The sequence below is a fragment of the Chenopodium quinoa genome, unplaced genomic scaffold (genome assembly GCF_001683475.1).
Source record: "Chenopodium quinoa cultivar QQ74 unplaced genomic scaffold, ASM168347v1, whole genome shotgun sequence".
In the NCBI taxonomy this organism is placed as follows: domain Eukaryota; kingdom Viridiplantae; phylum Streptophyta; class Magnoliopsida; order Caryophyllales; family Amaranthaceae; genus Chenopodium; species Chenopodium quinoa.
In genome coordinates, this window is record NW_018744620.1 from 2,376,810 (window position 1) to 2,520,988 (window position 144,179).

A 144,179-nucleotide genomic window follows, 5' to 3' on the forward strand; every position below is an offset into this window, starting at 1 on the left:
GGAATTTTATTAGTAAAATTTTATTCCACTATGAAACTTCCAAACGTTTCATCTTATGGTAAATGGTTTTCTTCAAATGTTTTAAGAGTAATACTCTTCATTAAACATTTATAGAAATCACACTCATACTTATTATGCTTGATTTCTTTTATGCAATTGCGAATGTTGTCGTTCACTTATTGCATGGATTTAGCCACTATTACTTTGCAAATCTTAGCATCTTCATTATCGAAAAATTTCATAATAAGACGATAAAAATTTGAGAGTGTTATGGATCATATGTGATTTAGGATTTATTGTCCAAGTGATGGCTCCCACTCATTTTCATGACTTAAGATCTTTCAACTTAACAACCTATAATCAACGTTCGACAACGAACTTTCCATTGAACACTTTCTTATTATTGCCTTCCAGGCAACAATATTCTCAACATATATTTTAGAAAACATTCTGATGTTGCTTTGCCCGGATTTTATTCCGAATGACTCACAATGATTTGGGAGACCCTAATCACTTGTGATTATGGAAATTTACCTTAAATTTCCACACATTATACATGGATCCACGTCCATGTTACCATTCTCAAGCCACGACGCATTCTAGCTCGTGCTTATAAATGACTTTCTTATTAAGGATCTAATCCTTGCTAAGGATGTGCTTAGAACATCAATTCTCAAATTACAGTTGTTTTTATGCGTCAAGAACTTATCCCCTTTTACTTATCAAAGTACTTTGGTTTTTCTTGACCATAATCTAACGATTCATCACTTAGATCTAGATTGATTGGTATTTTATACTTCTCATGCTCTAAGCATGTAAGTTGAGTGATGACTCCATATCATAGCATACATGATGGTTTTAATCGCAGAATTATTCCCAATATGTTCCATTCATGTGACCTTTTAGCTCATCCAGTTTCACCGAGTCTTGCTAAACTGTTTGTTATGTGATACGGTTGAAAGCCTCTACTAGAGTCTTTCTTGTTTGACTTACTTCAAACATTTACTTAGTTTTATACATATGGGTCGAAAGCCTTTTCAAGTCCTTCATGTTTAACACGGTAAATTCCTCTACTCGTTTAAACATTTCATTAAGTCTATCCAATAGATCTTAATTCGTACTATGTACTAAGTGTCGCCTTTTGCTTGGTCCATTGTCGAAAATCCTTTCACACCTAAGCATTTAGTATTTGATAGTCATTTCACAATAGAGTTCACAAACTTCTTGTTGGACCATACAAGATTGACCCTCGCTCCCACTAAACTTCTTGTTTATACGAATTTCTATGATTCTCCATTAGCCAAACCTTTTATTGACTTTATGAGAATGCATGTTCCAATTCCTACATGCAATGCTTCATTTAATCCCACAATGGATTTCTTGAGTTTGCTTTCAAATCTAGCATTAGAATTACAAAACCCTTAGACTATTTCCATAGTCTCTTCCAAAATCCAATTTTAGGAAGGCGGTTTCGTATTTTGCCATATTTCATATGCGCAATTTTGCTAGAACAATCACGAAAAGACTTTAGTGTTCCGATTGGTGAATAGGTTTTTATTAAAATTAACTCCGTGAATTAATTGTATCCTTTTCAACAAATATAGCTTTGTATGCTTATGCATTTCCACATTTGTCAGTTTTCTCCTTGAAAACTTATTTGCGATTGATGGGTCTGTCACCCTTCATGCAAATGAATCAAGTTCCAAACATTATTTACAAACATGGAGTCTATTTTGGATTTTAAGGTCATTATTTGGAATTTGGATTTGTCGTACAAGACATTATTCCCTCACCATCCAATGGTGAATAGTATGCTTGTAAGTCTTAGGTTTATTTCTAACTTAGTAGAAATTTATAGGATTCAATCCAAGCCTTTGGTGAATTTTATACCTATACGGGGTAATAGGTTAAGCATTTACATGGTCTGTTTGATTCTGACCAATCTTATCAACTGCTTCTAAAGTATTTTGATTGTCAATTTTATCAGGTTGACACTGTTGCTCGTCCTCTCGAACTTTGTCGAATTCGATTTTCCTCCCACTTGTCATTTTGGAATGGTGTTACTTTCCAGAAAGACACCATTTAGAGCAACAAATACTATGTTCTCAATTAGGTTGTGGAGGTAATGCCCGTAGTCTTACTTGAATACTTACAAAGAGACATGTATATTGTCTTTGGGTAAAAGTTCGTTGTGAAACAAACAGTTAGCTCCTTCTCGAGCTATCTTAGCCCTTATTGAGCCACTTAGCTCCCACTGAGTTAATGAATTCCTACTGAGCTAAGAGCCCTAGACATATACTTGAAAAGACGCTAGAAATTATTTCTATCCATAACTGAATATGGTGTCCTTTCTTAGCTTCGACATTTTTGTTTAGTGTAACATTTAGTAATTTGTGCAAACCCTTAAGAACTTTATAGGAAGGGATGTGATCCATCATCATTCGAGTCATTTCCAAATGGCATCGAGGTCTCCGTCAAGAAACACTATGTTCTTTGTGGAGCTCATTGTGATATTTCAATTTCATAAGTTTGATGTGATCACACTTAGCTCAAGCGAACATCGATTGATCTAATCTAGCTAGATGTTGTGATATCTTGCCAAGTTGATTCTATACTTCACTGAACATTTGAGCTACTCAAGGTCCAGTTTGCTCACATTTGATAAATATAGCCATATTCTTGCAAATTCTTGTGAGACATTGAAGTAATGAATTCCTTTTAGCTTTCGGAGTCAATTGTCTATACCAAGCACAATAGCTCCTTTGTTTGTCGATTTCAACAAGTAAGACTTGCTTGTCTTAGAACGATTCTAAAACGATCATCTATCAAGATTCTATCTAATAGAGCCTTGAGTACGTTTTTGTTGTTAGTGACATTGCTAAAGGGTTTGGAACACAAATCATGTCCATGACTTGAACTTTGTGAATTTCATGGCTGGGAAATGTTTTTTTATAATCAAGCATTCTTGACTCATGGCTTATGCGACCATGTCATTCAAGTAAACCTAGAAACTATTGCTTTTACTTTTGAATGTGAGTCTTTTCGTGTGTAAACGGATTGTTTGCTGATTATGGAACACAATAACCATTATTTGTTCCAGCCTTAGTTTTAAAAGGAATTTAAAAAAAACAAGTGACCTTACAACTGATGTAGCATTACTTGTTTCATTCTAAGCTTGTAAGTCAATAACTTAGCTTGTCTTCGATAGTTTGAGGTCACTTTCAAAGTGGAACACTCAAGTAGTATCCAATACTTGTGAAGATAACGAGTTATTAAGTTGGCCATAATAACATGAACTCAAGCGTAGAAAAGGAATCTCATTCTTTTCTTTGTTCCTTGTTTCCTATATTTCTTATAGTACATCATCTCATAACTTTAAGAATCATTTCTTTAAGTTCCTCGACTTTTATACTTTGTTAGGCATAATTAAGCATCTAATGCGCCGCAAAACAAAGTTCTATCTTTTCAACTAATTCGTACCTGAATTACTTCATCAATAAGTCCTACTCATAAGTGTATGGAGTGAAAAGATATGTTGATTTGTCAACTATTAACAATTTTGAGTTTTTCAACTCAATATTTCATGTTTGTCAAAACTACCTAGTATTTTGAAAACATGATATCCAACCGTCCTTTCGGACTTTAGTCGTTTATGAGAAGTTGTATCTTAGAAGTGCCCTTTTCTTTCTTCGAGAACCATTCTCGAAAGATTTCTTTTACCAATCAATGGAAACAATATAATATGATTACGAATTCTACAAATATAAGTGCAAAGTATAACCATTTATCAAGTTAATATCATAATAAGTTTGAAATTTAAAGCCATACATGCAAACTTTCAATCTTATTGAGCATTTTATCCACGCATTAATAATTTGTCCCTTTTAGGCGAGAATAAAATGATTCCAAGATCCCAAAAATCAAAAAGTGATTAAGCATGCTTTGACTTGTCTTAACACTAGATATTTTAGGGTAAGCAATCCAATTGCTAATAGCTCTAAGCTACTCTCGGTTTGATAAATTCTTGACATTTTATCTCTTTGCCACGACATCTAAGGACTCCTTACTGAAATCGTTGAGCTTAACCAAGACAACTTGTATACCTAGTATACCTTACGTTCCTAGGGAAGTAGTGATGCCTCGCTTTGGCGTAGCCCATCACATACGCGCATTAGTTCGGTAAGTGTTGTTCTTGGAATGGCATATTTTAGCTCAATATTAAAGGGACCTAGGGTTTTCTATGTTGGTTGATTTAAGTGAACTAAATTAATCATCGCAACATTTGAAATCTTAAACATGCATCTAGCATTCAAATATATATATAAGCATAACAATATATATATAAAGCATAAGATAGATGCATTTGACAACTAGCATGACCCCTTCAAATCTTCAAGGGCCTTCATCTTGGCTCGTCTTCATCGAAACGCCGTCTTGAGACATCTTTGCCAAAATAAAATAACTAGGTACTACAACTAAGAGTAATCTAAAGTACAAAAATACTTAACGGTTCGCAGACCGTATTTAGATATTACAAAAATACATAACGGAACGCAGTCCGTATTTTCTATCCTAGTCGGGTCCCACTAGTTACCATATTTCTCAAAACCTGTTTTGAAACAATCTTTCATTCACCCATTCACTATTTGTGAATGGCACATGCATTCTACGAGATAAAACAAGTAAACACGCAAAACTAGCAACTAATTTAGGTGGTTAATACGATTAACGCGCCTAATTAAAACTAGTCAAAGTTGTTTAATACATTATGTATTACTAAAGTGCAATTTGTTCACGTAATTAGCCAAGCTCCCACTAAATTCCGCATCCAACTTAATTAATCCAATTAATTAAGCCGGTTAACCTAAATTTGTCAAAATCAAAAATTTATGCAAAAGCCGGAAAAATCGAGGTCTAACCTCGTTAAAATAATTACATAAATAATTTAAAACGGCAAAAATTTCGCAAAACACATAGCTCGAATTTAAGCAAAAACACCCCACACAATTCCTAGTGGGTTGCGCACCATGGCTGGCAAGCAGCCCATGGGGTGGCTTGGTGCGTGGTGCTAGCATGCAGCGCCTAGCGTAGCATGCCACGCTGCTAGCACCAGCTGCCTGCCGTGCATGCTGCGCATTACTAGCTAGTATGCTGGCGCCTGCCAGCAAGTGGCGCGCTGGGCTGTCGCTTGCTGCCATGCTGCCCAGCAGCTTCCCCAAGCAAGCCAGCTGCCCAAACACTGCCCCACGCACATCAGCCCCTAGCATCCCTCGCCACACAACATCGTACAGCAGCACCATGGCTTACCCCCTGTGCGCACCATAGGCAGCCTACATGCGGGCTGCTGAGCAGCCCGGCTAGCCTTGGTGACGCTTGGGGTTTTTGCCTCGATTTGCGTGCATTTTTCTCGGAATTTTAATCCCGATTTACGTGCGACGTAAAATTAATATAAATTTATTTTAGAATTAATTTAGGGCAAAAATGAAAATAAAATAAGTCCAACTTAATTAATTCAATTTTAATGGAGCACAAGCCTAAATCATCCAAAATTTCCCTTTTGATATAATTTAGGTCTTCCTTGATGCTTAAAATTGAAAGAGCTATGTCCATAATTAATTTAACCAATATATAAATTAATAATGGATTTGACAAATAGGGAGTTGGAAAAATAAATTAATCATCCAGTGATAAAATTTTCCAACTTTTACACTTGTGTAAAATAACAAGATTACATCTTCCAATATGAAGATTAATCAACATTTATTCACAAGCATTTGAACTTCAAGGATTTTAATCAACCAAATATGAAAATCTAAAATTAGTTCAACTTGGAATTTAGGGTTAAAGTTCCAATCAATTAAACATTTAAAGATTAGACCTTTAACATACTAGGAACTTAAAATTACACATTCACAACAAGTATTCACACATTGATGCAATTTATTTGCATAATTGTGAAAAACAAGTTTATGTGAAAAAAGAACATATCTACTTAAGCACATATTATAACACCATAATCATGCTTAAAAGATATTTAAATTGTAGTAGATTAGGGATGCAATAATGCATTTAATCTACCCTTGACATGCTTGCATTAATCAAGGCATAAAAGATTTAAAATTTTCGTTGAAAACGAAAAAACCCTCAAAAAACTGGGTTTCTGGTTCGAATTTGGCTTCTGGATAGTCCTTATAAAGGGTTGAAACTGATTCAGAATGTCGATTCCACCCAAAAAACACTATTTTTGAGCCAAAATCTGGGTTCGACAGCCAAAACGAGAAAAAAATATGGGAGTTTTAAAATTAATTAAAACGAGCTTCTAATCCAATTAGAAAAGCAAAACCAGAAATTAAATCCACTTTAAAACACCTTAATTAATAAATAATTGCAATAATTAAAAGGAGCGCGGCTCTGATACCGCGGTAGGGTTTCGTAGTGACCCTCACTACGCGGAAAGAACCCCCTCAAGACCCGCCCTGATAACTTAAGCAATTAAAGCATGCAAAACATAATTAATACATAATTAAAGGAAGAAGGGATAAAGAATTATACCCTAGACGCGTGCTTCGCTCGCTAATAGAGCTCTTACTTCAACCTCACAAATGCAAGTCCTCCGACGGTTCGTACCCTCGAACCCGACCCGATCGTCCTAAGCCCCGAAGGTTAGTCGGGACCCGGACAAAATATAAACTTTGGAGTTTTACGAACTTAAGGTATTCTCAACAATGGAGATGCCTATATAGTTCCACTCAAGTGTGTTCATTCCCAAATTCCAAACCCTTTGTATTTATAGGGAAATGAACCCTTGAATTACTTTCTCCCACTAATGTGGGAGAATTGGTAAATGTAATAATTTATTTAATTCTAAATTAAATAATTAATCAAAGCAATCACCATGCAACAAGTGTTAAGGGGAGAGAGAGAGTTAGGTGAGGACCAAAACCAATGGGGGGGACCATTGCCTTGCTCCCCAAGGCTTTGCTCCAAGCATTGGTCCCAACCTCCCTCTAACCGGCCTCAAGTAATGGCTGGGCTGGCAGCCAGCTATCACGCTAGCTTGCACCAGCTGGCATGGCTAGCAGGCACAGCATCACTGCCCAGCACGCAATGTGCACCAGCCAGCACATGCGTGCTGCAAGCGAGCCACGCATGCTGGTGGGCTGTTGGGCGCTGGGCGAGGCTTCCTTTGCTGCTGTTGCTTGCTGGCCAGCACGCACTATCCTCTCGCATACCCAGCATGCACTAGCCCAGGCACCCGCATACGCATATGCATGCTTGGCTGCTAGGCGTTGCCTAGCATTGTAATGGCGCCTAGGACATGCACTTGTGCATTGCAAAGCACAGCATGCTGCTTGGTGCTGCCATGCGAAGGCACGCACGCAAGCCAGCACGCATGCTACTACGATGCAAGGCATGCACGCATGCCAGCACTTGGTGCTAACGATGATGCTGCCATGCTAGGCACGCACGCATGCTAGTACCTAGGGCTAGCGATGGTGCGCCTAGCACACCTAGTGTGTCTAAGCTTACACCCAGCCATGCTAGGTGCATGCTAGCTCGAGCTAGCGTAGCATCCACATGGCTAGACCAATGTGGTGCTATGGTTGTGCTTGCACTTGTTGCTTGTGATTTGCGACGCTCGATTTTGATGCCCTAGGCTCGATATCCGACATCTGCGTTCGTAAAACTCCGACGACTCATTAAATCCTTCGGATTATTTTGTCGTCTCGGATCGGTTGTTTGATTGGGTTCGACACGAAGGGTTCAGTTAAGATTAAGCTGTAATATTAATTATACCTTAATATTACTGATCGGAAGCGGCCTCCACTTAGGCATTCCGATTACTTGACCTTACTGAAGAATTAGCTCTATAATAATTCTGAACCCTCTATCAGAATAATACACTTGTTGGAAGGACACCATTCCTTTCAACCTTCGTTCAAGTACTACTCTTCGATAGACCAATTCGACACAGGAAAAAGTTCAGAACAATGGCCAGTACAGTCAAGAAGAAGTTGACCAACTTAAGCTGACTGTCAATGGACTCGCCAAAATGCTTAAGGGGCTCACCACTCAGGTTAACGACCCTGGAAAGCAAGTACCAGTCGAGACCATTAAGCGCATAGAAGAAAGCTTGAGTCAAATGTCTAATGACTACAAGTACCATGGGATTAGTTCCAAAGAGGTCTCAGTGGATAAGGAACTTCTTCCGCAAACCTTCTCTGGCAATTACATCCCTAAGTTCAAGCCAACTAACAATCCTTACTTTCACTTAAGAGCTTTTGAAACAATCATAGACATCAAGGGAATTGATAGGAGAGTTTTCCCTTCACTTTTCCCGATTTCTCTTAAAACAGTATGTCAGCAATGGTTGTTCTCTATAGACAAAGAGAAGATCGATACTTGGGAATCCATTACACATGCTTTTACTGATAGATAAAAATGTAATAGGGAGCTTGAAATACTTAAACAGAAAGAAAATGAAGGATTTACTACTTTCTATAATAAGTGGAGGGAAACTTCCGCTAAAATGATTGAAGTTCCAAGCGAGAAAGAATCTGTAAGGATGTTCATTAAGAACCTCCAAGACAAATATCAAAAGCATTTGAAATATCATTGCAATTTAAACACTTTCAGAGTTGTCTATAACATAAGCATTGAAATTGAAGATGATTTTGCAAAACAAAAAGCTGCTAACAATAACAATGGCTGGAAAAGAAAGAAGAACGACAATCCTTCTTCTTCCAAAGCCACCCATTCTAGTAACAATGATAGCACCTTTGACTTAAATGATGTCCTCGCCATGAATAATTAAGGACAAAAGAAGTAGTTTAGGAGAGACTTCACTCCTATTGGGATGAGCTATGATACTGCTTTTGACCGTCTTCATGCCAAAGGACTCATTAGTTTTATTGGACCTATATAAGATCTACCCGTTGAAAGGAGAACAGCTAGTTGGAATCCGAATGCACACTACAAGTATCACCAAGGTAGGGGCCACTCTACTAAGAGTTGCTGGAAATTAAAAGAAGTTATCCAAGACCTAATTGATAATAATAAACTCCCGCGCCTCCTGCTAACAAGAAGCCAAGCATCAATAACTCTCCACTTTTGAATTCCTTAGCAATTTCTGACAAACAAAATCCTATGGATCCATCACTCCTCATTATGCCAATAGAAGAGGTTCATGTCATTGAAGAGGAACAGGAGACTTTCTTTGATTCCATGAGCAACTTTCAAGAAGAAGCTAAGCCCTTAACTATTGGTGAACAGGCTTCCACTAGAGGAGAAGTGTGTGCCCTTATCAACAAATTAGAATAGATAAGGCTTGAACTTCAAGCTATTCGCAGGAAAGTAGAAAAAGCTAAAAATTATTGTGCTCTTGAAAAAGAGAACCATGCTTCTTCTTCAAACACCGTTGAGAGGAAATCATTCACTTTCAACGTAGTTATACCACTAATGAAAAGGAATAACAAAGTTTATACACCTATTAGTGTCCCTTATGAGAGGATGTTCAACATGCTCTTCGAAATCGGAAAAATCAAACCTATCGAGCCAAGACCATTTGAATCCCTCAAAAGGAGAGACAGGTTTTATTGCAAATACCATCAATCTGGAGGGCACACAATAGAAAATCGTTTCAAATTCAAAGATCTTGTTCAAGGATTCATAGATAGTGGAAAACTTATCCCAACAAAAAGGGATATTTTGGATAAAGATGTCAGTATTAATAGGGTTTGGGGATAGTGATGATGAGGACGTCTACCTCAAAGATATGGAAGAACCCCCACTTGCTGCACTTTATCCAGTTGATGATATTTGGGACGAGGAAGAAGAATCCCCAAATATTGTGCTTACAAGGTCCCGAATAATGAATGTACAATGACCCTTGTAGATAATGGTTCAGCAACCAATGTATGCCCACTTCGTACCGCAAGAATGTTGGGAATAAAGGATGAAGACTTGTCTCCATCAACACAAGGTATAAGAGCTTACAACAACACTCGTCGTCAAGCTCTTAGAACTCATCGATATTTTCATCTACTTAAAGAACTAATTAATCTACTTAAAGAATTCATCGATATTTTCACTCGGTCATACGAAGATATGCCAGGAATAAATAGAGAAATTGCTCAACACACTATATCACTAATTCTGGGAATAAAACCTGTAAAACAAAAGTTGCGTCGAATGAAACCCGACGTAGCTCTTAAAATAAAAGAAAAAGTTCAAAAGAAAATAACTGTAAGTTTTATCAAAGTATCCAAGTATCCAGAATAGGTCGCCAACGTGGTACCAGTTCCCAAGAAGGATGGTAAAGTAAGAATGTGTGTCGACTATAGAGATCTTAATAAGGCAAGTCCAAAGGACGACTTCCCTTTACCACACATCGATATCCTAGTGGATAATACAACCAATCACGCACTTCTCTCGTTCATGGACGGGGATGCAGGTTACAACCAGATTCTCATGGCGAAAGAAGACATGGAGAAAACAACTTTCATAACACCATGGGGTACTTACTGCTACACAGTAATGCCATTCGGATTGAAAAACGCGGGTGCCACATACCAAAGAGCAGCAACTGCCTTACTTCATGACATGATGCACAAAGAGGTTGAAGTCTATGTAAATGACATGATTGTAAAATCAAACGATCGCCCCAGACACCAAACAACCTTAAGAAAATTCTTGAAAGGCTTCAAAAATATAACACGAGGCTGAATCCTGCCAAGTGCGCATTTGGTGTTACCTCAGGGAAGCTCTTAGGCTATGTCATTAGCTCTAGAGGAATAGAGATACATCCCACTAAAATCAAGGCAATCATGTCAATGCCACCGCCCAAGACCAAAAAGCAAATTCGAGGATTTATTGGTCGGTTTAGTATATTAGCAAGTTCATATCAAAGCTCACCACGATATGCGAACTAATTTTCAAGAAACTCAAGAAAATGTACCAATAATATGGGACAATGAATGTCAAGAAGCCTTTGATAAGATCAAAGCCTACCTTGGGAATCCTCCTGTATTAGCACCAGCACTACCAGGAATTCCTCTTCGCCTATACTTGACGGTTACCAAGGAGACAATGAGAGCTATTCTCACACAAGAAGTAAAAGGAAAGGAAAACGCCATCTACTACCTAAGTAAAAAAATGCTTGAATACGAAGTTCGCTACACACCAATTGAAAAGTTGTGCCTCGCACTTGTGTGGGCCAAAACCAAGTTAAGGCATTATATGCTTGTCCATACAGTCCATGTAGTATCTCGAATGGACCCCCTTAAGTATCTCTTTGAGAAATCCACACTCAATGGAAGAATATCCAGATGGATAGTCAACTTAGCTCAATTTGACCTAAAATTTAACCCCAAAAGGCGATCAAAGGATCTATGGTCTCGGATTTATTAGCAGACTTTCCAATAGAGGATTCAACACCAACACAAGGGGATGACTTCCCAGATGAAGAGTTGATGGTCACGGAGGATGATACTTGGACATTATACTTTGACGGCGCGTCCAATCAGAAAGGATGTGGCGTAGGAGTCTTATTAGTATCACCTAAGGAAGAATATGTCCCAATCTCAATTAAGCTAGACTTCGACGTTAACAACAACGCTGCGGAATATGAAGCATGTGTGGTAGGCCTCGAAACAGCCTTGGCATTGGAAGTGAAAAAGCTTCGAATATTTGGGGATTCATCCCTCATTATTAACCAAATTTCCAAAAGATGGAAAGTGAGGAGTGAAAGTCTAGCTCCCTATTAAACCTACTTGGAGACCCTCACTGACCAACTTGAAAAAGTAGAATATACATATCTACCGAGAGAAGAAAACCAATTTGTTGATGCCTTGGAAAGACTAGCCTTAATGGTTAGAATTCCTAAGGAAATTGAACAAATGCCTTTAACTATGGAGAAACGGCATAAACCCTCTTATATTCATGCTATTGAGGATGACGAAGTAACCCAACAAGAAGAAGAAGAACCTTGGTATACAGACATCCTCAATTATGTCACCAAAGCGGAATATCCACCTAATGTTGACAAAAGAGCAAAGCGAGCTCTAAGGCTCCTAGCCTCAAAATATATGCTCATAAATGACGAACTCCATAAAAGAGTACCTAAAAGCAGAGCTCTCTTATGTGTAAGCAAAAAAGAAGCTCAAAGGGGAATGAGAATTATTCACGAAAGAGCTTGTGGAACACACATGAATGGCAAAATGCTAGTCCAAAAAGTAATGCGCCAAGAATATTACTGAACTACCATGAATAGAGATTGCCATCAATATGTGAAAAGATGTGCAAAATGCCAAATATATGCTAACTTGCAACACATTCCACCGTCTCTCCTTTACACCTACACATCTCCATGGCCATTCTAACCATGGGGAATAGATATTATTGGAAAAATTACTCCTCCTGGAACGGGAGGTCATGAATACATCCTCGTTGCTATCGATTATTTCACCAAATGGGTTGAAGCAACATCTTACGTAAAAATCACCGCAAAACATGTAGCACTCTTTATCGAAAGAAACATCATATGTAGATATGGATCCCACATGAAATGATAAGTGACAATGGAACTTACTTTCAAGCAGAATGTGAAGACCTACTTCAAAATTATGGAATTCAACATCACCACTCCTCTCCATATAGGCCTCAAGCAAATGGTGCAGTCGAAGCAGCTAATAAGAATTTAAAAATGATCATCGAAACGATGACAGAATACTACAGGGATTGGCCTGACAAGCTCCACTTCGCTCTTTGGGTTATCGCATGTCAATTCGATCATCCACAGGAACCACGCCGTTCTCCCTAGTTTACGGAATAGACGTCGTACAACCTGTAGAGCTAGAAATACCTTCTTTGCGCATAGCACTGGAAAGTAAGCTTGATGAGGTCGAATGGACAAGGGCACGATATGAAGAGCTAATTCTACTCGATGAAAAACGGCTAGAGGCCTTACATCATGCCCAATGTTATCAAACCAGCATGCCTAGACACTTCAACAAAAAGTTCAAGACAAGAAACATCAAAGAAGGAGACTTGGTGCTAAAAGCACTTAGAGAGAATGTTATGGATCCAAGAGGCAAGTTTAAGCCTAATTGATCTGGACCATACATTATAGAGACAATTAATGGCATTGGGTTTCTCCCGGCATCAATTTGTTCCATCACAGATGTTAAAATAGCTTGCCCCACATGCATACCATCACTAGTAAGTAGAAATTGGCTAAACATACAATAAAGGAAAGCTCTTCTTTTATATATAAGGAATGAGTCAGACTTGGGTCTATTAAAATAAAAAGATGTAAATTCTCTTAGATCAACTTCACTACCATCAAATATGGTTTTAAATCATTTTCCCTCAGATTATAATAACGCTCAAAATCTTTGTAGTAATATTCACACACCATGGGAATTACTACAAGGTCTATAGAGGGATAACCAAGAATAGCACCAAATTCTTCCGGTAGGGGGCTAATTTCATCATTACCTAGCCTAAAGCAATGGGTGTTGGGGTCCCAATATTCTATGGCGGTATGAATAAAGTCACTATCAAGATCTACCCCTTTAATGCCTAATAAACCCCCCATATGAAGAAAGTCAAGCTCTTTTCTCTCCTTAGCTGTCAAAGACCGACACCACTCACGGGTTGTGTCACAAAAATTCCTAGACATGACTACTAATTTGATGCGAAGGGAAGATTTAGAAGCTGATGACACGAGTAATGCTGATTAAGGCGTATTTGGGGGCTTTTCATAAGCAAAATCGAAGCAGAAATTGAGTCCCATTCGGACTCGGTTTTCCCAGATCCATCGCGCCACGTTATGTATATTGCGCCCGCGATAATTTCCAGCGCTAGCGATATAAAACGCGTCTTATTTTACATTGATTTGATTTTGACTCGGATTTATACTTTGATTTTTCTGATAATTTTAATCCCTTTTCCTATTTTCCCACAAATTTCACCCCTTTTCGCTAAATCCTAATTGATTTAGGGAATTTCTTTTTAAGGAATTTCAAAAAATAATTAAACTTATTTTCCTATTTTCCTTTTTTATTTTTTCTTTTTTGTGGGAGAAAGTCGGATACCCTCCAATGATAATAAAAATAACGGAATTTTTTCGCAAATTTTCAAATTTTCACAAAATCACACACATGCATATAAGTAAATGTAAAGAAAATAAAAAGACTAAAAAATATACATAAAAGTCTAGTGTGTACACATAAGTCCTATAAAAGAGATAATAAAATATACAATGTACGAGCAAAGTCCTAGAAAGTCCAAGAAATACATGCAAGAGCAGCTATGGCGCTGAAAGACGCAAATCCCGCGATGAAAGTATCAGCACCACCAGTCGTCGGGATCGTGATCGTAGAACCAGTCCACTGAGTACCTCCGTGTGGCCTATACTGAAAACTCCCACCAGCAAAAGGAGTAGTGATGTGATTTTTAGTCCGAAAACTAAGCCTCACAAAGATATGAATCTAACCTAATTCTATACAGAAAATTCACCAAGAATTAAGCAAGAAACTTAGATTAATTAATCAAGAATCCACCTAATTAATCAACCTAGGTGATTGTTTTAACTAAAACAAACAAAACAGCAAATTGGAATCCACCAATCAAGAATTTAAGTAATCCAACTTAAACAAAAGCAATAAGAAATATTATTATGAATGTATGATTAAACTTGTATATTATTCGAAGATTACAACCCTATATTTATAAACTCAATCAATTATCCTAATCCCACTTGAATTAGAATTCTAATCCCCTAACAAAAACCCACGGATTGCATAACTTAATCAAGTTTAGATAACTTTGATTTAGTTATTTAATCCTACTTAAACTCTAACTACTCTTAAGATAAAACTTGCCTATTTTATCCTAACTCAAGCTTGCACTCCAAGCTATTATTGACGCCTACTAGACTAAAACAATTCCTAATGCAATTAGAAATCCTAAGTGCTTAAAACAAGAAAAACCCTTTCAAGTGAAAGGTAAAAACTTGTAAGCAAAAACCTAAGAAAGCTTTTAAAGAAACCTTAAAGAACTATCAAGAAGCTTCAAGAACTCCCAAGAACGCCACCATACAAAGCGTGGCTTTGTCTTGATGCCCCCGATAGTAAGTTTGACCTATTGAAGAAGCTTCCAAGTATAGATTCATGCTTTCTTGACTTTCTTGGAATAATTCTTCAACATGCTCATCGTTCACATTGATGCACGCATCATCCTCCCCTTCTTCAAAAGAATTTGCCCTCAAATCTTCAATAGCACCATCTGGCAAATACTTCACCAAATCCCCAATATTAAATGTTGCGCTTACACCATATTCTCCCGGCAATTCAAGCTTATATGCATTCTCATTGATCTTCTCAATAATCTTGAACGGCCCCTCACTTCTTGGCATCAATTTATTCTTTCGTTTGTTAGGAAATCTCTCTTTTCTCAAGTGTAACCACACCAAGTCGCCAACTTCAAAACTTTGTGGCTTTTTGTTCTTGTTAGCTCGTGCTTTGTAGAGTTCATTGACACGTTCAATCCTAGCTCTAACTTGTGCGTGTAGCTTTATCATGTACTTGATTTTAGTCTCGGCATCCTTATGAATCACTTCCCCTTTTGGAATTTCAATTAAATCAATGGGCATTTTTGGATTGACACCATAAACAACTTCGAACCTTCCAAGAAATGGTTTCAACACCTCGTTCATCAATCTCATAAATGTACTGGGCGCATTGGTTAGACCAAAAGGCATGACCAACCACTCATACAACCCCACTTTAGTCTTGAAAGCCGTCTTCCATTCATCTCCTTCCCTCATGCGTATTTGATGATAGCCACTCATAAGATCAATCTTGGAAAATAGCTTTGAACCATGCAATTCGTCTAACAAATCATCAAGTCTAGGTATAGGAAATCTATACTTGATGGTTATGTTGTTCACACTCCTACTATCAATGCACATACGCCAACTCCCATCTTTTTTTGGAACTAACAATGTAGGCACGGCACATGGGCTCATACTCTCTTTCACGTAGCCTCTTTGCATCAATTCCTCTATTTGACGTTGCATTTCCTTTGTTTCTTCCGGATTACTTCTATATGCTGCCTTGTTAGGTAGTGGAGCTCCCGGAATAAGATCAATTTGATGTTCAATACCACGAATTGGTGGTAATCCCGGTGGTAATTCACTAGGAAAAACATCACAATACTCTTGCAATACTACTTCTAATTCCACGGGCCTCTTTTCTTGTTTACTTTCATTCACTTGCACATTGTTAGCCACCATAATATATACTATATTGTTGTTGTTGATCTCTTTCTCCAACTCCTTTTCCCCAATTAAATATGCACCTTTTGAACTAGGGTTAATTCTATGATCAACAAGTGGTTTCAATGCATATGATTTTTCCCCCTTTCCTTTTCGAATTATATACACATTTGTCCTACCATTAAACTTGACAAATCTATCATATTGCCATGGTCTACCCAATAAGATATGACAAGCATCCATAGGGCATACATCACATAAAACTTTATCATGATATTTGCCAATTGAAAAGGTGATTAGGGCTCGTTTCGTTACCTTCACGTCACTAGCATCATTGAGCCAATGTAGCTTGTAATGTTTTGGGTGATCGGTTGTAGGCCACTCTAATTTGTTGATCAAAGTTGTAGACACCACATTTGTGCAACTTCCCGAGTCTATTATTACGTCACACAATCGATCTTCCACCTTGCACCTTGTTAAAAAGATTTTCTCTCTTTGATTCTCTTCAACGGGCATAGGTTTAGAGTGAAGAGCTCTCCTTAGAACCAAGCTCTTTCCTTGCGTTTCACCATCAACCTCTTCGGCACTACCCTCCTCTTCTTCAAAATCACGTTCTTTCTCGACCACAACCTCCATGTCACTATTTCCCTCGCACCTAGCTTTCTCTTCTTCCCATTCTTGAGCCGTCATAGTGCGTTTTGAGTAGCAATTGCTTGCTATGTGGCCAACACTCCCACATTTGAAACATTTTCTATCTTCGGTCACCTTCTTGCTAGCTTCGTTTCTGGGTTTGTTATCTTTAGCATACGGATTAGAAGAAGTCCTATCAAAGGTAGGCTTGTCACTAGCCTTTGTGAACGTGCGTGTGAACGGTTTCACACTTGAGGTCTTCTTGGCCTTGAATTGTCTTTCAACCTTAATGGCCGCCTTGCATACTTCTTCAAACGAATAGTATTCGTGCAATTCAATCTTCTCTTGAACATTTTCGTTCAAACCTGCAATAAAACGTGCTATTTTGTGCCCTAGAATTTCTTCTAAATCACACAATAAACATAGTTTCTCAAACTCACACAAATAAGCCTCCACGGATTGATTTCCTTGCTTAAAAGTCTGCATCTTGAGATACACTTCTTGCACGTACTCATGGGGCACAAATTGACGCTTCATATATTTCTGCAATTGTGTCCAAGTAGTGATCTTGGATCGTCCCTCCTTGCGTCTCTTTTTCTTGAGATTATCATACCATAAACTCGCATAACCTGTGAGTTTTAATTCAGCAAGTTTGCACCTCTTTCGTTCATCATACTCCTTGTAATCAAAGAGTGTTTCGGCTCTTCTAACCCACTCAAAATATTTTTCGGGGTCTAGCATACTACCATTGAATTCCGGAAAATCTAACCTTATATTTCGGTCATCATCTTTGGCCTTGTTCTTCCGTCTATGCCTTCTAGGTTCATCACTCGAAGATGAATCTTTATGGCGTGATCTACTTGCTTTTCTCCTTTCATATTCGTCTTCACTTGAACTAGAAATTGCAACTGATTTGTTCTTCCTTGAAGATGAAGTTTTGTCACGTTCGTCAAGCCTAGCCAATACTTCTTGCAATTGTTGTGACAATCGCTCTATTTGACGATCCCTCCGCAAGTTATGCGCTTGATCAAGGTTCAAACCCCTTGGAATCCCTGGGATTTCTTCGTCACTCATTGCTCCTACACAAACCAGGTTTAGTTTATGCAAAATCTTGATTAAAAGATTGAATCTTGATTGATTCTTGAAGCAAATAAGAACCGTTCTCCAGATCGCAACTTTGTGTAACACTCTCAAACGTTTGAGGTTGCACAGACTTCGTTACGCGTCCAATTGACACGAAATTTTGACACAATGTTGATCTACGTTTTCTGAATCTTGCCACAAAATTTCAGCCAAAAATTCCAAGCCTAACGTCACCAGTTTAAATTCTACCGAAACTGTGCTCTGATACCAAGATGATGTGATTTTTAGTCCGAAAACTAAGCCTCACAAAGATATGAATCTAACCTAATTCTATACAGAAAATTCACCAAGAATTAAGCAAGAAACTTAGATTAATTAATCAAGAATCCACCTAATTAATCAACCTAGGTGATTGTTTTAACTAAAACAAACAAAACAGCAAATTGGAATCCACCAATCAAGAATTTAAGTAATCCAACTTAAACAAAAGCAATAAGAAATATTATTATGAATGTATGATTAAACTTGTATATTATTCGAAGATTACAACCCTATATTTATAAACTCAATCAATTATCCTAATCCCACTTGAATTAGAATTCTAATCCCCTAACAAAAACCCACGGATTGCATAACTTAATCAAGTTTAGATAACTTTGATTTAGTTATTTAATCCTACTTAAACTCTAACTACTCTTAAGATAAAACTTGCCTATTTTATCCTAACTCAAGCTTGCACTCCAAGCTATTATTGACGCCTACTAGACTAAAACAATTCCTAATGCAATTAGAAATCCTAAGTGCTTAAAACAAGAAAAACCCTTTCAAGTGAAAGGTAAAAACTTGTAAGCAAAAACCTAAGAAAGCTTTTAAAGAAACCTTAAAGAACTATCAAGAAGCTTCAAGAACTCCCAAGAACGCCACCATACAAAGCGTGGCTTTGTCTTGATGCCCCGATAGTAAGTTTGACCTATTGAAGAAGCTTCCAAGTATAGATTCATGCTTTCTTGACTTTCTTGGAATAATTCTTCAACATGCTCATCGTTCACATTGATGCACGCATCAAGTAGGCTCTGGCTGCTACGACGACGAGCCAACCTCGTACGTCCCACCACCGGGCCAAGACGATGAACCAGCTCCAAAAGCACTCGGGGACTCTTGAGGAAAGAGCACTGGAGTACCATAACCAGGTGTCCTCACATCCCCTGACGATGAGATGCTCTCATCCTCAACCACTTCCTGGCTGCGCGCCTCCTCTCTACCAGGAATCTCCAAAAAGGTACGCCGACACCTCGATCCCCCTCGCTCCCTCGAGCTCTCTGGCCTCGAACGAGTTCGTGGCTAAGGAGTAGGCTGAAATAAAAATAACAAAACGGGTCAGGCATATAAAAGCAAGAATGAACAAATAAAAGAAAATGCACAAGGACATACCGGCACGGCGCCATCAGTACGTCGACACGACGCTCGGCGACTCCATCTCACCAACTAGTACCGGAAGGCATCCATGGCCGCTGCCATCCGCACCACCACCTCGCGAGAGAACTGCAAAACAAACAAAGTCAGCAAAATACAAAATATGTATATGTACACCGAATAAGCAGAAGAATGGGAGCTCACCCAAGTCTGGTGACGAGTTATAGACTGGGATACTAATCGCCACTCCTCTGGGGCTGGACGAATCAGCTCCTCAATAGGTCCATAGGTCCCCTGATAAGTGATGGACATCCGCGGAGGAAAAAACTCCGCGAGCTCCTCTGACTCTTGAAGAAAGTAAAGTCCAACGATAAGACACTGTTGGGGGCTACCGAAAAAATGAAATAGATAGTTAATAATGACAAACCTTCTCCTCGCAGTAGGGTGGTGGAGCTAGCCGAGGAAGCAACACCTCCGCATAAGGATGGTTAAGATAATTATATATCTTCCAGTCCTCACCAATCGCTCCGGTAGCAGCATGGATCCAGAGTCGCTCCTGACTCATCATCTCACTAGGAGGGTCGGCAAGAACTACATGAACATTCGAGGAGTGCTGAATTGCCACCCTCTCGCCCAAGTACCTTACTATGTCATAGGTACCCCAGAAAAAAGGTCTCAGCAGTGTACTGAGAAGCCAACTTAAAATCGCCCAAATCGGTCCACAGGTGATACTAAACATCAGGGCGCTACAACAAAAAAAAGAATGAGTCAAGGATTTGTGATGAAATCCTAAGAAACGAGAAAACCAAAGATTAAATCTTCACCTTAAGAATCACAGCCCTAACAGAAGCAGTAGTAACTAAGCCAGCATTGGCGTCCCTGCCAACTAACAGCGATCAGGAGCCCTCTAGCTCAAGGCCTCACCGGCACCAAAGAAGGGAATTACTCGTAGTGCAAGACCTACAGAGAGATAAAAAACTTAAAACTCGATAGATGTCGAGAAGAAAAATAAAACTCACCTAAAGGACGCATACCTCTTTAATCTTCCAGAAACTAAAAAGAGTGATTTCTGAACTACATTGTCGCTAACGACAGGCCAACCACAATTTCAAAAGAAAGTTAGCATAGCCAAGGCTAGCCCAATCGTACGTGCCGATCAGCTGAAGATCGGGCACGGAGGAGAGTTAGTACAGCAAGACACGGTTTCCCTGTCAGGAGAGAAAGTCCCCGACAGGAGAATGAGAACAAAAATGCACACTTGCTGCTCCGAGGTGGTCGCATCGTCATTGAAAGCCTCAGCAAGTAGCGCCCTACGAGTTGTCCTCATGCTGGAGTTTAAACGTTGAGCCTCGGCAACGGCTCGGTGGACAATAGGACTTAGCAGCTCCGCAGCCTTGGGAGACACCAGACTATGCATCTCGTCCGCTGGGAGTGGAGTGGAATGGAACTCTAGGCTAGTAATGATAGTGAAGTCAAGAGGGGTGATGGTCATCTCACCCCAAAGAAAGTGAAAAGTGTTCGTTGTGTCCTAGAAAAACTCCACGACACCTCGAACAATACGATGGCTATCCCGCCAAGGATGAATAGCCATAGCAACCCGCAGAAGTTGAGTTAACCTGCAAGACAACCAGAGAGCTCTCATCGCATCATTTCCCTCAATGTAATGGCAATAGATGTATGAAATGTTGTCGTTGCCTGAGCTGTGACAACAAACGTACTCATCAATAATATCCTGTTGGACGCGCTGAGAAATATGAAAGGCTCGCTGAAAGAACAAGGTGTGCTCGCGTCGTCCCACTCAGGGAATGACCACCCCCGGCTAGTAGAAGCACCGTCTCCGTCACCGACGGGCTCGTCCTCTTGGTGGGACGAGCGGGAACGTGAATCGGATCCTCGATGACAAACCATACTATTTATTATTGACATACAAAAACAGTAAATTAAAGGTCCTATAGTATCTAAGTTCGCCTAGCCGCATGATACTATGTTTGTAAAAAATAAAGTACAAAGTACAAAAAACAGAGCATGATTTTGATTCACACAACAAGAATTTTGAGCACCAAAACAATTTCTTGCAAGTTTATGGTAAATATTACCACAAATTAAGCACAAATAGCAAGCAAAATCATGAAGAACAAGCCACATTGTGCTCACGAACTTAGAGTGTTCAATAATGGCAAAATGCTCGTTTCTTCACCAAATCGAGTAATTCTAGTCTCAAATTACTCACAAAGCAATATACAAACACATACAAACAATTTTATGGCAAGAAATCCAACAAAAGTTGAGTAATTAGCAGAGACACATCTGAATTTTCCGAAAATTCGTGAAGAGCATGCTCGAACATCCTCCCAGATAAGAAGAGTTTGAGAAAAACTTACATAGATCGGTAAACTAGGATGAAAGTGCGCCGATTTGCAAAAGAGTTGAGCAAATTTGGTTGACAAATGGCCAAGAACGAGCGTTTCAAAGTTTCGAGCGAAAACGAAGAACATGAACACAACGGCGAAATGAGGAAGAAGAAAGGATTTAAATTCGGAAAAAAACGCGAAAATATCGCGCAGCGATGAGACCTGGAGTTCTGCGATGCTTCTACTCCTACCAACGATGGACTCTATGGGTTCCATAATGTGGACTACATTTAAAAGTTTGAGCTCTTTGTACGCCATTTAGCCTCTAAGCAATTGATTTGATTAGTAGTCGGCCTGATTACAATCTTGATTGATGATCGGCCTGGTGACGATCACTTCAAAGCAAAAGCGCCTAAACATTGGCTCACTACAAAGCACAAGCGCCTAAGCATCGGCTTATTACACTTAAACGCGCTGAAGCATTGGCAAAGCATATTGGACCTAAACGTTGGTTAAGTTCACCTAAGCACTAGAGGAGCGCATATTCAGCATACCGAAGCATCAGTTAATCCCCCTTAAACATTAGCGAGATTTGGGGATCGCTAAGCATTGAGATCTTCAACAGCTTTCCCTAGGGTGTGGAGGTTGTTGGTATTAATTGGTCACGTCGAAGCATTGGCAAGATCTTGGAGATGGCGACACACTGCGGTCTTCGACGATGTCCCGAAGCATGGAGGAGATTGCAACAGCAGTGAAGCACTGCCACTACATCAACAATATCGGCGAAGCACTGCTACAACGATGACAATAGCGGCGAAGCACTGCCACAATATTGAAGATGGCGAAGCACCGTCACCTTCGGCGATGTTCCCTTAGGTGTGGAAGATTGTCACTACAAATGAAGATAGTGAAGCAATGTTGCTTTCGACGGCGTTCACTAAGCATTGTGGAGGTTGTCAAACAAATTGGATCTGACAAGATGCGTGTACTCGACGGTGCAAGATACGTGTTTCTAACTCCCTTATTTGTAGAACTAACACTTTTCTGCAGGTATCGGCGTTAAAAAGAATGATTTATGATCGCAGAACATTCTGAATCATTCTCTTTCCCTACCTACTTACTTTGACTAGCGTTTTCTAAAGTTATGTTTCTCCAAACTTAGTCAAAGTGGGGGCTTCTGTAGACACCTGATTGTGTCTCCCCAAAACCAAACCTAGTGATGAGTACCTTTCACGTCTTTGATTATCGAGTTAAGTGAAGAGTTGAAGAGTCGCGTGAATTTCCTAAGACTTGACCATATTTCTAACCTTTCTTAAAATGTTTTTAGCAAAAATCATTTATTTCGTGCCTTTAAACCCAGAATCATTCATTTCGTGTCTTTGAAAATCATCCTTTTTGTGTTCTCTTTCTAAAAACGTCCAAACCAGTTTAATTTGGTCCATAATCTGGGTCCAATAATTGTGTATTTGAATGGGGATTGAAAATAGCTTTCCAACGATATATTATAAGCCCAAATCCGAGTTATAACGAGGAAGTTATGGCAAAAAGACTAAATTGGGCCCGAACCGAGCCTTACCTACGGACCCAATGATCATGTGGAGGGTCCATTAACCTTAATTCATTCCTAATCCCATCAGGATTTATTACAAACTTCTAGAATTATCTAGAAGGTTGTTTTGAGTCCTAAATCCCTTAGGATTTATTGTTAGCTTCTAGAATCTTCTAGAAGGTTCTAAATTATCCTGTTTTTGAAAAGATAAAAACTAAGAATTTTATATCGGATAAAACACTTGTTTTTCAATAAGTTTAATTCTGATAAAATAAGGATAAATACGGATATTCGACTAACCCAATTTGATTGGAAGTCGGATTCCGTACGGATCTTATCTTTTGAAAAGCATCGCGTAGCGATGGAAATATCGTTCAGCGAGGCTAATATCGTGCAGCGATATAAGCATCGCGCCACGATGAAACCATTGTTACGCAATGAAAAGCGTTTTAATCCGAGTTGGATTCTGACTCTTTTTATAATCTTTTCCCTCGTTTTTTCTTTCCTATAAATAGGGTCGTTACCAACAATCATCATCTAATCTCCCTCTCTAAGCTATAAGCTTCTCTCTCTCTCTCTCTCTTTCTTAGCCTTAGCCTAAACACATCACACCATACGACCTTTGCGAGACTTGAATACTCCAAGCCCTTTTTGTAGTTGCCTTCGACCTCAACGTGAAAGGTTGATATTTCTGAGGGTTTGGTCCCTAATCTATGTTTCAATTATTTTTATTTGATTTATTCTCTCTTGAAGTTACTAAGTGTTTATTATTTTGATAGACAGAGATACGAAGCATCAAAGTGAGTATATTTACTACTTTTGATATAGAAATCATGCTTAGAGTATTATTTTAATTTCCTAGTATCATGTTATGGTACTTTTGCGATTTCTAGTATCATGTTAAGGTGTTATTTTAATATTTCTAATATCATGTTTAGGCTAAAGCTTTGATTTTTATTTTGTGACATGCTAGTGTTTGTTATTAATCTGTTTAGTATCATGCCCAGGATCTGGCTAATTATACTATTGATGACATTATCATGTTATGATATTATGATGATGATGATTGTTGTATCATTAATTATTATGTTGCTTGATTATCTATTATTTATCGTTATTGCTTGATCACGCCCTTTCTGCATGTTTAAAGGGAATTTATATTTGAATCACGCCTAATAAGATAATTAATAATTTGTTTTAAGTTTAATATGATTTTAAATCAAGTGATCGCCAATAGTAATAGATTTATTTGTGCATTAATAATCAACCAACGTAGATTAAACAGGTTAAGGGTTAACTTGTTGTATGTATGTTGATCGGAAAGCGCACATGAATATCATAAGAATTAAGTAGAGGTCGATTTAGGGCGGGTTCAATCTCTTTTAGGTTGGATTCGTACCATCATCCCCAAATATCCAGTCATGGTTCCGGACCACTATGGAGTTAGCGATCTCCGTGATCATAAATGGGGTGTAACCATCACACCTGTGAACGGTTTACAAGTTCCTAAAACTTGTTGGCGAATCTTTTGCTCTAGCTTCTTTCCCTTTGGACGCCACTATGCTTAAATGCGTGATCACAATGGGGCTTAAAGTTGAGTGTTGAAATATTCCCTACAGTAGGTGTATATAGTTAGCCCTCACTTTGATCGAGTCTAGAGTAGACGAGGATCAAAGTAGTTAAGGAAACAAGTTTGAGACTCATTTTGCGACATTCTTTAATGATAAAGAATCTTTCAGTAGTTTTGAGAATGTCAAAACTATCCTCGGTTTGCTAAACCCCAGGGTTCCTGTAGAAACAATAACAAATACAATGAAAAAATGGGAATAACTCTCTAAGTTTCTTTAAGATGTTTTGATGTTCCACTCTTTTAGTTGTCTGGCCGTTGATGACTTGTGCTAGCTTAAAGCTTGGAGTCCTTAGCTGAATGTGCATGTTCAACAAAAATACCTACTAAGATTATTTAAATTAAACCTTAGCACGCTAAAGAGCCTAGGTTGACCTTTTGCAGGTGTAGAACACTCATACAAGTAAAGGTTGTCCCGGGTGATGTCATTCTTTCAAAAAGATATTGGGTCTAAAGTGAAAAAAAAGGGTGATACCTTCTTGATATGGCAACGGTGGTCTTAAAGTCTCTTGATTTGTCATTGAGATTTTAGTCCACGATTTTAACAAAGGAAAGACGATAAAAGAGGGTGGTGATTCGGCATCCGCAGCCTAACACCTAAATAAAAGATTGGCATCCTTAGTAAAAAAAACACAAGGGCGAGTTAACTCAGGACTGGAGACATGTATCCAAATCGGCAACTCACTCAGCAGTTTTGTCCACGAGATGAAAACACGCGTGACACGAGTCTACATTCTTTACACAGGAGGTGGACGTACACCCTAACTGTATGGTGAAGCAAGATTGTCTTATGCCTACCTTAGTTTCATAGTCACCCAACGAGGGAAGTATCATCTCGTTAGTCGGCGCGCTTTGTTGACTCGTAGGCTAACGCCTTATCGGAATTTCTACTGTAAAAAGGTGGATCACGTTTCTAGTGCAATTTTACGTAGCACGTACGCTATACAATTTTACACAGTATTTACGCTATACAATTTTAAAATCTTTATGATTCGTTTGACAACTCCTACATTTGGTTCTTCTTTCTTCCTTTAATTTTTTCACTTGTGGAAAGTTTGTTTTTGAGTTTAATACAATTATTTTTTGCTTTTGCTTTGTTGATGTGGCTTATTTGGACTTTTCCCTTTTGGGTTTAGGCCAACTTTGTGGTCACACTTTTATGTTTCGTTCCCCCACTTTCTTCATTTATGTTTCTTTGCACCATTCCCATCCTAAGGTTTAATTTGGAATAATGTAGGTTGAAAAGATAAGGCTCAATCGAAGAGGCTCAAAAGGGCTATTATAAAGATAGATTTTATTTTAAGGTAAAAAACATAGGATTATCTTTGTGGAGTTTCAAGTTGCCTCTTGTGTTGGTGGTGTAATGTGCCTCTAAATCATCATATCCTTTATTAGTGCGACAAAAGGATGGGCCTCTTTTCATTTGGTAAATCTTGTAAGCCAAATCCTATCAAAATTCTTAAAGTGTTGAGCATGTATTCTTTTTTTTTTTTTTTTAAATATTACCTGTTTGTATGTGTATTTTATTCAATTTGAGCTAATGACAACAAAGTGATTGAAAAAAGAACAAGATAGACGTACTTGAAAATGTAATTTTGTTTTTTTTTGTTAATGAGAGTACATAATAAGTAGATTCTACAACATGAATCTCTTAGTCTATCATAGAGAAAAAAATAAAAGGAAACAAAACAAGACCTAGTGTGCTAGATCTTGAATCGTCGCAACTTCTTGAGATTGCGTCTTTGAGCTTTGTTCGTCTCCAGTGTAGGTGAGATCTTCTCTAAAGATCTAGCCCATTTGTATGATTCATGGTTTCATTTATCAAGTCCCTTTTAATTAATGTTCTCACTTTACAAAATGTTTTTAAACCAAGTATTGCAAATGGAACTTATATGGTAAGACATGTTGTCTATGAACTTTGGGACGAGTTCATGATCAGGAGGTCTTTGTGTAAGAAGAACAATTTTAGATTGCCACCTGGAAAAGAAGTTAATGAAGCCTTCTTCTTCCCCTTGCTTAAGTAGATCGCGGAAGGTAGCTATAAGCTCGATGTTATCTCCATATTGGGCTAGCGTTCGTCATCCTAAGTGGAAGTTTGTTTTGCATCGAGGTATAAAACCATAATCTAGCAATTGGGTCCAACGAAAGAGAAAAAGTATATGCATGTAAGCTGTGCTCGACCCCTTTAATGCCATAATTCCAAGAAAGCTCATTAATTGAGTTCTAGGATTAGTTGTAACCTTAAAGGTTGGTAAAACCGTAGTCAAGAAGTTTTCTGGCGAGTCTTGCCACTAGGTAGTGGTGCAAGCTTACAGGAGGATACAATAATTCTTAATTAACTAATTGTTGTGTATGATCATCTATTATTTTTTTATTTTTTTTAATAAAGATTGATTCATAAATAAAAAATAGTCATACGACATCTACAAAGAGATTTAAATCTAACAAATACATGACAATTGAATCAAATAAAAACATCCTTTCAGAGCTACGATCGTTGTAGCAAATCGTACATTCTTCAAACCCTGTTTCATATTGCTGTGATTTACAGCCTTTTTCAACGAGTGGGTCTATCGAACTATTATAATCGTAAAGAAATTTTCGTCTGATTCATCTGATTGTAATCGAAGGATTAACCTCTTTTCGACCCCGCACAAATCTTTACCCATGAAACAACTTGTATTACACTAAACTCAAAAAACAAAACTAAAACAAAACCCACCATAGGAGCACTTACAACACTCAAACCCACTATAGGGGTACTTACTACCTTCAAAGAGTGTGGTTTTATTCAGTTCAATAACAAAAACATAATGAAACCGAAGGGAAAGGGTCGGAAATAGTCAAAGAACTCTTGTGGATGATCATCTAATAATCATGGTTATCTATAAAAAAAATAAATACCTCCATTGAACTCACACGCACGAGGAGCCCACGAGCTTGCGCGGCAAGACATCCTCACTTGCATCCAAGGCAGCGCCATGGAACCTAGTGTGGCATACTCAGTTCTATAACTTTCCCGGGGGACATCAAAAAAACACCGAAACAAATGTATTAATATAATTTTAATTATATTTATTTAGATAAATATACTTTCTTTTTCGAAAATGTTGTGGCATTTAAGCATCCTATGTATCATTGATTTAAGATTATCATATCATTTGTAATCATTTATCATATCATTTTTCTTCTAAATTAACGTCACACTTTGCATTAGTACTTATTTATTATATTTAATATATGATGGGTATATATTTGTAATAAATTATCATCAATAATATTTTTGAAAGTTTTATTAATTGCAAGTGGTTAGGTAGGATAAAAGCATGAGATTAAATCTATGCCCAAAAAATTAAGGGCAATCAGTGGGGAGTACATGGTGGTGTCATTTATGGCACTCATAGGGTAGTTTTCTTTCTTGTTATATGATCGTTTTTTAGCTTCTTTAGTCGTGTTTTTGGTAATAATGCTTTCTTAGCGTTCTTGTAATACCCCGTATTTTTATACGTATTTTAATATAAATAAGTATTTCTCAAAGTATTTAAATAATTCGAAATGAATTATTTATGATGTTTCATTAATTTAAAAAGAACTATTTTAATTAAAAGTTTATTTTTAATTATTTAACAATCTTGAAAATATTTTATTTCATGATTTAGAAATATTGGGGCATATTATTTTATAAAAAAAATTTTAAAGTCAACGAATTTTTAAAGAAAGTCAAAATACTAGTTTGACTAGGAAAGGGATCATTAAGGATAGTAAAGGAATTTTAAGTAGGAGGTTTTTTGAGAGAGGGTATAAATACCCATCATATGAGCAAAAATCAAATCTTGCCCAAAGGTAAACTCTCTCCCTCTCCTCTTATTTCTTTTCCATTAATTTTTCCCCTTCCCCTTTATTTTATTTTTTCTGTTATCACCACCACACACGCCGGCCACCACCACACACAACCGGCTGGTCACCGCAGCCACCAGCGAGCACGCCAGCAGCCGCGGCAACACCGGCGGGTGCGGCAGTAGCCCAGCCGTGTGTCGTGGCTGTTGGTGGCCAAACAAAAAAAATATATTCTTTTTTGATTTTTAATTAAATCTAGCCTTAATCTAATTATTGTTTATGGGTTTTGTGATGATTTTATGATGTTTGATGATAAGTATTTTGTATATAAATTTTCAGATTTAATTTTGAATTACAAAGCCCTAAATTATAAACCCTAGGTTTCTAAGTTTATGTATATTGATGGAAATTGTTTATCGATGATTTAAATTATTGAAATAAGTGTTTTAAAACACAATTACAACAATTTTAGATTATTTAATAAAGTTGGAATTTTTATATATAAGCTATAATTATGTGTCTTGAAAGGATTTTTAATTACCCATTAATTGGGAATAAAAGTAAGGGTTTTAAATTAAATTTCAGCCTATTTTAGAGGGTTTATGAGTGATTTAAAGAGTGTATATATTGCTGGAAATTTGTGTGAATAGGTATTAATGCCTCTTTGTAATTTTGGTTTGTAGGAGACTTCCAAGTGAGTGATTTTATGTAGTCGTGGCGATTTTGAGATCATATACAAGGTACGTTCGCGTACTTGGTAATTATTTGTATATGTAGAAGCATGCTAGGCTTTGATAAATTAATTCCAAGTAGTATCATGATAGGTGTTGGTTGGAATATATTGATTGGATTGATGTTGGTAAATGATTTGTAATGTATGAATTATTTGTGATGAATTGGTGATTGGAATTAATCATGTTGGCATGTTGATTATGAACCACACTTTTATTGTTGGCATGATAAAGAGCATGTTTAATTAAACTAAATGTTTAATTTGGTTTGGAATATGAAAAGAAAATTTTATTGTGGTTCATATAATTTTTATTGATGCTATAAGCATGAGGAAGGAGCTTTAAGTGTCTTAGTACACAGGAATAAATTATAGTGCGGTGACTATGTGCACTTAAGATTTTCCTAACACCGAGGGATAGGATTTGCGGCGCATTATGCGTTTAAGGTGTCTTTGACACCGAGGTAGATTAAAAAGGGTTCAACAATTAAATTTATGTGGTCACTAATTATTCAAGAATTAAATTGGTTGTTTGGTTGCTTAAATGAAGTATAATATTTGATTGTGTTATGGTTTGAGAGTCATAACCAAGTATAATAATATGTAAACAACGTAAAGTGAAAGAGATTACGCACCAAAACTCTTGGAACGTATATACCTTGAGTATGAACATATGGGGGGAGTTATGGGGTTTTATATTTAACCATAGCTTCTACTGGGAGTACAGGACGCTGTATTTTCCTTTTTATTTATTTTATGCGCAGGACGTCTAGTCACTTCATGTGACATTTGCCTACCCGGTTAGCTCCCGGTGTAGTTTACCTCAATTTATTTGGGGCAGGGATTTGGTGAGAAACCCGTTCGATGCGTAATCAAATTTAAATAAACAATTCGTTTATTTATTGGTTGGTAGTTTGGTATGCTGTATGCTTGTAAACAGGTGCAACAAGGTAAGTTGTGTGATGATAGAATGAAAGCATGTTAGTGTGTTTTTATTACGCTTATGTACTCAGCATTGCTGATTGTGTGTTGTATGTTTGTTTGGCCTTGTCTTTACCTTGGCCCTACGACGACCCATTTCTATTGGCGAGTAGTGGGGACAAGTAGAGAGAAGCTTTTCAAGTGATGGAGCATATTCATGATGGGCATGAGTGAGGAGCGAATTATGCTTAGTTTCCATAGGAATATGATGTGTTTTATTTACTTTAAATATTATTTATTTTATCATGCTCATGAGACTAACGTAAAGGTTTTTAGTATTGTTTGGTTTTAAAGGCCTACAATGGTTCCAAGCTGTAGGTTGACTTTGTTTGAATTTACTTTCTTTTAGTTTGACTTTTCAAGTTGACTTGTTTTGAATGGTTTTAAAGATAGTCTTCCGTTGTGTGTGTATTTGATATTTTCCTTAGTCGTTTCCACGGTGGCAATAATGTCTTAGATTTTCCTATTTCGTATTTAAAAGGGAAAAATAGGTATTTTTAAGGAAAGGAATTTCTAGGGTGTTACAGTTCTTGTGTGTTAGTCTAGAGAAATGTGTGTTTAAAGGTTTTATTGCACTTTTGATGCATTTCTTGGCTATTCTCTCGCTTTCCCATTTGCTTGGTTTATTTTGTAGGTATATTGGGTTTTTTCGAGGCTCAAATGTCGAGGAAGCACAACACGAGCTTTTGGAAGTCAACAAAACCAAGTGCGGGAAGTAAGAACGCATGCGTGTCAAGTTAGAAGTAAAGGCATAGTGACTAGGGCAGGTTGCGGGAGCAAGATCATGTGCTTGCCCAATTCATTGAAGTTGAATAATGAAGAAATGAGTATGTATTGGGCAAGATAATGTCGCGTTCGCGCTCAGCCACCTGCCTAAGCTCCCATGTCCGCCCAAATGTAGTTGCACCGTGTCGTACATCAGTTGAAGCCAGCAGCTGTGTACCGCGCCAAGGAAAAGGGTGTCGTGGCACGGCAGTGGCAATGCTGCAGCGCACTAGTACCATGGTGCGGCACCCAGTGCTGTGACATGATGTAACCTACCGTGTCACGGCAAACAGCAAGCAGCAGCAACAATTTACCTGACACCGTGCACTAACAGCTAGTGCTGTGGCGCGGCGACAAGTGCCATGGCACCGCACCTGGCACCGTGGCACGGCGGCAAGTGTCGTGGTGCGGTACCAGCCATCGTGGCATTGCACTCTTATGAAGCAGCTCAAGCGAAATGCTCGGCCAGCTGCCGCTTGGCCAAGTGGTTTGGCGCGCCCGCGCCGACTTTCTTACCCCTGCTCGTCTTTTGCGCTTTATTTCCTTTTTTTATAAATAGTTCGGGGCTTCCCCTTTGTAACCCAACTTTTAAATAACTTTAGAATACTTCATTTAGTTCCTCTTTAATAATAACGCTTAGGTTGAGAGCTTTTCTCTCTAGATTAGGCTTAAATTAGGAGTAGTTTTAGAGAGAAAAGGCGAGGAAAATCAATGGAGAATTGAGAGATTGAAGAATCAAGTATGACAATTGCTTTGGATATCTTCACAACTATTCAATGAGCATTTCTTACTGTATCTCACTTTTATTGCTTTCTTTTATTTCATGTTTGATTAGTTTTGTTGATTGATTCTTGATTGGTATAGTTATTCTTCATTTTTGGTTGATTCATGATTTCAATTGCTTGCTTTGATTGATGATGATTCTCAGTGAGTAGTTTGCATGCTAGGGTTTGGGTAAAGCATGCTTAATTAATCATTATTGTGATTAATTTGGGAATTTTGGTTGATTGATTGTTAAGATTAAATTGATTAATGAAAATGTGCATGTGTTTAGTTTGATTAGACCTTGATGACTAAGCTAGATTGCATTGTGAATCCTTTTGATATGACCACTTAATTTTGGATTTGCAATTGTTGATTGATTTGAATTGTGATTCTTCTAGTTTGTCATTCATAGTAAAGACCTAGCTTGATGATTAGGCGATTCAATTCCAATAGCTCTTACCATTACTCCTCATAACTATTAATCAGCTTAACCTTCCCCAAATTGGTGCAATAATAATGATTACGTGTTGATCCCCATTCCCTAGTGTTTAATTTGTTTGACTCTTAATTTGTTTTGGAAGTTGATTAGTATTAATTCACTCTATTTTTTACTTTTGACCTCGACCTAGCTTAGGCATCAATTGGAAATACTTGAGCATAACCATTGCTTATGGTTTGACCCTTGACTCACCTTTATACTTGTAAATAGGTTAGTTGGAGTGATATAAATTTTATTTGGCCTTATGGAGGATTAGTTAACGACCCTAGTTTTCTCTATGTCACATGGTCATATGTGGGCTTGAGGTTTAGTCATGGGTGAGGTGGAAGAGAGACATATTGAAACAATATTGAAGACAACCATTGGAATTTGGAATGGGTCTGAATGGCTGTGCTCTAAATCATACCTTTGTGAAAATATTCCTTTATTTTATATCCAACAAACAGATAAAGGAGGGGGGGGGGGGGGAAGGAAAGTGACAAAATGGGCACATTTCTTCTGATGATTACAGCTACCTGATTGCATGATCTTCAAGCTATTTCAAAAGATACAAATTGTTGCTAACATTCACAATCTACTTGTAAACCGAAAACCACGAAGCTGTTTTCCTGAATATTTGAATCACTATCACTGTTGAACTGAGGACCATGAATTTGCATCAATCCAATCAAACGCTATAGGGCTCAAGAACGCATCTGGTATACCAAATGAACTAACCAAGGCTAGAGTATGAGGACGCAGTTCACTGCAGAGCTTCATCACTTCCTTCCTCACCACAGCAGCATTCTCAACAGATAGGTAGCCATAACGAAGGAATGAAGCATCTTCTTCCAAGACCACCAAAGCATACAATGTTCGTAACAAAGCTAACACATCCTGCACATTTTAAATATGATAAATCTTGATAGGATTTTTCAAAATCATTAAAACCTTAATAGCTCATTCGGTTGGTTGTAATATTAATATATGCTAAATTGGGCATGATCATGACTGATGGGTTTATATGTAAATTTGTACAAAGATGTCTGTAAACTATGTATCATTGTAATCCTTCTCCAACACCGAGTTTGTGTTTTTATTCATAAATCGAAAAGTGAAAAAACACTAATGAAATTTGTAAACATAACCATATATGTAGTATTTGGGGATACTATGATACTTGCATTATCATAGACAATATTGTCATATATACATATAAGTACATTATCATTACCACCAGTGCGCCATTTATTATTGCCTACCAAACATGTCCAAATACTTGAAAACTTGGAAAAATGACAAACTTAAATATAACCCGTTTCAATAGGAAAAAAAAAATCCGGCATTAAAATAGACAACTCAAACATCAATCAAATGATTTGAAATTCAATAATAAAAATTAGCAACTTTTCACCCATGAGATCTTTTAATACATGAGTAATGATGCAAGTGACTGTACAATTTATATATGAGGGAGCAGTTTATTGTCTAGATTTGTTTCATCCTGTTTGTGGATCAATAAAGACTAGACTTGTCCTTAATTAGCTTATTCCAAGCCTAGTAGTTTCTTAATATATAGCATAATGTAATTCATTATGCTAAGATGATATTGGAAAGTCCGAGCTGTTTATATAGAATTTAGGTGAAATAGTCTAATTCATGTGCACAGCTAGTTTTTATGGTTTTGGTGTCTGAAACTGTTAATACATAATCCTTCCGTTTTTTTACTTAAAACATTCTATATTTTATGCTCGCCAATGAGCTTCAACTACTAATATCTTTTATTATGCACGTGTAAAATTTATAAAAATAAAATACTAATAACTTAATTATACATTAAGATAAATCTAACAAGATCCCATATGTTTTCTTTAGTATAAGTCACGAAAAAAAAAAAAAAAGGAGGAAGCATATATCTGTTAAAGCACCAAACAAATATATATTTCAGTTTATAAAAGGTTGAAGAATTTCCAGATAATGTCAGTTTATGCATTATTTATGCAAGAAGAACCCTCTATGGACGCATTTCATCATAAGACTGTTAGGGTTGTGCAGATTTTGAACGAGTCGATAAAGTGTTAAAGTTGTGACTCAAGTATAGCTAAGAAATGGAGCAGCTAAGAAAAGAAGAAGCAAAGTAGAAAGCAATAATAAGCTGTAGCACAGGCCACACGTCCATGCAGCCTGAAGCACTTCGGAGTAGGGCTGTCCATCAAGGCAGTAGCTTCTAGTGGGTCTTTGTGACCTTGACTTCTTAATTGACTTGGATATAACGGACTTAAGTTTTATCATTCAGCGGTATTAGGATTTGAGATTAAGAAATTGAATTATAGCTTATCAATTTGGGATCAAATCAGGTTTCATTGGAATGAGGGTTTATCAATTTTGGGAATTAGGGTTAAAACTTTGGGGATTAGGGAATTGAATTATGGTTTATCAATTTGGGATCAAATTAGGTTTTATTAATTTTGGGATTTAGGGTTCATAAATTTGAGTGATTCAGGTTTGTGATTTCGGGGACTAAGGTGTATAAATTAGGGTTTAAGGCAAAGCTAATTCATAAAAATGGGGTCTGTAAATTGAATTATTGGACGAAACCCGTTACAGGATAGTGCTACCCAAATTTTTTGGTTTTTAGGGTAGTTTGACGAAGTTTTTCTTTTTTTTTAAAAAGGTAGTTATTTTCAAAAGTAGTCTTTGAATAGGTAGTTTCTGACATAAAATCTTTTAATTTGGGATGTTCATTGAAAGTCAAAAGTAGAATAGACTTCCTAAAAGAGTAAAATTGAAGAAAGCATTAAGAAATTGAATTAGTCAACACTGGAGTAATTTCAGCTGTGGTTTGTAATGTATGAAACAGTTGTTCCATTATCCTTCTAATATTTTGTTAATCATTAATGTCTCAGTTAGCTGACGATCATTGTATCCATCTCATGTGTGGTGGAGTAGGATAATTATTAATCTTCTCAATCAAGGGTTCCTAGGTCATGGTAGCTTGTAACAGAAATGATTTAAATAGGGGAAGAAGGTGAGCTCCAGTATAAAACATCCTACCACCAAGCTCAAACAAGTTTAGGCAGCCTGATATTAGTTGACTATATCTTAGTTCTAAGAACCTATGTTTTCCAAATAATATACAAAATATTGAAATAAATATACGTCCAAAGCAATTCTTTACCTTAAGTGGTCCAGCAGCAACATTAGCTTCAGCTTCAATAGAAGTAAGCAAAATCGTCTTGTCAGCAAAAGCTCTGCCCAAATCTTCCGCAAGCTGATAAGCCTGATAGGAAAATGAGAATTTTTGCATTAGAGAAAGAAAGTGAGACTATATTGTTTGACCTGGAGGAAATTTTTTCTTCCAAAACTGCATAAGACTTTCTTAGTTCTTATCGAAGTCCAATTAGTATGATCTTTACCAACCTCATGAAATACCTCTTATAACAACATTCACTAGGGGAAATTTGAGCAAGAAAAATAATACAGGTTTCAGAAAATTGCGACATTCCCAAATTCCATGGATGGAAGAAAATATATATAAGATGAGCATCCTCACCAAAGCAAAAGCATATTCTTTATTTCTTCCTTGCTTTTGATGTGCTGAAACTTCTGCTACAAAACGTCTTAACAAATCTCTCTCTCAGGTAGAAAATATCAGTCTGAAAAAAAATAAAAAGATACATGACGGAGTATTATATATGAACACATGATTTCCTCAATAAAAGATCAATGAGATACAACCAATCTCTGTAAAATGAATACCTGAATCTGGCTACTTCTGAGAATAGAACCTGTCAGTTGAGCAGGAATAACCGGACTGGGGCCATTCATGTGCTCCAACCACAATCCTTTAAATGGTCTATTTTGCTTTTCCGTAGCCAAGTATTCCCCAAACAATGCTTTAATCACCTGGACAGACATAATAAAAGCACTTTTAAGTCCTTAGGCCCCAATATTTTAGAGAAGCAAACAATTTGACTTGTATTAACAAAGAACCATCAAGGCAGAAACCACTTAGAAAGTTGTTTCAAGTGCATCAATATAGCTCACTTATAGGTTGCACACCGACAGTAATTATTTGTTACAATAAAAGAGTATAACTTAACAAAAATAATTCCAATTATCAGGGGTAATCTTCTCAAAACAATCCTTAGTATCGATTAAATAAAACTGATCCCTACTATAAGGCCACCCTTTTCGAAACAGTCTTGTGATTATGTGAACTGGTAAAAACAGTTAACTTAATGACGTGTACACTTCTAATTGTCCCAATTTTATGTAATTTTAATTTTATTTCCTTTCTCTGTACTCTCCCTTCTCCCTTCTCCCTTCTCCCTTCCTCCTAGCGATCTCCCTTCAACCCTGTGCAACACCTTAGCCCAGCCACCTATTAGCCCAACCTCCATACCCTGCCCAATCACGAACCAAGCCCCTTGTCTAGTCCTTGCTGCCAGCTTTCCCTTTGAACTAGACTTCTGCCACTCCTTCTCAGGCCACCGCTACCAACCCTCTCCTCTTTCAACTTTAATCACCACGACCAATAGCCCCACTCCCTTTCCCCTTTGGATCAGCAAACTGTACGCAAGCAGATCATTATCATTACCATTATTATTAGGAGAACCGGTAACATTCATTACAACAGTAAGAGTTATATAATACAAAATACAAGGGCAGAATTTGTATCCACTGCAGCAACAGTCCAAGTGTTTAAATTTTCAAAAGAAACGAATCCCATTATTAACTAAAATGTAATCGTAAGAACTATTTCTAACACTATGATTCCAATATATTGATGAAGGTAATATATTGGATCAAATTCAAAATGGTTGAAAAATATTCAAAAATAAAGAAATTCATCTCAAGATCAATTTCTGACTTAAAACAATGAAATTTTTCCGATTGGAATTGTTTCTGCATATATCAATACATTTTACCAAGCAGGAATCTATGACTTCTATCACAAGATTCACAACATAATATAAATCTAGCTCAAAGGCTCAATGCCTCTAAGAAAGCCAAACACACAGCCTTATCTGTGCATTTGCACCAATACATTCAAAAAGCCCAATATACTTCTTAGTTTCAGACACATACTTCACTTTCTAAATATTCATTATTTCGTTGGGAATGAGTCCAAAACAAATGTCCAAAACCAAAAAAATACATATGAAATAAAAGCTACTGGTTTGACCAGATTTCTAATATTAAGCACTGCATTTTCAGTGAAAGAGTGAAAAGAATCAAATTGTTAATAGATTACTGAGTTTTTAGCAATGTGATGGAATCAGATACATTTTTAACAAATTCAAAAAGCAAAATTACAGTTTTTGACCTACAAACTGGATTCAAATAGCCAACAATAACTCTAAAAAAGGATAACCATGTGGATAGCTCAATGGTAAAGCTCCCATGTGGTTTAGATCCCATCACACGTAATCTCTAGGTTGTGTGAGTTGTTCATGGTTTTGTGTCCTCCTCCTACCTCCTTACAACAGTAGTAGACCTGACCATATAAGAGGGGAAAAATAAGCAATACCTGAAAGGCTGGCTCGCTCACAGCTCTTATCAAGCTAAACAAAGGCAGCCTGAATTAAGCAGGTGTGTTTGCCACAAATTGTCCACAATAACACATAAAACAAAAAAAGTCATGCACAAAGCTCAATGATAATTCATAGACTAACTAGCTGTAAGCAGTTCAAACACCTGCCTATTGTTTAGTTCTAGTTGTGTTTGGCCACAAACTGAGTACTACTTATTCACTTGTTATGACAACCAAATGCAATCAATTTCAGCCTAATGCATAAGATTTAGCACAAAAGCTACATCATGAGCGTATGATGAATGAATGAATGAACAAGAAAAGCCGAAAAATTAGATGCTACCTGCTGCATGAGAACATTATTGTCTCCTTCAAAGGTTAAAAGCACATCATACTCGCCTTTCAAGTGTCCTACACGATTTTCAGTCTTCAGACCTTGGCCCCCACAGGCTTCATGGCACTCCTGGAAAGTAACAATAAAAAAATACATTAGTTAAGATGAAAAGGCAGGAAAACAGAAATTTAAACTCACCATTGCCAATATTTACCTGAAGTGTCCGCATGCTATGCCAAGTTAGCATAGCTTTTAGGGCACTTGAAACAACATGAATCGTCTTATTTGTTACAGGTGATCGTTTTACATAAATAGATTTCAGATAATTTCCAGCGAGAGATATTGCATATCTGCAATAATAACAAATGATAATTAGTACAAATACCAAGTAGGATCCAAAAACCATATAATTAGGCATATAACTGGAATCTATCAATCATATTATATGTAAATGCTCTGCCTAGATTATGAATACATGAGCAAAATATTTAAGTAAAAGAGTAGGAAACAAGATGCATCATAATTTACTATAGCAAAGGTGCTAAATGGGTGACTTACGTCGTTCCAAGAAGAGGCAAGAGTCGACGCTGATGGCTTGGATAGTCGAGCAATAATACTTCAGGTTCATTTGGTGCCAGAGAAAAGGCCCGTCTTGACAAAGCATACCTTAGAGCTGTAGCTAAACCAACCTGATGGAAAATGCCAACATAACTCAACAAAAACAAGTAGGAAAAAAAATAGATTAAAAAAAACAAAAACAAAAAAAACAAAAACAAATTCATATTACAAGATATCAGGCATCAATTACCTTTGCAATGTAAATGGAACAGACTGCAATGTTGACACGTCCAGATGTCAATGGAGCAAGAAATGCTGCAAACCTCTGAACAAAACCAAGGCACATAAAATCAGATAACTGAAGATAACATTGATTTTCTATTACGAATCATAGCTAAAATCAATTCAGAAATGGAGATATACAGGGTAAAAAAGTGGGGAATAAATTCAAGGGAGTATCAATAGGCCAGCTGAACAAAAACCTGAACAGGGTCTTTTATGGCACTAAGATACTGGCCATCAGGAGAAACATCAGCAACTGAATTCAACAAATTCTACCCAGGTACGCGAACATTATCAAACCTACAAAATAAAAGACATAGAAACATGATACTTCAATGACTGAAACAATCACGGTCAATAAAAGCTAAATATCATCACCAATTACCAGATACGACCATTGTCAACGCCATTTAACCCAATTTTATGACCACAATCAGCAATACGTATATTTGGACAAACATTGTTGTCTTCATCTCTGATTTGCACTATAAATGCATGGACACCTTCATCTTTCCCATTTATATGAAGTTGTGAGAAAACAATTATATGAGTTGCATGCTACCAAAACATTACAGAAAGAGACGTCAACATATGGTAAAAGCAAAAAATAACAAAAGCAAGACAGAGAAGTATAGATAGAAATTCATTTCATACTTTAGCTGCTCCTCCGATCTTGTACTTTTGAGCTGATTCACATGGAGTATTGATGATAAACTCCTTAGCATTTGGATCATAAGTCGTGACTGTTTCAATTCCTCTGACCTAAAGGCATCAACAACCAAGTTCAAAACTTTAAAAAGTTTATGCACACGATGACAATATCAAGTAATTTAATGAAAAATATCTTGCTTACATTACTTCCATGCCCCAGCTCAGTCATAGCAAAGCAACCCTTCATGCCATATTCCTCCGTAATTTTCAGCCAATTGTCATGATGACGCTTTGTGCCAAAAAATTGAATTGCACCACCCCTGAAATCCATGAATACCAATAGATTAACATTTTCTGCTTCGGCAAGGTAAAAGCAGAGCCTAAATACGAATTACATGTAAAGAAAGGGTAGATGTATGCATGTCCACTACATAAACCAGTTTTAAAAAAGAGTGGAAAGAGACAGCACGATAGGCATTCTGTAGTAGTTTAGCACTTTTAGCTTATTTCCTCAATGAAATTTTCTCGTCAAATAAAGAGAAGTTGGAAGGTAGATAAGCAGGAAGACAAAAATGATTGAACCGTAGAAAACTCTAAATATATAAATAAACAAATAAATAAGTCTAGTGAAAAGGGAGAAAGCAAGAATTACAGACTATCAATGATGCACAAAGTCAAGCTAACAAAATTATTCAAAATAGTGGACAATCTCAAACTTGGCTTGTACAATTGTTTACATAAACAACTTGCTTACTAGCTTGACCATAAGTTTTTTCATGATTGTTACGTTCAATACCAAAAATTACTTTAGTTAAGAATAAAGTAGAGAAAAACTTGTGACAAGCAACAAATGAAGACTACATTATTCAATTTAACTCCATAAACACTCCAAACACATCCTACAAGGAAAAAGACAACATTGATGGATGTCGTAGTCCAATAGGCATAATAGCATTGAATTAATGAAATGAAAAACCCAAATCACAAACCCCAAAGGCAACAAAATGCATCTACAAAGTAGTGATTAATCAAAAGATCCAACAACCTCAAAATTGTTCATCCAAAGATGTTAAAAGAAGAAACAAAAGTTTAAGCTATGTTCCAATGCTAATTTAGAATCCAAGCACTCCAAGTCTCCTATTTTTCCAGCAACCCCTTCAAAGAGACATAAAGGGAAAGGAGAAACTTCTTAATCAATCACACTAACTAACAAAAAAAAAAAAAAGGAAAAAAAGAAAGAAAGAAACGAAAGGTAATGAACTAAAGTGTTTTAGTAGATTAATTACTATTGACTGCTATTCCATAGACTTTCTAGAATCAATAAATAAATATATTTTGCTACCTAAACCCGCTATATTTGAATAGAACCCTGCATCATTTAAAAAAATCAAAAAAAATTTATTGTGGTTGTTAATAAAATGCACTTCTAGAAGGGCACTCATTCATTGGGTGCCAAAAGTAAGGCTTTTAATAAAAGTGTGGCCGCTTTTGTAATGGTGCATTTAACACAATGACTAAACCATGACTGATATCATAAATCCAATTAACTCAAGTATACTGAAGTAGGTCGTATTTGACTTTCCTATTTTTGCATAACAATAAATCTCAACTAGATAAAAAGTTATTAGCAAACATTTGATTATAGAAACTTAATTCCCTTCACATTGTCACAAGATATGAAATCCGCTTTTTAGCAACAAGAAAAAGAGCAGTTCCAATATTATGATTAGAAAAAGTGAACTATACTGAATGAAGTCTTATTAACCATTAACAGCTAAATATCTTCCATGTTAGTATAAATGACATCAATAATGTCATCATAATAAATTCTTAAATAAACCAGCTTGAAATTCCTCATAAAATACTCCCAAAGCCAGATGCACAGGAGCTTTGAATCATCAACATTAAGCAAAATAAATCAAACAGCTAATATGAGATGTATGTACTATCCAAGCAACCAAATTCAATTGATAAAAATGGTCAGCAAAAAGGAAATAACCCATCCTAGCAAACCATAGCATAGCTCACAAAATTATAGAAAGGAAGAAGTCATAGCTCTGTTAGCTATAATTTCCCATACTAAAAACCATTAAATTAATCACAAAACTCTATCTAGAACATCAGCTTAGTTATTTAGGGGGCAAAAATCCCATACCACAGAAAGTAATGAGCCCCAAGCATAACAGCAAGGGAGTGATCATACATCTGAACAACCTCATTCAAAGCCATTCTCCTAAGCTCAACTGCCGCTCCTCCCTCCGTGATCCATCCTCTAAAAACCCCATGATCGACCAAATGATGCATCCGCTTCATTGTCACCTCTCTCTGCTGTTCCATAGGCTCATTATAGTCAGGGGAAACAAAAACCCTGCTGCCTATCTTTCTTGGATGTAACACACTGCTCTGGATAATCAAATTATAGAGCGAATCACGGTCTTAGATATTATGCATATCCAAAAGGGCTCTCATTTCTTTGGTATCAAAAGTGATCATCTCTTCTTGAGAAGCCATTAAAGAGTGATGAAATAGAATTGTTGACTTGTAAATGGGCTTTGTGCAATGTGTTCAGCTAGTTTCTTAAACTACTCTATATATCAGAAGCTGATGCAAGGCAGTAGTTGGAAGGCAGTGTATTTTACAAGTATCCAACAACTTTGAACAGAAAATTATTTTTGAACAGCAACAAAATTTTAATAAACAAGAGTGATGAGTTTAGAAGTCAGCTTGGCCGTGGTACATTACTTAAATCTACAATCAAAAACCTAATATTATTGTCTTTTGTTTACATTATTGTCTTTCGTGACAACGTACATCAAAAACCTAATATTTTCACTTTCACTCCATCCGTATTTTTTAAAGTGAAACGTTTCCCCCGAACATGTATGCCAATGCAAAATTATAATAATCAAATATTAATAAACTGTTTATTGAGACGATTCCAACCTGTATCCACAAGACTATTAAACTTCTTCCATATCATTTTAGATAACACGTTCAATTTAGGCACACGCTTTAAGGAGAGGAGGGAAGATGTTAAAGTAAGTGGGTAAACCATGTACTTAGCTTATCTAATCAAGTTTGTAGCAGGGTCAATAAAAAATAAACTTCCCAAAAAGGAAAATGCGTTAACATTAAAAAAAAAAAAAAAAAAAAAAAAAAAAAAAAAAAAAAAAAACTTCCCAAAAAAATACACGTCGACTAAAAAAAACTAAGGTAGTATAAATTACTATTACTCCCTCTATTTTTTCAAGTGCTCCATATTTCAAAAACGGCCGTTTTTATTTAAATGTCTCATTACCAAATTTAGAAACTTCACTCACATTACATATTATTGCTCTCTCTTTATTTTGACCCCACCATCATATTATAATATTTTTTCCTCTCACATTATACCAAGTGGTCCCAATTTATATTTCTTTCTCTTATTTTTCCAAACTTTTTAATCCTAATCATACCCACTTATATACTCGTCCGTTTCTATTTAGTTCACGCATTTAATTTAGGCACACATATTAAGTAGAGGAGAGAGAATGAGAAAGAATATTAAAACAAGTGGGGTACACTAGTAAATGCAAAGTATAAAACTTACCCAAAATAGAAATGTGTCAACTAAAAATAAACTTCCTAAAAAGAATACGTGTTAATTAAAAAAACGGAGGTAAGTATTATTTTACTCTTTTGTATAAAACTCCGCGCACACCCTAATGGGACACTTAAAAAAACGAAGGAAGTCCCTTCGTCCCTTTATTTTTGCCCCATTACCATTTTTTGAGTCAAACTCTGAAAACTTTGACCATAAATAACCGTTGATCTATAAAAGATAATATAGTCATGAGTGGTCTTGTTAGATTCGTCTTTTTGTATATTTTATTAATATCACGTCTTTATAATTTTTACATGAAAATAAAGTTATAGACGTTTTAATACACGTCTTGGAGACCATGCACAATCAAATGGGGAAAAAAATAGGGACAGAGGGAGTATTAGCTAAAGTTAATTAGGTCAATAGTGCAAGAAGTCAAAACGTTAAGTAATAATCCTATTTTAAGTCTTGATTTTCAAAAAATTATTTTGGCAATTTTATTAAAAAAAAAAAATTCCTAGAACATCCATAAAACTACAAATACCACTACACACAAAAAATTAAAAAATATAATTCAAATAAATTACACCCTCTATTATCTTATGTCTTATTTATATTTTTGTACAGATTTAAATGAATATGATAAGAATTTTAGTGGTGTTTATTAAAAAAAAAAAAAAAAAATCTTCATAATTAAAGTTTTTTCTTAATTGAAGATTCTAAATAGGATAAAAAAAATAAAAAACGGATGGGTAAGAAATGGCGATAAAATTTATGAATTTCGCAAAAATTAAAGAAAAATTACCAGAGAAAGAATGAACACCAAGCTTAATACAAAGGGAATGGTCATAAATCGCCTTCAACGCCATCTTACGAAGCTCATCTTCTTCCGATGCACCAGTTAGCCAACCCATATGCTTGTTGGTAATCTCCCTTCTGTTGACCGCGAATCGAAGGGTCAAACAGATTGCTCAACCAGTAACGGTGGTTGATGCTGTGGGAGTGTAAGATAGATTGCATTTGCTTGGTATCGATAATGGCCGTGGATTCGACGAGTTCCGGAGGAGTGTAACACAGGCATGGTGATGAGGAAAGAAGATTGGATGATAATGAAGGTGAAGAAGAGAGAATTGGTTCGGAATTTGATCTTCGGAGGACGCCATCAAGGAGGTGAGTCACTGAGTCAGGCTCAGCCCACTAGCCCAGCAGCATGCAGCATCGTGTGTTGTTTCGTTTTTACAGGGGTAACGCTGAGTTAGGCATGAAATTAAGGGTTCAAAAATTTGTGGATGCCGGAATTAGAATCGGATTCAATTAGGAATTGGCAAGTCCGTAACTGAAATTGGACCCAGTGATTCCAATTTCGGGTGATAAATTAAAAAAATAGTTGCAACCGATTTTAATTTCAATTCTAAAATTTTTGTACCCGAAACCGGTTGGATATCCGGTTACCCTATATATATTATACTACTCCCTCCGTCCCCGAAACTTCGACCCTTTTGGGTTGATTTCGCGGGTATTAAGAAGTTAAATTGGAAGTGTAAGAGTGTATGGGGAAACTAAGAAAAATACATTGAAAAGGGAAATTTACATTGGAATTGCAAAAAAGTTGAGAGAGAAAGTACTAAAAGTATATAGAAAAAGCAAAATTTGCATAGGGAAGCTAATTTTGCACAAATATTATTGCAAATTAAAGGGTATTAAAATGCAAATGGGATGAACATTTTGGGACTAAAATTAGGCCATAAGGGTCGAAGTTTCGGGGACGGAGGGAGTAAGTATATTTAAAAAACAAAAATATTTTGAATGTTACTAGTTAGTAAAATAAAAAATATATATATTATTAATATCTAACATAAATAAAATAGCTTCATGCATATATAAATACAAGTATTGAATGCTAAAAATGAAAATGGATTATAATAAGTATTATAATTTGTACTCCCTCTGTCCCATAATATAGTTCCTGGTTACCTATCTTGGAGATCCAAAATGTCTTTCCTATTTCTATTTGTGGATAGTATATAAAGACTATTATATCCTCATTTTTTTAACTTTATTCATGGTATTTCTTAAATTACCCTTGAATTTTGAACATACCTTGTACTTTTTTCCACTTTCTCTCTCTAACTTTGGTCTGTAATTGTACTTTTCACTTTTTTTGAATGTATTTCATCCACTTTGTCCTCCTATTTTTTAAATACTGTGAAAAACACAAATAACAACTATATTATGGGACGGAGGGAGTATTAAATTTTAACAAGTATGTACATAAGTGGGTACCTCGGAACCAGAACCGGTATCCGGCAATTCCATTTCCAATTCCTAAATTTTAAGACCCGATTGAAGTGGTTTCAATTCCAATTTTGAATTTTAGAACCCGATCCCTACCAATTTCGGGTCTGATTCCTAAAATTTTGACCGAATACCCGGTTTGCTTACCCCTAATTTTACTTTCATAAACCAAGTGTTTCTCTTTAAATTAATGTCAATTTCTTTTTTTTTTTATAGAGTTTAGAGAACTATGAGTGCGAGTGATGAGAATCGATCCCTGGATCACCTTAAAAGTGAGAGGAAAGCTCTAAACACTTGAGTTATCCCTCCCTCCTGATCAATGTCAAAATTTGGCTTGGTCATTAGCAAAACCTTGGTGGTGTATTGGAGGATGTGAGGTGGAGTTAACGATGACTTGTTGGAGGGCGCACTACTAAAAAACAGTCAATCAACGACGAAAAAAATCCGTCGGAAAACCCTGAAAATTCGTCGGAAATGCCAATTTCCGACGGAATTCCGTCGGAAAGCGTTGTCGGAAGACCCTTTGTAGGTATTTTGCGATATTCCGTCGGAAAGGTCTATTCCGACGGATTTTGTTCTATCGGCGCTTTTGTTGACTTTCAGTGAAAATCCGTCGCAAGGTTCCGACGGAAAATTCCGTCGGAAAAAAATAAATAAAAAAAAACAGCCCCCCACCCACCTGCCCAGACCTACCCCCGCCACCAGCCCACCATCACCCACCGCCCCACCACAGACCCCCCACACACGTCAACCCCACCCACACCCACCCCTACCCACCCAGACCAGCCCACCCACCACACCCACCCCTGCCCAGAACAACCCCCACCCCCACCCAGACACTCCCACCCCCACCCACACCCACCCACACCAGCCCACCCACCCAGACCAACCCACCCACCACACCCACCCCTGCCCAGACACCCCCACCCACACCCACCCACCTGCCCAGAACAACGTTAACCCCCAGACCACCCACCAACACCGACGCACACCCACCCACCCCACCGTACTTCACCTACACAGAAAAAACCACCACCACACCGAGAAAAAAAGAAAAAAAAAAACGAAAAAACGCAATAAAATCCAGAACAACCAAATCGAAACAAAAACTAAAAATCTGAATAAACCAAACCCAGATCCAAACAAAAAAAATCGAAAAAAATAAACAAAACCAATTGAAATTGAACAAAATAAATAAAACATACAATTATATTCTGAAATTAATATAAAAAAGATTACAATTATATCAAAAATTAATTATAATCAGAATTGTTTTAAAAAAAAAAACCTAGATCTAAATGTTGTTGTTGTTATCGTTGATGCGTGCTGGTGTATTCCGTCGTTGCGGTGGTTGTTGTTGTTGTTGTGATAAGCGGTGGTGTGGTTATTATCGTTGTTGTGTCGCGGTGGTGGTGTTGTCAAAGAAGGGGAAAGAAGATGAGAGAAGGAGGAGATCCAAGAAGAGGAGAGAAGGAGGAGATCCAAGGGGAAAGAATGAGGAAAGGGGAGTTTGAGAGGAGAGAGAAAGAGAAGAAGAGGAGAGAGAAGAAATGAATAGGGATGGGGGAGGGGGTCCGTATGTTTAGGGTTTTAATTTGTTTTTTTTTTCAAAAAAACAACATTCCGTCGGAAAAGGGGTCAAATCTGTCGGAACTTTCCGACGGAATTTTAATCCGTCGTAATTTTCCGACGGATATAAAATCCGTAGGAAATTTATATGTTCCGACGGATTTAATTTCCCTCGAAATTTAAATGTTCCGACGGAAATTTCCGTCGGAAGATATTTTTCGAGGGAATATTCCGTCGGAATAAGAAAGTTCCGAGGGAAAAAAAATCCGTCGGAATATTTTCGAGGGATATTCCGTCGCAACCTATATTTTCCGACGGATTGTTCTGACAGACCCAAATTCCGTCGGAAATTTGGAATTTTCCGACGGAAATTACGTCCGTCGGAATGATTCCCTCAAAAAACGGCCTATTTCTAGTAGTGGCGGTTGGTTTGTCTGGTTTGTGTTTACTATGAATTTAATTTATAGTCAGTAGCACAAGTTTTATTGTCACATACAAATATATTATTGTTTCTTTACATGGTTAGATTTATATCAGTTGGTGTTGCACTTGTCACTATGATACAAGACATTATATATTATTATAACACTTGTCATTACCTTGTGAAAATTTTTCCCGCTTTTTTCGCGTTTTTTTTTTTTTTGTTGCAAATTCTTTAAGTAAACTATTTATACCTTATGATATTTTCTTTCCATTTTGTCAATCATATTCCATATATATACCCAAATGAAATATTTCTAATTATCTTTTATGTACTTTAGCATTTTGTAATATTATTGTCAAACATATTTAACAACCATGCATTGCACGGGATTTTAACCTAGTTGTCACTATGAGTTTAATCTAAAGTCAGCACAAGTTAACAATACGTAGTTATATATGGAGGGGGTGTAGGTGTTAATAAATATTATTTGAGATTTCGGTATGGTCTTGAGTCAGTGAACAACCCCCTTGTTGTAGTATCTTATGTATCATTGAAAATATTAGATTATCGTATAATCATAACATATGTTGCCATTCATTATTCATTTTATTTTTCTAAATAACGTAGTACTTTGCATAAAAACTTAATTATTATGCTTAGTATATGATGGTTATAATTCATGATCAATTACTTAATTAAAACTTTTAATAAATGCAAATTGTGGAGTAGGATAATAGCCAGGGAGAAAATCTATGTCCATAAAATTAAGGGCAGACAGTGGGAGTACAAGTTTATAAGTGGGCATGGGATTTGATCATGGTGAGGTGGAAGAGAGAGATATTGAAAAAATAAATAAATAAATAAATTTGAAGATCATCGTTGAAACTTGGAATGGTTTACCAATGCCTATGCTCTAAATAATACCTTTGTGATGGCTATGGGTTAGCAATGTTTATGGGATACCAATGTTTTTTAGTTTGGATTGGCATGAATGGCTTAATTTCAATCTTGCTTATGACAGTCATTGGAAAATGACTTTCTAAATAGCAATCTGGCATATATGGAGGCAGAGAAACACTGCTGTTTTTGATCTCAAAATGTTCAATTCTAATGTTGTTTTCAGTAGATACATTGTAGACTATCAATGCACTAACCACATGATGCAGGAAAAAGAAAAAGGAACTGCAATGCCAAGTAGTTCGACCACCCTTAAAACTTGGAGCCCTCCCCCCTCGGGATGGGTCAAAGTGCTCAATCAATGTGGCTGCAGGAGGAGGAATTGTTAGAAGAGACGATGGCACTTGGATCATGGGTTTTTCAAGTAAATACAATGCAATTTCTGCATTTGCTGCTTTGTTACTTGCAGTTAGAGAAGGTTTAGCTATGGCTAAAAGACTTGAAATGAAGGAGGTAGAGGTGGAAATAGATGCCCTCTCTATACGGGTTATTCTTAACTCTGCAGGAAGAAATTTGCATCACGAAATGGCAGCAGTGGTGAAAAATCAAGCATGTGAAGAGGGCCAACAATGCTGTTGCACATGAGCTAGCTGTTCTTGGTCTTTCCATGGCTATTGGATGTCGCTTGCACTTAGCTTGTCCAGACTCCATCAAAACTATCTACAATGAAGAGCTTGTTGCTCTTACTGCTCAGATGTTCCCTCTGCTTTTCTACAGCTTGGTTTAGCTACTTACATCTACCAGTTTAATCTAGTTTTTCAAAGGGGCATTTATTACTTATTTGTACATATTTCTAGCTTTTGTAATGATTCTAATTCGATTTCTAATTTTGCTTTTATCTTGAGATCAGCTACTGTGAACACTAATTTAGCCTCATATTTCGCTCTCGGATTGAGGCTAAAAGTTGTAATCCCTATTAGTTAATTAATAATATTGTCTACTTCGTGTTAACAAAAATAAATAATACCTTTGTGAAAATTTTCCTTTATTTTACATCCAAGAGAACTGATAGTTAAATGTTTACAAGGAAAAAAAAAAAAGAGGGTGGGGGTAAGGAAAGTGAGAAAATGGGCACATTCTTCTGATGGTTACAGTTACCTGATTGTATGATCTTCAATCTATTTGAAAAGATACATATTGTAGCTAACATTCACTATCTACTTGTAAACCGAAAACCACAAAGCGGTGTTCCTGAATATTTGAATCACTATCACTGTTGAACTGAGGACCATGAATTTGCTTCAATCCAATCAAACGCTATAGGGCTCAGGAACGCATCTGGTATACCGAATGAACTGACCAAGGCCAGAGTATGAGGACGCAGTTCACTGCAGAGCTTCATCACTTCCTTCCTCACCACAGCAGCATTCTCAACAGACAGGTAGCCATAACGAAGGAATGAAGCATCTTCTTCCAAGACCACCAAAGCATACAATGTTCGTAACAAAGCTAACACATCCTGCACATTTAAAGCACGATTAATCTTGATAACATATAGTAATATTGTAATAATATAGGATCTTTCAAAAAGGTCAAAACCTTAATAGCCCATTCGGTTGATTGTGATGTATGCAAAAGTGGTCATGATCATGAATTTATATGTAATTTTGTATAAAAATGTTAGTAGAGTATGTATCATTGTACTCCTCCAACACCGAATTTGTGTTTTTATTCATAAATTGAAAAGTGAAAAAAATAGTGATGAAATTTGTAAACAAAAGCATATACGTAGTATTTAGGGATACTATGATACTTGCATCATCATATACCAGTCATAAATGCATGCAAGTATATTATCATTACCATCAGTGCACACCATTCATTACTGCCTACCAAACATGTCATAAGAAAATCCAATTTAGAAGCATGCCCAAATACTTGGAAATTTAGAGAAGGACATAAACTTAAATATGACCCGATGTTGTTTCAAAAAAAAAAAATATGACCCGATTTCAATATGAAAAAAAATCCGGTATTGAAACAGACAGCTCAAACATCAGTCAGATGATTTGTTATTTAATAACAATATTAGCCACTTTTCACCCATAAAATCTTGTAATACATTAGTAATGATGCACGTGACTGTACAATGTACATATAAGGGAGCATTTTATGGTCTAGCTTTGTTTCATCCTGTTTGTGGATCAATGAAGACTAGACTTGGGCTTAATTAGCTTATATCAAGCCTACTAGTATCTTAATATTTAGCTTACTTTACATTATGCTAAAATGATAATGGGGCCTTGGACGGCCAAGCTGTTTAGATAAAATTTGCACTGAAATAGTCTAATTCATGTGCACAGCTAGTTTATGGTTTTGGTGTCTTAATACAAAATTCCTTCATTTTATTTAGTTACAACATTCTATATTTCACGTTCGCCAATGCATAACTTCGACCATCAATATCTTTAATTATGCATTTGTAAAAGTTAAAAAAATTAAATACTAATAAACTATACCATTAAGACGAATCTAACAAGATCTCATATGTCTATATTTTTCTTTCAAGTATAAATGACGGAAAAAAAAGAGGAAGCACATAACTGTTAAAGAACCAAGGTACTACATGTTGCAGTTTATAAAAGGTTGAAGAAATTCCAGATATTGTCACTTTATGCATTTTTTATACAAGAACAACCCTCTATCGGCTCTATGGGATGCATTTTATCGTAAGATGTTGGGGTTGGTTTGCAGATTTTGAATGAGTCGATGGAGTGTTAAAGTTGTGGCTCAAGTATCGCTAAGAAATGGGACAGCGAAGAAATGAAGAAGCAAAGTAGAAAGCAATAAAATGCCGTAGCAGAGCCAGCACGTCCATGCAACCTGAAGCACTTCAGAGTGAGGCTGTCTTTCGAGGCAGTAGCTGCTGGCAATTCTTTGAGGCTGGGACTTCTTAATTAACTTGGATATAGGGGAATTAAGGTTTATCAGTTAACGAAATTATGTTTATCAATTTTGGGAATTTGGGGATTAGGGGATTGAATTATGGCTTATCAATTTGGGATCAAATTAGGGTTTTGGGAATTAGGGTTTAAAACTTTGGGGATTAGGTAATTGAATTATGGCTTATCAAATTGGGATAAAATTAGGTTTGGTTAATTTTGGGAATTAGGTTCAAAAAATTTGGGTGATTTAGATTTGTGAATTTGGCGACTAATTTATAAATTAGGGTTCATAGCTAGTTTTTGTATGTAGAAATTAGAGGGAAATCATAAACATGAGACTGTAAATTGAATTTTTGGACGAAAACCATTATAGGGTAGTGCTACCCAAACTTTTTGGGTATTTAGGGTAGTTTGACGAAGGTTTTTTATAGTGGTAGTTATTTGCAAAAGTAGTCTTTTAATAGGCAGTTTTTGACAATAATTCTTTTAGTTTGGGAAACTCAAAACATGTTCTCATTGAGAGTCAAAAGTAGCAAAGACTTCCTAAAAGAGTAAAATTGAAGAAGGCATTAAGAAGTTGAATTCGTCAACACAGGAGTAATTTCAGCTGTGGTTTGAACGTATGAAACATTTGTTCCATTACGATATCCTTCTAATTTTTTGTTGATCATCTATGTGACTATGTCATGATCATTGTATCTGTCTCATGTGTGGTGGAGTAGGATAACTAATAATATTCTCAATCAAGGGTTCCCAGGTAATGGTAGCTTGTAACAGTAACGGTTTAAATAGGGGAAGAAGGTGAGCTCAAAATTTTGGTATAATAAAATAGAACATCCCAGCACGAAGCTCAAAAAAGTATAGGCAGGCCTGATGTATGTTGTAAGTTATTACATGTATGTGAGTGGTCCTTATGTAGTTATGATAGATGATCACATCCCACCTGTGTTTTCCTAATAATATACAAAATGCTAAAATAAACATAAATGTCCAAAGCAATCCTTTACCTTAAGTGGTCCAGCAGCAACATTAGCTTCAGCTTCAATAGAAGTAAGCAAAATCGCCTTGTCAGCAAAAGCTCTGCCCAAATCTTCCGCAAGCTGATAAGCCTGATTGGAAAATAAGATTCTTTGAATTAGAGAAAGAAAGTGATACTATATTGTGACCTGGAGAAAAAAAAATTCTTCCCCAACAGCACGGATTTTCTTAGGTTCTATCTACAATAAGTTTGATCTTTATATAAGATGAGCATCCTCACCAAAGCAAAAGCATATTCTTTATTTCTTCCTTGCTTTTGATGTGCTGAAACTTCAGCTACAAAACGTTTTAACAGATCTCTCTCTCTCAGGTAGAAAATATCAGTCTGAAAAAAAAGAAAAAATAAATATATTATATATGAACATATGACTTTCTTGAAAAAATATCAATGAGATACAACCAACCTCTGTAAAGTGAATACCTGAATCTGGCTACTTCTGAGAATAGAACCTGTCAGTTGAGCAGGAATAACAGGGCTGGGGTCATTCATGTGCTCCAACCACAATCCTTTAAATGGTCTATTTTGCTTTTGAGTAGCCAAGTATTCCCCAAACAATGCTTTACTCACCTGGACAGACATAATAAAAGCAATCCTCAGGTCTTTAGGCCCCAACATTAAAGAGAAGCAAAAACCGATTGCTATTTGACTTGTCTTAACAATGAACCACCAAGGCAGAAACCAATTAGAAAGTTGTTTCAAGTGCATGAATAAATAATCCTTAGTATCAATTATAAATGATCCATACTATAAGGCCACCATTGTCAAAACAGTCTAATTATTTTGTGAACTTGTAGAGACAGTAAACTTGATGATGTGTACACTTCAAATTGGCCCAATTTTATTTAACTTTTTTTTATTACTTTCTCTCCTCTCCCCAGGGCCGGCTATAAGGGGGAGCAGCCTAAGCGACCGCTCAGGGGCCCCCTTTTGATAGGTCCTGCTTTGATAAAATTAAGACTGTTTAGAGGTTGAAGAAGACAACTCAATTGAAGGTAAACACATAGCTTATTTTTAGAGAGAGAACTTAGAGAAATAATTGGGGAAATTCATCGTGGGGCTCTAGATAATCAACGGCCCTTATCTCAGAAATTAATGCTAAGCCCATCAAATGGTGCAAATTTTTTATATTATATCGCCAACTATTTTGTGTGTGGCTGGCCACACCGTGTGGCCAGCTAACACACAAGTAACCCCTGACCAATTAACCCTTACCTTCCTGACCAAGTAACCCCTAACCAATCGAGTAACCCCTAACCGACCGAGTAACCCCTAACCAAGTAATCCCTCACTAACCGAATAAGTAACCCCTGACTGACTAAGTAACCCCCGACCAAGTAATTCCGACCATTCTTTCAAAAAAAAAAATGTGGCTTGCCACACTAGCCACATAAGAAAGTTTGTGTATATTTATGCAATACAAGGAATTTGTTACCAAAACATCAATATAATAAATATATTTATATAATCTGATTTTTTTTTAAATATAATTATTTTTAAAAATTGATAAATTTAAAAAAATTCATCTACAGTACTATTTTTCTTATTTATTCTTTTAAATTATATCCAGAACATGCCAATACTTTTTATCTTGCCCTCTTTTTCTCTCATCTGATATCGATCTTATGGCACCCGACAAAGTTTTAATATAGTGACTAGAAAAATGATCAAATAATTCGAATTAATAATCCAACAATATAAGGGGCAAAATATTATGTTGGTGGATTATGTATGAAATACGTTTTCTTAGTTTAGGGCCCCTTTTTCATTTTTGCTTGTGCAACACCTTAGCCCAGGCACCTATTAGCCCAACCTCCCTACCCTGCCCAATAATGAACCAAGCCCCTTATCTAGTCCCTGCTGCTAGCTTTACCTTTGAACTAGACAGCTAGACTTCTGTCCACTACTCCTCAGGACACTGCTAGCAACCCTCTCCTCTTCCAACTTTAACCACCGTGACCAACAGCCCCACTACCATTCCCCTTTGGATCAACAAATTGTACGCAAGCCGATCGTTATCATTGCCAATATTATTAGGAGAATTGGTAATACGCAAGCAGATCATTATTATTACCATTTTCAGTTTCAGACACATACTGCAATTTCTAAATATTCATTACTTCGTTAGGAACACCGTCCACAACAAAACTCCATAACCAAAAAATAAAAATTACATATAAAATAAAAGCTACTGGTTAAACCAGATATCTAACATTAAGCACTGCATTTTCAGTAAAGAGTGCAAAGAATCAAAATGTTAATAGATTACTGAGATTTTAGCAATGTGATGGATTTTGATCAGAAACATGTTGAGCAAAATCAAAAACCAAATTTACAGTATTTGACCTACAAACTGGATTCAAATAGACAACAATAACTCCAAAAAACAGATAACCATGTGGAGAGCTCAATGGTAAAGCTACCATGTGTTTTAGATCCCATCTCTCCTAATCTATAGGTTGGGTGAGTTGTTCATTATTTTGTGTTCTCCTCCAACCTCCTTACAGCAGTAGTAGACCAGATAATCGCCATATAAGAAGGGGGAAAAAAGCAAAACCTGAAAGGCCGGTTAGCTCTCAGCTCTCATCATACTAAGCAAAGCTGCCTGAATTAAGTAGGTTGTGTTTGTCCACAAATTGTCAACAATAACGCATAAAACGAAAAATCATGCACAAAGCATAACGATAATTCATAGACTGGCAGCTGTCAGCAGTTCATAGACTTCAAACACCTGCTTTAATTTTTAGTTCTAGGTGTGTTTGGTCACAAATTGAGTACTACTTATTCACTTGCTATGACTACCAACTGCAATCAATTTCCGCCTAATGATAAGCTTCAGCACAAAAGCTACAGCTTGAGCATATGATGAATGAATGGCCAAGAAAAGCTGAGAAAATAGATGCTACCTGCTGCATGAGAACATTATTGTCTCCTTCAAAGGTTAATTGCACATCATACTCGCCTTTCAAGTGACCTACACGATTTTCAGTCTTCAGACCTTGGCCCCCACAGGCTTCACGGCACTCCTGGAAAAGTAACGATAAAAAATACCATCAGTTTTGATGAAAAGGCAGGAAAATAGAAATTAAAACTCACCATTGCCTAAATTTACCTGAAGTGTCTGCATGTTATGCCAAGTTAGCATAGCTTTTAAGGCACTTGAAACAACATGAATCGTCTTATTCGTTTCAGGTGATCGTTTCACATATATAGATTTCAGATAGTTCCCAGCAAAAGACATTGCATATCTGCAATAAAAACAAATGCTAATTAGTAAAAATACCAAGTCGAATCCAGAAACCATATAATTAGGCATATAACTGGAATTTATCAATCATATGTAAATTCTATGCCTAGATTATGAATTTATGAGCAAAATAATCAATTACATTTTAAGAGTAGGAAACAAGATGCATCATGATTTACTATTGCAAAACCGCTAAATGGATGACTTACGTCTTTGCAAGAAGAGGCAAGAGTCGACGCTGATGGCTTGGATAGTCGAGCAACAAAACTTCAGGTTCATTTGGTGCCAGAGAAAAGGCTCGTCTTGACAAAGCATACCTTAAAGCTGTAGCTAGACCAACCTAATAAAAAATGCCAACATAACTCAACAAAAACAAGTAGGAAAAAAAAAAAAAAGAAAAGAAAAAAAAATTAAAACAAATTCATATTACAAGATATCAAGCATGAGGCATCAATAACCTTTGCAACGTAAATGGAACTGACTGCAATGTTAACACGTCCAGATGTCAATGGAGCAAGAAATGCTGCAAACCTCTGAACAAAACCCAAGCACATAAAATTAGACAACTGAAGATAACATTGATTTTCCATTACGTTCCATAGCAAAAATCAATTCAGAAAAGGAGATATCCAGGATAAAAAAGTGAAATTCAAGGGAGTATCAAAAGGCCAGCTAAGAAAAACCTGAACAGGGTCTTTAATGGCACTAAGATACTGGCCATCAGGAGAAACATCGGCAACTGAATTCAACAAATTCTCCCTAGGTATGCGAACATTATCAAACCTAAAAAATAAATGACATATAAACATGATACTTCAATGACTAAAACAATCACGGTCAATAAAAGCTAAATATCATCACCAATTACCAGATACGGCCATTGTCAACGCCATTTAACCCAATTTTATGACCACAATCAGCAATACGTATATTTGGACAAACATTGCCGTCTTCATCTCTGATTTGCACTATAAACGCATGGACACCTTCATCTTTCCCATTTATATGGAGTTGTGAGAAAACAATAGTATGAGTTGCATGCTACAAAAACATTACAGAAAACGAACATCAACATATGGTAAAAGCAACAAGAAAGAAAAGCAAGAAAGATAAGAAGAGATAGAAATCCATTCCATACTTTAGCTGCTCCTCCGATCCAGTACTTTTGAGCTGATTCACATGGAGTATTGATGATAAACTCTTTAGCACTTGGATCATAAGTTGTGACTGTTTCAATTCCTCTGACCTAACGACATCAACAACCAAGTTCAGAACTTTACAAGTTAATGCACACAACGACAGTATCAAAGTAATTCAATGAAGAATATCATGCTTACATTACTTCCATGCCCCAGCTCAGTCATAGCAAAGCAACCCTTCATGCTGTAATCCTCTGTAATTTTCAGCCACTTGTCATGATGACGCTTTGTGCCAAAAAATTGGATTGCACCACCCCTGAAATCCATGAATACCTGAAGATTAATATATTCTGCTTTGGCAAGGTAAAAGCAGAGCCCAAAAACGATTTACATGCAAGAAAAGGGTACATGTGTGGATGTCCACTACATAAACCTGTTTTAAAAGAGAGCGGAAAGAGAAAGCACGATAGGCATACTGTAGTAGTTTAGCTGATTTCCTCAATGAAAATTCCTCGTCAAATAAAGAGAAGTTGGAAGGTAGGTGGGCAGGAAGACAAAAATGATTGAACAATAGAAAACTTCAAAAAATAAATAAATAAGTCTGGTGAAAGGAAGAAAGCAAGAATTACAGAATACAGACTATCAAGTTGCAAAAAGGTGCACATGTATTGAATGCATTGAGCTTTGGTATCTCTAAAGTTTGTTTACTTTTCGTTTGCAGATCAAGTGAACCTAGCTAACAAAATTATTCGAAATTAGAGGATAATTTCAAACATGACATGTATGCCTGTTCAATTATTTACATAAAGGTCGTAAACAACTTGCTTACTAGCTTGACCATAAACTTTTTCATGATTGTTAAGTTCAACACCAATAATTACTTTAATTTAAGGATAAAGTTCAGAAAAACTTGTGAATAAGCCAAAAATGTAGACTACACTGTTCAATTTAACTCATAGACACTCCAAATACATCCTACCAGGAGAAAGACGCAATTGATGATGTCGTAGTCCAAGAGGCATAATAGCATGGAATTAATGAAATGGAAACCAAAATTACACGAACCCCACATCAACAAGTGCATCTACAAAGTAGTGATTAATCAAAAGACCCAGCAACCTCAAAATTGTTCATCCAAAGATGTCGAAAGAAGAAAAGAATTTTTAAGCTATGTTCCAATGCTAATTTAGAATCCAAGCCCTCCAAGTCAAAATCCTTTTTCTCCAGTAAACCCTTCAAAGAGAGAAAAAGGGGATGGAGAAACTTCTTAATCAATCACACTAGATCTTAAGAGATACTCTCTACACTAACTAAAAAGTCCAATTTAAACTTGGCACACATTTTGAGGAGAGGAATGTAGTGATGTATCGTTGTTTAAAATTGAATTTTTAAAAAAAAATGAAAAGAAAACAAAACAAAAGAAAGGTAAATTGTTTTAGTAGATTAATTACTGTTGACTGCCATTCCAAAGACTTACTAGAATCAATAAATAAATACATTTAGCTACCAAAACCCTCTAGAATTGAATAGAGCCCATCATCATTTATAAAAAAAATTGAAAATTAAAATTGTATTGTGGTCCTTAGTAAGATGCACTTCTAGAAGGCATTTGTTCATTGGGTGCTAAAGGTAAGGCTTTCAACAAAAGTGTGGCCATTAGGAGAGTGACGTGGCTGTTTATTTAATGGTGCATTATGCATAATGAATAAATCATGACTAATATCATGTATCATCAACTTGAGGGAGTCAGAATGCCAATGAAAAGAATTAACTAAAATCTACTGAAGTAGGCGTATTTAACTTTCCTATTATTGCATAAAGATAAATCTTAACTAGATAAAAAGTAATTAGTAAACATATAACTATAGAAATTAAATCCCCTTCTCATTGTCGCAAGATATGAAATCCACTATGTAGCATCAAGAAAAAGATAACATTTCCACTTTTAAGAGAAAAAGTGAATTATACTGAATGATGTCTATTTATTGGATCCCCTAAAACCATTTAACAGCTAAATATCTTCCATGTTAGTATAAGTGACATCAATAATGTCATCATAATAAATTCTTAAATAAACTAGCTTGAAATTCCACATAAAATACTCCCCAAATCCAGCTGCACAGGAACTCTAAATCATCATCATTAAGCATATAAATCAAACTATATTAGATGTCTGTACTATCCAAGCACCAAATTTGAAATATAAAACAGTCAGCAAAAAGGAAATAACCCGTCCTAGCAAACCACAGCATAGCTCACAAAATTATGGAAAGGAAGAAGTCATAGTTAAACAACAATTTCCCATACTAGGAAGTAGGAACCATTAAATTGAATGATCTTCACCACAAAATTCTATCTTAATCATCAAAGTAGGCGTATTTAGGGGGCAAAAATCCCATACCACAGAAAGTAATGAGCCCCCAGCATAACAGCAAGGGAGTGATCATACATCTGAACAACCTCATTCAAAGCCATTCTCCTAAGCTCAACTGCCGCTCCTCCCTCCGTAATCCACCATCTAAAAACCCCATGATCAACCAAATAATGCATCCGCTTCATTGTCAGCTCTCTCTGCTGTTCCATAGTCTCATTATAGTCAGGGGAAACAAAAATCCTGCTGCCTATCTTTCTTGGATTAAACACACTGCTCTGAATAATCAAATTATAGAGCGAATCACGGTCTTCGATGTTGTGCATATCCAAAAGGGATCTCATTTCTTTGGTATCAAAAGTGATCATCTCTTCTTGAGAAGCCATTAAAGAGTGAGGAAAAAAAATTGTTGACTTTTAAGTTTTAAATGGGGTTTGTGCAATTTGCTGAACTAGTATCTTAAACTACTCTATATCAAAAGCTGATGCAAGGGGGTAGGTGAAGTATTGCTAGTAGTTGGAAGTCAGCAAATGCAAGCTCCTATTTAACACGTATCCAACAAACTTGAACAGAAAAATCAATTTTGGACATTACCAACAGAAATAATATATACAAGAGTGATGTGTTTAGAAGTCAGCTTGACCGTGGTACAGTATCAAAATCAAATCTCGTTTATATTATTGTCTTTCGTGATAATGTTCATCAAAAACTTAATACAGTATTATTTTTACTTTTACTCCTTCTGTATTTTTTTTAAGTGAAACATTTCTCCCAAACATGTATGCCTACAATTACATATTACAGTAATAAATTAATTTTGGATTTCACCTACAAAAATATAAAATACAGAGGGAGTGAGTAATCAATCCTATTAAAAGTCCTTGATTTTCAATATATAATTTGGCAATTTTACTAAAAAAAATTCCTAGTAAATTACAACATCCATAAAACTACAAATACCACCGCTCACGCAAATAATTAAAATTAATTTACCCTTCATTATCTGATGACTTATTTGAATCATCGCACAATTTTCGATAAATTAGAATTTTTCGTATTAGTATTTAATAAAGAAAAAAAAGACCTCAAATAAAATAAAACGAATGGGTAAAAATGGTGATAAAATTTATGAATTTCGCAAAAATTAAAGAAAATTTACCAGAGAAAAAAAATGGACACCAAGCTTAATAGCAAGAGAATGATCATAAATCGCCAAAACTTCATTCAACGCCATTTTACGGAGCTCATCTTCTTCCGAATCACCAGTAAGCCAACCCAAAAAAACCCCACAATCACGTAAATACTCGATTCGCTTGACAGTAATCTCCCTTTGTTGTTCCATAGATTGATTATAATCGGGGCAAACAAATTTCCGATGACCGTGAATCGAAGGGTTAAACAGATTGCTTTGAATCATGATGTTGTACAACCAGTCACGGTGGTTGATGTTGTGGGAATCCAATATAGATCGCATTTGCTTGGTATCGAAATTTGCTTCCGATTCGACGAGTTCTGGAGGAGTGTAGGAAAGGCATGGCGAAGAGGAGAGAAGATTGGGTGATGATGAAGGTGAAGAATCGAGATTTGGGTTGAGATGGCGAGTAAGGATTTTGGTTCTGAAGGTGATTTGATCTTCAGAAGACGCCATTGAAGGAATGAAGGGAAGAAATTGGAATTGGAGGAGAGAGAAAAATGATGAATTAAAAAATAAAAATTCCCGCGGAAATACGGAATGTAATAAAATAGAGGTTTGGATAGGAATGCAGGAAATGGGGTGCACAGCAGCACATGTAAACAGTGGTTTGGTTTGGTTGACTATTATTGTATAGGAAATTGAAATGAATTCAGATAATGTTGTAGTTGGAGTGACGTATTTAAACTATACTCTCTCAATCTCCTACTACAAAGTCTCTTTTGATTTTTGCGGGAAAATTAAAAAAGTTATAAATTCATTAAAACAAAAACTACATATATGTATATGGGATTAGAGAGAGATAGAGATAATTTTTTTTTTAAAAGATTTAGTAATGTTTAATGAAATCTGGGTAAGTTTAGTTTTGGGATGAAATTGACTCTATTTCTGTGGTTGTAGTGGCTCCTTCCCTACCTCGGCTCTGTTGGTGCTGCAGCAGTGCTACTGCTGTATTGGTTGACTTCTGATGGAAATGTGGTTGTTTTGTGTGGATGCCAAGTTATTGTTTTCTTGCTGGATTGTTATTTACGGTTATATGTTGAGATAATTTTTTTTTTAAAAAGATTTAGTAATGTTTATATGGTTGAACATTGTTTATATGATAAGCTTGTTCTCTTGGATTTTTATTGACAGATGATTGAAGAAGAGAAGGAACATTATTTATATGTGATAGACAAATATGTCTTCCCTCTTATTATTTCTCAGAAGTATTCCTGGAGTGACAAAGCATTGTGGGAAATTTTTGCTCGCAAGTACAACAAGGAAATCGAATTAAGATGCGTAGATATTATTACCCGCCATGTAAATGACTTGATTGGAATGGGAAAAGTTTTACAATGGTGCAACTGTGCGGATAAAAGTAGGGTAAGTTGATCATTACAACCTTCAAATTGATATATAAGTTTACACAACCCTCAAATATTTATGTGTGGTTGTTGCATATGCAGTGCTACTGCATAGTCCCCATTTTTCCGTATTTTGGTGCACCTGAAAAATATGTACCTGGTGTACAACCCACTTCCGGCACATCAGTTACTTGGGAAAACCGTTATGAGGTGGAACTAAATACCATTGAAGAGTCGAGTGAACTCATGAAGAGCGTTGCAGACGAACTACTTTTAATGGTGCCAGGTGAAGAATTTTCTAGTTTAGATATTTCGAGGGCAAGCCATATCTATAATGATCTAATAATGAATAAGCAGTTCACGCCAGTTTTGATGTTTCTACAAGCCTCCAAGAAGGATAAGCCTCGAATCCTCGTAAATCAACTACTTATATCTGCCAATGATTATGGGGTCCAGGATATTGATGTGGTCCCGAATACTCCAGATTAGATTATTGTTATAAACTTTACGATTATTGTTATAAGAATTTATAACAACAGTATATTATTTGAGGAAGTCCTAAAAGGGATGGTTGTTAGATTTGATTTATGTTGTTTTATGTGTATGAACAACAGCGTTAGAATCTACATTTCAGTGGGGTTGATTTTTGAAGAGGGAATATGCTAAAGAGGGGGGAGGGTACAGGAGTGAGATGGTGAAACAATTTCAAGGAGAATAGATGAACTTGTAGCTGAACTTCCTTTTCTTTCAAACTGGTTTCACTAAAAGTTTATATTAATAAGATAGAAGTTTATAATAATAAGACAGAAGTTTATAACAATAATAATATAGTTGCTAAATTCATTGTTGCTAAATTCATATTCTATAGATGGACACATTTTTTACCAGCGTTGCTGCCATTGTTGAAAACTTGGCAAAGTAATCCTTCAATAAACAAGAGAAAGGAGTGTAAAAGTTCAATTATAAAGAAGAAATATGAACAATAGGTATTTGTTAGGAATATAAGGAAGAAACAATAAGAACAATGAGAATTTATCTTTGGAACATTAACTTGATGCAGTCGGAGTAACTGTTGGCTGGGAAGGTTGTGTTGATGCCTGAGACAGAGGTGGACCTTGAGAGGCCTGAAACACTTCTCGTTCTAACAGAGAGAATGACGACAGAGGTGGACCTTGAGACAGTGACTGTGTTGGCTGGGAAGGCTGTGCAGCCTGAGACAGAGGTGGACCTTGAGACAGTGATTGTTTGAAATTAACAGATGTATTAAAATTTGATGAAAGAGACAATTTTCTTTGCCCTTTGCTACTCATTGAGTTGGTCTTCTGCTTCCTGGCCTTAGCAGCAGGGACCTTTTCTTTGCCCTTTTCCACTCATTGAGTTGGTCTTCTGCTTCCTGGATTATCAAACAATAACCTTCCTAATGCAAAATCTCTCTTTATCATGTAAGAAACATCATTGGGATTTTCCTTCACTACTCTAACCTTCACAATCTTTATTTTCTTAAAGTTATATGAAAGAATAGGGTAACATTTGACATAAAATTGCTGTTACAAACTGGTGAATTGATGTTACAAACTTTAATATTGTTGTGACAAAGCCATCTCATCTTCATTATTGCGAATCTGCAGTATTCCTACTCATTGAGTTGGTCTTCTGCTTCCTGGCCTTAGCAGCAGGGACCTTTTCTTTGCCCTTTGCCCTTTGCTTGACTCGATGCAGTCGGAGTAACTGTTGGCCGGGAAGGCTGTGTTGATGCCTGAGACAGAGGTGGACCTTGAGACAGTGACTGTAATTGTGGCTGCTGTGAGGGGTTGGTTGCTACAGTAGATATTTGTGCTACCCCTTTGTTTTCAGTAGGTGGTGGGGCCTGAAACACTTCTTGTTCTAACAGAGAGAATGATGACAGAGGTGGACCTTGAGACAGTGACTGCATACTCAACAACCATTCTTTCATTTTTTTTATTGTCTTGAATACAGTGACTGCATACTCAACAACCATTATTTTTCAAGAATGGTGAACGTAGGTGCAACAGCATCATCACGGTGCAACAACATTTGTACAATGATAGGATCATTGATGCTAATTTATAAAAACTAAATCGTTATTACAACCTACTTCAAGCCTTCTTGGTACCAAAACCTATACTTTGTGCATTTATTAGATCAATTCTTAATCACTATCAATGATCTCAACCCTTCACAATCAGCCACTGTGATAACTGAAAAGCTATATCACTGTAAACAAGACTATGATAACTTGTACTCTCACTTGTACAAGTTAACCCAGCCTTCCCACCACCAAGCTATATACAGTCTGACAATTAAATTTAAATACACGATATAACACTAGATTGTCAAAATCTAACCTTATTGACTCAATTATCAAACTAGACTCCAATAGTTCAATTATCCAACTTCAAAGAACCCTAAAAACCCTAAATTGAATATAGTGACATAAATTGAGTATAAATTGAGAATTTAGTTTTACATTACCTTATATATAATCTATCTTGTATATAATCTCAATGGAGAATTTTTAGTGTTACATAATTTAGTTTTACATTACCTTGTATATAATCTATCTTGTATCTCAATGGAGAATTTAGTTTTACATAATTTAGTTTTACTTTACCTTGTATATAATCTATCTTGTATATCGACTCTTATATTATATTACCTTGTATATCATGGTTGTTATTGTTAAAGTCATAGAAAGATCTGTTATGTCTTTCTTTCTATACTTTGGCATGTCAAACTTACAAGCAATGTATAGAAAGATTGAGACAATATTGACACCTTATCGATCCCACACCATTTTCTCAAAAGAGCCCATTGTAAGTTTTGTATTGTAAGTTTTTTGCTTTCAGCTACTAAACTATTAATGTCACGAACAGAAGCTACATCCTCAAGTTTACCTCCAAAGTAATTAACTGACTCCTAACTGGAATGTCTCAACCAAATTGAAGTGAAATTTGAGGATGTAGCTTATAATGGGCTCTTTTGAGAAAATGATTTGGCTTCGATACGGTGATCAATATTTTTCCAAAGTTTTTCAATACTTTTTCGAACTGTTACACTTCAACACTAATTACTTAATGTTCCAAAAGTTTATACCTGTTGTTCCAAACTCATAAATGAAGTATATAATGCAATGCGCGCAAATTAAAATTTGATGAAAGAGACTAATTAAGTATAATGCTGTTATAAACTTTAATATTGTTGTTACTAACTTGTGAATTGTTGTTATAAACTTCTGAATTGGTGTTACAAATTTAATATTGTTGTTATAAACTAGTGAATTGCTAATATAAACTGGTGATAAATTGCTGTTATCAATTTCTGAATTGTTGTTATTTACTTGTGAATTTTGTTATAAATTACTCTTACAAACGTTGATATTGTTGTTACAAATTTAAAATTTGATTAAAGAGACTAATTAGCTATTTGAATGGAAATTTAAAGATAGAATCATACCATTTATCCGCTTCTATCACACCAAGCCATCTGTGACTTCATTATTGCGAATCTGCAGTATCCTACTCAGCAGCCGTTTATGGTGGTGGAGAAGGATAGGTAAGAATTAAGGAGGAATGAGGCAAGGAGAACTGAGGAAGTTAAGGAGGTTGATCAAAGTTGATCAAATTAAAGATAGAATCATACCATTTATTCATCTTCATTATTGCGAATCTGCAGTATCCTACTCAGCAGCCATTTATGGTGGTGGAGAAGGATAGGTAAGAATTAAGAATGAGGCAAGGAGAACTGAGGAAGTTAAGGAGGTTGATCAAAGTTGATCGAAATCTTTGAAATAATTTAACCATATAAATTGATCAAAATTACAGATAGTAAGATCAGATGAGCATATACCTCCTTCTTGTGCATTCAAGTGAGACCAAATCCTTCAGAATCAGAATCAAGAGCCAAGAGCCTTACTGACACTAGGTACTTGTAAATGTAGCATCTCTTTTCAAATCCAGCACATCATTTTGGTTATATCTCTCTCAAGTTTCGATAACAAAATGCATAAGAAAGGTTTTCTGGGATAGCAAAGAGTTGTGTTTGGAAGGTTTCCTTCCAAACACAACTCTTTACTACCAGAAAACCTAAAATGCAGGGGGTCCCTCGTCTTTGAACTGTACTATTGAAACCCAAAAGGCATTCTTGTTTCACCTTTTGTCGTATTGCAAAAGCAGGGGGTCCCTCGTCTTCGCACTTCCGAGTAAACTCAACATTTTCAGACAAAAATCCATAAACAGGGTGGATCTCCTGCATGCCACATGTTCCATATTCAAATTCAACAACATTTATAAACCAGGGTGGATCTCCTGCATGCCACATGTTCCACATGTTCAATCAAAATTGACTCGATTGATAATTAAAACCCCAAAATTAAAACCCTAAATTAGAATGATGTGCTTGGATTTGAAAAAAAATGCTCCTCTAATTGCTGCAGTAAACAGTCAAGAGAGCATAATGTCACGTGCTGACTAACTCCCCTAGTCTTGAGCACGCTAGCCCACTAACTTCCTTCCCTTGGATGCTAGTCAAGGCTTAATCCCGAAATGCTTTTTAAGCAAGAGTGTGCAACGAAAGCTAAGAGAATGTGAGAAGATAAGAGAATGTTAACTGAATGCTTTTTGATAGCTTGAGAAAGAGTGTACAAGTGTTTTCTGAGATGCCTCAAATGAAGGCTAAGTCCCCTACTTATAGGGCTCTAAGCATGGCCTAGAACCTTCACTAAGCCCCTAGGCCACATAACATTTCTTTTAATCCAACAGAATTAATGAACATCCCGAAAATAAACAATATGGAATTCTAATTATATTTCAAAAGTCATATTTCAAAAGTCATATTTCAAAAGCTATGGAATTACTATCGTGTCATATTTCAAGTCATATTTCAAAAGCTATGAAATTAATCTAGTCATATTACAAAAGCTATGGAATTAATGAACATCAATCCAAATTCAACAAAATCTAACCTTATTGACTCAATTATCAAACTAAAACATGTTCTTCTATTAGAGAAGAACAAGTTTCAGACGACTTTTGTGACTTCCCACACATGAATCAATGACTCTAAACTCATGGTATATACTGCTAGTCTGCTACACACACATGATAAATGCAGAATGAAATCGATGAATGAATGATAAATTCAATAATCAGTATAATAACCATATTCAAAAAATCATGAAGACTAAACGAAATAGCATAAAAAATCCCCAAATTGAGAACTTGAGAAGTAAATTAGCGAAAAAATCCCCAATCTTCAGCTTTACAAAAAATCCCCAATTCGTAATGTACATTAGCATATGAAATTCAACGATTTAGCAAAAAGCGATTTACAAAAAATCCCCAATTCGTAATGTACATTAGCATATGAAATTCAACGATTTGGCAAAAAAAAATCCCCAAATTGATAAGTATTAGCAAAAAAAATCCCCAAATTCACTTACTTTCAAGGTCGTCGTCGCCGCTGCGGACAGACGACCGACAAAGAGCACAGGGGGGAAATGAGGAAGAAGAAGTTAGGGTTTTGCAATTTGGGGGAATGAGGAAGAGGAAAGCTGGAAAGGTAATTGCGTTTATTCCTTAATTGGACCAAATGTTAGCCATATTTAACGTACTTAAAATTTGAGCAAGATCGGAACACGGATGACGGGATGAGGTTCGATTGGGAGGTGAAAGGACACACGATATTTAACAAGCATAAACAACAAGCAAAGGACACACATATTTACGGTGAAGATGAAGCCCTTGATGTAGAATACAAGTTGTTACAAATTTAATATTGTTGGTAACACATAGAAAAAATCATACTTTGTAGGATTGGCGCATTGGTGCAGCATGCTACCTCTCATAAGTTGGTAACACATAGAAAAAATCATACTTTGTAGCATCTGAGTAAGTTGAAGAACCGATCTAATAAAAAAAAATACGGCTGATATATAACCTAGACAATTGGCGTAAGCTTTATATAATAAGGCTAACGCATCGTCATTTATTAAAGCTTATCAGTTTTATCAACAATAGTAAAAATTGAAGTGAATCTAGTAATGGTAATTGGAGTTAATGGAATTTGTAACGGTTGTGGTCCACTAATATAGTAGCACAAAAAACTTAAATTATACTAACTCCGTTTTTTAATACTTGCAACACTTCCCTAAAATGAAATATCACAATACTTACAACACATATAATTAGAAAGTTATTTTGGGGAAAAGTATGACCTACTTAATTGTACTTCTAACAACCTCTCACCCCATTTTAAAGGGTATTAAATCATGTGAACCCCACTTTTTTTAAACACGTGAAAAAGTGTGTGTTGCAATTAGACCTGTCAATCGGGTCGGTCGGATCGAGGTCGGGTCGGGTTGATCGGGTCATGGGTCATTTTGGGTCTATGTGTTACCAACTTATGAGAGGTACCATGCTGCACCAATGCGACGTTTGGTTCAGGATTTTGACAATCTTATTATCGCCTTTTGAATCTTATTGAGTTGATGCTATTTTAAATTTGACCATGGTTTCCCTGTCTAAATCATCTATTAATTCGTCTTCATTATCTTTTGGCACAAGGTATTTTTTCCGTCACTAATTATGAAATATACTATTATATTATATTATTATGTGTTTATAATTATGGAAGACTATTCAATGACTACAAGAAGATTGGAGTCACTGTAATTAGTCTTTTTTTTTTTTTAATTTGTGAAAACTGTGATTAGTTTTAATGTTGAACTCGTATTTATTTTTTAAGAATCAATATTATCCATCCATTGAATTGACTTTCGTTTTTCTTTAAATATAAAAGAAATAAAAAATAAAAAAATAATTTTAAAGTTTGAAACTATTCTACAATCTCCATCGATTGTAGTCTTAAATCAACACTAGAATTTTTCATTTCTAAACATAGATTTTTAGGTTCGTGGTTTTCCATCAATTTCATCGAAGAATGAATTATCCCCCATTAAAACAAAATCAAAATGATGTTACTTTTTGGGCTGATTTGGAATCCATTCTCGATGATGTTTTTTCTACTTGTTCTAGCTTTGATTTTGCCTCCTTTGCTCATCACCTTGCAAGTTTAGTACCTTTTGGAAATGAACAGGTTTGGGAATGTCATTGCCCTCCTAATGTTTCGGCTTTTGTACTCATGGACAAATTGTCCATTAATTAATGAAAGGTACTTTCTTCTGGTTTCAAAATAAAAATAAATAAATCAAAATTTTTTAGAAAAAAAAAAGATCGACAAGATTATTCAGTTGCAATTGGCTATCTAGGCATTTCCTGAACTTGCTCAGTCAGTCTTCTATTCTCATGCTCCAAACATGTCACTCTTGCCTTTAGGACATTTTGCTCAGTGGCCATCCTGTGTTTCTCAGCCAACAACACATTTATCACATCCTTCTGCCAATCAACCATGTTAGTGTCAACCCACTTGAAATAATCACAACCACTCTGCATTGTTTCAAAATCGAAGAACTTGTAGCACCAAAATCTTCTTCCTGGGTTTTCATGCAACTACAATGTACAACAAACAAAGATAATTTCAATTTGCAAAAGTAAACTTGAAATTGAAGTGGGATTGTCACCTTACCCTTGTTCGACTCACGTTGCATGCCCTCAATTGGCCTTCAATTGTAATTTCTAGGTTACGAATGTAGGGTTTCGTAGTGACCCGACACTACGCGGAAGGAAACCCACCAAGACCCGCCCCTTAATTAAAGCAATTAAACAAGCATAATAAACTTAATCAAATAAGATTAAGGACAAGAATTATACCTTTGACGCGTGCTTCGCTCCTAAAGAGCTCTTACTTCAAAATCCCGAATAGACGAGATCTCCGACGGATCGTACCCTCGACCCGACCCGAGCGTCCTAAGTCTTGAAGGTTAGTCAAGACCCAGACAAAATAACTATGAGTTTTACGAATCAAAGGTTTACTCTTTTCTTAGAGTTGCCTTTTTAATTCCACTCAAGGTTGTTTCAAATCCCAATACCAAGCTTGGTATTTATAGGGAAATGATCCCTTGATTCTCATTCCCCAACCAATGTGGAAGAATTTTTTATTTGCTAATTAATTTATTTCTAAAATAAATCAATAAATAAATGCAATCACAATTCGACAAGTGTCAAAGAGAGAGAGAGTATTAGGTGAGGACCATGGAGAGGTGGGGGGACCAATGCCTTGCTCCCCAAGGCTTTCTCAAAGCCTTGGTCCCCACTCTCCTCATAAACCGCCTCATCCTAGGCTGCTGCCCAGCTGCCAGCTAGCGTGCCAGCCGGCTGTGCCAGCTAGCCCAACATGCTAGCACAAGCCCAGAAGCATCGCTGATGCTTGCTGGTGCGTGCTGGCGCTGGTGCTGGCTGGTGCGTGCTGGCGCTGGCGCTGGTGCGTACTGGCGCTGGTGCTGGCATCCCACGCATCATCGCTGCTCGCATGGCCCAGCATGCGTGCTGCTAGCGAGCCACGCATGCTGGCCTCTCGCCACGCACCGCACATCCACATCATGCGCACCACACATCTCTCTCGCACACAATGCTTAGCATGCGTGCTGCTAGCAAGCCACGCATGCTTGTCTTAACGTTGCTTGCTAGCTTGCCAGCCCCTCGCATACACTCTCGCACAGCCACATGCATCAGCCCCGGCACTGTGCACCCACAACAAGAAAAAGCTAATTTACGAGGGACAAATTCCGTCGGAAAACATTAAAAATCCGTCGGAAAATCCAGTTTCCGACGGAATTCCGTCGGAACTCACTGTCGGAGACCCCTTTGTAGGAAATTTGGGTAATACCGAGGGATTTTCCGTCGGAAACATCATTACCAAGGGAATTTCCGACGGAATTTAGTTTCTCGGAACCTTAGTTTGACCAGAATTGGAAGTCCGTCGCAAGCTTCCGACGGATTGGAATCCCTCGGAATTTTCCCCTTTTCCGACGGAAATTTCCGTCGGAAGGCCCCACGTTTCTGAGGGAAAATTCCGTCGGAAAAGGGGAAAGTTACGAGGGATAATTTCCGTCGGAAGGTCCCCTTTTCCGAGGGAAAACTATTCCGTCGGAAGGTAACCTGTTCCGAGGGATTTAATTTCCGTCGGAAGCTCAAATTTTCCGAGGGATTAGAATTCCGTCGGAACTTTTCTTTTTTGGTATGAGATAAATTTCTATATTTGGCTATATATTTTCCTCTGGGACAAACCTGAATTTCCTGCTTCGTATATTATATTACTCATTAAATAATTTGTGCAAAAATATATATAAATATAGATACTAATTCCAATATTTACAATAAACACTAATTTAATGGGCTATACAACAGCGCGAGAGCCCTGGCCAGCTCCACCAAATCCCGGGTCGTCGTCCCTGGGATCTCGAAATGGAGGTCGCACGTTGGAACATGGGTCATTGGCGTAACGACCCGTCATCCTTTCTTCCAGCCTCTTCTCCATTTCTTCCATTTTGGCTTGTAGTTGGGCTTGAACTTGAGCTTGAACTTGGGAGTCTAAGGGGTACATTCCTTGAAATGCCAAAAAAATACAACTCCCTAAGGTTTGGGACGCATTTTGGAGCCAAATTGAGCTAACTATGGCCTATATGACCTATTCCTTGCCCATTTTCTATGTTTTTGACCAAATGAACTATTTCTTTCTCTAAACATCTCTATAACAGGTAGTCTAAGGGGTACATGCCTTGAAATGCCAAAAAAATACAACTCCCTAAGGTTTGGGACGCATTTTGAGCCAAATTGAGCCAATTATGGCCTATATGACCTATTCCTTGTCCATTTTCTATGTTTTTGACCATATGAACTATTTCTTTCTCTAAACATGCATATTTTAGGTATTATAAGGGGTACAGGCCGTGAAATCACAAAAAACTACAAGTCCCTAAGGTTTGGGACGCATTTTGAGCCAAATTGAGCCAACTATGGCCTATATGACGTATTCCATGCCCATTTTCTATGTTTTTCACCAAATGAACTATTTCATTCTCTAAACATACATATATAAGGTATTATAAGGGGTACAAGCCGTGAAATCACAAAAAACTACAAGTCCCTAAGGTTTGGGACGCATTTTGAGCCAAATTGAGCCAACTATGGCCTATATGACCTATTCCTTGCCCATTTTCTATGTTTTTGACCATATGAACTATTTCTTTCTCTAAACATGCATATTTTAAGTATTATAAGGGGTACAGGCCGTGAAATCACAAAAAACTACAAGTCCCTAAGGTTTGGGACGCATTTTGAGCCAAATTGAGCCAACTATGGCCTATATGACCTATTCCTTGCCCATTTTCTATGTTTTTGACCAAATGAACTATTTCTTTCTCTAAAAATGCATATTTTAGGTGTTATAAGGGGTACAGTCCGTGAAATCACAAAAAACTACAAGTCCCTAAGGTTTGGGACGCATTTGAGCCAAATTGAGCCAACTATGGCCTATATGACCTATTCCTTGCCCATTTTCTATGTTTTTGACCAAATGAACTATTTCTTTCTCTAAACATGCATTTTTTAGGTATTATAAGGGGTTCATGACTTGAAATCACAAAAAACTACAAGTCCCTACGTTTTGGGACGCATTTGGAGCCAAATTGAACCAACTATGAAGTATATGACCTATTCTTAGCCCATTTACTATGTTTTCGACCAAATGACCTATTTCTTTCTCTAAACATGCATATTTTAGGCATTCTAAGGGGTTAATGACTTGAAATCACAAAAAAATACAAGTCCATACGTTTTGGGAGGCATTTGGAGCCAAATTGAACCAACTATGAAGTATATGACCTATTCTTAGCCCATTTACTACGTTTTCAACCAAATGACCTATTTCTTTCTCTAAACATGCATATTTTAGGAATTCTAAGGGGTTAATGACTTGAAATCATAAAAAAATACAATTCCATACGTTTTGGGACGCATTTCGAGCCAAATTGATCCAACTACGAAGTATATGACCTATTCTTAGCCCATTTACTACATTTTCGACCAAATGACCTATTTCTTTCTCTAAAAATGCATATTTTAGGCATTCTAAGGGTTTCATGACTTGAAATCACAAAAAAATACAAGTCCATACGTTTTGGGACGCATTTCGAGCTAAATTGAACCAACTATGAAGTATATGACCTAGTCTTAGCCCATTTACTACGTTTCGACCAAATGACCTATTTATTTCTCTAAACATGCATATTTTAGGCATTCTAAGGGGTTCATGACTTGAATCACAAAAAAATACAAGTCCATACGTTTTGGGACGCATTTCGAGCCAAATTGAACTTAATGAACTATTTCTTTATCTACACCTATTCATGAATAATGAACCAAGGAAAAAAGTTTAGGGAATTTGTTACCGCCATCTGCTGAGCTGTGGGGTTTACTGGCACTGTGCCTTTCCTAGGAAATTCCTTGAAGTGTGTCTTCAGAAACAGCTCAGGAGCTGTTGGTAGCTGGCCCTTGTTCTTCGCCGCCTTTGATACAAAAAAAAAGGAATGATCGTTAACCATGTCAAACCCTTGTTAAATTGAAATCACAAATGTCTTATAATATAAGATATTTTTAAACAAACTTACCATCCTTTTTGCATGTTGGGTAGCTGCCAACGAACCCTGAAAGTGGGTCCCTCGAACGGGATTTTCCATAGAACCGCCCCTTCTGTTCTTCTGGTTCTGCGCCAACCTCTCCTTGTAAGTTGTATCGTTAGCAACAATGTCCATCATCTGCTTGTGGAGCTCCGCACTCAACCAACTTGGTCTGGCGCCTTTCATCTTGTGCGTGATGGTGTGGAACATGTCACGCAGGCGTGTGGCTACCCTCCTCCGGAATTTAATCCTCTCTAGCTCGTCCATCTGAGGTGCCCATCTGTATTGTGCCTGCAAATGATAAAATACAAAAGTTATACACAAAACTAAATCAACACAATAGCTAAAACATGTATTAACCAAGACCCAAAAATATCATACGCCGAACAAGTTCCACCAGTGTTCCTTCGTAGCTGGAGGCACTTCGGAGAAGTTCCTCCAAGGGCCTCGGTAGTATCCAGTAATCGTACCGGATACCGCACTCTGAACCTTAGGATCATCGAACCTATCACAAACGGGAAACAACAATGTTAAACAAGTTCGAAATATGTAATATAAAACAAATGTATCTGATCTTCCATATCATGATATTTACTTACCACAGCGTAGTAGGGTCCAAAAACGGGAGCTGTGACTCATCCCGTGGCTCGTCCTCCGACTCATCGCGATTCCCATCATCTACAGGAGTGGATGGGGACGTTTGATCATCAGCCAAATCGGCTGCCTCCGCATCGAATATCTCCTCTTCCTGGTCGTCAGTGAACAGGGCGCGGGCGGTCTCTTTCTCTTTCCCCCTTGCCGTTATATGTTACTTAACTCCACACCTTCAATTACATGGTACTCCGTACAGTGTAGAGCTTACATTTTAGGAAAATGTTTCAATGTTCACCCTTCACTTCCCTCGACCAATAAACTACACTTGTAAATTGTAATAGAGAAATCGAGAATTACATGGACTAAAGGAAATTGGGAATATAACCCTCTCTTTTACAAAGGTCTTCAATTGACAATCTAAATACTACGTATCTAAACTGTAAATAGAGTCTTGATCTGTAATGATACACAATCACTAAGGCTGTTTCAGCTTAATTGCTTCAATGCCCTCCATTATCATTCATGGATTAGGAATATAATGCGACGGGATATTGTTGAGATAGATCTTCAATTATTAGATGAGGGAATACTACCATCAAAGACTTTTTCGAATGAGAAACTTATGGTGTTAAAGTTCACGGGTTTCGATTCCCCTCTTCGAAATCCAATTCATCTACCAAATCTGTTAACTTTCTACACTTCACACACATTAATTTTTCAGATGATTTTTCTTTGAATGATATCTTGATGAGGTTGCCTCGACTTGAAGAATTAATTATTCAGCATTGCAGAGGATTGCAAAATATATGTATTCATTCTTCATCTCTAAAGCGATTAAATCTCGATACATATTCCAGAGGAAATGAAGTTACAATTTTTTCCACACTTGTAGTCTGAAGTTACAATTGTAGGTGCTCCAAGTCTTGAATATCTTTGTATCGAAAGTTTTTTATCAGACTAGAAGTTTGGCAACATGCCCTCACTAGCTGAAGCTAGACTTATCATCCGACACCGTGATTACTTCTGTGTACAATTGTTTAAAATCCTTCAACAAGTTTCTAGCTTGATGACTTTACAATTACAAGTTGGTACAATAGAGGTATGAGCTAATATTACTACTTCTTACTTAGAATTTTTCACTGTTTTTCTTTCAATATCTGATGATATTTCTACCTTTGTTTTGCATCTCATCAACTTTAAGGCTACTCTTGGAGGAACTGAGCACGATCAACTGCCCTTGTTTCCACACTTGAACCATTTGATTGTAAGTGGCTACCAGTGTTCAATCAAATGCTTAAACTTTTCATGGCGGTATCTTGTGTTATGGATCTTGCAGCGTGCCCCTAATCTCGTCTTTTCATCTTTGTAATGCTTAAGAACTCGATTGGAAAGTTCGACATCAGGTGGAATACAATAGGCCAAATTGGGGTTATGATCAACCTCCTAACTTCTACAATGTCACACAATAGGCCTCAGTTTGTGGCTTAAAACCAACACTTAACATTATGGCTTGAAACTTATTCAGAAATGCTGAGCATGTTGCATTGTTCAGCTTGACAGAATACGAATCAGGATCCAGATCGCCTGAGGGCTACAATAACAACAGCTTCTACTGAATTATACAAATTATGCATGGTAAGCAAAATGGTAAAGCAAATTACAAACACAATAACTGCAGCATGCTCAGCATTTCTAAACCGAAGAGATTCACCTCATGTTTACGGATAAATTTTTGGAGCGCTATACCCCGCTCTTGGCACTGCCCAGACGTGATTTGGTCATTACCAATCTTTCCACCAAACCTTAAGGCTAATCTTATCCAGAATTCGTCAGTCCACAGACTTTTGTTACTTCCTAAAGCAGCCGAATCTGTACATATTCCATCGAGGAGACTCACCAAGGCTTCGTCCCAAGCAGAATCCCAAGCCATCTACACCAGAAAAATATCACTTTTCAAATAGATGGACTCATTTATTAAAATATGAACTCATTTAGGTATTATTCCAAACTTACTTTGAAAAGGTCACCGGTTAAAGCACTTCGTCTTCGTTTTCGTATTCGTTTTTGTGCTGGGCGTAGCTAGAAAGAGAGGAACAAAATCATTCAAACTGACCAAACCAAAAATCCCATACCAATCAACACTAACTGACCAAATCAAAAATCCCTGCCAATACCAAACCTCCAAATTCAACAAATTCAACTGCAGATTATCAATTATCAATCATAGAATGTTCTTGTTTTCTCCACGTCCACTTCCCTTCTTCGTCGATTGATAATCAACAAGAGTATTTAAGATTAGATTATATACAAGATAGATTATACAAGGTAATGTAAAAACTATAAATCTCAAAGGGGCTTAGTTCCTTAAAATCTCAAAGGGGCTTCTGAGCTTTCTCAAAGCCTTTTTCTTTAATCATTGACCTAAGATTGACCTAAATTTAATTAATTAATTAAATTAGAGAGATAAATTTAGTTAATAATTTTACGACGTGGGAAGGATAATCTTCGGCAAAACCGTTGCGACCCCAGTTCAGGCAAGGCTACTCGCTATCGGTCAACTGAGTTTCATTCCTGAAGGGACGAGCATATCAAATAAGTGGAGGAAAAGAAACTTACAAGGATTCCCCTTACAAGGATTCCCCTAGTAACGGCGAGCGAACCGGGAACAGCCGCGTCGTCCGAATTGTAGTCTGGAGAAGCGTCCTCTGCGGCAGACTTGGCCCAAGTGGACGGTAAATTCCCCGTCGTGCCCGGACCTTGTCGCACCACGAGGCGCTGTCGCCGAGTCGGGTTGTTTGGGAATGCAGCCCCAAGTGGGCGGTAAATTTCGTCCAAGGCTAAATACTGGCGAGAGACCGATAGCGAACAAATACCGCGAGGGAAAGATGAAATGGACTTTGAGAGAATCAAATGGACTTTGAGAGAATCAAATGCTCAAATTTTAACAGTGCTTCATCACCGTTTTGATTGTCGTTTGCTTCCATGAATTGTGAGGGGAAGAGTTACCTAGAGATAGTGACTCAGTGAGACTTGAGATTCTGAGAAGTTGAGAGTGAGGGAGAGTGGGAGACAGGGAGTTAGCACTTAGGGTTAGAACTTAGAAATGAAAGAGAAAAGTGAAGAGTCAGCGTTGATTTTTGAATTTTTTTTTTTTTTATAAAAATACAATTTTCCCGGGTTTCAGGTCCGGACCTGAAAACCCCGGGTTTAGACCGGGTCCGGACCGGGACCGGAAACCTGGGTTTTCAAGGACCGGGACCGGACCTGAATCAACGAGTCCGGGTCAAGTCCGGTCCGGTTCAGGTCGGTTCAGGTCCGGTTTCAGGTCCGGTCCAATTTTTGTACACCCCTACATCCGCCTGATTATTTTTCCGGCACCACAACCAAAAAATCTACGAATGCTTGCCCCTTAATTAGCTTTCTGGGCTTAAAAGATATGGCACATCCACTCAACTCAGTCGCCCAATTTGCCATTCGGCTAGTGGCCTCCTGCCTTGACATATGTTTTTTCAGTGGCTGATCAGTGTAGACAACAATGGGATGCGACAGGAAATAAGGCCTTAACTTCTTAGATGCGATGTAGAGTGCTAAGCCAAATTTCTCTATTGTTGAGTACCGGAGCTCAGCATTTCTCAAAACATGGGACACAAAGTAGACCGGGAGCTACTTGCCGTCCCTTTCAGCAAGGAGGACGACACTTAATGAATGGTCAGAGGCACCTAGGTACAATACCCACAAAATGGGTCAGGTTCGGGTCGGATTTGCGAGTCGGGCCGAAAATTGACAAGTCTAGTTGCAACTATAAAAAACGGAGGAAGTAGTAGTATTAGACTTTTTTTTTCAAAAAAACTTTTTAAATATTTTTTCTATACAAAAAATTGGAATTCCCATACTTCAAAGTTTAAAAAAAAAAAAAAAATCAGAATTACTTGTGTTGATTATGGAGTATTAATCAGAATATACTTTGCATTGTATATGAAGGTTCTACTTTACACCAATTTTTAGATTTTATATTCAACAAAGTTACTTGTAATAAGAAATACTCGTACTAGCTTTGTCTACCCCTCCTTTTTCCAAGGCTGCCATGTAAGTGCCAAGGCAATTAGTGCTAGACCTGCTAATGAAACCGTCGTAGACACTATTGCAAGTCGTGCAACCATTTGTATGCTTGAAATCAACAAGGCTACAAACACTAGTACCAAAACGAACCTATCTATATTTACATTCTTTTGATATACGTATTTCTTGTGGCATTAGGTGGTAGACATGACGAGACATGCATTAACTATCCGAAATGAAAGTGCAATCGACGTTGCTACACCAAAATGCAGCTTTATATGCTCATCAGCGCACTCACTCTTCAACCACCAGAAAATACATAATTTTGGCCTTTCTTGTAACCCACCTTGGGCAATTAGCTCCCCAAAAATTCTATAAATACCCACCTCCATTTCATTCCCAAATCACAAAATCACAATCTCTTCTTCTTATCTCTTAATCTCTTATATTCTCTAAATCTTTGGGGCTCCAGATGAGTACCCACAATAGTACCATTTTTCCACTAATCATGAAAAAACATTTAAAGCTTATCATCATTAACTACCATTTCAGATTCACCATTTAAATTAAGTGATATGTTTGATACGTAAATACCAAATTTTGTTAAATTTTAAGCTAAAAACTTTGGACTGATGAATTTTGAACCCAGAAAAGCAAGCTTACTAATAGTTTGACGAGACATGCATTTACTATCTGAAAACAACAGTAACAACTAACAACCATTACTTTTGGGCATTTGGCATTCATTCCCTCTCAAATGTCTCACAAAGCTCAAAACCAAAGTCCAGAATTAAAAGAGTACGTAATTTTTTTCTTTAAAGTTCTTCAATTTTGAAATTTTTTTGTTAATTTTGTTTTGTTAATTTTTGTCAGGACGCGAAACGGATTGAGTAGTCAAACTTCCTCAAAGTCGTTAACTATCTTCAAAGGTGTGTTTGTTAATTTTCTTTGTTTGTTTAATTTTCTGGGTAAGTTTAATTTTTTTGAGTGCTTGACTTTCGTAACGTTTGTTTAATTTTCTGGGTAATTTTAATTTTGGGGGTAAGTTTAGGGTAAGTTTAATTTTCTGGGTAAGTTTAATTTTGGGGGTAAGTTTAATTTTGGCTGAGTGCTTGACATTCGTAAATCGATGATATTTTTTCCATCGTGTTGCTGTAATTCGAAGTGTTTATGAAATTCGAATAGTGAGCAGTTGCAAAGAAATTCCTAGACGGTTTTCTTTTAAGGTTTTTGCTTAATTGCGGTGCGTAATTGGACTTTTGATTGTTGATTCTGATGATATTTGTTCATTTATTGATGATATTTGTTCATTTTAAGACACAATACAGAAGTTTATAACAATGAGACAGAAGTTTATAACAATAAAGTAGAAGTTTGTTTTGGGATGAAATTGACTCTATTTCAGAAATGTGAATGAAATTTGCAATATGTTTTGAGTTAAATGTGAAGATTTAAGAATCATATTTGACTTTTGATGGAAATGTGGTTGTTTTGTGACTTTTGTGTGAAGTGTAGTAGTTGTTTGTTGTTAGGGACGATTTGGATGTGGTTGTTGCAGAAGTGGGAGGCGCTGTGATGATAGTTGGTGTTGTTGGTGCTGCAGTAGTGCTACTGCTGTTGTGGGTTGCGTCTGCTGCTGCTACTGTTGTTAGTGGTCGTTTTGGGCAGTTGTTGTCGTTGTACTATTGTTGTTACAAACTTGTGAATTGCTGTTATAAATTTATGAGTTACTGTTACAAACTTTGATATTGTTGTTACAAATTTAATATTGTTGTTAAACTTTAATAACTTTAATAACTTGTTGTTACAAACTTGAATTGTTGTTATAAACTTGTTCTCTTGGTTGCGTTTGCTGCTGCTACTGTTGTTGGTGGTCGTTTTGTGCAGTTGTTGTCGTCGTACTATTGTTGTTGTGATATTGTGTGTGCAGTAGGTTTAGGTATCGTATTTATAGTGTTAGTTGACTTTTGATGGAAATGTGGTTGTTTTGTGTGAAAGCCAAGTTATTTACCACCGCTGGATTTTTATCTTGCAGGAAAAGAAAAATTAAACTAATCCACCACTGAGAGTGTCTCATCCAGTGTTATTACGGTAATATGTTGAAAGAATTTTTTTTTTTTAGTAATGTTTATATGTTGAGGATAAGTTCTTTGAGCTTTGTGATAAGCTTGTTCTCTTGGATTTTTATTGACAGATGATTGAAGAAGAGAAGGAACATTATTTATATGTGATAAATAAATATGTCTTCCCTCTAATTATTTCTCAAAAGTATTCCTGGGATGACTTAGAATTATGGCGAATTTTTAGTCACAATTACAACAAGGAAATTAACAGCAAAGGCTTACGTATTGCTAAGCGCACTAAAGCAGAGTTGATTGGAATGGGAAAAGTCTTGAAATGGTGCAGCTGTGTAGAACCCTCTCAGGTAAGTTGATCATTACAACCTTCAAATTGATATATAAGTTTACACGACCCTCAATTATTTATGGCTGGCGGTTGCATATGCAATGTACCTGCAAAATCCCGTTTTTTCCGGGTGTATGGGCTCCTGTAGAATATGTACCTCCTGTACAACCCACTTCCGGTACATCGGTTACTTGGAAAACTCATGGTTCCAAAAGAAAGAATTATGATGTGGATGAGGGTAGTTCCAAAAGATTGAGTTATGATGTGGAACAGAATAGAACTGAAGAGTCGAGTGGACTCATGAAGAAAGTTGCAGACGAACTACTTTTAATAGTTCCAAGTGAAGAATGTTCTGATTTAGATATTTTGAGGGCAAGCTATGTCTATGATAATCTACTAATGAGAAAGCAAATGTTGCCGGTTTTAATGTTTCTACAAGCCACCAGTAAGGATAAGGTTTGAATCCTCAAAAATCAACTACGTTTGTCTGCCATTGATAATGGGATCCCGAATACGGACCCGAATGCGACTCAACTACTTATGTCACCACACATGTAGTTCATGTAGTTGAGTTACGATGATTTCAGTTGCTTTCTTACCCTTCTTGAGATCCAGTTTTTAACAATAAGTAATTTTGTAACAAGTTATTACCCTTCTTGAATTTGTAACAAGTTTTATCTATAAAAGACGAAACGGTATCCCTTTCGTTGTGATTAGATTCGATCAAAACTCTGATTCATAACATTATACACAGATTTTCAATTTAGGGTCCGTTTGGTAGGGTGTAAAATATTTTCAATGTGAAATGGTTTTCCATGAAAATCATTTTACAATGGAAAATTCATTTTCAAAAAATGTTTTCCGTTGTTTGGTTGAATGGAAAATGATTTTTCATTTTAAGCATTTTCCATTGTTTGGTTGAACTGAAAATTCAATTGTGAGGGAAAATGTTTTCCCTCCACTTGTGATGGAAAATGTTTTCCCTCCACTTGTGATGGAAAATGTTTTCCTTCTAAATTGGGGGGAAAATGTTTTCAATAAGGTGGAAAATGTTTTACACTAAACCAAACAATGTAAAATGGGAAAACACTTTTCAGTGAAAATGTTTTACGCCCTACCAAACAGAGCCTTAGTAATAAACTTAAGTTAGGGTCCTAAGAAGAAAAAACAATATCTATTTACCCAAAAAACAATATCTATTTACCAAAACAAAAATAAACCGACTTTATAACTTCCGTTTTAAAATTTAAACTTCCCATCACTCCCACTCCTAATAAACTGACTTTATATTCCTACCAAAAAAATAAACCGACTTTATAACAAAACCCTCTCCTCGCCTTCTCTCAAAAAAACTGAACCCTCTCCTCGCCTTCTCTCAGGAATTCTCAAGCGAAATTCAGAAACAAGCAAATGGGAAAAAATCTGCAAAACCATCAAAGGAGGAAATCGAAACGCTCAAGTAAGCATTGCTGTAATTTTTATAACTGTAAAGTTCCGATTTTTATAGAATTTTTTATAACTGTAAAGTTCCTATTTTTATAACTGTAAATATCCAACATTCTTACGACGCAGGAGAAGAATAGAGAATAAAGCAGAAGAAAGGACTACTAGGTATTATACATTACCTGAACCTTTAGTAACTGCCATTGTTATTTTTAATGTTGTTGATATGTTATATTGGAGGTGTAAATGTCTGTTGTGCATTTTATTGTTCATAATGTTATTATTGCTTATGTTTGATGGTTTTTTTTTTTTGTTTTTTTTTTATTTTTCATATTTCATTTTTTAAATTGTCTTGCATACATAAAACTATGGAGTTATTAAAACATATATGATGAATGTTATTTTTAATGTTATAAACTATTTTGAATACCAAAGCAAACCACAACAAACACATTGTTATTTTTAATGTTATAAACTATTTTATAAACTCATTGTTATAAACATAATCGTTATGCTTACAAACTTTTGTATTGTTATTATAAACGCTTATAAACTCATGTGTAGTTATTATAAACTGTAATATTGTTATATTGGAGGTGTAAATGTCTGTTGTGCATTTTATTGTTCATAATGTTATTATAGCTTATATTTGATTAAGGTTGATGGTTTTTTTTTTTTTTGTTTTTTTATTTTTCATATTTCATTTTTTAAATTACAATGCCCTTATGTCTTGGCTCAATTAAATTATCTTGCATACATAATCTCTTACTTCATAATCCCTATATCCAATGGATAGCAGGAGTGTACTCGGAACAGGAGTGTACTCCTGCTCTAGTCCATTGGATCTAGGGATTTGAGGAAATTTCAGGAAGAGGGGTTGTTATAACTTTAATATTATTGTTACAAACTTTAATATTGTTGTTACAATTACAAACTGTACTGATTTTGTTACAAACTCTAGTAATGTTGAAGCAAAAGACAGACATCTAATACAAAGAATTCCTCCAAAAGCATTCATCAATATGCTTAAAAAGGGTATGTCTGACAATCACAAGGAAGCCATAAGAAATATTGGTTTCGGAGGGTTCTTAGACCTGGATATTGGCTGGACATCCAGGGGACTTTTCTGTGCTGAATTGGTAAAGATCTTTGACGTTGCTAAAAAATCATTAGTATTTCCTTCCAAGGAGAAGATAAAGTTTAGGCCTAAGGATGTACATCTGGTCTATGGAGTTCCCGCCAGAGGAGCTAATATTGATGTCTCCAAAGCTGCAGATGCAGAAAATCAAGCTTTCTTTCAGGTATTGAGGACTGAATACTACTAATGTTATAAACTTTAGTATTATTGTTATAAACTTTTATTTTATTGTTATAAACTGTAATTTGTTGTTATACACTTTAAGTTTTGTGCTGTGTTATACTGTGTGTATTCAGAAATGGAGAGCCCAATTCGGATTAACGTCTGGAAGTCCTTCAAATGCCAGTCTAGTAAAAAGAATACAAGACCAAACAAGAGAGGCTGAAGTTTCTGATGATTTTTTATTAAATTTTGTCGTAGCTGCTGTAAATTGCTGTATTAGGTCAACAAACAATCAGTCAGTTTACTTTAAATTTTTACATTGTTGTAAAGATATTTCAAAAATAAACTCTTATGACTGGTCTTCTTTTACTCACCAACAACTGTTAGTCTCAGTTAAAGAGTGGAAGGATGGATCAACATTCTTCACAAGTCCACTGCCCTTTCTCATGGTAAGAATAACTAACTGTTACAAAGTTTCTTTATGATGTACAAAAATTTAATAAACTTTTTTTTTTATGCTTTTATACCAGATTAACTATTTTGATAGAATGAAAAGAGGGAATTTTCCATCCCCAAGACAATTCCCTCTTATATTAGTATGGAACCAGGATTTGGTTAAATCAAGGATAAATATTGAGCAGAAAAAGGGGTATGGAAATGGTGTTGTCATGCTCAGATTGAAGTTGGAACAAGATCAGCCTGCCCAAAAGGCTCGGCCTGCCCAAGAGGCTGGGACTGCCCACGAGGCTAGGCCTTCCCAAGAGGCTGAAAAGTCTGCCCCTAAGAAGAAGGAGTTCTTTGAAAAATTTGCTTCAAATGTCGATGAGATTTATAAAGTTTGGGCAGCTGCCCAAGAGGCTGAAGGGCCTGCCCCTTCCAAAGAGGTGTTCTTTGAAAAAAGTGCTTCAAACATCACTGAGATTTATAAAGTTTGGGCACAAACACAAGAACCTGGACAATCTTCTCTTGTTGTATCTCCTGGTGAATTGCTGTTATAAATTTCTGAGCTGTTACAAACTCTGATGGAAATGTGGTTGTTTTGTGTGAAAGCCAAGTTATTTACCACCGCTGGATTTTTATCTTGCAGGAAAATCTCCTCATGATTCCCCATCGAGAATGTCTGGTCCTGGACAATCTTCTCTTGTTGTATCTCCTGGAAAATCTCCTCCTGAACCTGTTGTATCTCCTCCTGAACCTGGACAATCTCCTCCTGAACCTGGTGAATTGCTGTTATAAATTTCTGAGCTGTTACAAACTCTGTTGGAAATGTGGTTGTTTTGTGTGAAAGCCAAGTTATTTACCACCGCTGGATTTTTATCTTGCAGGACAACCTCCTCATGATTCCCCACCGAGAATGCCTGTTGTATCTGCTGGTGAATTGCTGTTATAAATTTCTGAGCTGTTACAAACTCTGTTGGAAATGTGGTTGTTTTGTGTGAAAGCCAAGTTATTTACCACCGCTGGATTTTTATCTTGCAGGAAAAGAAAAATTAAACTTATCCACCACTGAGATTGTCTCATCCAGTGCTCATGATACCCCTTCTGTTGTATCCAGTGCTCATGATACCCCACTGACCATTGCTTATGATACCCCTTCTGAGCAGCATCTACAGGTGGATGAAGGGTATGTTGTTATAAACTTTTGAATTGTCGGAAAATTAACCTTTTGAATTGTTGTTATAAATTTAATAATGTTATAAACTTTAATGTTCTAATGATTTTTTACAGTATGAAACAAAAGAAAGTTAAACGTAAGGGATCGAGAACAGTAAATCAATGTAAGAGATCGAGAAGAGTAGTCCAAAGCCTTCCACTGAACCAAAGATCTCCATTTATGGTTCAGAATGAAAAACCATTATCAGATGTTGAATTAAGGAGAGTTGTTGATTATACTTTGTTGCTTGAAGAAAAAACGTAAGTGTTCCAAACTTTACAATTAAACTTTAATTCTAGCCTTATATTTGTGTACAACGTACTAATGTTACTTTACGTTGATGAATATGAAGGGAAGAGTTATTTGATGATGGCTTGAACTATATGACCAGATTAGAATTTTTATCATTGAAGGAGGGCACTCATATTTTAGACAATATGATTAATACTTGGGCACACATTCTCAATGAAGCAAACAGAAAAAAAAACCCTCATTCAAAGGAAAAGAAAGAGAGATTTTTCTTCAGCACAACTCCCTCGGTAAACATTGTTCCAAACTTATTCTCTTTGTATTATAGTTCAATAAAGTTCTTATTAACTATTAACATGTTGTGATTAACTAAATACATATTGTTATAAAATATATATATATCATTACAAACTAGTAATGAACTGTTATAAACTGATAATAGATTGTTATAAAGTTTTGGTTGAATTTTCATGGCCTTAGCAGCAGGCACCATTTCTTTGCCCTTTGCCACTCATTGAGTTGGTCTTCTGCTTCCTGGCCTTAGCAGCAGGGACCTTTTCTTTGCCCTTTGCCACTCATTGAGTTGGTCTTCTGCTTCCTGGATTATCAAACAATAACCTTCCTAATGCAAAATCTCTCTTTATCATGTAAGAAACATCATTGGGATTTTCGTTCACTACTCTAACCTTCACAATCTTTATTTTCTTAAAGTTATATGAAAGAATAGGGTAACATTTGACATAAAATTGCTGTTACAAACTGGTGAATTGATGTTACAAACTTTAATATTATTGTTACAAACCTTACTATTGTTGTTATAAACTCGTGAATTGCTGTTATAAACTGGTGAATTGCTGCTATAAATTTCTAAATTGCTGTTACCCTATTCTTTCACATAACTTTAAGAAAATTAGACATCTTCAAAAGTTACAAAAAAACATTCATGAGAGGTTTGCATCGATGACAAGATAAAGAGATATTTTGCATTAGGAAGGTTAATGTTTGGTTATTCGGTAATTTTGGTTAACAGATGTCAACAGATATGAGATCAGATTAAAATTTGATGAAAGAGACAATTAGCTATTTGAATGGAAATTTAACAAGTCGCATTTATCAACAAAAAGATAGAATCATACCATTTATGGATGCTTCTATCACACAAAGCCATCTCATCTTCATTATTGCGAATCTGCAGTATTCCTACTTATTGAGTTGGTCTTCTGCTTCCTAGCCTTAGCAGCAGGGACCTTTTCTTTGCGCTTTGCCCTTTGCCACTCATTGAGTTGGTCTTCTGCTTCCTGGCCTTAGCAGCAGGGACCTTTTCTTTGCCCTTTGCCCTTTGCTTGACTCGATGCAGTCGGAGTAACTGTTGGCTGGGAAGGCTATGTTGATGCCTGAGACAGAGGTGGACCTTGAGACAGTGACTGTGTTGGCTGGGAAGGCTGTGTTGATGCCTGAGACAGAGGTGGACCTTGAGACAGTGACTGTAATTGTGGCTGCTGTGAGGGATAATAGATTGTTATAAGCTTACTAATATTTTTGCACATTATAGGTTTATCTACTCACTGGCAACTTTTCCGCAAAACATAATACATGGGAGTTGGGAGTTCAGATACAATAAGGCAAAAGAAAGCATGGAAACAGAAATGGGCATCTACAAGGTGACAAACTTTAGTAAATTTGATCATGGTAAGCTAATCTGATAAAGTACTTGTTATAAATCTTGTTATAAATTTTAATACTTTTTAATCTGAAAAATAACAAAAAAAAAATGTTGCAGATATTCTTTCCAGTAATAGCTTCTGAGCACTACTACATTTTTGTTTCAACTTTTTGTCCAAAAGCCTTGAGATTATTAACAACAGATTTTTGGAAGGCGGAGTGCCACGGGAATCCAAATACCACGATTTTCCAGAAAAAATGGTATGAACCTATGAATTCAAATTTGATATTGTTGTTGTTATATACTGTATTGTTGTTACAAACTTGTGAATTGTTGTTATAAACTGGTGAATTCACAAGTTTATAACAACAATCCAAATACCACGTTTGTTTTATTGTTCTAAACTAATATACTAATGCATTAACATGTGAATTTGTTGTTATAAACTTCTGAATTGTTGTTACAAATTTAATATTGTTGTTATAAACTTGTGAATTGCTGATAAACTGGTGATAAATAATTGTTGTTATAAACTTTAACATTGTTGTTACTAACTTGTTAATTGTTGTTATAAATTTCTGAATTACTGTTACAAACTTTTTAATTGCTGTTATAAACTTTTGAATTGTGTTATAAACTGGTGAATTGCTGTTATAAATTTACAAGTTTGTACCCCTTATAATGGGCATGGAATAGGTCATATAGGCCATTGTTGTTACAAATTGTTGTTACAAATTCAATATTGTTGTGAATTGCTGTTATAAACTGGTGAATTCACAAGTTTATAACAACAATCCAAATACCACGTTTGTTTTATTGTTCTAAACTGATATACTAATGCATTAACCTCTTTTTTGTATAAAGATAAAAGCATTTTCAGAATTCCTGAATGAAAAAAGTCTAGGGAAAAATGGTAACCTTGTTGCTGAGTTCGATATTGTCATAAATGAAATGAAATGAAATGGAGAAACAATGACAATTTCATCGACTGTGGAGTATTTTCCATGAAGCATATGGAAGAATACCAGGGGCAAGGTGAAAATTGGGACATCCAAATTAACATAAATGATGTGAGTTGTTATAAACTATTGTTCATTTGTTATAAATTATGATATTGATGTTATAAACATATGTATTATTGTTATAAACTAATGTTCTTACAGTTCAGGCTGAAATCTTGAAGAAGCTTAGAATTGAATTCTGTGGAAGAATTATAACTTCAACGTTAAACCAAAAACGAAAGAAAGTGATTTCAAAATCAAAGGATTGGGCAAAGAACAATTAAGAACATTTTGTTAAGTGTACGTATTGTTACAAACTCATGTAATATTGTTGGATATTGTTATTATTATGTGCTTCTGTTATATTATTTAGCAGAGGAAACAACAATTCAGAAATTTAGAAATTTATAATACAACAGTTCACCAGTTTATAACAGCAATTCACAAATTTATAACAACAATACAGTTTATAACTTGCTCGGTCTAGGGCCAAGATGGAGTTCGAAGTTCGGTCCCTGTATAAGGAGGCCTAGAATCCTTCTCCTAGGGAGTCGCAGGCCTTCTGAATAAATCATCAGCTATTGTTATAAACTCAATGCTTTAAATGACTGCTTAAAATCAGCTTGTAACTCTCTATTAAAGCTCCATAAAACCGCCATATGATGCTTGTAACATCCCCTTGATTAACACTTATTACATGCTCTCTTTATTCTTCTACACACACTTTTAACATCAACTAAACTACTAAAACTGAAAATTAAACTACTATAATCAACTTATCAGAAGTTACACCAAAGGTGGCACCTAACTTAATGAAAGAAAACTTCCCCAATTAAGCTCCATAATTTGCATGTATCCTCATGGAAGTGCATACTCATGATCCATATCATACTCATGATTGGACTTGGACTCACGAACCATAGCATACTCATGATTTAATTTCGGATCAGCCTCATTGTTTGGGGTAAAAACCCGTGAATCGCTAAACATTGCCCGCAAATTACCATATAAAGCCCACAAATATGACTTGGTGTGACCATTATGCCCATTTTCTAAAATTGAACAAATCTCGGTTTAAAAAATGTGGAGCCGTACTGGCTCGCCGGGGGAGACCGGAGGGCAGGCCGGAGATGCGGGGGACGCCGGAGGTACGTCGTCGTCGACGGAAAACGAGGTAAGTCACCGTTAAAATTCACGGTTTACCGTAGGAGTGGCTCCGGCGCCTAGGATGGACGCCCTAACCGTAGGTGTGACCATTATGCCCTAACACTCTAAGAAGAAGATACGTGGCGCAATAAAAAATAAGACACGTGTCACTATACCATTGGTCCAAAGCTGGCCAACCAAAGGGTGACACGTGGCGCATAAGTGTAAGGGGAAGAAAACGGGCCAACAGTCCAATTAGCCCTAAAATCAGATAAAGCAAGGATACGGCCAAAATCTCCGGAATAAACCCGAGAAGGGCATACATCCCAAGGCTATAAATACTCTCATTAATGAGGGTAAAAGCACGCTTTACACAATTTATTACACAAATACTCTCTTTATATACTAACTTGAGCGTCGGAGGTGAACCTGACCCGGTCGTGTGTCCATTCATTTCATCAGTCTAAAGTGTTCATGGCTTAGCCTAAAGTTGTACGACACTTAATTCGGTATTTACGTATCAAACATATCACTTAATTTGGCATTTAGTCATTTACGTGTCAAAAAAACCCTACTTACAAACTTCAACATATAACGACAATTCACAAGTTTATAACAACAATTCACAAGTTTATAACAACAATTCAGAAATTTATAACAACAATTCACAAGTTGATATCAAAATTCAGAAATGATATGTTTGATACGTCCTAACCTCCAAATTGGGCCAAATTTGATATCAAAATTCAATAGCTTGACGAGACATGCATTTACTATCCGAAATGAAAGTACAATCGACGTTGCTACACCAAAATGCAGCTTTATATGCTCATCAGCGCATTCACTCTTCAACCACCAGAAAATACATAATTTTGGCCTTTCTTGTAACCCACCTTGGGATAATTAGTTTCGCATTCCCATCCGAATGTTGACTCTAGAGATAAATGATGCAAGCCTGCTATTATTGACTGAGGCTGATCTTAGATCAGTCAACAATACATGAGATATATCAGGATGCTTAGAGTAAAGGTGAATGGTGATAAGATGATCCAACACTGCACCTCCCAAGAACTCCAAACGCTGCAAAAGAGAACGTTTTCAGAAAACTTGTCCTTTTCAAAATTAATATCTCAAATATATCCAAAAACAACAAATTAAGTAGGCTTTTTTTGACACGTAAATGACTAAATGCCAAATTAAGTGATATGTTTGATACGTAAATACCGAATTAAGTGCCGTACAACTTAGTTGTTAAATTTTAGGCTAAGCCATGAAAACTTTGGACTGATAAATTTTGAACCCAGAAAAGCAGGCTTACTAATAGTTTGACGAGACATGCATTTACTATCATATACTTTTGGCAGAGAGAAACAATCAACAGTAACAACCATTACTTTTGGCAGAGAGACCTATCGGCATGCATTCACTCCCTCTCAAATGTCTCACAAAGCTCAAAACCAAAGTCAAAGAAAACGTAATTTTTTTCTTCAAAGTTCTTCAATTTTGAAATTTTTTTGTTAATTTTTTTTGTTATTTTTGTCAGGATGCGAAACAAGTCAAAGAGTACGTAATTTTTTTCTTCAAAGTTCTTCAATTTTGAAATTTTTTTGTTAATTTTTTTTTTGTTTGTCAGGACGCGAAACGGATTGAGTAGTCAACCTTCCTCAAAGTCGTTAACTACCTTCAAAGGTGTGTAATTCGAAGTGTTCATGAAATTCGAATAGTGAGCAGTTGCAAAGAAATTAGGTTTATATTTTTTCTTTTCTTAGACGGTTTTCTTTTAAGGTTTTTGCTTAATTGCGGTGCGTAATTGGACTTTTGATTGTTGATTCTGATGATATTTGTTCATTTATTGATGATATTTGTTCATTTATTGACATAATACAGAAGTTTATAACAATAAAACAGAAGTTTGTAACAAAAAGGAATAACACTTTTATAACAATAAACAGAATTTTATAGCAATAAAACAGAAGTTTGTAACAAGAAGGAATAAGTTTATAACACTAGAACAAAAGCTTATAACAATAAAACAAAATCAATGAAATCTGGGTAAGTTTAGTTTTGGGATGAAATTGACTCTATTTCTGTGGTTGTAGTGGCTCCTTCCCTACCTCGGCTGTGTTGGTGCTGCAGCAGTGCTACTGCTGTATTGGTTGACTTCTGATGGAAATGTGATTGTTTTGTGTGGATGCCAAGTTATTGTTTTCTTGCTGGATTGTTATTTACGGTTATATGTTGAAACGAACCTATCTATATTTACATTCTTTTGATATACGTATTTCTTGTGGCATTAGGTGGTAGACATGACGAGACATGCATTAACTATCCGACTTGAAAGTGCAATCGACGTTGCTACACCAAAATGCAGCTTTATATGCTCATCAGCGCACTCACTCTTCAACCACCAGAAAATACATAATTTTGGCCTTTGTTGTAACCCACCTTAGGCAATTAGCTCCCCAAAAATTCTATAAATACCCACCTCCATTTCATTCCCAAATCACAAAATCACAATCTCTTCTTCTTATCTCTTAATCTCTTATATTCTCTAAATCTCTGGGGCTCCAGATGAGTACCCAAAATAGTACCATTTTTCCACTAATCATGAAAAAACATTTAAAGCCTATCATCATTAATTACCATTTCAGATTCACCATTTAAATTAAGTGATATGTTTGATACATAAATACCAAATTTTGTTAAATTTTAAGCTAAAAACTTTGGACTGATGAATTTTGAACCCAGAAAAGCAAGCTTACTAATAGTTTGACGAGACATGCATTTACTATCTGAAAACACTAGTAACAACTAACAACCATTACTTTTGGGCATTTGGCATTCATTCCCTCTCAAATGTCTCACAAAGCTCAAAACCAAAGTCCAGAATTAAAAGAGTACGTAATTTTTTTCTTTAAAGTTCTTCAATTTTGAAATTTTTTTGTTAATTTTTTTTGTTAATTTTTGTCAGGACGCGAAACGGATTGAGTAGTTAAACTTCCTCAAAGTCGTTAACTATCTTCAAAGGTGTGTTTGTTAATTTTCTTTGTTTGTTTAATTTTCTGGGTAAGTTTAATTTTTTTGAGTGCTTGACATTCGTAACGTTTGTTTAATTTTCTGGGTAAGTTTAGTTTTGGGGGTAAGTTTAGGGTAAGTTTAATTTTCTGGGTAAGTTTAATTTTGGGTGTAAGTTTAATTTTGGTTGAGTGCTTGACATTCGTAAATCGATGATATTTTTTCCATCGTGTTGTTGTAATTCGAAGTGTTTATGAAATTCGAATAGTGAGCAGTTGCAAAGAAATTCTTAGACGGTTTTCTTTTAAGGTTTTTGCTTAATTGCGGTGCGTAATTGGACTTTTGATTGTTGATTCTGATGATATTTGTTCATTTATTGATGATATTTGTTCATTTTAAGACACAATACAGAAGTTTATAACAATGAGACAGAAGTTTATAACAATAAAGTAGAAGTTTGTTTTGGGATGAAATTGACTCTATTTCAGAAATGTGAATGAAATTTGCAATATGTTTTGAGTTAAATGTGAAGATTTAAGAATCATATTTGACTTTTGATGGAAATGTGGTTGTTTTGTGACTTTTGTGTGAAGTGTAGTAGTTGTTTGTTGTTAGGGACGATTTGGATGTGGTTGTTGCGGAAGTGGGAGGCGCTGTGATGATAGTTGGTGCTGCAGTAGTGCTACTGCTGTTGTGGGTTGCGTCTGCTGCTGCTACTGTTGTTAGTGGTCGTTTTGGGCAGTTGTTGTCGTTGTACTATTGTTGTTACAAACTTGTGAATTGCTGTTATAAATTTATGAGTTACTGTTACAAACTTTGATATTGTTGTTACAAATTTAATATTGTTGTTAAACTTTAATAACTTTAATAACTTGTTGTTACAAACTTGAATTGTTGTTATAAACTTGTTCTCTTGGTTGCGTCTGCTGCTGCTACTGTTGTTGGTGGTCGTTTTGTGCAGTTGTTGTCGTCGTACTATTGTTGTTGCGATATTGTGTGTGCAGTAGCTTTAGGTATCGTATTTATAGTGTTGGTTGACTTTTGATGGAAATGTGGTTGTTTTGTGTGAAAGCCAAGTTATTTACCACCGCTGGATTTTTATCTTGCAGGAAAAGAAAAAATTAAACTTATCCACCACTGAGAGTGTCTCATCGAGTGTTATTACGGTAATATGTTGAGAGAATTTTTTTTTTTTAGTTATGTTTATATGTTGAGGATAAGTTCTTTGAGCTTTGTGATAAGCTTGTTCTCTTGGATTTTTATTGACAGATGATTGAAGCAGAGAAGGAACATTATTTATATGTGATAAATAAATATGTCTTCCCTCTAATTATTTCTCAAAAGTATTCCTGGGATGACTTAGAATTATGGCGAATTTTTAGTCACAATTACAACAAGGAAATTAACAGCAAAGGCTTACGTATTGCTAAGCGCACTAAAGCAGAGTTGATTGGAATGGGAAAAGTCTTGAAATGGTGCAGCTGTGTAGAACCCTCTCAGGTAAGTTGATCATTACAACCTTCAAATTGATATATAAGTTTACACGACCCTCAATTATTTATGGCTGGCGGTTGCATATGCAATGTACCTGCAAAATCCCGTTTTTTCCGGGTGTATGGGCTCCTGAAGAATATGTACCTCTTGTACAACCCACTTCCAGTACATCGGTTACTTGGAAAACTCATGGTTCCAAAAGAAAGAATTATGATGTGGATGAGGGTAGTTCCAAAAGATTGAGTTATGATGTGGAACAGAATAGAACTGAAGAGTCGAGTGGACTCATGAAGAAAGTTGCAGACGAACTACTTTTAATAGTTCCAAGTGAAGAATGTTCTGATTTAGATATTTTGAGGGCAAGCTATGTCTATGATAATCTACTAATGAGAAAGCAAATGTTGCCGGTTTTAATGTTTCTATAAGCCACCAGTAAGGATAAGGTTCGAATCCTCAAAAATCAACTACGTTTGTCTGCCATTGATAATGGGATCCCGAATACGGACCCGAATGCGACTCAACTACTTATGTCACCACACATGTAGTTCATGTAGTTGAGTTACGATGATTTCAGTTGCTTTCTTACCCTTCTTGAGATCCAGTTTTTAACAATAAGTAAGTTTGTAACAAGTTATTACCCTTCTTGAATTTGTAACAAGTTTTATCTATAAAAGACGAAACGGTATCCCTTTCGTTGTGATTAGATTCGATAATCTATTTTCTTGTGTTTTGGTTTACTTCTTTGGTTCTTGAACTCATAGATTGCTCTTGTTGCACCTGTGGTTCTATGAGTACTTTCGAGATTGGCTCCTCGGCGGCATCGGGGAGTAGTTTGCGGTTTTCCCATTGGCGCGAGCTGGCGCCGGTGAGGTGAGTCTAGGGTGGATTTAGTGGTGAGTCTTCATGGGTTATTACGTCGGGGTACCACCGTTGTGGGTGTAAGGACCGTCTCTTTGTTCAATTCTCCTTATCTTGTCATCATGCCTTGGCATTCACCCTGTTTTCATCTTTCAGGTTCTGATCGAGATTCGGTACCGTCCCTGGGTCAACCTTGTTGATCTTCTATAGGCTTTGGATCTCTCGATGTACCGTGCTGTCTTCTTTGGCACTGCGCGCCCTGTCTGGTATCTGGGGGACTCGACAAATAGTACTGATCGCTTTGTGGTGCCAGTACTTCCACCTTCATCGATGTTGCATGTGCGTAAGCTGGAGGCGCTTGTGCGCAGTGGAGACCGCCTTCAGACTTCCTAGCGAGAACTCGTACATATGGACTCTGACTATTCTCAGGAGTTACTTCCTTACTTGGCTCCACCACCACGTCTTCCTCAGGTTTGATCTTTGGAAATATGTCTTTGTTATAGTTACCTTTTAAACCATCAAATAACCTGATTATTCGATCATGTTTTAGGTGACTACTCGTTGTAGGGGGAGACTCGAGATCCCATCCCAGTCGGTTTGTTACCCAGAGCCGATCGGTATAGTCGAGGAGCATATCGGCGACGCGGCGGAGGGCTACAGACAAGCCCAGGAGTCTTATCTGGAGGAGTTGTATCTGGTAAGTTTTCTGATGCAGCTTTGACTCTATTTGATATCGTTTGTCACTAACTTAATATTCCTGCTTCTAGGTTATGCGTCCGGATGTGATGGGCATGATGAAGGTTATTGACGTTTTAAAGTATTTCATCATCAAGCTGTGGCGTGGTGCGAGCTGTTGGAGTAGTCTGGATAGCGTCTATGAGGTATGTTCATACTTGACTTCTTCATGTCTGTATTTTGCTTTTTCTTGCACCATTGATCATTTTCTCATTTTCGTCTTTCAGGAGCGGCGGAGGTCTCGTTTGCGTCCAAGGCATGGAGGCTCAGGCAGGGGAGAGTCTAGCCGTCGTGGGCGATCCCTAGAGATCCAGCGGTATTCTCAGGCTCAACCGGCAGCAGCCGCAGCCTTCTTAGTCGTTTCAGCCTTCACAGCCCGTGCTTAGGCCGGTCATTTCTGCTGTGGACTAGGGTTTACCTCGGTTACGGTGCTTGCAACGATGCCTCCACCGACGATGCCTATACCTTAGAGTCAACTATCTCAGCCTTTGTAGTTCACCGGTTGGTCAGGGCCTTCCTTGACGTTGACTTCTACAGGAGTTGTGAGCCGAGCAGGGATGCGACCCGTACTCTGATGGTGGAGGGTCTTTTTGGCAGGCCATATCCCTATCAGAGCCAGAGAAAACCTGGCCCGGAGTTCGTACCTAGTTCATCTAGATTAGGAGATTTTTGATCGAGGGATTTTATTATGTACTTGTTGCTGACACTTGACACTGCTTATTGTATCATGACTCCTCTTGTACATTTTATTCACAGTTTATGCATTTGACACTTTATTTATTTGATGTGTATGTTGGTGTGTGCATGTAACTATTTGTGTGTGATTGTGTATGTAATGACGCGAAAAATTTCCATAATTTTTCATAAGTGGAAGGTACAAACCTTCTCCTGAAAAAGAAAAAACGAAAAAGATGTAAAGAGTTTTACAACTTCCCCAAAAATAAAAAAGAATAAAAAATGGGAGAAGTTTTACAACTTCCCCAAAAATAAAAAAGAATAAAAAAAAAAGGAACAAGTTTTACAACTTCCCCAAAAATAAAAAAAGTACATAAAAAATGGGACAAGTTTTACAATTTTCCCAAAAATAAAAAAGAGTAAAAAATGGGACAAGTTTTACAACTTCCCCAAAAATAAAAAAGAATAAAAAAAAATGGGACAAATTTTACAACTTCCCCAAAAATAAAAAAGAATAAAAAAATGAACAAGTTTTACAACTTCCCCAAAAATGAAAAAATAAATAAAAATAATAAAAGGGTAGAGTTTTATTGGAAATAAAACACTAGAATGAAAAAGAATTTTAATAAAAAAAGGTTAGGGATAACGGAGGATAAAAAAGTAAAAGAAAATCCAGAATAAGAAGGCCAAGGATAAGATTTGATGCAGATACAACGCAGCGACACGTAACAGATACTGTGGCACGACAGATTTTGCCGTGACATGGTAACTTTTACCATGACACGGCAGATTTTGTCGTGGCGCGGTGTTTTTGTCGTGTCATGGATAAATATTTCTTGTTTTCGAGCTCTTTTTACGTATAATTTCGACCAGTCATTCGTGATATGCATAATTACGAAACACAAAATAACCAGAATTTCATATTTCAATAACAATGTCTCAAAATTTTGACAACAAAATGCGTGATTGGTCATATTCATTGACCAACGCAGAGAAAAGAGAGTAGAAACATTCTTTGTCAGAGGTTTATTAGCATTAAAGCATGTAGCAATTGAACATGATTTTCTAAGAGCGACCTTGGATTATTGGAATCCAGAAACACATTGTTTCAAATTCGACTATGATGAAATTTGTCCTCTGCCGGAAGAATTTGGAGCTATTTTTGGCTTCCCTGCTAGAGTCCTTGTTGCAATGCCTACTCTGCGTGAATACTACAATCATGATTTTGAGCGTCACCTTAACCTGACAGGCGCAGACTTGAATAAAATTGTATGTGGTAAAGAAGTATATCTCGAAAAGCTTGCAAATTATACTTTAATCGTCCTGTCGTTGAATCATATGATGTATATCGGAGAAAGGCTTATATTTTTTGCATGTTTAGCAAGGTTTTATTTGCAAGCGGTAGATTAGGACATGCTAGTCTAGTTTCTGTGCTTGAACATGTTGAATCTCGAAGATCTCCTATGCCTATTTGCCTTGGAGAAACTCTACGTGGCCTTGATGAAGCAAAATCTGACCGGAAAACCGTCATGAAGAGCTCTCTGTGACTATTGCAGGTAAAAAGAAAAACAAAGAAAGAAAAAAATTCCTGATCTTTGAATCAAAAATAATTATTTTTTAATGGGACACTAACCATCTGCGTTTTTTTTTTGTTATTTTTTTGCAGATTTTGTTGATGGAATGTTTAGGACTTTTTAAAGCCCCTTACGATATTGAATAATATGGCCCCAATGACCTTGCTCATAGGAAGGAAAACTACTCTGCAAACATGTCTTATGATGACTGGAAGTTGTTCTTTGCAAGGAGGGAATTTCCATTAGGTGGGTGGTGCCTTGGTGGAGGCTTACTAAGATGATTGGGATGAATGAGACTCCATATTGTCGCGTATCTAGCCTTTTGAAATTGACTTTTTATTGTCCTTCCAGATATCGATTGATGTGGTAATATGGACTTGAACAAGTAGTTCCACGTTATAATGATAGTCCTCGTGAAGTATCATTTTATGAAAGTATTGTTCACAAATATGAGGCATACTGGATTTAAAGACCAATGTGGATCGTTTCTGCAAGCAATCAACCTCCCCCACCCTTATCTAGTGAGTACAAAGCTTGGTTAAATCCTCGAAGTAGGAGGGAACGAGTTGGATCACGCAAGTTTGATGTTGATGTGAAGGGACGACTTGGAAGTAAGAAAGCGCCCCCTAAACATCGTCTTGGTCCGAGATCACAAGGATCTGAGTTTAAGACTCCAATCATGCCTAGGAAGAAGAGTTGGGTAAAAGGAAAGGGTAAAGAAAAGACGGTTATAGAGAGAAGCAACCTAAGAATTATGAAAGAGGTGAAAGGGGTGAAAGTTCTACTAGAGGTGTGACGGTTTGAGCTACTAAAGACACACTAATGGTGAAGGCTGACATGGTTGAGAAGAAGAAAGAGATTCCTAAGGCGAAGAAGGATTAGATCAACATTGCTTTGCATTTATAATTTAAGTTTTAATTTTAAATAAGGTGTATGATGCCAATAACTGTAATGACATTTATTTTATTAATAATAGCATATTTAATATTGCCTTAATTAAACTTACAATTACTTTTCCTTTTTTTTTTAAAAAAAAAAAATATATCCGAGTCAAGAAGTCGGATGCAACGGAAGAATAAAAAAAATAAACGTCGAACAAAAATAATCGAAAAAACAAAAAAAAACTGCAGTATTCCGCAAAAACTGGACTGTTGTGTCACGGCGCATATGTCGTTTCACGCTACAATTCACCATGTCACGGTGCTGGTGTCGCGTCGCAGTAGCTTCTGCCATGGCGTGATTCTTGCTGCTGCGCGGTTTTTCTCTTTTTTTTTATTCTGCTGCTTTGTTTGTTGTACTTTTATCGACGAAGAAGGGATTTTGATTTTTAAAGTGGTTAAGCCCCCTTGAGGGATTGCCTACGTAGTCTTAGAAAGAAATCATGCCAAACGTAGCTCTATTGGGTCTTGGGTTGATCCAAGTTGGTTAAACTGTAGAAACCATTGTCGTCCATGTCTACTAATTGTGCCGCTCCGCCGAATAAGATTGATTTGACAATGTACGGACCTGACCAGTTTGGTCTAAATTTCCCTCTTGGATCTAACACATTCTTGCAAAGTGCTTTAAGTACCAAAACGCCTTCTTTGATATTCCTAGTCTTGACTTTTTTATTGAAGTGGGTCGCGCCATACGCTTTTGGCAGGTTTGGACATGATGCAAAGTTGCCAAGCGTTTTTCGTCAAGTAAGACTAGTTCATCATGTCTTGCTCTAATCCACTCGTCTTCATCTAGTTGGCTTTCTAACGCCATCTGTAGAGAGAGGATCTCTAACTCAATTGGTTGTACAACTTCAACTCCATAGACTAACGAGAAGGGGGTGGCCCCTATTGATGTACGGAAGTTCAAAAACCCCAAAGAGCAAAATGTAGCTTGCTTGGCCAATCTTTGTAATTTCGTCATCTTTTCGATGATGGTCTTTACATTCTTGTTGGCTGATTCCACCGCACCATTAGTTTGTGGCCTACAAGGCGATGATCTGTGATGTTTGATATGGTATTTCTTTAATAGTTCTGCACACTCAGCTTGGAAATGCGTCCCATTATCACTAATCATTTCATGAGGCACACCATAGCAGCATATAATATTTTTCTCAATGAATTGAGCTACATGTTTTGCTGTGAGCATAGCATATGAAGAGACTTCGATCCATTTGGTGAAGTAGTCGATTGCTACAAGGATGAACTCATGTCCCCCTTGTCCTGGTGGCATATTCTTCCCAATGATGTCGATTCCCCAAGTAGAGAAAGGCCATGGAGAGGTGTATGTGTATAGGAGTGATGGTGGAACATGTTGTAAATTTGCATAGATTTGAAACTTCATACATTTCTTAACGTACTCGTGACAATCCTTCTCCACGGTAGTCCGGTAGTAACCTTGTCACTGAATTTTCTGGACTAACATCTTTGCATTCATGTGCGTTCCGTATATTCCAGCATGAAGGTTTTCCATTGTTTTGTGTGCTTCAATTCCTTCTTAGCTATGCACAACAAGTTTCTTCCTAGTGCAATCCTCTTATGGAGTTCTCTCCTGATGAGCACATACTGTGAGGCCAAGAGCCTCAAAGCAAAGCGTGCCCTTTTATCAGTGTTGAGAGGGTATTCTCCTTTTGTCACATATTTAAGGATGTTTGTGTACCATGGCTCTTTATCCTCATCTTGTGAGTCTTGTTCATCATCAAGTGCATGAACATAAGCCGGCTCATATCTTCGTTCTATGGTCAAGGGCATTCTAACTGTATCTCTTGGAATCCGTACCATCGAAGCCAACTTAGCTAGCGTGTCAGCGAACTGATTTTCTTCTCTAGGTAAGTACGTGTAATCCAATTCATCTAGTTGCTCCGTGAGAGTTTCTAAATGAGCTTGATACGTAGCGAGACTTTCACTTCTCACTTTCCATCTCTTGGAGATTTGGTTGATGATTAGTGAAGAGTCACCATAGTTTCAATTCTCAGCTTCTTGATTCCCTAAGCAACAACTGTTTTGAATCCCAAGATGCATGCTTCATATTCTGCAGCATTGTTGGTGACATTAAAGTCGAGCTTCATGGAAATTGGGATGTGCTCTTCGTTGGGTGACACGAGAAAGACTCCTACACCACAACCTTTTTGGTTTGAAGCTTCATCGAAATAGAGCGTCCAACTATCATCCTCAATCATGAGTAAATCTTCATCAGGGAAATCATACTCTTCTTCTGCCATCTCAGGTTCTTCTAGTGGGAAATCTGCTAAGAAGTCGAAAACTACGAAACCGTTGATGGATTTTTGTGGCATGAACTTCAAGTCAAACTCAGCAAGGTTGACTATCCACCTTGAAAATCTGCCGTTGAGAGTGGCTTTCTCGAAAAATTACTTGAGAGGATCCATCTTTGACACGACATTCACCATACGAGTGAGCATACAATGTCTTAACTTCTTTGCGGCCCACACAAGTGCGAGACACAACTTTTTGAGTGGTGTAAACCGGATCTCGTAGCCTTAAAGCTTATTTCTTAAGTAATAGATTTCATTCTCTTAGCTCTCAATCTCTTGTGCTAGCCTTTCCCCCACCGTTTCTCTTATGACCGTAAGGTAGAGTTGAAGAGAAAAATTCAGGTATTACTGGTGCTAGCACAGGTGGATTCGCCATGTATGTTTTGATCTTGTCGAAAGATTTTTAGAATTCATCATCCCACGTGACTTGAACAATCTTCTTGGGTTTTTAAAATATAGGTTCACATACCGCAATGAGTTTGGATATGAACCTACTTATATATTGCAACCTTTCAATGAAACCTCGAAGCCTCCGATAATGATTCAAACACGTCACTTTCAAAACCACGCATCATCTCATCCACCCCTTCATCCTCGACCTCATCCACATGATCATCCTCAAATCCATCCTCAGCACCATGATCAACAATATGTTCATCATTATTCTTGTACTCCTCGTCCACACAAATGTCATTGCTTCTATCATCATGCACATAATTCCTAATAACATCCCCACTGTACTCTCCTTCTTCACCGTGCCAAATTCACACATGGTATTTAAGCCTAAACCCACGACAAACTACATGATCTCTAATGATATCAACACTATTGACCACCTTCACATTATTACAATCAACACAAGGACAATAGAGGCAATCGAAACCCATTCTGCGCTGATAAGATGAAGCCCTCTCGCAAAACTCTTGAACCCCATTAAAGAATTCCAATGTATCACGTCTACCATACATCCAGCCACGATCCTTCTCCATTAAGTAAATTGTCTCTAAACATGGCAACATATTACGTAACATGTATAATTGCTACCATCTATTATATATGTAAATCAAATTCAAACACACAACATGCATATAACATTCATATAGATACAAAAATGCATATATGCTTCCAAAGGGCCCTTATCACTCCAACCTAACCCATCCTTGAACGTTTACTCTCACTATTGAATGTATGTCGACTTTCCAATTTTAAGGAAAATCCGGTAGCATTTCCCCCAGTTCTCCAAGTACACGACGTAGGTAATTACTTACCCACATATGTACCCAGAGAACATGGTGATCGAGGAAATGGTAAGCCAAGATGTTCTTTAAAATCGAAAAAAAGGACATACATTCACCGCCTAAGTGAGAGTAAACGTTCAAGAACAGTCCCAACCGGGGACTATTCAAGACTTTCTCCTAATGAGAAAGCCTTGAACGGGTATCTAGGAATATGATGATACATGCAATCAATTAAAAAACAATGGATTAATCACACATCATGATAGAAGTTGCACTAAAGTTATATCATACACCATTTCCACAAAAGTGTGCAAGCAAGAACTTATATATAGCACATAAAGTTATATATATACCTGAGTACCTATAAAGTCTCAACACTCTCAAATAGAAGGTCAATGCCAAGGTCAATGCTTCACCCAAAAATTCCTCTGAATCTTTTTCAATATAGCCTATATAGAATACAAATAGAAAACCAGATTAAGGGAAAAGATAAGAATGATATTAGTGAGCAAGAACAAGGACAGTCAGAGTAAGATACCAGGATGCTTTCCGCCCACTCTCCAAACTGATGATCTTACCCTAGAAGCCCTTGACACCCATTTCTTAGCCTGAAACCCATATATAGTGAGAAGCAACTCATAAAGAAAAGTATATTCAAGGGAAGTTAAATGAAGGAAGCAAAATGTTCAACAATCAAACTCATAAGTTAGAGAAATTCCAATCAATCCAAAATCAATTATGTAACCTATATAAAAAAAATGTTCCTTTATTTTTCCAATTACTATGTGATTATACAGAGATAACCGTTGGGGATTTGAGGGATGCCAAATCCTCAAAAAATTGGCACCAGCCTCGAAAATATGCCTCTTTTGCTTGCTACTCTTATGCGTAAGAATTCAGCAACAGATCCTTGTATTATAAACTCTCTGCCTACCTATTTAGTGTGTGCTTTGGCTATTCCTCTCATATGCTTTACTCAATTATCTAATGCTTACTTATCTCATTTGATATGCTTTTTAGTAGAGTTTGATGAGCTACTAATATAAATGAACTACTATTATCAGCTTCCTCTTAATTTGTTCTCTAAAATAAAAAATACTAAATTATCCTATAAACAAAATAAAATTCTCAACTTTATTAGTGATGATAAATAAATTTCTCATAACAATTTAGAGTTATGGATAAATGCAGCTTGTGCTAAATAGAATTCTCAGCTTATAAACAGCAACAATAACAACTACAAAGGACTTACATTTGTGGAGGGGCAGCCTTGTGCGTTTAATGGAGGGGGAGCCTTGCGCGTTTAATGGAGTAGTTAAGTAGCAATTAACAAACCCTAGCAATTACAAGAAACTTACAAATATTAAACTAAAGACAAATTCACCAACAATGGTTTTAATGCAATACATGGAGAAGCTAAGTGAATGGAGGAGCGTTATTACTTACCTAGGTCGAAGCTGCTTCAATAATGCATGGAGGGAGGCAGAAGAGAAGAACTGAGTGCGTGCGTGCGTGAGAAGGAAGAACAAAGCCCAGACAGGCTGCGTGCGTGAGGAGGCAGAAGCTTTAATGGAAGCTTCAATGGAGGAAGGGTTTGGGAAGAGGGAATGCAGAAAATTGAATTGAATTGAATGAAAGATGTGAGTAAGGTCGCTTAGCTTAACTGCTTCAATGGAGAGGAGAAAGCTTGCACAGCCTTTCAATGGAGATGGAGGGAGAAGAGAATAGGGAGAAAATGTTTGGGAATTTTTGAAGCCAAAATGAGGAATGAAGAAAGTGTCGTTGAATTGAACCAAGTTGAAGCAGCAAACCCAGCAAAACCCGCGTTTTATTTTTTTAAATGGCACCGGTTTGAACCGGTGCTAACTACCTTAATTGCCATCAGTTTAAGGAGAACCGATGCCAACTCCTTCCCCATCCTTTTTTTTTTAATTTTACAAGTTGCCACCGATTTGAACCGGTGCTAATTGCATGCTTGGCACCAGTTCGGGTTAGAACTGGTGCCAACTCTAAATTTTTTTTGTCCCGCCCATTTTATTTGGCAGCGGTGCCTATTTAATTTTTTCTACTAGTGTTGGGTGGTTGCATGGACATGATTGCCTTGACTTTTTTGGGATCTATTTCAATTCCTCGAGAACTAATCATATAGCTAAGGAGCTTGCCTAATGTAACTCCAAATGCACACTTTGCTGGATTCAATCTCATGTTGTACTTGCGAAGTCGTTCAAAGAACTTGCGGAGTGTAGTAATGTGACCTAGTCGATCTTTTGATTTGATGATCATATCATCAACATAGACCTCCACTTCTGCATCATGTCATGTAATAATGTTCTTGCTGCTCTTGGGTAGGTGGCACCCGCGTTTTTCAACCCGAATGGAATTACCGTATAGCAGTATGTATGCCATTGTGTGATGAATGTGGTTTTCTCCATGTCTTCCTCAGCCATCAATACTTGATTATATCCGGCGTACCCATCCATGAAGGAGAGGAGTGCATGGTTTGTTGTGTTGTCAACCAGAATGTCAATGTAAGGTAGAGGGTACCCATCTTTTGGGCTTGCTTTGTTGAGATCCCTATAATCAACACACATTCTGACTCTTCAATCTTTCTTGGGAACTGGAACCACGTTAGCTATCCATTCTGGATATTTGGACACTTTAATGAAGCCTGCAGCTAGTTGCTTCTTGATCTCTTCTTTGATTTTGAGAGCCAAATCAGGTTTCATACGGCGTAGCTTTTGTTTGATGGGCTTCATACCAGGGATGAGTGGTATCATATGCTGAGCTATGTCCCTGTCAATACCTAGCATGTCTTGGTATGACCAAGCAAATACATCAACAAATTCACTAAGCAAGTTAATTAGCTCTTTGTGTTCGTCAGGACTTAGTGTTAATCTAATTTTAACCTCTTTGAGAGTAATGTCATTGGAAATATTAACTGTTTCTGTATCTTCAATTATTGTAGTTTTATTATCATGTTCTTCCATTGTTTTTATTATCTCTTTGTCATTTTCATCATTAGCAAAGCAATATTGATCAGGGTTAAGGGAATGGCATGCGTCTTAAGCAAAGGTACTCATGTCATTGAATTCATTAAGCATTACATCAATGAGGGCAAGGTCAACTGCGACCTTACCGCAATTATTAGGAATTGATGGAGGAGACTCGACAAGAGACTAACACTAGGAGGAACTACAGAAAAAGACTCAATAGCAGATAGGGGTTTAGCCTTAGATCACGCTCACAAACAGACTCAAACTCGGACTCGGACGATTCAGATTCATCAAACATAGGGCCTTCGCCAGTGGTGACTTCCAGCTTCTCTCCGTTTGGCGTAGTGAACTTCACGGTCTTGCCAACCCTTCAAAACACCATCGGCTGGGACAATGAGCTCAGAGTGGTCAAAGTCCTTGTTTGACATGACAGCTTGAATGAGCGCAGAGTTATCATTGTCGTTACGCTTAGGTTCATTCTTCTCGAGCCCAAAGAGATGATTAATAGCCATATCACCAGAGCCCGGACTAGTTGGTTCCCCAGCTGTTAGGAACATATCACCTTCCTGGATGAAGTCACAATCCATAAATAACTCGAATCCTAGCTCCCATTGTAAATAAGAGGTTCAGGAAATTCATAGCATGGAAAGTCCTCCCCTTCCTTGATGTATTGACCATTGAGAGTGAGGGGATAGGGATCCATAGGCATCTCTACATTCATGGCACAAGCTGTGTTGCGAGCAACCATCTTAAGCACAGGTTGCTTCATATCTTCTTTTGTTGGCTTGAATCCCAAGCCAAAGGTGTCTTTCTTGGTGTGCCAGGATAGCCCCAAAGTTCAACCATTTTTTTCTTAATCCCAAGGGTCATTCTAGGGAAATGCCCTTATTTTTTCATGATTGCATTATATTGACATTGGAATAAGGATCGAAGTCGAGATAACATTTCTCTTCCTCCTCGATCATGAGAACATCTTCCAGAGAAAAGCCCCAAAGATCCTCATCTTCATCATCGTGCTCAACATGGACAATGGGGGTTTCGATGACATGGGTACGCATAGGACAGGCATCAATTGTGATTTGAATCCCTCCAACTATAGCTTTGACTTTCTAGTGTAGCGATGAAGGGATCGCCTTTAACTAATGAAGCTAAGGGCGCCATAACAATAGATTGAAAGAAGCCTTAATGTCCACCACTTGAAACTTGGTGCGACTTTCAATGGCTCCAATAGTAATGTTCAACACGATGGTACCCACGGCTTAACGATGGGTATTATCATAAGCACGAATCCCTTGAGTGGAGGGAATGAATTCTTCATCTTTTATGCCAAGCTTCTTTGCAGTGCGAAGCGGGCACACATTGATTACTGAGCCATTATCAACTAGGCTCATAGGGACATTCATTTGCCTGCATACCACAATAAGGTGCATGGCCTTGTTATGTTAATCCCCTTTTGGGGGTAAATCCTTGTCGGAAAATGAAATCAGATTGTTGGTACTCGGTAATTTAGTAGTAAGGAAGTTGACTAGCCCTTGAGGAGTCATGTCACTATTAACTTCTACCTTAACAAGAACATTCATCACAGCCTTTTGATGCTCATGGGAGGTAGCCAAAAGCTTCCACACATTCATTTCCACCTTAGTCTTTTGAAGTTGCTTGATCACATCGTTGCTTGAGGGTCGGTGGGATCAACTATTGTTTGTGCTTGTGGTGGAGGTGGAGGTAGACTAGGTTGTTGCAACCTTCCATTCCTGGTGAGGACCTTGACCTTGAGATCGCCCCAAACAATCTTCACTAACTTCATAGTTAACGCCGCCAAAAGGTGGATAGGCCATGTCTTTGAGATAGACGTCCTCATCGTCACTATCCTAAACTTCATTAACTTCTTCATAGCTTGGAATAAAAATAATTTCTGGCAGAGGTTCATCCACAGATTGAATGAGTAGCGACGGATTAAAGGAGACTTCATCTCTAGTGATAGTCAAAGCATCAAAAAGAGGACATGTTTTAATATTAGGCTTCTTGGCCCCTAGTAGGACAGGATGCTGATTGGCATCAATCAGGTCTTGAATTGCATCCTTTAACTTCCAGCATTGTTCGGTAGTATGACCCCTACCTTGGTGAAACTTGCAATGAGTGTTGGGGTCATAGCTGGCAATTCTATTCTCAGGTTTGGGCTTTGGAAATGGCCCAATAGGCATGATCAATCCTTGACTGTGCAGGCGATCGAAAACGGTATCATAATTCATTCCCAAAGGTGTGTAAACCCTCCTTTTCCTTTGGAATTTTTGTGTGGGAGCATTGAGAGTCAACACGTCATTGATATTGTATAGGCTAATGTTGTTGGTAGTATTATTGGGCTTGAAAGACGAAGAAGAAGGATTGTCGTTCTTCTTGTTTTTCCAAGTGTTATTGTTATTGTTACTACCACTAGCAAACTTGATCAGATTGTCTTCGATCTCGATGCCCACACTGTACACAGCTTCAAAGGTGTTCAAAGGCAAGAACCTAAGATGTTGCTTGTACTTGTGAGTCGGGTTCTGGATGAAGAGGTGAACCATCTCTCTTTCTTTGAGAGGAGTCACCAAGAGAGCAGTTGTTTCCCTCCACCTATTGAGATAAGTAGTGAAGCCTTCATTCTCTTTCTGTTTGAGAATGAAGAGTTCACGTTTAGAACCATTGTTGGCAAGCATGCTCTAAGGAAAAAGGGAACACTGTAAGGAAGAGTGTTACATCTAGTCCTTTAAGAGCCATAGTTGCAGAGAAAGCCTCCAAGTAGAACATTAAGTTTTTAGTAGGCTTGAACTTTGGAATATCAACAGTGGAGAACTTTTCAGGGAGCTTGTCCTTCACGGTCAAAGAAGTGGCAGGTTGTTCCACATAGGTGAAGTCCTCAGAAATCTTGCTCACTTGCTCCTTGATTTTGTCAATTGTGGCAACAATGACCTTGGTTTGTTCCATGGTATTGACTTGGGTAGTGAGAGTTTTCATCATGGCAGAAAGTGCCTCAATGGACTTGTGAATGCCCTCAATGTCTTCCTTAGTGGCCATTGGAATGAATTGAAAGTAAACTGAAGATGGTGATGGAGATGAACTTTGTGCAGACGATGGTGGTTTCCTTGCACGTCTCTTAGGAATAAGAGGTTGTTGTGGCAATGACTCGAATCGTACCAATCTACCCTTGCTTCTCGACAAGCACTGCGATATTGAAACAAACGTACCTTTAATGACTTGACTCAACCTTGACCCATCCGGATAGTAAAAAATGAAAAGAAAGTTTGCGAAAAAGAATTATTTTTTTTTATAGAAAAAAACATGTATGGGAGGATACCATCCAACTTACCTAAAAAAATGGAAAAAACGACACAAGACCATCCTAATATACGGTTATGAACTACATGGTGCATGACTTGAATAAAAAAAAAAGTGTGTGGACTTAACTCGACTTGTGAGTGATTAAGTGAAGTTATGGGACGCGTGTTATAATCGTACAGCTAGACACGACGCTAAACAAGACACAGAAACCGCAGAGACAAGCATGAAGGAATAAAATTAACTGATTGCGACCAAACCTGGGTACCGCGCCACAGTACAACTGTCGTGGCACGGCTAACTTTATCGTAGTGCGGTATAACCTACCGTGACACGACACTCTTTGCCGCTACACGGCAATTCTGCCGTGACATGGTAAACAACTTCAGGTTCTGTTTTATGCTATTTTCCAGATTTTATTCAAATTTATGTCCGTTTTAGATACTATGTGAAATAAAAACCCTCGGTCATTCATTAATCAAAATAACAACATGAACAAACACACTTGGGGTTTAGTAACACAACAATAAAGCTAAGTAACACTTAGTCACGATGATACAATGAAAAGTCCGCGACCTAAGGTCAAGTTCTATGTTCCATTATGGTCAAGTTTTTTGGTGTCAATAGGGTACCATGGTTAAGAGTTTGGACGCGTTAGCAAAGAAGCCTCCCTTGAGGGTGTATGCCAACGGGCGGCTCCGCAAGTTCGTGATTAAATCGAACTCGACTCCATGGTTTGGGTAGATTTAATAACTCGGATGAACCCTTATTGTCATGAACGTTTTAGAGTTGATAGAGCTTAAATCCCGCGGAGCTAAAACGTATGTAGAATACATACGATTTTTCAGAAAACGAAGGAAGCTAATAACGAGAAAAATTCTAAACAACTAGAAACATTACAGGACTGCCGCGACACGGCAACAACTTTCGTGTCACGGTACAGATTGCCGCGTGACAGTAATCTATGTCATGTCATGGCAATTTTGCCGTTGCGTGGCAGCCAGGAAATCTGACCAGTGCCTCTGTTTTGTCGTTCGCGATCAGGTTATTCGATTTTTCCTACGAGGCGAACCAAAATACGACGTTAAAATGTCCATGCATATGCAAAAATGCCAAATTAATCACAAGAATACGATTCAAGAATCTTTCAAGTCTCATCCACTCATCTCAATTAAATACCGATCACTCAAATTGATAAGTAACCAAGAATCCTCCCCAGTGGAATTGCCAAATTATAGGCATCATTCGAAGCGCGCCTACGTAAGCATGTTGTGAATATGCTTGGCACTCATAGGAAGTGGGAATTAACATAAGATTAGGGACACGATTAGGGACAAAGCATAATAGGGAGTCGCCAACAAGTTTTTAAGGAACTTGTAAACCATTCACTGATCATTAAAAGGCAACCACGAAAAGGGACAACGATAGGCAACAACGATTGACCCGTGAAGGTTACACCCCATTCATAATCCATGAGATTACTAACTCCATATGGTTTAGAACCACGAAAGGAGGATCTGGGATGATGGTACGAAGTGAGTCATGGAGTCACATTCGCTCGTATTGGTCTGTACTCAATTCTTTTTGTGAAAAGTAATTTCTGCGATCTCAAAGGCATACAAACAAAGATTCAATTTGCTCCAAACTATTATTAAGCTAAATTGGTTGAATATTAATGCAACATATAATTCTAAAATATTGTGACACTTGATTAAACAACAAGATTAAAAAGGAACCTAATCCGGTCTTCCAAATTATCTTATTAAGCGTGAATTAATTACATATTCCCTTTAATATGAAATATGGTGATAAAAAATATAATAAAAATAACATCAACATTGGAACCAATTTAACCATAATAATAACTATTAGTATATGAAAAACATAACAAAAACAGTTAGAAATATAACAGGAACAAAAGGAACATGATTCCTTACTTTGATTGCGTTTGCTTGCAACTATACAACAATAAAGGCATTAGTAACTTCAAGGAAAATAATAAACAACAATCGAAATTAAATTAAATTAAAGTAGAGTTGATTTGGGGCCAAACCATCAAACAGTTCTACCTTTCACACCTTAATTTTAGCATAGACCTGCGGGTAAAGTACGGACTCCGGGGGAGTGCTCAAGGGATGTATTGTAAAAGAATAGGCAAGGCTAGTGTTTAGGCTAGAGTACAAGATAGAATGATTTGGTGCCCCGAAACTAAGAATTCATCCTCTTATTTATAGAGGAAATGAGCAGGGTGATACACGAAACCCTAGAATTGAAATGCGCCGTGGAGAAACCTTAGAAAATTGCCGCATCACGGCTGAAAGTGCCGCGACACGGTGCAATTTGCCGTGACACGACATAGATTGCCATGGAGCGGCATTTCTGCCGTGACACGGCAATTCTGTTTTCCAAAATTGCGTCCAAATTCATTTTAAACTTTTGCTTAACATTTAAGCGTGTGATAATTAGGCGCAGTTCTAGAGTTCCGGACCTATTTAGGGTTTAATATTTATTAACCGGGCTTAATTAATAAATAAAACGAAATGAATTAAAAAGGATTTGGGCTAAAATGAGGGTTGGACTAAGTTTGAATAAATGCTTAAACTGAGCATTAGGATTGATCTGTTAACTGATTTGTAAGCTGTGTTTTACTTAATATGGATTTTAAGCACTCTCGAGATTAAATACTTGACCCAACCAATAAAGGCGGTGAAAGGTTGTTCATCATCGGGTTTGGTTTTGGCGAGACAAATTTAGGTGTATATAGCCACGCAAGAACAAGGTCGTTGTCTCACATGGGAAATAAAGGGAAAGAAGGGAGGAAGGTGTGTCACATGAGACCGATTGGGTGGTCGACGGTGACTGATGGTGGAGGGCCGCCAACGGTGGTCTTCAGGCGGCGTGGAGGGGTAGCGATCGGCAAGGCTACATGAAGTCTCACGCATGAAAACCAACGGGAAAGGGAAAGGGGAAAAAAAAAAGAAAAGGATAAGGAGAAAAGAAAAGAAAAGAAAAGAAAAGGGAAAATAGTTCATTTTAACCATTTGACTTTTGTGTGTGGGAAATTTTTAGGGATTAGAAGAATATTTATAGTGTAGAGTTGGTTAGGGTAAATTTTGGGCTTATAAGAATAGTGGACTTGAGTAATAAGGTATAAGGACCAAATATATGAGTAAAATTATTGGCTTAATTAATTGGACATGGACTATCTTCAAAATAGTGTATGTAAATTATTTACATACGAGCCTTTAAGAGTCAAACTATTATAATCCTTTGACCCAAAATTTAAAATTCTTTTTATTTAAAATAATTTGACTCGAAATATACATATTTTATACGTAAATATTTTATAACATAGATTAAAAATACGGGGTATTACAGTCTACCCCCTTTAAGAGAAGTTTCCTCCCCGAAACTTAGGTACGAAAACCAGAAAAAGCTCGTTTGAAAACGAATAGATGCTTGTAATTTTCTTAAATTTTTTTTGATATTTTTAGTTGATGTACTCTTGTGATACTTAATTCCTACCTCATTTACCCATTCCCACATAAACTAGTGTGCAAAGTAACAAACTCACTAGCCAACTTACACGAACTAGTGTGTAAAATGACGAATTTATTCCCAAATTTACACAAACTACTGTGTAATATACATCCTTAAAACACAAATTGCACAAACTAGTGTATAAGTTATCCAAACAAAACAACGAAGTCAGTCCAAAACTAACTTAAAAAGCACTTATAGTACTGAAATTAAGGGAAAAAGCACGAAGTTCTATCTCACTCTACCACCCTTGAAGAAAACGAGTTACGACCTCGTAACTCAACCAAACTCGAATTCAACTCAAAAAACTTATGTCATTCCTTTCTCATTCAATCCCTGGTTAGACCATATTACTCTCATCTTATTGACATTCTTGTTGCGTGTACTCGTCATATAACCAATCCTTTATTTGAATCATACTTAGAAGTCATGATTGAATAATAATTAATAACAAAATCCCCATGGAATAATCAATACAACAATCCCACTTAAATCATTCTATAACAACCTTTTAATATGTAAATGTCATGCACTCCTTAGGTCAAAAATCCTGACAAGTTTTCCTCATAGGTAAAGTCAAACCAAAATCAAATCTACAACTTGGAACCATTGTAGGCCCTTTCAAAACCAAACGGATGTTTAAAGTAATGTGTTAGTCTCATTAAACAACAAGAATAAATCAATAATCAATAGTAAACACATATTCAAGATAAAACTAGAGTAAGATTCACTCTTCCCTCAGACCCCTAACATGAATATGCTGCAACACCTGAAAAGCTTCTCTTTAACTGTCCTTACTACTCACCATAAGAAATGGGTCGTTTTAGGGCCAAGATAAAGACAAGGCCAGATACACACAAAACACAACAATCAGCAATGCTGAGTACATAAGCGTAAACAATACACATTACCATACTTTCATCCTAGCATCACACAACTTACCTTGTTGCACCTGTTACAAGCATACAAGACACATTTCATTTAATAGACATTTACATTTCTTATTTAATTTGATTATGCATCGAACGGTTTCCCCCTAACCTGCCCAATAAGGGGTACTAACACGGAAGCTAATCGTGCCAGTATAAAAGAACCACTCGTAAGTGTCGCAATTCATACACATATAGAAAGGAATATACAGCGTCCCAATAGAAGTTATGGTCAAATATATAGTCGCATAATTCCCCCCATATGTTGATACTCAAGGTATATACGTTCCAAGAGTTTTGGGGCGTAATCTCTTTCACTTTACGTTATTTACATATTTTAAACTTAGTGATGACTCTCAAACCATAGAACAACTAACATACATAATTCATTCAAGCAATCAAACGTACCAATTTAATTCTTGAATAATTAGTGACCACATTTAATTTAATGTTGAACCCTTTTTAAACTAACTCGGCGTTAAATAACACCTTAAGCGCATAATGCACCACAAATCCTGTCCCTCGGTGTTTAGAACACCTTAAGTGCACTTAGGCACCAAAATATAAATTAATCTTCGTGTACATAAACACTTAAATAGCTCCTTTCTCATGATTATAGCATCAATAAAAATATATGAACCATAATAAAGTTCCCTTTCAATATTCCAAACTCAATTAAACATTAATTTAATTAAACATGCCTTCAATCATGCCAATAATAAAAGTATGGTTCAATAACAATATTCCATCATCACCAATTCCACTAAATAACTCATTCCAACCAATCATGCTTCACAAACAATTCACCAATTTCAATTCAATTCAATAATCCAAATCAATTTACCAAATTCCAACCAATTCCTAGCATGATACTAACTTGGAATCACTTAGAATAAATCTTGACATGCATCTACACGCTATATAAAAATCCGAGTATGCGTATGTACCTCGAACTAGCCTTTAGAGTAGCCGATTACACTATAACACTTCATGAATCAAGTCTCCTACGTAAAGGGACAATAACACTATATTAATTACCCTTGTATACACAATTTCTAGCAACATAAACTCACTTTAAACAACATATAATAATGTGAAAATTATTTTAAAACCCCCAATTAGATTCCTCTTTAATGGGTAATTGCACCTTTTTTATAAAATCATCAAAACCAACACTTAGGGCCAATTTTCAGCATTATAATCTAATCAAAACCCCTTTAAAACTCCATTGAAACACACTTTTATGCCCAATTATAATTAGAAACGAGAAACATATAAAACCCTCAAATTAATTGATAAAAGAACCCTAAAAATCAAGTCTTTAAAAACTTAAAAACCATAACTTTAATCATATCAAAATCTGAAAGTAATACTCATAATAATAATCTGAAAATATAAATTAAAACCCTTAAAATATGATTTTGATACTAAGTAAACAAGTTTCAACAATAAAAATCCAAATCCAATACTAATATATAATTATACAAACTAAAAGATCAAACAAAATAGGAGAGAGATGAGAAAGAGGTGATGAACTGATGATGAAGGGGGTGGACGGTGGCTAGCTGCACAGGTGGCGACGCCGGTTTCCGACATCTAGAAGAGCAGCGACAGCAATAGCCACGCAAGAACAAGGTCGTTTTCACACATGGGAAATAAAGGGGAAAGCAGGGAGGAAGGTGTGTCACGTGAGACCGGTTGGGCGACCGACAGTGACTGATGGTGGAGGGCCGCCGACGGTGGTCTTCAGGCTGCGTGGAGGGGCAGCGATCGGTAAGGCTACGTGAAGTCTCACGCATGAAAACCCACGGGAAGGGGAAAGGGGAAAAGAAAAAAGTAAAGGAGAAGGAGAAAAAGAAAAGAAAAGAAAAAGGGAAAATAGTTCATTTTGACAATTTGACTTTTGTGTGGGAAATTTTCGGGAATTTGAAGAAAATTTATATTGTAGAGTAGGTTAGGGTAAATTTTGGGCTTATAGGAATAATGGATTAGGTATAAGGACCAAATATATGAGTAAAATCATAGGGTTATTTGAAGGGTCATGGACTATCTTTAAATAGTGTACGTAAATTATTTTATATATGAGCCCTTTAAGGTCAAACTATTATAAATCCTTTGACCCAAAATTTAAAACTCTTTTTATTTAAAATAATTTGACTAAATATATAAATATATATATATATATATATATATATATATATATATATATATATATATATATATACTTCCGCCGTTTCATTTTAGTTGACACGTTTCTTTAACCACGTTTGCTGATGTACAAATTCAAAATTAATATCTTTCATTACCAATAATCAAAAATTATGAAAAGTTGATATTTTGAAAAAATATATCGTGACGAATCTAACAAGATCTCACGTGACTATATTTCTCATTATGTATAAAACACAAAACATGGTCAAATAAAAGCATATGAATAATGCTAAAGTCAAAACGTGTCAACTAAATAAAAATGGAGGTAGTAACTTATAAAATAGATTAAAAATACGGAGCATTACACCCCAACGTTCGGTTTATTCCAAAACAATTCAATGTTGGGAATATTGGAACAAAATACGTGAAACTTGGGATTGAAGGATTTATGTCTTCGTCAAGTGCAATTACTAGATATATCAAGGATCACTATTATGGAGATAATTAGTTCATTCTTTTAGGTCATTATTGTCTGTTGCTAGATATGATAAATGATCTTTGTGCTATTCAAATAGTCCAAGGCCCAATAGAATGGATCCTATGAGGTTACACACAAGGGTATCGGATTGAACAAGTATGAAGCCCATTAAAGGGCCTAATGAGGTAATGAAAAGCCATGTGAGTAGGAAGGCTAAAGTAGATTGGATTGGATTAGGAGTTTGGGCTTAGCGTGGACTCTAGTTATGTATGGGATATATAAATAGAGTCTTTGGCTAGATTTTGATGAGAAGTCATGATTTACCCGTATAGTGAATTGTGAAGCAAGCAACCAAAACTCCCTAACCCCTCTCTCTCACATGCCTCTCTCCTCCTTTCTCCCTGTCCGTACAGACGCCGGCTCCCTAGATGCTTATGAATATGATTCATGCAATTCCACTTATAGTATCTAAAGTCCTACAAGGATTATTATTTCTTATTTTTCCAAAAAGTTATCATTGAAAAAGTTATACAAGAGTTAAATCACCAAGAAACGCACATATTAACATGGACAAAAGATGCAAATGATTTCCATTAATTATGGATAAAGTCGGGACTACAATAGTATCATAAGGAGTAAGAATTACCTCCATATTCATACAATTGGAATGATCGAATAGTTTTCGATACATGTTAATTAATCTAAACTATCGCTTGACTAATAAGCCAAAGGAAAATTTTGACCCTCCCCCAAACCCTAATTCGAATTGGACAGAATTTTTCCCCTTTTTTCATCGAAAATTTCGTCCCCCCAAACCCTAATTCGAAAATTTTTGAAATCCTAACCCTAAAATTTTGATTTTGTGTTGTGGTTTTTGAAATATTTCGATTGTGTGATGTTCATGAATTTAATTTATCTGATTTCATGTATAAAATAAGAATTTTGCATGATCAATTATTTAGTTTAAGTGTTAAATTGAATTGGGAATTAATTTCATGGTGAACCCTAATTTTGAGATTGAATATGATTTAATTTTAAAATTAGTTGGATCAATTTAATTTAACTATAACAAATGTTGTTTAATTAAATTAAGTCTAAAAAAAAAGATTTTGGGGCTGTTTTGGGAGGCAGCCGCAGCTGGGTGGCACAGCCACGGTGGCTGCCGCCAATGGTGGTCCAAGAGGGAGGGCTGGGGGCGGGCAGCAAGTTAGGTCAGGGGTGGTAGCAACAGCAGCACCGTGCAACAGTTGCGTGGCACTACTGCTGCTGCTGTGCATTGCTGCTTGCAGTATACACCTGACAGTGTACGGCCACCATGGCTGGCTTCGGCTGGCCTCCCCACGGTGGCCGGCGCAAATTTTTAGAAAAAAATTATTTATTTTAAAATTCAGATTTTAAAAAAGTAGTTTTTATTTTCAAAAAAATAAAAATAAATAATGGATAAAATAAAGTTATTAATTTTGATAAGTTTTAAGATAATTTATCGAAAAATTCCTTATGGATAATAATTGATTAAATAATGAGATTATACCATAATTATTTTAGGAAATAATTTATTTAAAATTATGTGATTGGCTAAGTAATTAGGATAGAATCTCCTAAATTAGTTAGGATAATCATGGAGAATAAATATGATTTATCATTCCTAATTAAAATAAGATTTGATTCTATCTCATACCTAAATTAAAATATATGATATTTTATAATTGGTCATGAATAATATATGATATTATTTAATTACAGTTTTAAAATATGAGATATCTAGATACCATGTTTCTTTAATTATGAACATTCGATGTTGTAGTTTAGGAAATCATGATGAGTGATTTATATGGCAATTTTTATATTATATGATATTATTTTTTCTATAAATAAAGACTAGTATGGCCCATGGATTCTAAATACGATCTGCGCATCGTGATGTATTTTTGTAATCTAAATACGGTATGTGTACCGTTAAGTATTTTTGTTATTTTATTTTATTTTATTTAAGTAGTAGATAGAATAGAATAGTATTAAATGTTGTAGTTAATCCAAGATGCCAATAGAGTAAAGGCTCAAAGGAACAAGGTGGATGAGATCCATGAAGGTTCAAGTGGGAGCCTTTTGCTTTATTAGTTTTCTTAGGTTTATGGGGCCATACTATGTCATGTTTTATTTATGCATTAGTAGACTATGCATGTAAGATTTTATTGATGCTTGTGATGATGCGCTAGAGTTCACTAAATAATCACAACATAATAAATCTAGGTCCCAATAATATTGAGATTGCTTTTCCAATTAGATACCCAACAACCCTTCGATCATGAGTGATGGGTCTGCCTCCGCAAGGTGTCACTTGTTATCTTAGGTAATTTAGGGTAAATCACGTTTTACGCATTTAATTGGTTGTGCTCAACAAGGTTACCTAAAGCGTTTAGAACCTTGAAGCAAAGGATAATAATTAAACTTGTGATGGGTAATTATTCAACCAAGAGTTACAAGAGTTGTAATTAGTAAAGAGTTTACTTACTTGAAAATATAATGCTTGATGGTAGGGCCTCAGTTCGGTCAACTATTACATAAATAAAGGATCTTGGAATCACTTAATTCAATTGGGATCATTTTATATTGAATAAAGTGTTTTAAAGTAACCTACTTAATTCGCTTATTGTGCTTTAAATTTTATAAAACATAATTATTGAACTTTGCCTCGTTTTGTTTTGTAGATCAATAGCTTTAACGACAACACTAACTTGCCAACCAAATTGAAAACAAGGCTAAATCTCAAAAATTTCAAGGATTGGGAAAATGAGCTAAGAAATGTTCTTAAGAGCCACAAGCTTAAAGCTTGGTTATACATTCCCATTGAAAGCTGATTCATAGTGGGGTTAACTCCTAAAAGGAATGCGAAAGATGTTTCAAATGCAGAGAACTTTAGGAATCTCATGTTAGCCTCTATTCCAACTTGTTGGAAGAGAAGGTTTAAGGATTATCAGCCAACATTACTGCGAGAATACCTACATGCTATCTGTAGAGGTGGCATAAGGGCATTAAGGAGTAAAGCATCATTGACAAGAATGTCAAGGAAATTTTTGATTCAATTCCCACGGTATATTACTCCTGGACTGACAGTGTAAGATTTGAGACTTAAAATATTCATTATAAGATAATGGCTAAGAAACTCATACCTTGTCAGTCAGTTAGGACCCATGTCAAGGAACTGATTGAGTTACTCAATTGGTTGGATATCCTAGGGAGACCATTTGATGATGACTCTGCTCATGACACTATTTTGTTTTCACCCCATGCTGGATTTGATCTCGTCAAGCTAATTCATGATGATGAAGGCTCTACAGTCATGCTTGTTGATTTATTGATCAATACACAGAGGAGTACTTAAAGAAAGAAGGAAGCTAGTGCTTCTATTGCTGTAGGTAGTCTTACCACTTACCAGGATGTCCCCACAACATGTCGTTGAAAATGGAAGGTAAGGAGTTAAATTACCTAATGTTTATGTTGTAGAAATTAACCTTACTTCCTCTTCCACATGGGTATTCGATACTGGTTGTGGTACTTACATTGTTAATGACATGCAGGGCTTAAGAGTGAGTAAAATGCTAGCAAAGGGAGGTATGATGCTTCGAGTAGGAAATGGAGCAAATGTTGCTACACTTGCTATTAGAAGCTATGAACTCAAGCTTCCATATGGACTCGTTTTGGTTCTTTATAATTGTTATTATGTTCCTGCGATTACTAAAAAACATTGTTTCAGTTCCTATATTAGATAATAAAGGTTTTTCTGTTGAAATTAAAAACAAATGTTGTTTTATTTCAAGGAATATTATGTTATATGCTAGCGCAAAATCGGTTAATGGTTAGTATGTATTAGATTATACAACCCATGTCTATAACATAGATCATAAAAAAGCAACGAACAGATGGTTCAAACCCAACTTACTTATGGCATTGTAGGTTAGGTCATATTAACTAATCGCGCATCCAAAAATTACAAAAGGATGGACTCCTTTCATCATTTGATTATGAATCATTTGAAAATTGTAAGTTATGCTTGTTAGGTAAAATGACCAAGTCACCTTTTACAGGAATAGGTGAAAGAGCTAGTGACCTTTTGGGACTCAAACATACAGATGTGTGTGGACCAATGAGTTCAAAAGCCTAGAGGTGGGTTTATCTACTTCATTACTTTTACTGGTGATTTAAGTAGATTTGGTTATATCTATTTAATGAAGCACAAGTCAGAAGCCTTTGAAAAGTTCAAAGAATTCCAGAATGAAGTACAAAATCAACTTAGGAAGACAATTAAAGCACTACAATTTGATCATGGTGGTGAATATTTGACTCAAGATTTTGATGATCATATGAGGGATTGTGGAATACTTTCACAATTAACTCCTCCAAGAACACCACAATTAAATGGTGTTTCAGAAAGGAGGAATCGAACCTTGCTAGACATGGTTCAATCCATGATGAGCTTTACTGATCTTCACATATCATTCTGGGGATTTGCATTAGAAACAGCTGCAAAATTTCTAAACAAAAGCCCGTCCAAAGCAGTTGAAAAGACTCCATATGAGATGTGGAATGGAAAGGTTCCAAAGTTATCTTTTCCCAAGATTTAGGATTGTGAAGCCTATGTAAAACATTTACAAGGCGATAAACTAGGCCATAAATCAGACAAATGTTTCTTCGTGGGTTATCCCAAGGAAACAAGAAGGTATTACTTCTACAATCGCGAAGATAATAAAGTGTTTGTTTCTCACGATGGTGTCTTTCTAGAAAAGGAAATTCTTTCTAAAAAACCAAGTGGGAGTAAAGTGGTTTCGAAGAAATTAGAGACGAGCAACAAATGGATGTGGATAACATCACTTTAGAGGCAAGGGCACATGAGTCAACTAGTTTGACAAATCATGCGTCGGAGCAAGCTAGTTCAACTAACAAGACTCCTATCGTCCCACTTGAATCTAATTCTTGCGAAAATCTTCAAAGAGTTGAAGAGAATATTTCTATTGTTGCTCCTACCCTACGTAGGTCTAGTAGAATCAGAAACAAACAGTTTGTTGATGTTCTGTTAACTAAGGATTCCGATATCTTCTTTTTGGAGAATGAGGAACCCACAACCTACAAGCAGGCTTGGCGAGCCCCAACTCAAAGAAATGGCTTGAGGCCATGAAATCCGAAATGGACTCCATGTCTGAAAATGATGTGTGGGCCCTAGTAGACTTGCCTAATGGGGTCAAACCCATTGGTTACAAATGGGTCTACAAGATCAAAACATACAAAGATGGAAATGCCTACATCTATAAAGCAAGACTGGTTGCAAAAGGGTTTAGACAAATTCATGGTATAGACTATGATGAAACCTTTTCCCTAGTAGCAATGCTTAAGTCTATTCGGATTCTTCTAGCGATTGCTGCATTTTTCGATTACAAAATCTGGCAGATGGATGTTAAAACTGCCTTCTTGAATGGGTTCTTGACGGAGGATGCGTATATGAAACAACCTGAGGGTTTTGAAGATACAGAAAATCCTGGAAAGGTATGCAAACTTCAGAAATCCATTTATGGTTTGAAGCAAGCATCAAGGCGTTGGAACATTCGTTTCGATGAGGCGATCAAACAATTTGGTTTTCTCAAGAGCAAAGAAGAACCTTGTTTATACAAGAAGTCTAGTGGGAGCAGCCTAGTTTTCTTAATCTTGTATGTAAATGACATACTGCTCATGGGGAACGATATACCAATGCTTGAGTCAGTTAAGGAATAGTTGAAGAGTCGTTTCTCCATGAAAACTTGGGTGTCGCCGAGTACATTTTGGGAATTAATATCCATCCTAATAGGTCTCGAAGGATGATTGGACTTAGTTAAGAGACTTATATTGATAAGATCCTTGACAGGTTTGACATGAAAGATTCCAAGAGAGGATTTCTTCCCATGTCTCATGGTATTACGCTTAGTAAAACTGAGTGCCCTCAAAAGCCAGAAGAGTTGAAGCGTATGGCTAGTGTACCTTATGCCTTTGCAATAGGGTACATTATGTATGCCATGATATGTACAAGGCCGGATGTTGCATATGCTTTAAGCATGTGTAGCAGATTTCAGGCAAATCCAGGGGAAGCACACTGGACAGCTGCCAAGAACATCCTTAAGTACTTGAGAAGTACTAAAGGAATGTTTCTAGTATATGGTGGCGAAAATGAGTTGGTTGTTAAGAACTATACAGATGCGAGTTTCCAAATAGATAGAGATAATTTCAAATCCCAGTCTGGGTACATTTTTTGTCTAAATGGAGGAGCAGTGAGCTGGAAGAGTTTGAAGTCGCAGAATGTACGACAGAATCTGAATATTTAGCTGTAATTGAAGCAGCTAAGGAAGTAGTTTGGATTAAGGAGTTCCTTACAGAGCTAGACATTGTACCTAGTGCTCAAGAAGGAATCGAGTTGTTATGTGACAACAATGGCGTCAATGCTCAATCAAAGGAGCCAAGGTCACATATCAAATCCAAACATATTGAGAGGAAGTATCACCTCATTCGAGAGATCGTTGGCAGGCGAGATGTCAAGATGAGCAAGGTTCATACGGATGAGAATATCGCTGATCCAATTACTAAACCCCTTCCACAGCCCAAGCATAAGGCTCATACTAGGGCTACTGGATTGAAGCAAGTGATGTAATCTAAGTTATATTTGTTTTGAGATAACTTATTACATATGTAATGCATTTACTTGCATAATTATGTTTAGTAAAAAATTTATTATTTCTCTTATTTAATTATGGTTTTTGATGTTAAATAAAATGTCCATATAATTATGAATTAATGAGTTCATCAAATCGATGATTTGGTGAATAAAACCCCACAGGTGAACTGAATTCAAAAATTATTCAAGTTCCTAGTTCAAAATCATTAAATTGGACATAAATGATATCAATATATGGACTAGCATGTAAGATTGATTGGATAGCGCAGTTTCATGGGCTATAGGGGCATAGAGATGCTCGGTCAATCACATAGATATGTTTTAATGATGCATGATCGAACTATTGATGCAAGTCTAAGGATGGAGAACTTCGAAGAGTTTCTTATCATGCATCAAGATAGCTTGTCTCTAAACATTGATTCAAGTCAAGCATTGCATGGACACTTTCTTGGATATCAAAGCAAAGCTACGGCTTGCTTGGTGGAGTTTCTTGGAGTCTAAACTAGTTTCTTTAATTTTTTTACTTAGATTTTGCTTACAAGTTTTTACCTTTCACTTGAAAGGGTTTTTCTTGGTTCAGGCATTAAGATCTTTAATCTTTTTATTAGTTTCTTTAAATTAGGAATTAGTTAGTTTCGATTTTAGGCGTGTGGTCTTGCTTGGTGAGCAAGCTTGTTAAGGTTTAAAATCTTATCCAAGTCGGTTTAGAAGTCTAGTTTGCTTAGGATTAAATTAGGGAATTGTCCTAATCTTCCTAGGCGAGTCTAGTCTATAAATAGGCTTGTAAACACATGAATTAATCAGATTATTATGCATTATTTTGAGTTTAAACACTTAAGTTCTAATTGATGGGTTTCAATTGATGTTTTGCTTGTTTTAGTTAAAACATTCGTTTAGGTTGATTAACTAGGTGGATTCTTAGTTGATTAATCTTAGTTTTTGTTTAGTTCTTGGTGGATTTCCTGTAGATAACTGGACTTAAACATATCCCTAGTGTTTTGTTGATTTTCAGATCAATAATTCACATCATCTTGGTATCAGATTCCAGGTTCCGGTAGAAAAAAAACCGGTAACGTTTGGCTTGGATTTTTGAGTGATTATTTTTGAATTAGACTCTAAAAATGTCTAGCTATAACCATAAAAAAATTCGTAGCTTTTGGTTGAGTAAAGAACTCTATACAGCCTCAAACTTTTGGTGTTGATGCACTGATTTGCGGTTGGGAGTCCGGTTTTGTGTTGCTTCAAGACTCCTTCAAGATTCGATCTTTTAATCAAGATTTTTGCATAAACTAACTCGGTTTGTGTAGGAATAATGAGTGACAAAGAGGTTCCACAAGTTCCAAGGGGTTTAACCTTAGAACAAGCTCAAAATCTTAGAAGAGATAGACAAATCAACGAGTTGGCAGCAAGATTGGATGAGATATTGCAAAGAATTGATACTCGTGATGTATCTTCTTCAAAGAAGGGTAATTCTAACCCTAATTCTAGTTCAAGTGAGGAAAAAAACCAAGGAGAAATCCTAGGAGGTCACGAAAGAATCATTCATCAAGTGATGAATCACCAAGACCTAGGAGAAGGGATAAACCAAAGGATGATGATAGGAACCTTAGGCTAGATCTTCCCGAATTCAATGGGAGTATGAATGAACCAGAGAAGTATTTTGAATGGATTAGAAGGGCCAAAACACTCTTTGATTACAAGGAGTATGATGAGAGGAGAAGGTGCAAGATAGCTGAATTAAAACTAACCGGTTATGCAAGTCTTTGGTATGATAATTTAAAGAAGAAGAAGCATAAGGAAGGACGTGACAAAATCACAACTTGGGAGCAACTCAAGAAGCATATGAAAAAGAGGTTCGTACCTAGTGATTATATTCAAAATATTTACCTTAAGATGCAAACTTTTAAACAAAATTTTATGACTGTTGAGAATTATATTGTTGAATTTGAAAAGTTATGCATGCTATGTGATTTAGAAGAGATTGTTAAACATAAGATTGCTCGCTTTATTTTGGGTTTGAATGATCATATTTCTGAAAGCGTCGAATTACAACAATATTGGTCCTTTGAGGATGTTTGCAAGGTAGCTATAAAGGTTGAGAAACAGCTAAAGGGGAAGAAGGGCTCGTTCACTAAGCCTTTTGTGAAAGGGTTCTCAAAACCTTTTGAGAGAGTTAGTGTCGAAAAGAGTGGTTCTAGTTCGAATTACAAGGAGACAAAGCCTAAATTCGAATCTACTAAGAAGTTTGTGGAAGGAAGGAAGTGCTTCAAGCATGGTAGTGTTGGTCACATTGCAAGTGATTGTCCATCTAAAAGGGTCATGACGGCTCAAGAATGGGAACAAGAGCAAACTAAGTGTGAGTAAGGTAGTGACGGTGAAAAGGATGAAGAAAACTTTGAAGAAGAGGAGGAACACATGGAAAAAATTGATCCCGAGACTCAAGGTCAAAGTTTGGTCCTAAGGAGAGCACTACACTCAAAACCTATGTCTATTGAAGGCAATCAAAGGGAGAAAATATTTCTCACAAGATGCAAAGTGGAAGATAGGTTGTGTGATATGATAATTGACACAGGTAGCTGCATTAATGTAGTGTCTACTACTTTGGTAGATAAGTTGAAATGGCCAATTACCGAGCATCCAAACCCTTACAAGCTTCATTGGCTCAATAATTCGAGTGATTTCAAGGTGAATAAACAAGCCTTCATATCCTTTTTATTGGTTAATTTCATGACAAATTTTTGTGTGATGTTTGCCCTACGGATGCATGTCATATACTATTAGGTCGTCCTTTGCAATATGATAGATTTGTGAAATTTGATGGAAGGACTAATGTGTATGTTGTAAGCAAAGGAGAAAACGAGAAGCCGGTTGCATTAAAACCTTTGATAAACAATAAACCTTCTATTGCTACCTCTAATTCGAAGAGTTCCTACTTGATTAGTGAGAGAGAAGTGGAGAAAGAAATTGGCAATAACAATATGGTGTATATACTTGTTTCTAATGAGGTCTGAATTGAGAAAGATGAACAACTCAAGAAGCCGGTTGAATTGGAAGCTATTTTTAGAGAGTTCAAGGATGTGTTTCCTGATGAATTACCTCCGGGACTACCTCCTATTCGTGGGATAGAGCATCAAATTGAATTGATTCTGGGAGCACCATTACCTAACAAAGCAGCCTATAGAAGTAATCCGGAAGAGACAAAAGAGATGCAAAGACAAATTGAGGAGCTCATGACAAGAGGGTATGTTAGGGAGAACATGAGTCCTTGTGCCGTGCCTACACTACTTAATCCAAAGAAGGATGGGAGTTGGCGCATGTGTATTGATAGTAGAAGCGTGAACAATATCACAATCAAGTATCGTTTTCCTATTCCAAGATTGGATGACTTACTTGATGAGTTTCATGGCTCGAAATTGTTCTCAAAAATTGATCTTATGAGTGGATACCATCAAATTCGAATGAGAGAAGGAGATGAGTGGAAAACTGCATTCAAGACTAAGCTAGGGTTGTATGAATGGTTGGTGATGTCGTTTGGTCTTACAAATGCACCTAGCACGTTAATGAGATTGATGCATGAGGTACTTAAACCTTTCCTTGGTAAATTTGTTGTTGTTTACTTAGATGATATTTTGATCTACTCTAAAAACTTACATGATCACCTAACTCATCTCAAAAAGTGTGTTTGAAGTATTGAGGGAAAAGAAACTCTATGCTAAGCTTGAAAAATGCTATTTCTTAGTGCCTAGTGTTACTTTTCTTGGTTATGTCATGTCTAAAGATGGAGTTTCAGTGGATAAGTCGAAGGTGGAGGCTATTAAAACTTGGACTATTCCAGCTAATATTAGTGAAGTAAGATCTTTTCATTGCTTAGCTTCGTTTTATAGAAGATTTGTGAAGAATTTCTCTAGTCTTTTGGCATCTATAACCGAGTGTTTGAAGAAAGAAATAGGGAAGTTCGAGTGGCCTAGAAACGCACAAAGTGCTTTTGAGTTAACCAAGAAAAAGCTTTGTGAAGCACCCATACTTGCCCTACCTGATTTTACGATGCCTTTTGAGGTTGAAACCGATGCAAGTGGAGTTGGGATTGGAGCAGTTTTATTGCAAAAGAAGCGCCCTATAGCTTACTTTAGTGAGAAATTAGGAGGAGCTCGTTTGAACTACTCTACTTATGATAAAGAATTTAATGCTATTGTTAGAGCTTTAGATCATTGGAGTCATTATCTAAGGTCTAATCACTTTGTGTTGCATTCCGATCATGAAGCATTGAAGTACATACATGGACAACAAAAGCTCAATCCTAGGCATACTAAGTGGGTTGAATTTTTGCAATCATTTAATATTTCTTCTAAGTACAAAGAAGGAAAATCGAATGTGGTAGCAGATGCACTCTCTAGAAGATATACATTGCTTGGAATTCTTCATAGTAAATTGCTTGGTTTCGAATTGGTCAAGGAATATTACAAGGGAGATGATGATTTTTCTACACTTGTTGAAGAGTGTTCAAAGGGATCGTAGGTTCTTACTTACTATAAGATGGATTTCTTTTCAAAGGAAATCGACTTTGTCTTCCTAAGTGTTCTATTCGAGAGCTATTAGTTAGAGAAGCTCATGGAGGTGGAGTCACTTTGGCATTACAAAGACTTTGAATTTGTTACAAGAACACTTCTATTGGCCTAAGATGCTTGCAGATGTGCAATTAGTTGTATTTAGATGTGCAACTTGTCCAAAGGCGCGTAAAGGCTACTTTTCATCAAGGCTTGTATACACCTCTACCTGTTTTAGATTCACCATGAGAGGATGTATATATGGATTTTATAGTGGGATTGCTGAGAACACAAAGGGGGAAAGACTCAATCATGGTTGTTGTGGATCGATTTTCTAAGATGGCTCACTTTGTTCCTTGCCACAAAGTGGATGATGCTATGAAGGTTGCGGAATTATACTTCAAAGAAATTGTTAGACTACATGGAATTCTGAATACTATTGTGAGTGATCGTGATACAAAGTTCATGAGTTTCTTTTGGAAATATCTATGGAAGCTTGTGGAACTAAGTTACTTTTTAGTACATCTTATCATCCCCAAACGAATGGACAAACCGAGGTTACTAATCATACTCTTGGTGTGCTTTTGCGTGAACTTGTGAGTAAGACACAAAAGGATTGGGACATCAAATTAGCTCATGCGGAGTTTGCTTATAATAGATCACCTACATATGCTACTAAACATAGTCCTTTTGAGGTAGTTTATGGAGTGAATCCGAAACTTCCTATTGATCTTGTTCCAATGCCTAAGGGTGAGTTGGTACACAAAGATGTCGAGTCTAAGTTGAAGAGTATGCTGAAATTACATGCTCAAGTTAAAACAAGAATTGAAAAAGTGAATGACATGTATAAGGCAAGAGCAAACAAGCATAGAAAGCAAAACAGTTACAACATTGGAGACTTGGTATGGTTACATTTGAGAAAGGAAAGATTTCCTAGAAAATGCAAGAATAAGTTAATGCCTAGAAGTGAAGGTCCTTTCAAGATTGTTTAGAAGATCAATGACAATGCTTATAAGTTGGAACTTCCAGGAAAGTATGGAGTTAGTGCTACATTCAATGTTGGTGATTTAGCTAAGTACATTCCTGATGAAGAACTTCGAGATTGAGGACAAATTCTTTCGAATAAGAGGAGGAGGATGCAAGTCTAAGCATGGAGAACTTCGAAGATTTGCTTATCATGCATCAAGATAGCTTGTCTCTAAACATTGATTCAAGTCAAGCATTGCATGGACACTTTCTTGGATATCAAAGCAAAGCTACGGTTTCCTTGGTGGCGTTTCTTGGAGCCTAAACTAGTTTCTTTAATTTTCTTACTTAGATTTTGCTTACAAGTTTTTACCTTTCACTTGAAAGGGTTTTTCTTGGTTCAAGCATTAGGATCTTTAATCTTTTTATTAGTTTCTTTAAATTAATTAGGAATAAGTTAGTTTCGGTTTCTTTAATTAGTTAGTGTTAACTGATTTTAGGCGTGTGGTCTTGCTTGGTGAGCAAGCTTGTTAAGGATTGAAATCTTATCCAAGTCAGTTTAGAAGTCTAGTTTGCTTAGGATTAAATTAGGGAATTGTCCTAATCTTCCTAGGAGAGTCTAGTCTATAAATAGGCTTGTAAACACACGAATTGATCAGATTAATATGCATTATTTTGAGTTTAAACACTTAAGTTCTTGCTAATTGATGGATTTCAATTGTTGTTTTGCTTGTTTTAGTTAAAACATTTGTTTAGGTTGATTAAATAGGTGGATTCATAGTTCATTAATCTTAGTTTTTGTTTAGTTCTTGGTGGATTTCCTGTAGAGAATTAGACTTAAACATATCCCTAGTGTTTCGTTGATTTTCGGATCAATAATTCACATGAACTATTGACCTACTTTGAATTTCAAGTATAGAGCTTCTGGATATATTAGTGGATTCCTTTGACATGACTAGAACATTGATTTCATTCAATGATTGATTTAACTGTGGTACATCCAAACGTCAATCTGTAAAAGGGGACTATAAAAGGTGTATCCTGGTTACTTCAAAAGTTGAGTGGGAGCTTTGGTTGCCACAAGATTGGATTGAGTCTACCTATTTAATTAGGAATGTGTCATGGCCCCTTGAAGAGAGAGAATTCAGAAAATGCATGGCCGTGCTCAAATGGATTACATAGTAATCATTTGTTTTGTAATTCTAACTTAGTTTTCAAGAAAAGATTTGTAGATTAATATGATCACGACATGAGATGCAATCATATTATCAAATCGACACACATTGACTTAAGGAATTTGAATATTGCACACTTGTCTCAGACAAGTGGCAGATTGAAGAATTTATGTCTTCGTCAAGTGCAATTACTAGATATATCAAGGATCACTATTATGGAGATAATTAGTTCATTCTTTTGGGTCATCATTATTGTCTGTTGCTAGATATGATAAATGATCTTTGGGCTAGTCAAATAGTCCAATGTCCAATAGAATGGATCCTATGAGGTCACGCACAAGGGTATTGGTTTGAACAAGTATGAAGCCCATTAATGGGCCTGATGAGGTAATGATAAGCCATGTGAGTAGGAAGGCTAAAGTAGATTGTATTGGATTAGGAGTTTGGGCTTCACGTGGACTCTAGTTATGTATGGGATATATAAATAGAGTCCTTGCCTAGGTTTTGATGAGAAGTCATGATTTACCCATACAGTGAATTGTGAAACAAGCAACCAAAACTCCCTAACCCCTCTCTCTCACACGCCTCTCTCCTCCTCTCTCCCTGTCGGTACGGACGCCGAACCCCTAGTGGCGCACAATGGTGGTGGTGGTTCGTGGTTTGTTTATTCCTCTCCTCTCCGTAGAAGGTTGATAGAAGGGTTCAACCACAACTAACTAGCATTAGTGGAGGTTCAATCCTTGCCCGTGGACCAAATAGAGGAATCATGTTTGGGGTTCCAGTTCTCCTTATTGTTCTTGCTCGATCACAAGTGGAATCACGCTTCAAAGGTACAATTATATGTTCTTTATGTGTTATGCATAGATCTTGGTTATTAGATGCTTATGAATATGATTCATGTAATTTCGCTTATAGTATCTAAAGTCCTACAGGAATTATTATTTCTTATTTTTCCAAAAAGTTATCATTGAAAAAGTTATATAAGAGTTGAATCACCAAGAAACGTACAAATTAACATGGACAAAAGATGCAAATGATTTTCATTAATTAAGGATAAAGTTGGGACTACAATTGTATCATAAGGAGTAAGAATTACCTCCATATTCATACAATTGGAATGATCGAATAGTTTTCGATACATGATAATTAATCTAAACTATCGCTTGACTAATAAGCCAAAGGAAAAATAAGAAAGCGCTAAAAAAATCTTACAAAAATTGAAATGCTTTTGTTGATTCATCCATTGAAATGCAACCTTGACAACCACCTCCTCCTCCATATCCTCCAACACTACATAACCACCATCTTAAGGTTGCTGCCATGAAAGAGGGTAGGAAGGAGCGAGATAGAAGAAATTATAGAAATTAAAAAGAAATAAAAAAAACCCGATATACAAGTTGTAGGTAAATGAGATTGTTTTGATCAAATGAGGTATAAAGATGGGATTATTTTCAAATTATTTAAAAGTAGGATTATTTTGATCAGAAGTGACAAAGGTGAAATTATTCATTTTATCTATTACCTAATACTAAAACAAAACATGCTGACATCATCTCTCCTCTAAATTGTACACATGTCTCTCTTACGTTATTTTTTTTCCCGCCAATTTGCTATGATGATGTCATTAGTTTTTAAAAAAAAATTTACCTTTGTTTTTTTTATCTAAAACCTTTTATGTGTTTTACCCTTTGTCCCTATCGAATCCTTTTTTTTTTTTTACAGGTATGTTAATATTCCAATGTTCAAAAGTGTTCATTGTGATTTTTTATTATTTATTTTTATATTTTACAAGTAATATACTACGATTTAAATTACTTACCATGTATTTTTAAAAAAAAATTACGGAGTAGAAAACTTTCTTTGTTCGTATTATAAACAAATCTCACAATATATTTGTTTAAAATTCTACCTTGCACGACAACTAAACTAATTTTTTTCCAAAAAAAAAACATTTAAAAGATGAAAAGATAACAAAACCTTTTTCAAAATTTAGCGAAGATCTCATTTCTGTTTTTAGCCCATTCGACCGTTTGTTTAATTGCATAACTACGACTACATCTTACTTTCAATTTCCTCTTTCCAAATCATTGAATGCGCTCCCTCTCCTCTCTCTCTCTCTCTTTCCACCGCTTTGAGTTTTCGAGATTTGCATAGGCACCTGAAACTCCTCTCTACACTAGATCCAACCCAACCCACCACTCTTCCCCAATTCACTCCCACTATACCCTCTTCTCCTTTCAATCCCCCATTTTTTCCAGATCCACTGCATTTCAATCCTCAAATTTTGATCCCATAAGACAATGGGGTATAGAGCAGATGATGATTATGATTATTTGTTCAAAGTTGTGTTGATTGGAGATTCTGGGGTTGGAAAATCCAACCTGCTTTCCAGATTTACTCGTAATGAGTTTAGCCTTGAGTCTAAATCCACCATTGGTGTTGAGTTTGCTACTCGGAGTATTCGCGTTGATGATAAAGTTGTCAAAGCTCAAATTTGGGATACTGCTGGCCAAGAAAGGTTTCTTTTCTTTTTATTCATTTTGTTTTTGATTGTTGATTTTTGGTAGATCGGTGCATTTTGATTCTGTTTATTGTTGTTGGGTTTTGATTTTTGGGTTTGATTTTGATTGGATCTGGTGCATTTTGTGTAAATGATTTTGAGTTTTTGATTGTACATTGTTCAACTGTTGATTCGTTTGAATAAATATAATTGAATATGATAAGTTGTGGATCTTGTTAATTTGGATTATCTTCTTGATTTTTGGATGTTCAATTGTAGTAATTAGATTGTTAAATTCTGTTTGTTGAAGGAATTTTGAACAGAAATTTTAGAACAAACTTTAATTTTACCCCATTAGAGTAGTGACTGTTTCATCGATTCGATCTCTGTTAGAGATTGGTGTAGGGGTTGAGGTTGTAATGTCTACTGTAATTGCCTTAAACCAAATTCACACATTTCCTTATTACCAGGATGAATGAAGAACTCGTATAATCATATTGTGATGTGTATGTTGTTTTGTTTTTGTTTGGTTAATAACTGTACAGACTTGATTGTTACATCATTGTATCCTGAGTTAATTTCACATTAGTCGGAGTTGAGTCTTTGGTGGATTTGGACACATTATGTTGTGATCCCATATATATACTGTATATATTCTTCAAAAGTTAAAAGTTTGGTGGAAATTGGCAGAGTTTCCATGTTAGGTTGTGATTAGAAAGTTTTTTTTAATGTTTGTAATCCATGTTTTGTAGCTGATCAATAGTTGTTTAATTGAGCATTACACTAGAATGTTGGTATTAGCAGCTGTAGATATATTAAGGTGTGGTTTTGGACTATTGATAAGGTCCGTTTTCCCTTTGGGTGTTAGAGAAGCTTGCGTTTGTTAGTAGTTACAATATTGTGAATTGTTTAGGGGGAAGGATAGGAAAGTAAAATGAAAGAAAGTGGATGGAGTATCGTTAAGCATTTGAAGAAGCAGATAGATTAGTCAAAGGAAACTTAGCAGATTATGGGGTTCCTTGAGTCCTACTATGCTGCTGCCCTGTATTGTTGCCGTTGAGCAACAACTTATCTGTTCGCTCTTTCTCCCACAAGTTGCACTCACATAATCGTGTAACACTGTTTGAGAGGAGGAGATCTCTTATGTTAGTTACACTAGTACTGAGTGAAGTGATGATAATCAATGGGTTAAGGCAAGATCACAAATAGTTTGCATTTGCATTTGATTATGTTTCATCTTAGTTATCTGACTACATAGCATTTTTTGTTAGAATGTTACTACATTTATTATATGCTCTGTTACTAGACTCTCTTTCACAAGGTAAAACCCATCTTATTTGTATATTGTCTTTCTTAGGTACCGTGCAATTACTAGTGCTTATTACCGCGGTGCTGTTGGTGCACTACTTGTCTACGACAGCACTCGTCACGTCACATTTGAGAATGTAGAAAGATGGTTGAAAGAGCTCCGAGATCATACAGATTCTAATATTGTGATCATGCTTGTGGGGAATAAGGCAGATCTACGGCATTTACGGGCTGTTTCCACCGAAGATGCTCAAACATTTGCTGAGAAAGAAAAGACCTTCTTCATGGAAACCTCTGCCCTAGAATCATTAAATGTCGAAAATGCTTTCACAGAGGTACTTACTCAAATATACCGAGTTGTCTGCAGAAAGGCTCTGGAAGCTGGTGATGACCCTGCTGCTGTGCCCAAAGGACAAACCATTAATGTGAAGGATGATGTATCTGCAGTGAAAAAAGTTGGATGCTGTTCAACATAGTCCTGAGAGTTGATTGGGTTGAGGGTGGTAAAGCTGTGTGTAATATTGGGGTGTTACTGGAAGCATCAAATACACATTAGAGCTTCTTTGCACAATTTATTTAGCTTCATGTTTAATCCTGTTCTGGAAAAGTGTGGATTTGCCTGTTTTCTTTACAGCTCAAGCCCCAGGAGTTAGTTTCCTTGATCGGATGAGATCTGCATTTCTGCTTCCATCTCACCTTAACAAGATCTTTCTCATATCGAAGCTGTACTATTGGCTTCAATATTTTCGTTCTATAATTAAATGTAATATCTTAAGATAAAGGTTACTTTAAATTTCACCTATTAAGCTTCTGCTTTTACATGAAGCCAATGTAACTTGGATATTTTCATATTATCATTTATCTAGATTTGGTTGTCCTGCCTCTGTATTATGTCCTGCCTATAAGGATTCAGGAGTATTCTTTACTAGATTCACAAAGCAGATATATAAACACCAGCCAACTTGCATATCACATTTCCTATAGAAGAATCATTATTCTTGATAATCACCAGAACACTAACGACGCCGAGACCTCAGTAAGTACTACTAAAAATGGATTAGACATGTAGGCTTCATTTGGTTTGATGTAAATTGTTTTAATGGAAAATGATTATTCCATTTTTTCTATTTTCCTTTGTTTGGTTTTTGAAGGGATGAAAAACAATTTTTCCAATGGTGGGAAATTATATCCTTTATGGTGGAAAACATTTTCCTGTATAAATTAAAAGAAGCCACATTTTACTTCCCTCCTCCTTGCCTTCTTTTTTACTTTCCTCCTCCAACCTAACAAATCCACCTCTGTTTTTAATTTCTCTATATCTTTTCTTGATGGAACCAAACAACGGAAAACTAATTTGCAATTGTGGTTTTCCTTGAAAAAAGGTTTTCCATGAAAACTAATTTTTCATTGAAAGTGTTTTACATCAAACCAAATGGGGCCGTAATGTGGGGTGATTTTCGTATCAGCCTTATGTGAGAATGCTACATTGCTACTGCTACATATTGACATGTAATTCACTAGTCAGTTGCAATTTAAGATAAACTAGATAATTCCTGACCCATGTTCGGTTTTTAAAATTAATAATAATTGAAAATTAAATATAGAAATGTCTAGAAAAATGTGCATAATAATAAATAATCATATGATAAAGTTTTTAGACAAACTAATAATTTTGTAATAATCAACAAAAAAAATTAAAAAAAAAAAAAAGAATAAAATAGAGTTTAGGAGCGAAATTTTCCTCCAAAAAAAACTCTGCTTTACTACAGGTACATAGATTTATTGTGTATCATTGCTTGTGAATTGTGATTTACTTCAAGATGTGATGGATCTGTTTGTATGTAATGTGATTTAAAACTTATTTGAATTTGAGTAGGGACATTTATGAACACCATTCTTCTTCTAATAGTTCGAATTTTTCAAAAAAAAATGAATAAAAAAATAAATAAAATTAAGAATTAGCAGAAGGAGCAATTCTACGCACGAGACCTAAAGTGTCTCACTTTTGTAGAGTGTCGTTTTGCCTTAGTTTTGGCGCCGCGCACACCATTGGCGCTATTGCGGTTGACATAAGCCTTGCACCCGGTGCCAAAATCAAATTTCTAAATTCTCTTTCATGCCTATAAATAACCCTTGACTTCCATCATTTCGAGGAAAAAGTTCGGAAGTTTTAGAGAGAAAAATTGTTGGTAGTTAAGTGCAAAACACACTTATATTTTATAAAAAAAATAAAAAAATTAATCTCCCAAAATTAGTACTCCCTTCGTTTTTTTTAATGCTAGAGTTGTGAATACGCAGAGTTTTAAGAGGTTTTATTGACTTTAATAAAATAAGATATTAGTAGGATAATTAAAAAAAAAATTGTAAGAAAAGATGGTGGGGTTATTATTTTATTGAAAAGTAAAGGGATGTGAGAGGGGATGGGACATTAAAGGAGTGAGAAACGATAAAGTAAGATATAGTGGGACTATTGGTGGGTAAAGTTATATTATTAAAACTAGATACATATATCGCAGATTTGAGCAACAATCGCCTTAATAAAAAACTTCATCCGAAGCAATACAATCTGTGATTTAGCCTAATTCGGCTTGAGATCCACTAATGAATAGTTGTTTGAGTGAAAATGCTCATAAAAAAAAAAGAAAAAAAAAGAAGAAAGAAATTAACCCTTATAGAATAACCACCATCTCAAAGATAAGATCCATTTATTGAAAGAAATTAAAAAGTTTTTTGGCACCGATTGAAGCCCCTACAAAGATTCACAAAAGACAGTAAAAGAAAAGAGATGAAAGAGAAAGAGAAAAAACAAGAATAGTGAAGGAAAACCTTCAAGAAAGCAGAAAATATCTAGCATTGAAGGCTAGAAAAACCCTTCCAAGGGATACACCCTAGAGGGAACCAGAAAACCCTCCCAAAGAAACCCTGCCCCCTCTTCCGTATTCATATCTCTTCCCCAATATTTTTTCTCCTTGAGTTAAGAAAATGCTCTAAAAGGATTACCAAGGGGAATCAAGTTAAAGTAAACATTGTACTCTGTATATGCTTAATTTTTAAACTAAATCTGCATTACTCTTGTAAAATTTGTGCACGTTTTTAATCTAAATTGTGCATATTTACTGAGTTGAATGTGCAAATTTTTTGTACTAAAGGTGCAATTTTTTTCAATTATATGTGCATATTGCTAGCTAAACATTCTCCAAATGACGTAGACGGTCGATTAATCCTTATTATTAGGTTTACTAGATTAGTATTCGTACGTTGTATGGTGATGATAAATAATTTAACCTAATTTATATTATATGAAATTAATCGGTATCATATGTTTTTCATTTAGTAGGATTATAAAAGTTTACTTGTTCTTTCATTTCTTTTAATGTATTTATTCCATAATAAATGAGTGTATTGAAGTAATCAAAGAATCAATTTAGTTTTGTATGCGGCTTAAGAATTTTTTTTTTTTGAATATATTATCAATACCTCCATCCAGAAATACCATCTCAATGCTATATATTATAGTCATCTGGATTATCAAAGCTTGGTGGCTTCCATAAACGTATTATTCGTATCTTAATTGTCATATTTTCCCTTAAGTTATGTCTTCAATGAACTCATATTTTTGTGTAGACATTTTCATATATCCTGAAAGAGAAAAGTTACTACCGTATAATCACAATAATTGACATCAATATGGGTAAAACCAAATTGCAAATTGAAGTGTGGAAGACAAATATTTTTATACCTTCAGATACATAAGACACACGGTGAACAAAGGTAATGTTGAAAAAGAAATGCAATGCACATACATATATTAAAACAAAATGTCAATCACTTTGGATAATTATTGCTTTTTTTATTTACACCTATCATCACAATTAAATAGGAGGAGATTTTGGATAATATAACGTGAATACAATTCACTTTAGTATTGAGTCCAAAAGTCAGTCACTTTTCATTTTGATAGTTTCCGTATTCATAGGTTATAGCTTATTTTTTGAATGGATATAGGTTATCTTATGAACTTTGATAGTTTCCGTATTTATAGGCCAACAACAGTAGTAGAGTATGCATTATTATCTTATACATGTTATTATACATATGTAGTGTAAAAAAAAAATCCATTAATGACATCATACAACAAAATGGCGGGAATTTTTTAATGAGAAAGCGACACATAAGATAGGGAGGGGGACATATGATGTCAACAACATTTTGTTTTAGTAATAGGTAATAAACAAGTTCTTCATGACCACTATTAACTTCTCATCTCTACAGTTATAAGTTAGAACTATGAATAAGCTTTAATTGAGGAGAGAGAGTCCATCACAATAAAGAGGAAAAACAATGAAAAAATAAAAGTGAAACATGAATGTGCATAATTTTTTGAGTTAAACATGCATAGTTTTTGAGTCAGATGTGCATAATTTTTAGGAGAGAGAAAGTGAGATAAAAAGAATGTATATGTTATAGAAAAGAGATGTCGGGAGGAGAAGAAAAGGTTAAAGATATCACATAAAAACTGGAAGATGAAATGTGCATAATTTTCAAACTAATTGTACATATTTTTTACTAAATGTGTATAATTTTACAAGATTGAAATTTGATCGTTAAATTAATTTACATGTTCAAGATTCCTTCTCATTTTAAGATCCTTCTTATTGGATCCCAACCTTAGCCTACACAATTTTCGAGCCAGGCCAAACATTATCAGCTCTACTTTATTCCTTCATTGTTGATTGTTTTGCTTATTCATTTTTAAAAGTATGTACGGATTTATTTTTTTTTAATCAATTTGGTTCAACTCATCCAGTTTCATTCACAACTTGGTTACCAGAGATAAGAGAGGATAGATAGGTAAAAAGAAAGGGGTCTTGAAATTCTTTGGTTTGTTTAAAGGTATGGGGATAATAAGGGAAATGGGAACAAATATTGTAGAGAGGAGAAAAATTAGTAAGCATAGTTGGTTTTTCTTATTAATCTAATCTAATTTTTAACCCATAGACAACATTTTTTTTATCCTTTTATCACGCCTATTATTTCTTTATCCTTATCCCACCTTCTTATCTTTTTTGTCCATATCTCTCATATGAAACGTCTTGTCTGTTTAATTTATACTCATGTAAGTTATAGCTCATTCACCAGAAATAAAGAAAAAATATTTGAGTATGTGGATATAATGGAAGATAATATCAATAGTATACCTTGTATCATACTGTTTAACTGTTATTACATTAAGCTTTGTTTTAATGTTCAACTAGTTAAACTGTGCAATGCATGAAGCTATAGAGCCTATACTTGATAAATTCTTGTATTAAAGATTTTATTTTCATTGTGAATCTCTAATTATTCTCAAGTAACAATAAGTACATAAGATAGGTTCGGATTGAATTTTCAAGTAACAAAAGGTGTTTTGAGATGGACACCAGCAAAAGATGCATCATTTCATAATGCATAAATTGCTTTCACTGATTTATAATATAAGGAAATAGATGGCAGAAATTATGCAAGGGTGTACGTAATTAATGTTGAAACAAAGGAAATAAATGGCAGAAATTATGCAAGGATGGACACCAGCAAAAGATGCATCATTTCATAATACTAAGTTTTTACCATACATGCTAATTGAGAATTATCTACGTCCTTGATTTCTTTTCTATGTATTACATTCTAAAAGACTCATTATTCCTTGACAAACAACAATACTAATAACAACTGCTTATTTGCAGTAAAAAAAAATCATGTAAATGCTAGATAGATCCTGTACTATATACTGTACTAGTAGCTACTTGCTTCTTATACTCTCCTTTATACACTTATGACTTCCTGTTAAACATTTCAGCCAATTCCATCTGGTAGCATTAGAACAGTATGAATTCGGCAGAGACATCATGAAATTCAGCTACAAAATTGAAATATTATCACCTGATTAAGGTTCCAACAAGTGAAAGAGATCACCCAAGAAAGCCTTAAGACCTTCTACTGAAATTTTTATCGCGGACTGGAATTTCCTTGAGTGTTGCCATCTTGGGAAGCATCAGATTTCTCCTTGTCACCTAGTATTTCGTCTGATTCTGTAGTAGACTCTAACATGTCTGTATCAGTTGCGAATAACACTTCCCCTGCAGCTATGCTGACCGGTCTGTTGGACTCATCACCAGCAGTGGTATTTCCTGAGGTCGAACCAGGACCACTCCCAGTTCCTTGAGCCAGAAGAACAAAAGGCGGCTTTGCAATGTCAGAATCACCTTTGTTTTCACCATTTTGAGCTCCCGAGAGCAAAACATTTCTTGAAGTACTTCCACCTCCCTCATTAATAACTATACCAGTAGAAGGCAATCAATCAACTGAAGGAATTTTTCCTGCATATTTTCTTCTGATAGTCTCCTTTGTGTCTGCCTCACATTTATCTCAGCATCTATCCATTGAATTTGACTTCTGTAGTCACCACAACCTTGAAAAACATTGGTTGAATCAACTTTACCAGTGGAGGCAAAAGATTGGAAGGCACCTTTGCATTATCAGAATCACCTTTGTTTTCACCATCTTGAGAAGCTCTTGAGTGAAAAACATTAGTTGAAGTATTTCTGCCTCTCTTATGAGTGCCAATGCCTATACCAGTAAAAGCAATTAGGTATGCAGTAATGCAGAAAACATATTTAATAGAATTTCTGAAAATAGAGAACAATAGTACAGATCAACTATCAAACAGATCCCAAGAAGTGAAACATATATATGACATACTTGCTTAAATACAAATATAAATCTCTAGCTACGACCATATCCTGTCAAGCATAAGCTTACAGAAAGCCATGACAGCCCCAGATCAGTTGTAAGGCGAATATAAATAATCTACCTGCATCAGGAGATATAGTCACAGATCCCAACTCATTAATAAGTGACCGAAGCTTTAGGCAGCCTAGTGGTGAAATTTAATACTCCAGGTAGGTTTAGGGAATCAACATGCAATAGAAACTCATTTGATGCAGCTGGATCAATAATAGGTTTTGAACTTGATCCTGGTTGTTTCAGGGAACCATGATGAGGCTGCAACTGATGCAATGGATCTGGATTAGAAGCAGAATTCGAACTTGATCCTGGCTGATCTATATGAGAACTAGGCGACAACTGATATGATAAGACTTGACTGGCTGGAGTAGGCCTTGTAGCTGACACTGGCTGCTGTTGTGCCTGTTGTTTCTCACTACCATCAGGTTCTAAACCAGTATCTTCATCAGCTTGGCTTCGGGTTTTAACTTCATCAGCAACTACACAATTCAACTGAATATCCAGAAATTAAACAACCTTTAATACTGCTATATAAGTATCCCAAGAAAATCAACAATTACATATCCAACAATGAAAAGACAGCAAGCAATAGTATATTTCATTAATTTGTTCAACATGCCAAGTTGAATAATCCAACAAATAAAACACCCATTTACTTTTTTCTCTTAATTAACCATTATTTAGTAATTCAGAAGGTATAATCAACCCATTAAATCAGAAAACAGTAATCAATTTCTTAATATATATAACCAAGTGTTTCGGGTAAAAACAATGGGACCTTCGGCAAGGTCCTTTTCTGTGGGCGGAAGACTGAGTTCGGTCCAAGTGATGACTGGGCCGAGGGTTTCTTGCACAGCACACACACGTAAACTGGTCTCGGGGGTGTTGCCGAGGAAGACCCCTCCGATGCCAAAGTCAGTACAATGTTAGGGAGAGAAAGTTGTGCAAGAGTATTAATTGCTTGAGACTTAATGTGAATCAATATAGAGAGAGAGAGGATGGAAGGATTTTTTATACCTTTTCTCAATAGATAAGTGGGCGTGAATCAAGTAGGCTTGCCACATTGGCCAGGCCTTAACTAACTTGACATGGTTTGGAGAGTTGAACCTTAGCGTTGGGCTTTGTAATTGAATCATTTATGAACCGGCCCAATTGAAGTAAATTGGACCTAAACACCAAGATTTACCTATTAAGCAGTAAAATTAATACCAAGAAATTGTTCTACAATACGGCAAAATGAATGAACCAATAAATTAAACACCCACTTCATTTTCTCCCATAATCCGCCATAAATAAGCAATAAAGAATATACAATCAACCCAGAAAAGCGAAAATGCAGAAAATAATAGAGAGAATATCAAATGAAAACAACAAAATTGTAATAAAATGAGTAGAAAATGTCAAAATGAATGAACCAATAAATTCAACACCCATTTAATTCTCTCACAATCCGCCATTAATAAGCAATAAAGAATGTATAATCAACCCAGAAAATCGAAAATGCAGAAAATAATGGAGAGGTAATCAAAGAATTACAGCAAAATTGAAATAATAAGAGTAGAAAATGTCAAAATCTTACAGCAGAGTTCGTGGGTTTAGATTCTTGATCATTGTTGTCATCGTCTTTCTCCATCATTATCTTCTAGCTTGCCATGGAATTTACAATTCTTCGAAAATTTTAGAACAAAGAATTTTTGTTTTTCTTTTGTATTTTTTAAGAGCAGTAAATTGAAGTGGTTTTTTGAGAGAAAAAAAATTGAAGTGGTTTTTTGAGCGGTAGAATATATGCGGAACAGTCAATATCACACTATATACTGGCTCGCGCTCTTTTTTTTTTTTTGTTTTTTTTTTTTAATGATTTTTTTTTCCTATTATATATTCATTTGGCAATTATGGAGTGTTTAGTCGAGAATATTCATTAAAGGGTAAAGGAATTTGAGGAAGTATTTTTGAAGTTTCGTTATGCATGAAGAATTGCATAACGAACAGACAGGGGAGACATAAAACGAGGTGGGGTCCTTGTTGCAGTAAAAAGTGCACTTTGTACCAAAAAAAAAAAAAAAAAAAAAGCCAGTATAAGGTACATTGTATAATACATGTATACTACAAGTTTACTATACAATCCTTTTTTTTTCTTTTCTCCCTTGTTTTTATTTTAACCTTTTTTATTTCAATTTTTTTAACTTTAGCAACCATTTTTTACTTTTCACCACTTTTGTGATAGTGAGTCCACCATTGTTGGTGGATGTGAGTGCCGTCTCACTGGAGTAAGTTTTTGAAAATGGCGGGGAAGATGTTGGTGATGGACGATTGGGTGTTAACACACAATTTTCAGAATTGCAATGAACTCATAGAAGGTAAATCTGGAGGTGTTAAATTTGGCGATGGCGACGACACTGTTGGATTTCGTAGTGTCCAACACTACGCATAATGAAACCCTCCCAAAATCCGCACATAAATTAAAGTAACTAAACATGCATATTAATTAACAATAACATAATTAATAAACAAAAAGAGAGAGAGAAAGACGATCATACCCTTGATGCGTGTTTCGCTCCTTTTAGAGCTCGAACTTGAAACCGTAAAGCTCCGCAAATGCGCAAGCCTTTAATGGCTCTCACCCTTGAGACCTAACCCGAACGCCCCCTACCCCGAAGCTTAGTCGGGGTTGGACCAAAAGAACTTAGAATAGAACTAAGGTTTTCTCTTTTTGGAGATCTCTTAAAGTTCACAACTCAAGTGTCCCTTTCCAATGCCAAATGATTGGTATTTATAGGAAAGGGAACCCTTGAATTCCAATCTCCCATCAATGTGGGAGAGCTGGTAAAATGCATTTATTCAATTTAATTTTAATTCAAAAATCAAATTAAAATGCAAATGAATTACCAAACAAGTGTCAAGTGGAGAGCAAGGGGTTAGGTGAGGACCACAAGGGGGGACCACCCTCCCCTTGCTCCCCAAGCAAACCCACACACACAAGCTCCCACACGCACAAGCTGTGGCACAAGGCCTGGCTGGCTGCCAGCCTTGCTGTGCGGCACAGCCTGTAGGGTTTCGTAGAGACCCACTATACGCGGAAAGAAACCCACCAAGACCCGCCCCGATAACTAAAGCAATTAAAGCATGCAAAACATAATTAATACATAATTAAGAGAAAAGGGATAAAGAATTATACACTAGACGCGTGCTTCGCTCACCAAAAGAGCTTTTACTTGAACCCCGCAAACGCAAGGTCTTCGACGGCTCGTACCCTCGAACCTGACCCGATCGGTCCAAGCCCTGAAGGTTAGTCGGGGCCCGACCTAAAAAGATTGGAGTTTTAAGAACTTTAGGTATTCTCAACAATGGAGATGCCTATATAGTTCCACTAAAGTGTGTCTTCTCAAAATCCCAACCAAGTGGGTATTTATAGAGAATGGGGACTTGAATCCCATTTCATGATCAATGTGAGATCATGTGCAATTGCACTAATTTATTTAATTCCAAAATAAATTATTAAGCAAATGCAATCACATAGCAACAAGTGGCAAGAGGAGAGAATGGGTTAGGTGAGGACCATATCCCATGGGGGGACCATTTCCTTGCTCCCCAAGGGAAGGCTTGAGGCCTTGGTCCCCACCTCTCCTAAACCGCCACTCACAAGGGCTGCTGGGCTGGCAGCCAGCTAGCACGCCAACATACGCTAGCCAGCATAGCTAGCATGCTGTGCACGCACCAGCCAGCACAAGGCGCCAACACGCACTGGCACTAGCACGCCCAGCATATGCGTGTTGCGAGCTGCTGGGCTGCTGGGCGCTGGGCTCTGCTAGCGTGGTGCTGCTGCCTAGCCAACGCACACGCACAGCATAACCAGCAAGCGGTGCTGCTAGCGAGCCACACATGCTGGGCATTGCCTCGCCAGCCACACGCACAAGCATACTATTGCTTGGTGTTGTGCTAGCGATGCACACGCACATGGCTACGCTGCCTAGTGCTGTGCTATATGCTGCGATGATGCGATGGGTTGTGTGAAGGCACACACGCACGCACATACACGCTAGTGCCTAGCACTTGCGATGGTGTTGTGCTTGTGCGAGGGCACACACGCACGCACACACGCTAGTGCCTAGCACTTGCGATGGTGCTGTGTTGTGCGAAGGGATGCGATGGTGCGATGGGCGATGCTAGGGCGCATGGCTTGCTAGCATATGCGCTAGCACCTAACACGGCTAGCATGCTAAGCTTGAGATGAACTAGCCTAGCCTAGCACTCACATGGCTAGGCCAATGTGATGCTACGGCTATGCTCGTACTTGTTGCTTGTGATTTTGCGACGCTCGGTTTCGACGCCCTAGGCTCGATATCCGACGTCTGTGTTCGTAAAACTCCGACGACTCATCGAATCCTTCGGATTGATTCGTCGTCTCGGATCGGTTGTTCGATTGGGTTCGACCCGAAGGGTTCAGTTAAGATTAAGTTGTAATATTAATTGTACCTTAATATTACTGATCGGAAGCGGCTTCCATCTAGGCATTCCGATCACTTGACCTTACTGAAGAATTAGCTCTGTAATAATTTTGAACCCTCTATCAGAATAATACACTTGTTGGAAGGACACCATTCCTTTCAATCTCCCACTTGTCCTTCCGGACAAGTGTGCATACAGTGTATAGCCCATTTCCTATGTCGCTTAATGTCTCTTCGTGAACTATAAGGTAAGATTCATCGTCATCCTTATTACGTTCAGAAGTGTTTCTCGATCTCCGAGTTCGACTGTCAATAAGAAGATGATTTCTAAAATTCATCTGAGCACGACCATGCATTTTCACAGTCTCGCTCTTCGAGCGGCCTTGTAAACAACAAAGACATGTTCCCTATTGTTAATAGGGGGACATTCCCAGTCTTGTACTGTAAGTTACTCTTACTAAGAGGACCTAATCTCCCGAGTGTTCCCGTTATGATCCCCAATTAAGGCAGACGTTAGGCAACAT

General features: G+C 36.6%; 3 protein-coding genes and 2 pseudogenes across 4 annotated transcripts; 2 read left to right on the plus strand and 3 right to left on the minus strand.

Annotated features, from left to right (window-relative positions):
- Window positions 1-32,865: 32,865 nt before the first annotated feature.
- LOC110700180 lies at window positions 32,866-42,418 on the minus strand (annotated as a pseudogene).
- Window positions 42,419-49,645: 7,227 nt separating this feature from the next.
- Window positions 49,646-61,117, minus strand: LOC110700179 (annotated as a pseudogene).
- Window positions 61,118-62,939: 1,822 nt separating this feature from the next.
- Window positions 62,940-63,892, minus strand: LOC110700231. Its single transcript, XM_021877739.1, has 2 exons — window positions 63,574-63,892; window positions 62,940-63,121 (listed from the first exon to the last, which is right to left on the minus strand). Exons 1-2 carry the CDS (start codon window positions 63,890-63,892, stop codon window positions 62,940-62,942), a joined length of 501 nt encoding a protein of 166 aa, XP_021733431.1.
- Window positions 63,893-78,615: 14,723 nt separating this feature from the next.
- On the plus strand, window positions 78,616-85,201 carry LOC110700181. Of its 2 annotated transcripts, none has more exons than XM_021877691.1 (3): window positions 78,616-78,937; window positions 79,013-79,068; window positions 84,768-85,201. In XM_021877691.1, exons 1-3 carry the CDS (start codon window positions 78,897-78,899, stop codon window positions 84,932-84,934), a joined length of 264 nt encoding a protein of 87 aa, XP_021733383.1. In that variant the 5' UTR covers window positions 78,616-78,896; the 3' UTR covers window positions 84,935-85,201. The 2 variants fall into 2 exon arrangements, with proteins under 2 accessions (XP_021733383.1, XP_021733382.1); XM_021877690.1 differs by lacking the exon at window positions 84,768-85,201 and adding an exon at window positions 80,648-81,188 and having other exon boundaries at window positions 79,013-80,564.
- Window positions 85,202-130,628: 45,427 nt separating this feature from the next.
- Window positions 130,629-133,318, plus strand: LOC110700182 (ras-related protein Rab11B). The gene is made up of 2 exons (XM_021877692.1): window positions 130,629-131,137; window positions 132,477-133,318. Exons 1-2 carry the CDS (start codon window positions 130,920-130,922, stop codon window positions 132,901-132,903), a joined length of 645 nt encoding a protein of 214 aa, XP_021733384.1. The 5' UTR covers window positions 130,629-130,919; the 3' UTR covers window positions 132,904-133,318.
- The last annotated feature ends 10,861 nt before the right edge of the window (window positions 133,319-144,179 follow it).

What these genes read in the sequence shown, in the direction of transcription:
- LOC110700231 (XM_021877739.1), bottom strand. Translation starts at nt 63,892, where the DNA reads ATGGTTGTTGAGTATGCAGTCACTGTATTCAAGACAATAAAAAAAATG. An exon ending in GGGCAAAGGGCAAAGAAAAG is followed by an intron (nt 63,122 to 63,573) that starts GTCCCTGCTGCT and finishes CACTGTCTCAAG; the next exon opens with GTCCACCTCTGTCTCAGGCT.
- LOC110700181 (XM_021877690.1), top strand. Translation starts at nt 80,334, where the DNA reads ATGATTGAAGAAGAGAAGGAACATTATTTATATGTGATAAATAAATAT. An exon ending in GCTGTGTAGAACCCTCTCAG is followed by an intron (nt 80,565 to 80,647) that starts GTAAGTTGATCA and finishes TTGCATATGCAA; the next exon opens with TGTACCTGCAAAATCCCGTT.
- LOC110700182 (XM_021877692.1), top strand. Translation starts at nt 130,920, where the DNA reads ATGGGGTATAGAGCAGATGATGATTATGATTATTTGTTCAAAGTTGTG. An exon ending in GATACTGCTGGCCAAGAAAG is followed by an intron (nt 131,138 to 132,476) that starts GTTTCTTTTCTT and finishes TGTCTTTCTTAG; the next exon opens with GTACCGTGCAATTACTAGTG.